The sequence below is a fragment of the Hordeum vulgare genome, chromosome 1H, assembly GCF_904849725.1.
Source record: "Hordeum vulgare subsp. vulgare chromosome 1H, MorexV3_pseudomolecules_assembly, whole genome shotgun sequence".
Classification (NCBI taxonomy): domain Eukaryota; kingdom Viridiplantae; phylum Streptophyta; class Magnoliopsida; order Poales; family Poaceae; genus Hordeum; species Hordeum vulgare.
Window position 1 is genome coordinate 450077103 of NC_058518.1, and position 143424 is coordinate 450220526.

At 46.3% G+C, this 143424-nt stretch overlaps 6 protein-coding genes, 1 non-coding gene and 1 pseudogene across 15 annotated transcripts; 6 read left to right on the forward strand and 2 right to left on the reverse strand.

The window, feature by feature from the left end:
- The first annotated feature begins 22752 nt into the window (after positions 1–22752).
- Positions 22753–36396, forward strand: LOC123444413 (BRCA1-associated RING domain protein 1-like). 5 transcript variants are annotated; one of them, XM_045121140.1, is made up of 14 exons: positions 22756–23175; positions 31242–31330; positions 31591–31842; positions 31944–32044; positions 32151–32337; positions 32416–32510; positions 32582–32716; positions 32787–32921; positions 33459–33554; positions 33624–33765; positions 34044–34209; positions 34457–34614; positions 35542–35603; positions 35702–35883. In XM_045121140.1, exons 1-14 carry the CDS (start codon positions 22989–22991, stop codon positions 35784–35786), a joined length of 1890 nt encoding a protein of 629 aa, XP_044977075.1. In that variant the 5' UTR covers positions 22756–22988; the 3' UTR covers positions 35787–35883. The 5 variants fall into 5 exon arrangements, with proteins under 5 accessions (XP_044977081.1, XP_044977075.1, XP_044977052.1 ...); XM_045121146.1 differs by lacking the exons at positions 35542–35603; positions 35702–35883 and adding an exon at positions 34928–35427 and having other exon boundaries at positions 22753–23175; XM_045121117.1 differs by lacking the exon at positions 35542–35603 and having other exon boundaries at positions 22766–23175; positions 35702–36396.
- A 6336-nt stretch (positions 36397–42732) lies between these two features.
- LOC123413717 (peroxidase 2-like) lies at positions 42733–44053 on the forward strand. The gene has a single exon (XM_045106614.1). The coding sequence runs from the start codon at positions 42822–42824 to the stop codon at positions 43797–43799; it is 978 nt and encodes a 325-aa protein (XP_044962549.1). The 5' UTR covers positions 42733–42821; the 3' UTR covers positions 43800–44053.
- Positions 44054–49393: 5340 nt separating this feature from the next.
- Positions 49394–49928, forward strand: LOC123413733 (vicilin-like seed storage protein At2g18540). Its single transcript, XM_045106615.1, has one exon. The coding sequence runs from the start codon at positions 49394–49396 to the stop codon at positions 49820–49822; it is 429 nt and encodes a 142-aa protein (XP_044962550.1). The 3' UTR covers positions 49823–49928.
- Positions 49929–72541: 22613 nt separating this feature from the next.
- Positions 72542–73442, reverse strand: LOC123444484 (annotated as a pseudogene).
- A 1139-nt stretch (positions 73443–74581) lies between these two features.
- On the reverse strand, positions 74582–82956 carry LOC123444454 (probable NOT transcription complex subunit VIP2). 5 transcript variants are annotated; one of them, XM_045121200.1, is made up of 17 exons: positions 82828–82956; positions 79464–79568; positions 79053–79140; positions 78804–78958; positions 78680–78716; positions 78359–78556; positions 77454–77666; positions 77266–77367; positions 76716–76801; positions 76561–76635; positions 75981–76406; positions 75854–75906; positions 75739–75780; positions 75272–75416; positions 75075–75185; positions 74890–74991; positions 74582–74809 (listed from the first exon to the last, which is right to left on the reverse strand). In XM_045121200.1, exons 2-15 carry the CDS (start codon positions 79479–79481, stop codon positions 75108–75110), a joined length of 1716 nt encoding a protein of 571 aa, XP_044977135.1. In that variant the 5' UTR covers positions 79482–79568; positions 82828–82956; the 3' UTR covers positions 74582–74809; positions 74890–74991; positions 75075–75107. The 5 variants fall into 5 exon arrangements, with proteins under 5 accessions (XP_044977135.1, XP_044977127.1, XP_044977109.1 ...); XM_045121192.1 differs by having other exon boundaries at positions 78359–78716; positions 79089–79140; XM_045121174.1 differs by having other exon boundaries at positions 75107–75185; positions 78359–78716.
- Positions 79053–79130, forward strand: LOC123424024. Its single transcript, XR_006621515.1, has one exon. It is a non-coding gene; the product is annotated as a small nucleolar RNA snoR35 (small nucleolar RNA).
- Positions 82957–83125: 169 nt separating the features above from the next.
- On the forward strand, positions 83126–86009 carry LOC123444491 (protein KRTCAP2 homolog). Its single transcript, XM_045121222.1, has 5 exons — positions 83126–83271; positions 83375–83530; positions 84583–84634; positions 84715–84781; positions 85699–86009. Exons 2-5 carry the CDS (start codon positions 83375–83377, stop codon positions 85787–85789), a joined length of 366 nt encoding a protein of 121 aa, XP_044977157.1. The 5' UTR covers positions 83126–83271; the 3' UTR covers positions 85790–86009.
- A 2748-nt stretch (positions 86010–88757) lies between these two features.
- LOC123444446 (leucine-rich repeat receptor protein kinase HPCA1-like) lies at positions 88758–95211 on the forward strand. The gene is made up of 19 exons (XM_045121157.1): positions 88758–90108; positions 90218–90338; positions 90452–90523; positions 90939–91013; positions 91115–91186; positions 91301–91462; positions 91572–91643; positions 91717–91788; positions 91875–91943; positions 92020–92088; positions 92183–92257; positions 92345–92416; positions 92513–92647; positions 92726–93198; positions 93281–93439; positions 93554–93693; positions 93823–94042; positions 94139–94371; positions 94485–95211. Exons 1-19 carry the CDS (start codon positions 90015–90017, stop codon positions 94989–94991), a joined length of 2892 nt encoding a protein of 963 aa, XP_044977092.1. The 5' UTR covers positions 88758–90014; the 3' UTR covers positions 94992–95211.
- Positions 95212–143424: the final 48213 nt, after the last annotated feature.

The window sequence follows — 143424 nt, forward strand, 5'->3', positions numbered from 1 at the left end:
AATTTGAAGTGAATCATGGATGGTTATTTCCCCTCTACTCGGAAAAAGGAAAACCTGGAGTGTCATATTATTTTCTTCTTTCTTGAGTCCCTAGGGCAGCCACACTGTTAAGACGGGGTGCATCACGAAAATACCTCGAAATCAACTTCACGTACACATATGATCTGGCACAACTAAATTCTCAAACTGGATTGAATCCTATAAACAGTGTGAAGCTTCTGCCCAGGACGGAACTTCCGAGACGGTAGACTTTCGGGGACCAGAAAGTCCGGGACAATTTTGGGACGCTTCCGGGGCACCCAGAACAATTGCACTTTTGTGCCAACTCTTTGTGTATCCCGGAACCTTGGTCAGAACTTCCGTCTCCCGAAACTTTTGGGCTGGCCAGAATTTTCACGCCGCGGAACTTCCGTCCCTAGTTCTAGCAGCTCTCGAGTACCCGGAGAGGATGCAAACTCTGTGTGTAGCTCGGAACATGCCTGAAACTTGGCTGGAACTTTTGAGGTCCAAAACTTCCAGGCGTCTCCGAAACTTTCGGGCTTCGCATGAATCTGGATCCAACGGTTGGATTCTGTCCCCACCTATAAATAGTCTTCTTCCCCACGATGAAGGGGACAACTTTATGTCTCTCTCCACCATTTTTAGACCTCGATTTCCTAGACTTCTCCCTCCTTAGCCAACTAAAGCTCTTGATCTTTTGAGGAGTGAAGGAGGAGTGTGAGGGATTCCGGGACTAAGGGGTCCTTGGACCACTTACCTATTTTTATGGGACAGACTCCTCGGCAGTCCTATTATCATTATTGGATTCCGGATAAACAAAGCGATGTTGTCTTCAAGACGGAATCTACCAAAGACTTGGCGTGCACCCCACGGCCACGTGGTAATCGACATGTTTCCTCCTAAATGTAACCGACGTTGTGTAACCATAGTACCCATGTTATCTATATAAACTGGAGGGCTTTAGTTCATAGGACAAGTTAAGATCAATACTCCTAGGGTTTAGACCACACCATATGATCTCGAGGTAGATCAACTCTGTACCTGCTACTCCATCATCAATATAAACAAGAGCAGGACTTAGGCTTTTACCTCCACCAAGAGGGGCCGAACCTGGGTAAAACATTATCTCCTTTGTCTCATGTTACCCATCGATCAAAGGTTCATAGTTCGGGACCACCTACACGAGATCTGTCGGTTTGACACCAACATTGGTGCATTCATTGAGAGTTCCACCGTGGGATTGCTAGAGGATCAATGGCCCATTTAATCATCAGTGATGGCATCTGTAACGAGGATGTTTTTGTCCCCGAACAGATCTTCATGTTCGGCGGCGTTGTGTTGCATGCTGATCCAACCTGTCGCCTAGACCGGATTGGAACCTTGCCCCCGACCAGGAGATCAGTTTTGGGAACTTAGACTTCATCGTCGACTCCCGGGAGGATCTTATTCTGACGAAGAAGAATGAGAAGAAGAAGGAGAATGAGAAGGAGAAGAAGGAGAAGGAGAAGGAGAAGAAGAAGAAGAAGAAGAAGAAGAAGAAGAAGAAGAAGAAGAAGAAGAAGAAGAAGCAAAAGGAGGAGGAGGAGGAGGAGTGGAGGAGAAGGAGAAGAAGAAGAAGAAGGAGGAGGAGGAGGAGGAGGAGGAGAAAAAGAAGAAGAAGAATAGGGCCGCGCGGGTCACCGTGCTCGGCCGGAACGGGGCAAGCACTGTACGAATTATTTGGGCTACTTCCAATGCATATATGCTAAGATAAGGTGCTAAGCACATTAAGTGACTTAGCAACTAACGACCCCAATGCATAGGTGCTTAACTTGTTGTTGCTAAGCATGCTTCATTTAATGATTTAGTAACTAAAGCTCTTCATGCATTGGTGGGTTTCTGTAGTGCCCCAAGTGAGAAGCTTTCCCTTTTTGTAACCTTCCATGTGGGACCACCTTGACATTGTCATGAGAGCTATCTATGCATGTGTGATTTCATGTGTTACCTTGTGTTCTTCTTTTGCATGCATGCATCCATGCCATACCATCCTTGCCATACCTTATGATTCTATGTCATGTTATGTTTGCATGTGATCTTGCTAGGTGTGATTTAGTGATCTTGTGGTTTCATGTGTTGATGCACATGTGAGGAGGTGGTGTGAAGTGGTGGAGAGTGGTGGTTGACATTATTTTCAAACCCCCTTGTTAGTTTCAAACCTTTTCTCTCTTTATTTCCAATCTCAAAATTTCACTTGCTCTTTACCTGGTTTTAAAATGTCCTCTGTTTGCTGAATATTGTGGGTATATTGTTGTGCAAGATTTGGTGTTTTGTTAGGTGTTCTAAAGGTGCAATAAACCACAAAACAGCTATTATAATTGCTGTTTTGTATTTATTTAATTGCCCCATAAAAATTCCTTTTGCATTTTATTTAAATAGCTCATGCATTTTCAGATCCAGGGGCATTTTTGTTTTGATTTAATAATCAGTAGTTAGTCCTGTGGGCCTTTTCCTTTCTCTGTAATTAATCTAATTAGATAATAACATGTCCAGGGTTGTTTTCTCTAAATTTTTTTTCTCTGGTGGGCTTCCTCCCACTCAGAGAGGCCCAGTGCCTCCTCTCCCCCTCGTGACAGCAGCCCATCCCGCGTCCCTCTTCCTCCTGCGTCTACGTCACTGTGTACGACTCCACCTCCTCCACCGATTCTCCATGGCTTGATCCTGTGGCTCAAGCGCCTCCCCCGAGGTGATATAAGATGGAGGGAACCTTCCTCTTTCCCTAGGGCTCCCTCTCCTTCCTCCAGCGCCGCCGCCACCTCCCTCCTTTTCTCCTCCCTCTCCCTGGTAAGTTCTCTGTAGAGTAGGAGCAGAGAGAGAGAGAGAACCCCTCGCCGCCGTCTACCCCGCCTTCTCCGTCGAGCAGCGCCGGCGGCCATGTCCAGGGGCACGGGGACGGTGCCCGCACCCCATTTTCGTCCTCGGTGAGGTCGAGGGACGTCTACAACGCCGGCCAGGAGCACATCAAAGCGTCTGCTCCGGTGATCTGCTTCGTCTACCTCCGTTCGACATCAACCTGCAGCAGGGCCTTCTCCCGCGCGCCTCCCTCCTCTCCGGCCGGCCTCCTCCACCGAGCGGCTCCTCCTTCTTCCCCACGGTGAGCCGGTCCTCTTCCTCCCTTCTCCCTCGTTGGATCCGGCGAGTAGGCTGCAGGAAGCCCCTGCCCCGAGCGGCAGCAGCAGATGTTGGTGCTGATTTGGAGTTGTTCCTGTCATGTGCAGTAGCAGTAGCTTTGTGTTAGTAGCAGGTAGATGTGGCGTGCAGCAGCAGCAGTAGCAGTAGGGTAGTCCTCCTCCTCGTAGAGCAGCAGTAGCTAGCTCCGGCAGCTCCAGCGAGCGTGTCTGTTGCCGGCATCTCGGTGCAGGCAGGCAGGGCGATATCGATGGTTGTACGGGTTACCTTGTAGTTTTCCCTGTTTTGTTAAGATCCCGAAGTGTAGCGTAGTGGTAGCGAGCGTAGCTGCCTGAGGAGAGGGCGTGGGTTCGAATCCCCCCTCGGTAGTTTATTTTTTCTTTCCTCGTTGTTGTAGGGTAGGAATTATGCAGGGATAGCTCACCTTGTTAGCACACCCTCTGTGGTCGATCCAGTGGCGTAGCAGAGTGGTGAGCACCTGTGTGTTGTTGTGTTGTATCTAACAGGCACAGGGGTTCGATCCCTGGGGTGCCCCTTTTATTTTTCCCTTTACCTCTTGTTTATTTCTTTTGCTGGATATGCCCTTTTGAGCTGTTTGTTGATTTTTGCCTTGAACATAAGATGGCAGAGGGCATAACATTATTTTGTTCCTCTGCTGCTATAGTAGACTAGATACATATGTGTGTGTGTGTGTGTTCTTGTGAGTAGTGATGTGTGTGTGTATGTGATCTTGCTAGTATAAGTTGGTGATGTATTGCAAGTAGGCAATTGTGCATAGGAGTTTGAATGAATATGATGGTGTAGGTATGGAGATATGTGGTAGTGAGTGCACATCACATGTGGTACCTACTAGGAGTGTTTGAGAGGTGATGCTTCCATGTTACTTGCATAGTAGTTTTCCCCCTCATGATGTTCTTGGGTAAGTGCTTGTGATGGGGTTTGTGGTGATGGTATATGTGTGTGAGTGGAACTTCCCACCTTTGCAAACTATGCACCTTCACATGTCCATATGTGAGAGGGCATGGTGTTGTGTGTGTGGGGGTGACTTAGTGAGTGGTATTTGTGTTGTTGATGTGCATGACACAAACATGGGGTTCAAACCCCCATGTCACTTTGTCTTTGTGCACATGAGCTCCACCTTTGTAGTTGTTGTCTTAGTAGGAACTACATGAAATGATGCCCATTCCCTAGGCATGATTTGGAGTAGTTTCCTCTTCCTTAACTTGTGGTCACTTATCCCAAGTAGGTGCCCACATTTTATATGTGATCTTAGGGTAGATACTCCCAAGGGATCCAGTGGTGAAGTTACTTTTGTCATTGGAAACTTTATGGAGTTGACATATTCAGATTTGTTGCAAGTTTGATCTTTGATTCCATGGAATAGGTGGAGCCCAAGGGCATGAGTTTTTGTGTGATAGTAGTAAGGGTTTTACTCTATACCATAGTGGTGTCATTTATCACTTGGTGTAATGTGTGTGCAAACTATGCCTAGACAAAGTGGGCATGTGGCTGAAAAATTCCACATTAGTGAAATCTGAAATTTCACTAAGTCTGGGATTCTGAAAACATTTTCGTCTTTTATAGATGAGGATGTGCTGGCCATTCTGTTGAGAACTAGCCTTAGTTCCGTGCTAGGATTTTGAACCTGGTATGTTTTTGAAGCTTCCTGTCAAATTTCAAATCAATTGGAGTCCAGTAGGTTGTGTTTTGATTGCTGTCAAAAAGCTTCAGAACAAAGACAGAAACTCAGGTGCAGGAATTTTCACTAAGTCCCTGAGATGTGATGGTTTTGGGAAAGTTTGTGGCCTTGTATCTTCTAAAGTTTAATTCCTTTTGCTGTGATTCTTGCTGGTGCTTGTAGTGTTCTTGGTTGGCAACAACCACATATATTATTTGTCATGTTTGGAGACCTGTGGCTATGTTGCATGTAGCTCCCAAAGAGGTAAGATGCAGATTATGGCAAATTATGTAGTTTTGTCATTTTGGTCAATGTGTGTGCTTAGTTGATGTTGTGGTGTTCTTCCTTGCTCCAATCCATTCATGTTGGGTTGTTACAAGTCTTGGCAACCTGGGAATACCAGGTTTGTGCCATTTGAGCGTGTGGTGTTGATTCTTCCACGTAGAGCTTCATATCTTGTTTCGTTGATTCCCGTTGATCCGTAGCTCCGTTTGCAATGTTCTTTATATGGTTTTGCACCGTTTTCACGAGCCGCATATGTTCATGTCATTCTCATGCATGTCAAAATAGCTTAGTGTACAGTTCTGTCCAGAAACTTGCAGTAGTTTATTTTGCTTGTGCTAGTGATAGAAATAGTGGTGCATGCTCAATTTTCATCTCATGCATCATGTGATTGTTGCATCTTGTGGTGCTGCTGTTCATTGGCTGTTATTATCATGTTGGATAGCACCGGGATCGGAGAACGAATACATGGAGTCAGGAGAGTACGTGCAGGACGAACCAGACCTATTCCAAGCTGAGGATATCACAGGCAAGATGATATGACCTTGATTCCACCTCTAGACTTGTTATGTTAGTTTCGTTTCCATGTCATATTGCTCGCCGCCTACCACTGAATTAAATTGCCTCTTGAAATGCCATGAGCCCAAACACCGTTCTCCTTCCTAGCAAAACTTGTATGGCTAAGTAGGCTTGCTCAGCTACTAATGTTAGCATTGCTAGTTGCAGGTGCTTTGCCTCATGTGATAATATGAGCTTGATATCATTATCTTAAATTCTGTTATTTAATTAATGCACCTATATACTTGGTAAATGACGGGAGGCCTAGCCTTTTGCCGGGTGCCTTGTTCCGCTATTGCCGCCTTAGTTACCGGTTACCGGTGTTTGATTCCATAATGATCGCTCTTAACACGTTCGGGGTTGTTATGGGGACCCCCTCGATAAATCGCGTAGTGCTAAGGCTTGTCCTGCAGGACCCAACATTGGTGTTAATTTGCTAACAACTTAATAATAATCTGCATAGGTAGTAGCTACCCCGAGGACTTTAATCAACAACCCGGGCTAGTGCTCCTCATGAGTGTTGGTCCAACCCAGAGCAGCTTATTACGCTCCCCGGGGCAACTCGGTGTTTTGGCGTGGTAACCATCGCTCATCCGGCGTGTCCTGAGACTGAGATACGCGACTCTTATCGGGGTCGTCGACACGTCGGGAGGTCCTGCTAGCCTTGTCTTACCTTAGCGGTATATCTTGCGTATAGGAACCCCAGTGAAGCTTTGGTTTCCCCCAGAGTTGAGGTTTTCCTCTAAGGAATCCGACGAGATCACGAGATTCGTGATAGAGGATGCCTTTGCGGCCTGGGTTCGTTTGTGATGGACTAGTTGGAGCACCCCTGCAGGGTTTAATCTTTCGGAAATCCGTGCCCGCGGTTATGTGGCAACTTGGAATATTTTGTTAACATACGGTATTAGAGAACTTAAACATAAGCTAATAAAAATTGCCAACTGTGTGTGTAACCGTGACTGTCCCTTCGAAGATCTCTCTTCGATCGGGAACACGGTGGGGTTATGAATGCCGTAGGTAGGTGTTCAGGATCACTTAGTGATCAAGTAATCCCGACCGCTAGCGTAGACCACCTTCACTTCTATTTGCGTAAGTTAGCCACTTAATCAAGCATAGGATGTTGCAGCCTGATACACTTCCCCCTTACCCTACCTAGTAACATGACTAGTTCTGGCACCAAGGTCTTAGATTGCTGAGTCCCCGTGGCTCATGGATTCCTCTGAAACTCCCAGCAGGTACAGGTACCCCAGAGACAGATGATCACGACGGCACCCAGTTGGCGTGGTAGTATGACGAGGAGACAGACCGCCTCTACTTGAACTATCCAGAGGACTGAGGCGTGGTCGTGATCGTGGACCTGCAGGCAGGGTAGCATAGCATTTCCATGTTTTGTAGTCTGTAGCGGAACTACCTTGATTCTATCTGTGATGTACTCTGAGTTATTAATAAGAAGACAGTTGAATCCCGAATTGTCTACTTTTATTATTATTTGTGCTATGTTACTTGCTTGCGAAACGCTTAGATGCGCTTCTTTCCTAATCAGGGGGCCTCGACCCCCAGATTGGAAAGGACCGCATATTGGTCGTTACAAGTTGGTATCAGAGCCTTACGACCATAGGAGCCTTTGTGTGATCGTATTTGGCCGAGTCGAGTCTAGAAAATGTTTTGAGTGGTAGTTATATCGGAGAGTAGGATTCTTTTTTCTCCTCTTCTATGCTCTGGTGAGGTTCCCGTCTTAGGATATCTTTAACTCTACTCCTTTTCTCGCTCAAATTTTTTTTAGGATCACGCGGGTATTTGTGAAATCTATATGATTTCGATGTGACGGAATCCTGTCCTGGTGCCTCCTATCTGCTCTAAGTATCAGGGGAGTTGAGCTCCAGGGATTATCGCGCACATCGCCATCATTCAGATTTCTGAGTATCTAAGAACGGAGGGTGTTCGTTATTGCTTCAATACGGGTAGTGGTGAGATAACCCCGATGTCCCCAGTACTGGTGGAGATTGTTCGGGGGTATTACCACACTTTGTATCGTTGTGATCACGAGGATCTGTTGTAGATGAAGGTCCGAAATGCTGGTTGTGTGTTGAAGGATGTGATACAAGTGACGGGTTAGTTCAGGAGTTGTGTGAAACACTCCTTGTATCCGTGTACCTGATTGCATGACCAGTTATTTCGGGAATTCATAGGTTGGATATCTAGTAGTATCTTATAGGACTATCTTCCTACAGACACTTGATTGAGGTTTGGGAAATCTTGGTCATATGTTTGTTCCGAGCAGTTCCAGCTCACACTTGTTTGCAGTGGTCCTTATCGGAATTTTGTCGTCTGTTACTTTGAGGATGCACTCTTGCTATGTTGTTCGAGTGCAATGCTAAATTCTATTCAGATATTCTGTCTTTTGATTCAGCAATATCTTCAATTATTCTGTGGACTAATATGCTGTCCGTCTTCAGGATGGCTCCACCGACTCGTCAGACCCCAGCGCGTGAGGATATGCCGCCTCCACCTCCTCCTCCTCCGCCGCCGCCTCCTCCTGCAGAGGCCTGCCAAAGGATGATGTCAGCTACTAATGCAAACACTCAGATGCTGTTGCAGTTGATCCAGGAGAGAGCCAATCATCAGCAGGGCACTTTTCAGCAGGGTGACAATCACTTCGCCAATCTGAGTCAGTTCCTGTCAAACCATCCTAAGACGTTCACTTCTTGCAACCAGCCGTTTGATGCGGAAGATTGGATCCGTGATATGAACAAGCATTTCGAGTGTAGCAATGTGCGTCCGGAGGACTATGTCAAGTTTGCAACGTTTCAGTTGAAGGGGCAGGCTTCTATTTGGTGGCAGTAGCTTAAGGACTCCAGAGGTGGCAGTTCTGTCAGAAGAGCAAGATCTGTCAGTTCAGGGGTGGCTTAAAGGAGGACTTGCAGTTAGCGCTTGCTTTGCACGATCCTGAGGAGTTTGACAAGTTCTACAACTTAGCTCTCAGAGCAGAGACAGCCTTGCTCAGGGTGGAGAATTCCAAGAAGCGCTTCAGAGATTCCAGCTCTTCCTCGACTCAGGTGGTTCAGAAGCAACAGAGGTTTTGGGTTTCTCCTCCTCCTCCTCGGCACTCGCAGCAGCTGAAGCACTCAGGTGGACGTGGTTATTCCCACCCACCCAACCCTGGCTTCCAGCAGAGATACCAGCATCAGAAGCAAGGGCCTCCTCAGACTCAGTTCCGGCAGCTAGCAGATGTCACTTGTCACAAATGTGGGCAGAAGGGTCACTATGCCAACAAATGTACTTCCCAGCTCCGTCTGCCGCCTCCTCCTCCAGGCAAACCTCCAAGCAACGCTCTTGTCAAATTCAACCCCAGATCAGCTCGAGTCAACATGGTGAATGCAGCTGAAGCAGACAACTCCTCTAATGTGATCATGGGTAACCTCCTCGTCAATGATATTCCTGCTAAAGTGTTATTTGATTCTGGTGCTTTGCATTGCTTCATCTCCAAGCCTTTCTTATCTAAGCATGATATTCCTGCAATTCATTTGGATAGTCCCTTCCGTGTGGTTTCTCCGGGCATGCGCATGAGTTCGTACATGAGGGTTCCGGATGCTTCTGTCAAGATAGGCAGTTATTCTTTTCTGGCGTCTCCTATTGTCTTGGGCAATTCCGACATTGATTCGATCCTTGGTATGGACTGGTTGGCCATGAACAAGGCGTCAATTGATTGTGAAGCTAAAGAAGTCAAGCTTACCCACTCTTCGGAGGATGTGATTATATTCGCGGCGCGCGATGATACAATCCGTTTGTTCTCCTTGAATGAAAAGGGTGAGATCAATCCTATTGAGCAAGTTCCAGTGGTCTATGAATATCAAGATGTGTTTCCTGAAGAGCTGCCAGGCATGCCTCCGCACCGTGAAGTGGAGTTCGTCATTGAGCTTGAGCCAGGCACAGAGCCAGTGTGCAAACGGCCGTACAAGCTGGGTCCAGAAGAGTTGAAGGAACTCAAGAGGCAACTCGATGAGCAGGAGCGTTTGGGTTTGATCAGACCAAGATCGTCTCCGTGGGGATGTGGTGTTCTATTTGTCAAGAAGAAGGATGGTTCGGACCGGCTGTGTGTCAATTACTGCCCATTGAACAAGAAGACAATCAAGAACAAATATCCACTTCCGAACATAAATGAGTTGTTCGAACAGTTGAAAGGTGCTAAAGTATTCTCCAAGCTTGATCTCAGAATGGGCTATCATCAGATTCGCATTCGCGAGGAAGACATTCCGAAGACGACATTCAGGACTAGTTTTGGCTCGTATGAGTATACGGTCATGTCTTTTGGTCTGGCTAATGCTCCTCCGACTTTTTGTCGATTGATGAACTATATTTTCTCACCATACAAGAATGAATTTGTCTTGCTCTATCTCTACGACATTCTGGTCATTTCTGAGAATGAGGAAGAACATGAGAGACATCTCAGGTTGGTGCTTGATAAACTGAGAGAATACAAGCTGTATGCCAAGTTTTCCAAGTGCTAGTTCTGGCTCAAAGAAGTGGTTTATCTTGGGCATATTATCTCTGCCGAGGGCATTAAGGTTGACCCGTCCAAGGTTCAGGCCATTGTTGAATGGGAACCTCCGCAGAATGTGAAGCAGCTTCGAAGCTTTCTCGGTCTTGCCGGATATTGCAGAAGATTCGTTGAGAACTTCTCCAAAATCGCCAAGCCGCTCTCTAGTCTTCTTCAGAAGGGTGTCAAGTATGTTTGGTCTCCAGAGTGTCAACTGTCTTTCGATACACTCAAAGAGAAGCTTATCTCCACTCCGGTATTGGCCCCTCCGGATGATTCTAAGCCGTACCAGGTCTTTTGCGATGCTTCTCTCCAGGGTCTCGGTGCAGTCTTGATGCAAGATAGGAAGGTGGTTGCTTATACCTCTAGGCAGCTGAAGCCTGCGGAGAAGAACTATCCTGTGCACGATCTCGAGCTAGCAGCTGTTGTGCACGCCTTGATGACTTGGAGACATCTCTTGTTGGAACGTAAGGTTGAAGTTTTCACCGATCACAAGAGTCTCAAGTATATCTTCACTCAGCCTAACTTGAATCTTCGGCAAACACGTTGGGTGGAAATGATCCAGGATTTTAATCCGAGTGTTGAGTACACGCCAGGCAAGGCAAATGTTGTGGCACATGCATTGAGCAGGAAGGCATATTGCAACAGTCTGATTCTGCAACCTCTCCAGCCGGGTCTTTTTGAGTCTTTCAGGAAGCTTAATCTCCAGCTAGTTCCTCAGGGTTTTCTTGCGAACCTTCAGATCTCTCCTACCTTGGAAGATCAGGTCAGAGCAGCTCAGCTACTTGACGCTATGGTGAAGAAGGTCAAGATTGGCGTGGGAAAGAGTCTCCCTAAGTATAAGTGTTTCACTGTTGATGCCAGGGACACATTGTTTTTCGAGGATCGCCTTGTCGTCCCGAAAGGTGATCTCAGGAAGGTGATCATGGAAGAAGCTCATAACTCTCTGCTCTCTATTCATCCTGGAAGTCCCAAAATGTACCATGACTTGAAGCAGACTTTCTGGTGGACTCGTATGAAACGTGAAATTGCACAATTCGTAAACGAGTGTGATGTATGTCGAAGGGTGAAAGCAGAACATCAAAGACCAGCGGGCCTCTTGCAGCCTTTGCCGATTCCCGAGTGGAAGTTTGATCACATTGAGATGGACTTCATCACCGGGTTTCCGAAGTCCAAGAAGGGCAATGATGCTATCTTCGTAGTCATCGACAAATTGAGTAAAGTAGCGCATTTCCTTCCAGTCAAGGAGTCCATTTCAGCAGCTCAGCTGGTAGAGTTGTACACCTCCAGGATTGTCTCTTTGCACGGCGTACCTATGATCATCTCGTCAGATCACGGAAGTATCTTCACTTCCAAGTTCTGGGACTCCTTTCAGTCTGCGATGGGCACGAAGATCCGCTTCAGCACAACGTTCCATCCTCAGACTAGTGGTCAAGTGGAGAGAGTGAATCAAGTTCTTGAGGACACGCTGAGAGCCTGTATTACCTCTTTTGGCATGAAGTGGGAAGATTCTCTGCCTTTCGCGGAGTTCTCGTATAACAATAGTTATCAAGCTAGTTCTGGCAAGGCTCCATTTGAAATTCTCTATGGCAGGAAGTGTCGTACTCCGCTCAACTGGTCCCAGACATGAGAGCATCAGATCCTTGGCAATGATATGATAGAAGAAGCTGAGGAGATGTGTCGGATCATTCGCGACAACCTCAGAGCATCTCCGTCCCGTCAGAAGAGCTATTACGATAGCAAGCACCATGACATGTCATATGAGCTTGATGATTTTGTCTATCTCAAGGTGTCGCCTATGAAGGGTATGCAGCGTTTTGCCATCAAAGGCAAGCTTACGCCTCGTTTCGTTGGTCCATTCAGAGTGGTTGGCAAGAGGGGTGACCTTGCGTACCAGCTCGAGCTTCCGTCAACCTTTCCAAATGTCCATGATGTGTTCCATGTTTCTCAACTCCGAAGGTGTTTCAAGACCCCCGAGCGCACTGTGCATCTTCAAGATATCGACCTTCAGCCTGACCTTTCTTATCGTGAGCATCCAGTTGCGGTTCTCGAGGCGACTGAGCGCAAGACCCGTAACAAGACTGTCAAGTTTCTCAAAGTGAAGTGGTCACACCATTCCGATAAAGAGGCTACGTGGGAACGCGAGGATCACCTCCGTTCCGAATTTCCCAATTTCTTTCAGTCTTAGATCTCGAGGGCGAGATCTTCTTTGTAGTGTGGGAGAATTTGTAGTGCCCCAAGTGAGAAGCTTTCCCTTTTTGTAACCTTCCATGTGGGACCACCTTGACATTGGCATGAGAGCTATCTATGCATGTGTGATTTCATGTGTTACCTTGTGTTCTTCTTTTGCATGCATGCATCCATGCCATACCATCCTTGCCATACCTTATGATTCTATGTCATGTTATGTTTGCATGTGATCTTGCTAGGTGTGATTTAGTGATCTTGTGGTTTCATGTGTTGATGCACATGTGAGGAGGTGGTGTGAAGTGGTGGAGAGTGGTGCTTGACATTATTTTCAAACCCCCCTTGTTAGTTTCAAACCTTTTCTCTCTTTATTTCCAAGCTCAAAATTTCACTTGCTCTTTACCTGGTTTTAAAATGTCCTCTGTTTGCTGAATATTGTGGGTATATTGTTGTGCAAGATTTGGTGTTTTGTTAGGTGTTCTAAAGGTGCAATAAACCACAAAACAGCTATTATAATTGATGTTTTGTATTTATTTAATTGCCCCATAAAAATTCCTTTTGCATTTTATTTAAATAGCTCATGCATTTTCAGATCCAGGGGCATTTTTGTTTTGATTTAATAATCAGTAGTTAGTCCTGTGGGCCTTTTCCTTTCTCTGTAATTAATCTAATTAGATAATAACATGTCTAGGGTTGTTTTCTCTATTTTTTTTCTCTGGTGGGCTTCCTCCCACTCAGAGAAGCCCAGCGCCTCCTCTCCCCCTCGCGACAGCAGCCCATCCCGCGTCCCTCTTCCTCCTCCATCTACGTCACTGTGTACGACTCCACCTCCTCCACCGATTCTCCATGGCTTGATCCTGTGGCTCAAGCGCCTCCCCCGAGGTGATATAAGATGGAGGGAACCTTCCTCTTTCCCTAGGGTTCCCTCTCCTTCCTCCAGGGCCGCCGCCACCTCCCTCCTTTTCTCCTCCCTCTCCCTGGTAAGTTCTCTGTAGAGTAGGAGCAGAGAGAGAGAGAGAACCCCTCGCCGCCGTCTACCCCGCCTTCTCCATCGAGCAGAGCCGGCGGCCATGTCCAGGGGCACGGGGACGGTGCCCGCGCCCCATTTTTGTCCTCGGTGAGGTCGAGGGACGTCTACAACACCGGCCAGGAGCACGTCAAAGCGTCTGCTCCGGTGATCTGCTTCGTCTACCTCCGTTCGACATCAACCTGCAGCAGGGCCTTCTCCCGCGCGCCTCCCTCCTCTCCGGCCGGCCTCCTCCACCGAGCGGCTCCTCCTTCTTCCCCACGGTGAGTCGGTCCTCTTCCTCCCTTCTCCCTCGTTGGATCCGGCGAGTAGGCTGCAGGAAGCCCCTGCCCCGAGCGGCAGCAGCAGATGTTGGTGCTGATTTGGAGTTGTTCCTGTCATGTGCAGTAGCAGTAGCTTTGTGTTAGTAGCAGGTAGATGTGGCGTGCAGCAGCAGCAGTAGCAGTAGGGTAGTCCTCCTCCTCGTAGAGCAGCAGTAGCTAGCTCCGGCAGCTCCAGCGAGCGTGTCTGTTGCCGGCATCTCGGTGCAGGCAGGCAGGGCGATATCGATGGTTGTACGGGTTACCTTGTAGTTTTCCCTGTTTTGTTAAGATCCCGAAGTGTAGCGTAGTGGTAGCGAGCGTAGCTGCCTGAGGAGAGGGCGTGGGTTCGAATCCCCCCTCGGTAGTTTATTTTTTCTTTCCTCGTTGTTGTAGGGTAGGAATTATGCAGGGATAGCTCACCTTGTTAGCACACCCTCTGTGGTCGATCCAGTGGCGTAGCAGAGTGGTGAGCACCTGTGTGTTGTTGTGTTGTATCTAACAGGCACAGGGGTTCGATCCCTGGGGTGCCCCTTTTATTTTTCCCTTTACCTCTTGTTTATTTCTTTTGCTGGATATGCCCTTTTGAGCTGTTTGTTGATTTTGGCCTTGAACATAAGATGGCAGAGGGCATAACATTATTTTGTTCCTCTGCTGCTATAGTAGACTAGATACATATGTGTGTGTGTGTGTGTTCTTGTGAGTAGTGATGTGTGTGTGTATGTGATCTTGCTAGTATAAGTTGGTGATGTATTGCAAGTAGGCAATTGTGCATAGGAGTTTGAATGAATATGATGGTGTAGGTATGGAGATATGTGGTAGTGAGTGCACATCACATGTGGTACCTACTAGGAGTGTTTGAGAGGTGATGCTTCCATGTTACTTGCATAGTAGTTTTCCCCCTCATGATGTTCTTGGGTAAGTGCTTGTGATGGGGTTTGTGGTGATGGTATATGTGTGTGAGTGGAACTTCCCACCTTTGCAAACTATGCACCTTCACATGTCCATATGTGAGAGGGCATGGTGTTGTGTGTGTGGGGGTGACTTAGTGAGTGGTATTTGTGTTGTTGATGTGCATGACACAAACATGGGGTTCAAACCCCCATGTCACTTTGTCTTTGTGCACATGAGCTCCACCTTTGTAGTTGTTGTCTTAGTAGGAACTACATGAAATGATGCCCATTCCCTAGGCATGATTTGGAGTAGTTTCCTCTTCCTTAACTTGTGGTCACTTATCCCAAGTAGGTGCCCACATTTTATATGTGATCTTAGGGTAGATACTCCCAAGGGATCCAGTGGTGAAGTTACTTTTGTCATTGGAAACTTTATGGAGTTGACATATTCAGATTTGTTGCAAGTTTGATCTTTGATTCCATGGAATAGGTGGAGCCCAAGGGCATGAGTTTTTGTGTGATAGTAGTAAGGGTTTTACTCTACACCATAGTGGTGTCATTTATCACTTGGTGTAATGTGTGTGCAAACTATGCCTAGACAAAGTGGGCATGTGGCTGAAAAATTCCACATTAGTGAAATCTGAAATTTCACTAAGTCTGGGATTCTGAAAACATTTTCGTCTTTTATAGATGAGGATGTGCTGGCCATTCTGTTGAGAACTAGCCTTAGTTCCGTGCTAGGATTTTGAACCTGGTATGTTTTTGAAGCTTCCTGTCAAATTTCAAATCAATTGGAGTCCAGTAGGTTGTGTTTTGATTGCTGTCAAAAAGCTTCAGAACAAAGACAGAAACTCAGGTGCAGGAATTTTCACTAAGTCCCTGAGATGTGATGGTTTTGGGAAAGTTTGTGGCCTTGTATCTTCTAAAGTTTAATTCCTTTTGCTGTGATTCTTGCTGGTGCTTGTAGTGTTCTTGGTTGGCAACAACCACATATATTATTTGTCATGTTTGGAGACCTGTGGCTATGTTGCATGTAGCTCCCAAAGAGGTAAGATGCAGATTATGGCAAATTATGTAGTTTTGTCATTTTGGTCAATGTGTGTGCTTAGTTGATGTTGTGGTGTTCTTCCTTGCTCCAATCCATTCATGTTGGGTTGTTACAAGTCTTGGCAACCTGGGAATACCAGGTTTGTGCCATTTGAGCGTGTGGTGTTGATTCTTCCACGTAGAGCTTCATATCTTGTTTCGTTGATTCCCGTTGATCCGTAGCTCCGTTTGCAATGTTCTTTATATGGTTTTGCACCGTTTTCACGAGCCGCATATGTTCATGTCATTCTCATGCATGTCAAAATAGCTTAGTGTACAGTTCTGTCCAGAAACTTGCAGTAGTTTATTTTGCTTGTGCTAGTGATAGAAATAGTGGTGCATGCTCAATTTTCATCTCATGCATCATGTGATTGTTGCATCTTGTGGTGCTGCTGTTCATTGGCTGTTATTATCATGTTGGATAGCACCGGGATCGGAGAACGAATACATGGAGTCAGGAGAGTACGTGCAGGACGAACCAGATCTATTCCAAGCTGAGGATATCACAGGCAAGATGATATGACCTTGATTCCACCTCTAGACTTGTTATGTTAGTTTCGTTTCCATGTCATATTGCTCGCCGCCTACCACTGAATTAAATTGCCTCTTGAAATTCCATGAGCCCAAACACCGTTCTCCTTCCTAGCAAAACTTGTATGGCTAAGTAGGCTTGCTCAGCTACTAATGTTAGCATTGCTAGTTGCAGGTGCTTTGCCTCATGTGATAACATGAGCTTGATATCATTATCTTAAATTCTGTTATTTAATTAATGCACCTATATACTTGGTAAATGACGGGAGGCCTAGCCTTTTGCCGGGTGCCTTGTTCCGCTATTGTCGCCTTAGTTACCGGTTACCGGTGTTTGATTCCATAATGATCGCTCTTAACACGTTCGGGGTTGTTATGGGGACCCCCTCGATAAATCGCGTAGTGCTAAGGCTTGTCCTGCAGGACCCAACATTGGTGTTAATTTGCTAACAACTTAATAATAATCTGCATAGGTAGTAGCTACCCCGAGGACTTTAATCAACAACCCGGGCTAGTGCTCCTCATGAGTGTTGGTCCAACCCAGAGCAGCTTATTACGCTCCCCGGGGCAACTCGGTGTTTTGGCGTGGTAACCATCGCTCATCCGGCGTGTCCTGAGACTGAGATACGCGACTCTTATCGGGGTCGTCGACACGTCGGGAGGTCCTGCTAGCCTTGTCTTACCTTAGCGGTATATCTTGCGTATAGGAACCCCAGTGAAGCTTTGGTTTCCCCCAGAGTTGAGGTTTTCCTCTAAGGAATCCGACGAGATCACGAGATTCGTGATAGAGGATGCCTTTGCGGCCTGGGTTCGTTTGTGATGGACTAGTTGGAGCACCCCTGCAGGGTTTAATCTTTCGGAAATCCGTGCCCGCGGTTATGTGGCAACTTGGAATATTTTGTTAACATACGGTATTAGAGAACTTAAACATAAGCTAATAAAAATTGCCAACTGTGTGTGTAACCGTGACTGTCCCTTCGAAGATCTCTCTTCGATCGGGAACACGGTGGGGTTATGAATGCCGTAGGTAGGTGTTCAGGATCACTTAGTGATCAAGTAATCCCGACCGCTAGCGTAGACCACCTTCACTTCTATTTGCGTAAGTTAGCCACTTAATCAAGCATAGGATGTTGCAGCCTGATACACTTCCCCCTTACCCTACCTAGTAACATGACTAGTTCTGGCACCAAGGTCTTAGATTGCTGAGTCCCCGTGGCTCATGGATTCCTCTGAAACTCCCAGCAGGTACAGGTACCCCAGAGACAGATGATCACGACGGCACCCAGTTGGCGTGGTAGTATGACGAGGAGACAGACCGCCTCTACTTGAACTATCCAGAGGACTGAGGCGTGGTCGTGATCGTGGACCTGCAGGCAGGGTAGCATAGCATTTCCATGTTTTGTAGTCTGTAGCGGAACTACCTTGATTCTATCTGTGATGTACTCTGAGTTATTAATAAGAAGACAGTTGAATCCCGAATTGTCTACTTTTATTATTATTTGTGCTACGTTACTTGCTTGCGAAACGCTTAGATGCGCTTCTTTCCTAATCAGGGGGCCTCGACCCCCAGATCGGAAAGGACCGCATCTTGGTCGTTACAATTTCTTTCATTTAAGTGTTTTGCCTAGGTTCACGTGTTTGACATTGTTTCTTAGTGAGGTTACCACACTTACTTCTCTCCTCTTAATTACCTTGTCACATCAGATGTTTTACCTCTATGTCAGTCTTAGCACATGTACAAGGTGGAGCATTGGAAGAGACCTTAGGACAACTCCAATGGGGCGACCCATTTCGTCTGCAGCTCTCCGTTTGGATCCGTGCGGACAAAAGTGATGGCCCAACGCGTGGACCCATTGCCAAAACGCGTCTGCGCCAACCCATTTCCGGGCCAAATTTGGGGCTGAAATGCGTGGGCGCGGACGCACGCACGCGCCTCTCGATGTCCACCCAATTCACATATGTCGGTCGTCCAACTACCTGCTGTCAACTTAGTTATTGATGGGCGCCCTCCACTGGCACACGCGTCAGCGATCGGGGTACGCCTTTTTTAATCTGAGCGTGCGGTGGTGTAACGCTCCAGACACACCCGCCGGCGGTCGTTACTCCTGGCGGTATCTAGACTGGCCCCACATATGAATACTAGTCTTTTCTGCGTACTTTGTCCTCACTCATGCGCACCCAGGACCAACTTCCCGGTCGGTCACACATCCTAGAACTACTCCAAGCCAAGCACGCTTAACTTAGCAGTTCTGTTCGAATGGGCTCCCGGAAAAAAAGGAATTCCTTATTGATATGAGTAGTTTATCATCCCTAATAAGCCAGGCTATCACATACACCACCACTCGGAGGAACCGATGTCCTCGTCGGGCCACATGAGCGTTACCAAGTCAGAGGAACCGACGTCCTCGTCGAGCCACACGAGCGTTCCCTCTTGGTACAAACGTCTGTGCATCCAGTCCAGTACATGTACCATGGCGTGTGCCATGTGTTGGAATTATGCCCTAGAGGCAATAATAAATATAGTTATTATTATAATTCCTGTATCAAGATAATCGTTTATTATCCATGCTATAATTGTATTGAATGAAGACTCATTTACATGTGTGGATACATAGACAAAACACTGTCCCTAGCAAGCCTCTAGTTGGCTAGCCAGTTGATCAAAGATAGTCAGTGTCTTCTGATTATGAACAAGGTGTTGTTGCTTGATAACTGGATCACGTCATTAGGAGAATCACGTGATGGACTAGACCCAAACTAATAGACGTAGCATGTTGATCGTGTCATTTTGTTGCTACTGTTTTCTGCGTGTCAAGTATTTGTTCCTATGACCATGAGATCATATAACTCCCTAACACCGGAGGAATACTTTGTGTGTATCAAACGTCGCAACGTAACTGGGTGACTATAAAGATGCTCTACAGGTATCTCCGAAGGTGTTCGTTGAGTTAGTATGGATCAAGACTGGGATTTGTCACTCCGTGTGACGGAGAGGTATCTCGGGGCCCACTCGGTAATACAACAACACACACAAGCCTTGCAAGCAATGTGACTTAGTGTAAGTTGCGGGATCTTGTATTACGGAACGAGTAAAGAGACTTGCCGGTAAACGAGATTGAAATAGGTATGCGGATATTGACGATCGAATCTCGGGCAAGTAACATACTGAAGGACAAAGGGAATGACATACGGGATTATATGAATCCTTGGCACTAAGGTTCAAACGATAAGATCTTCGTAGAATATGTAGGATCCAATATGGGCATCCAGGTCCCGCTATTGGATATTGACTGAGGAGTCTCTCGGGTCATGTCTACATAGTTCTCGAACCCGCAGGGTCTGCACACTTAAGGTTCGACGTTGTTTTATGCGTATTTGAGTTATATGGTTGGTTACCGAATGTTGTTCGGAGTCCCGGATGAGATCACGGACGTCACGAGGGTTTCCGGAATGGTCCAGAAACGAAGATTGATATATAGGATGACCTCATTTGATTACCGGAAGGTTTTCGGAGTTACCGGGAATGTACCGGGAATGACGAATGGGTTCCGGGAGTTCACCGGGGGGGGGGGGGGCAACCCACCCCGGGGAAGCCCATAGGCCTTGGGGGTGGCACACCAGCCCTTAGTGGGCTGGTGGGACATCCCAAGAAGGCCCTATGTGCCATAGGAAGAAAACCAAAGAGAAAAGAAAAAAAAGGAGGAGGTGGGAAAGGAAAGAAGGACTCCACCCACCAAACCAAGTTGGACTCGGTTTGGGGGGGAGACCTTCCCCCCTTGGCTCGGCCGACCCCCTTGGGGCTCCTTGAGCCCCAAGGCAAGGCCCCCCTCTCCCACCTATATATACGGAGGTTTTAGGGCTGATTTGAGATGACTTTTCCACGGCAACCCGACCACATACCTCCACGGTTTTTCCTCTAGATCGCGTTTCTGCGGAGCTCGGGCGGAGCCCTGCTGAGACAAGATCATCACCAACCTCCGGAGCACCGTCACGCTGCCGGAGAACTCTTCTACCTCTCCGTCTCTCTTGCTGGATCAAGAAGGCCGAGATCATCGTCGAGCTGTACGTGTGCTGAACGCGGAGGTGCCGTCCGTTCGGCACTAGATCGTGGGACTGATCGCGGGACGGTTCGCGGGGCGGATCGAGGGACGTGAGGACGTTCCACTACATCAACCGCGTTCACTAACGCTTCTGTTGTACGGTCTACAAGGGTACGTAGATCACACATCCCCTCTCGTAGATGAACATCTCCATGATAGGTCTTCGTGCGCGTAGGAAATTTTTTGTTTCCCATGCGACGTTCCCCAACACCATGACGGGTCACAAATGTCATGAACAACATGACCGCACACTTGTCCGCAAACATCCTGTAACCGCGAGGGTCGGCTCTAATACCAAACTTGTAACGCCCCAAACACACCCGCCGGCGGTCATTACTCCCGGCGGGATCTAGACTGACCCCACATATCAATACTAGTCTTTTCTGTGCACTTTGTCCTCACTCATGCGCACCCGGGACCAACTTCCCGGTTGGTCACCCATCCTAGAACTACTCCAAGCCAAGCACGCTTAACTTGGCGGTCATTACTCCTGGCGGGATCTAGACTGGCCCCACATATCAATACTAGTCTTTTCAGCGCACTTTGTCCTCACTCATGCGCACCCGGGACCAACTTCCCGGTCGGTCACCCATCCTAGAACTACTCCAAGCCAAGCACACTTAACTTGGCAGTTCTATTCGAATGGGCTCCCGGAAAAGAAGGAATTCCTTATTGATATGAGTAGTCTATCATCCCTAATAAGCCGGGCTATCACAGGTGGGGTTCGGCCTCATCTGCTTCCAGACCCCCGTCCCCATTTTGCCACCTCTTTGCTCCCTTGTCGGCGATCAAACCCTAGCCAACACCCATGGCTGGCCTTCTCCGCCCAAAACAAGAGCAAGTCCCCCGTCGTCCATCCTCGCGCGCTCCCCCTGCCGGTGTCTTCCTGCCGGCCTCGCCAACGGATCAACATCCCGGTGCACCAAGCACAGTCGCACTGGGAGCGCCGCATCCCGTTGTCGTACCCGAACGCGACCCTCCCACACGACTGACATTTGGATCCCGGTGCCGACCATGCCAGGGTCGGCGCGGGCGCACGCGGAGGAGGTGAGTCGTCGGCGGCACCATCTGGCGCCGGAGCAGCGGCTCAACCCTATCTACGCGACCGACTCTCCCGACTAGAAGGTCTGGTTCACGCTCGAGCACAAGGAGCAGCGCTAACACGACATGCGCGACGTCCAGCCAGGCCATCCGCCGCCCCCGCCCATCGTTCGTGACGAGGACCAGGAGGCGGAGGCCGCCTACCACGCGACGTTGGCAACCGCACTCCGCGAGATCAAGGAGGAAGAGCGACGCAAGGCCGAGGAGGAGGACGCACTGTACGAGGCGCAATTGTCGTGCCCCCTCCGCCGAAGACGGAGCCGCAACCGGAGGTCTACCAGTGGACCGGTTGCCTTCGCGAGTGGGTCACCGCGCTGCCTATCTGGTTGGGCGCGACACCGCAACAGGAGGCCGCCTACCTCCAACACTGGAGGGCGCGGAGCCTGGCGAGGAGGGCGTCGATGGCCAGGGGCACATGGAGCTAGAGCATCGACTGGAGCAGGAAGCGGAGGAGGGCACTGACGGCCAGCGACACATGGAGCTGTAGCGTCGGCTGGAGCGGGAAGCGGAGGAGGGCGCTGACGGCCAGCGACACATGGAGCTGTAGCATCGGCTGGAGCGGGAAGCGGAGGAGGGCGCTGACGGCCAACGACACATGGAGCTGTAGCGTCGGCTGGAGCGGGAAGCGGAGGAGGGCGCTGACGGCCAGCGACACATGAAGCTGTAGCGTCGGCTGGAGCGGGAAGTGGAGGAGGAACAATTGAGAGGAGGAGGAGCGCGCCTTTGCTGCGCCGCCGCCGCCACCAGCACAGCCCGCGTCGGCGGGGCAGACGACGGAGGCAGAAGCAGTGGCGGCACATCACGGCCCCGACATCAACGTCGTCTGGAACACGACGTTCCCGTGTGCCGGCCCTGCTCCGACGTTGATTGACCTCACCGACCCCGACGTCAACAACAAGGACGTCTAGGGCAGCGTGATGTCTGGTAGTTAGGTTTTTAATCTTTAATTAATATAATGAAGACGCGTGAACTCTCGCCGACCTTTGTGGTCGGCTTTAATGTTTAATTAATATTTGTTTTTATTTTTGGAAATGTTTGTATTTTTCTTCACGTGTTATTAAAATGGATCGGGTCAGTGTTGGACGCATGCGACGATCCAAATACGAAAGCGGACATTGGTATCCACCGGGGCGATCTAAATAAATAAAAACGGATAAATGGATCCTTCATACGACCCCATTGTAGTTGCTGTTATGCCGGTGCCCTTTTTTCGGCCGGAAAGGCTAGTACGGCTAGGGGGTAGTAGGCCGGGGTGGGGCGCAGTCAGTCAGTCAGGAGCGAGCGAGGAAGACGAGGCGAGAGGCACGCAAAAAATCCTTGTTTGACCTCCTTCATTCAAGTAGTGCGAAGCGAACGCTCGGCAGTGGCCACGCCCCCCTGCCACCCCCATGCCGCGCGCCCTGCTCCTTGTCAAATCGCCGCCTCGCTCCTCCCGCCCACTCCCCAGCGCCGCCCTTCGCCACATTTAAAGATTAAACCGCGACCGCTCCGCCGTCGCCGGGCCACGAGACGAGATCGTCGTCCGAGTAGCCGCCGGGCGTGCCGATATGGTGTCGATGGGGACCAGCACCGGGAGCCGGAGCGGAGCGGTCGTGTGGAGGGAGATAGCGTCGTCACAGCCGCCGGGATTCGGCCGGCCGACGGGGAGCGTGGGCGGAACAGCCTCGCGGAGCGAGAGACCGTCGCCGGCCCAGGGACTCGCCGCCGCGCGTCCGTCCTCGACACATTCCGGAGGTTCGCTCGCCGGCCCCCCTCTTCCGGGTATTCCCTATGTTGAGCCTATTCAGATCAAAGCAAAACTTCTGGATCCACTTTCGCCTATCGGCCGGCTTTAAACAGCCTCTGTCTCTTGCTTCCGTACGGCGAACTTGCTTCCGGCCGGCAAACGACACGGCGCGCGCCGCCGGGCTCGCCTGCCTTACTCCGATCAAACGGGCCTGCGTCAAACCTTTATCGCACGTGTCGCCGCCGCAGCGCCAACGCCGCCAAGTGCGGATTCAGTTTTTGAAGTGGCCTAATCGTGCGGTGTGGCCTACTCTGCCTTTTTTGTTTCGGTTCTTATAATTAGGATGCACATACGCACTTTACATGGCATTAGATGGAAGCTCTTTTCAATCTTTTCGTTTTACATAATATATACTGTTTGTTTTTCGAAATTCACAAAGACTTGTGGCAATTCCAACGCGGCTCACGAAACCAACCACCAATTTCTGGACTGCACGGTCTGGACACTTCTCTATCCAAACATCGGTCCTGAAAATTGTCCGGACGCCAAATCGGCATTGAACTGGAGAAGATTCAAAAATTGTCCGGATGTCCGAAATACCCAAATCAGCACTGGACTGGGGGAGGTTCCGGATGCCCGAAATACCCAAATCGGCACTGAACTGGGGGAGGTTTGCGGGAGTTTCGACATCCGCCATGTAGGGCTCTATCAACCCAACTAAAACCCTCTCCGCATCGGAACCTTCACGCATTCACGCCGACACGACCGGCTGGCCACACGCATTCACGCCGGCTAACCGGTCATCTACCCGACATTCACACTATCGCGGAGCCCCAGAAGCCTACTCCGACCACCCACATTGAACCCACCCTCCGCCTGCCGGGGCTATGTAGAGCCGTCCAACAATGCCCTCAAAACCATACACCTTCGAGCCCCTTCTCCCACCGTTTGAGCCGCCGGCCGGCCACCCCACTGTCGCAATGGACGAGACAGCTCTTGGGTGGTGGAGGCGGCTGTCGCCACAATGCTGTACTGAAATCACAACCGAGGTTCAGCCGGTGGAGGAGTTGCCGGTGTCTGGGGTTCATCCTGCTGCAGGTGGAACAACACTACAACTGAGTGCTTGTGGCCGCGGAGGAGGAGGAGCAGGCGCCAGCCCCGGTGGAGGAGCGGCCGGTGTCCGCATTTGGACTGTTGCAGGAGGAGCAGCGGTACAACCTCTTGCTCCTGGAGGAGTGCGTGGAGAATATCTCTTGGCAGAGTGCGTGTCCAGGATGCCGTTGTGGTCATGGTTGCTCGCTTCCGTGCACAACGCCTGCACCATCCATGCGAGCGTTGGTAGCTCTGTGACAACGACTCCTCTTTGAGGGGCTTGAGGCAGAGGACAATGACGCGCCAGACCAGCATGAGATGATGCCAACTAGGCATCCGTCCCCAGCTCCGCCTTGTTCACGTTGGCCGCAACGATGACGAGGCCGGACCGTCCCGCGCGGGGCTTGTCGACCTCAACTCCGACTAGGAGGAGTAGAGTAGGATTTATACTGTCCTTTTGCTATGAAAAATTATCCTGAATATCAACGAAAATCCGTTGTCCGCTTTTATTTGGTGACTGGTTGGATAGCTGGCTCCCCGCCGGCCCACCCGTTTTCTGCGGACCCTTCCAAACATGTCGACAGACATTTGGTGCCGTTCATTTGGTGATCCACATTGGAGTTGCCCATAGAGCTGCTTCCCTGTGATGATATGGTCGGCAATTCAGCATAATGTGCCGCTGCTGTTATGTGATGCCTCCGCTTATGATCTTGGGGTGGGGTGCGATAGCTGGGATTTTGTAATGTATCTAATATACCTGCCCCTTTTCCTATTGCTCAAGCCATTCCTAGGCAGGGTAATGACTTATTTTTTTTGACGGTGCTACGGCGGGCTTACGCCGGCCTGAACCAAATAATATTGAAAAAAACGGATAGTTACAAAAGAGGGGGTAGAGGGATCGGGGTGGCAAGGAGAATGCCAGGAGGAAGGACAAGCGGAAAGAAAGAAGGAAAGGAAGAAAGAGAAAAAAAGAGAAAAATTACAATCTCTCAGAGAGGTGAAACAACATTGTACACCAATCCCGCAGGAGAAGCGTTGACTGCTCGTTGGAGCATCTGTTCGACCATAGCATTATGTCGTCTACAGCCATTCGGGCAACCAGGTGGATAGGTTGTAGCTACCCCCTGAAAACCATTGTGTTTCTTCTTTTCCAAATATTCCATAGAATCGCAGTGATTATTGTGGAACGAGTCTTGTTAGCAGGTTGAGATCCCCAAAGCTGCGTAAAGTCCGATGGAGGGGAGGCAGAAATAGCAGAGAGCTCCTGCCACAGTGGTCCCAGATGGTTGCAAAGAAGGAATAGGTGTTCTGCAGATTCCGAAGCCGGGCAGAAAGGACAGGAGGAAGAGTCCGTTATCGCCGCCCTTTTGAAGCGTCTTTCGTTGGTGAAGAGTCGATTCTTGCATGAAAGCCATAGGAAAATTCTGCATTTATTGGGTGCATAGTTCCTCCAGATTACTGGCGCGAAGGGGTCCAGAGGTTTGTTGGCCCAAACCGCCTTATATGCAGAGTTGCAAGTTAGAGGCTTGCCGTGGATACGTCCCCGTCGTTTGTCCTGAACCTGCACATTCAAGGAGACAGATGCCAGCAAGGTACGAAGATTATCCAGTTCAATGTCTGCAGCGTTAGATAGTCTCGGAGCCAAGTCAAGTTGCAGTTGGGGTTCACTAAGCACTCGGGCAACGGATGCCGAAGGCCTGAGGGAGTGAGAAAAGATGGCAGGGAAGATAGTTGCAAGATTCTGAGTATTGTTGGGTACCCATAGGTCAAGCTAGAAGGCAGTAGTCAACTCATTTCCGATCTGCGCCATAGTTACGGACCGAAAGAATTCGATCCCCTTGGCAATGTCTCGCCAAACAGAGGATTGAAAAGGGTGAGAAGTGTCCATGTCCCGAGAGACCGACCAACCATATTTTGCCGTCAATGGAGAGGAGTTCGGATTTTGGATGTCGGAGTGTAGTTTATTCAAGTGAGAGGAGTAAGCAAGAGTTTAAGTGATGCAGAGAAGAAAAACCTAGACCCCCTCGCGAGAACGGAGCACATACAAATTCCCAAGCCACTTTACATTGACCACCCGACACTTTTTCCTGTCCTGCCCAGAAAAAAGCCCGGCAACGTTTATCGATTTCCTGAACAATGCCCGCAGGCAGCAAAAGAGCGGTCATGGCATATATAGGAAGGGCTCGCAGAACAGCTCTAACCAGGATTGCGCGACCGGCAATGTTAAGGACACCTCGCCAGCCTGCCAAACGACGGTCAATCTTGTCGATGATGAAGAAAAAGTCTTTGATGTTTAGTTTGTGGGTAGATAAAGGCAGACCTAGGTAGGATTGTGGGAAGGAAGCAATTGTGCACCCTAGAATTGATGCAAGTGCAGATGCGAGGGCCGGTTCGACATGAATAGGAGCGAAGGTGCTCTTGTGGAAGTTGATCACCAAGCCCGTGGCATTTGAGAATTGAAGCAGGATTGATTTAAGCGTATGAAGCTGTTCCAGGTCTGCTTGCAGAATAATTAGGGTGTCGTCGGCGTATTGAAGCACCGGGCATGGAATGGCCGAGTCAATGGGGTGAGACAGTAGGCCGTTGGAGGAAACCTGGTGAATCAAACGCTGGAGAACATCAGCGACAATAATGAATAGGAGGGTGGAGGTTGGGTCTCCCTGCCGTAGGCCCTTTTTGCAAGCAATCCAGGGTCCTGGTTTACCGTTAAGAAGCACGGCCGACTGACTGGTCTGATTTAGATTTTGAATCCAGTCGCACCATTTCGAAGGGAAACCTTTAGCTTTTAAAATAGCCGCCAACGCGTCCCAAGAAACAGAATCAAAGGCTTTGTGAAAATCTAGTTTTAGAACGATCGTTTATTTTTTACGCTTGAAACAAGTTTGAACTATATCAGCAGCGTAAATAAAATTGTCAGCGATACTTCTGCCTTTAATGAAGCCAGATTGGTCATGATGGATGATTAAAGGTATGAAAGGTTGTGCCCGGGATGCCAGACATTTGGAGCTGATCTTAATGAGGCAGTTTTGAAGAGAAACCGGTCTGAAATTATCAGGAGACGAGGCTCCAACTCGTTTAGGGAGTAACACAATGAAAGCTTTATTAATCCTTCGAAGGTCGGCAGAGCCGATGTGAAAATCATTCAGCAGAGCAAGCAAATCGTGCTTGACAAGATCCCAGTTAATCCTGAAAAAGGCAGGGCCGAACCCATCTGGGCCCGGGCTTGCATTCACATTCATGCTAAGAATCGCCATTTTAATCTCTTCGAGGGAGAAGGGTCTAATAAGAGAGCAAGCTTGAGAGCTGCTCAGCTTTGAGTCAATGAATAGTCTGTCAAGATCAAAATTGATGACCGAGTTAGATGTGGTTCCAATGATATTTTTGAAGTAGTCGTGAAGAATGGAAGCCTTGTCGGTGTGGGAGGTGATGGCCGCCCCGTTGACATGCAAGCACGGGATTTGATTTTTGCGAAAGCGGACGGAGGCGCAGATATGCATGTAGCTGGAGTTTTCGTCACCGAGAGTGCATTCTCTTATTTTTGCACGTTGTCTCCAGTATGCGGCCAGAGGCTTGTTATGACGATGTAAAGCCAGTTTAACGGCAATACGAAGTGTAAGCTCTAGTTGAGAGAGGTGGCGGCCTTCCTCGAGCTTGTCAAGCACAGAAATAGTGGTGGAGCAGTTGGAGGCAAGACACCTAGGGGTTTTAGCGTTTACTAGCCATTTTTTGGCCATATTGCGAGTACGTTTGAGCATGAGGCAGATGCGGCCAGCAGAACCGAGATATTGATGGAGTTGGCCAACACTGGCCCAATTTTGGTTGATTTGTTGAATGAAGGCAGGGTTTGATAACAACAGGTTGTTGAGCCGAAAGATGGACGGTTTCGGAATGTCCGTGGAGGCCGATAGGACAATGGGGACGTGGTCGGATGTGGAGCGAGTGAGGGAAGTGAGAGCGGAGTCAGGAAATAGGTTAGTCCAATCGATGTTGACAAAAGCCCTATCCAGGCAAACTAAGGTCGGGTTATCTTGTTGGTTAGACCAGGTATAAAGCCTGTCTAGAAGAGGGATTTCCTGGAGGTGGAGAGAATTTACTGTCGAGGCAAACAGGTTTGCTTTGGTTGAATTAAAAGAAGCCGAAGACTTATTGGAGGGTCTTAGAATTAGATTAAAATCCCCCATAATTATCCAAGGAAGATTAACCGACTTAGAAAAAGACTGAAGAGAGTCAAGGAAAGCAGATTTACTAATGCGGTCACAAGGTTCGTAGACGTTGGTTACGATAAAGGAAGTTCCATTGGCACAGAGAGAAAACCAGCAAGAAATAGCAAAACGGCCAAGGTGAACCTTAGTGCACCGCAGATGGGTGTCATCCCATGCCGTTAGTATTCCGCCAGAGGCCCCATTTGAAGGAAGAAAGTGAAAGGAGCGGAAGCCGGGAGGAAGAAAGGAGCTGGCCTTAAAGACTGAAATTTGTTCATGTTAGAGTACGTGATGGGCCTGGGCCCGTTAGTCTTAGGGTTTGCTTAGGGGTCAAGTAAGCCTTACTTGGGAGTCAAGTAAACCTCTCTATATATGGAGAGGAGATGTATCAATCTAATCAGGCAAGAATTAAGAAGGAAAACCCTTTTCCCTCTTGCCCGGCCGTGGGAAAGGACCCCCACGGCCGGCTCTCTCACGCCCTCGCAACTCTCTCTCCCGCTCAAACCCTAGCAACCATAACATCTGGTATCAGATTGCTCAGGCTCGATCATGTTCACCCTATCGCCGCCGCTTCCTGTCGGCCTCACCCCGGAGGAGATCGCCGGAGCAATCCGCGATCTCACCACCGCCGTCCAAGGGATCTGCCTCTTCCTGGCCGGTCCTTACAGACCGCCGCCGGCCGCGCCATCAGTCGCCGCCTACGGGCCGGCGCGGCTGCCGTGGCAGCCGCCGCGATCGCCGGGCCGCGGCAGCCGACGCTGCTGCTATCGTCGCCGCCACTCGACGTTAGGCTGCTGCAGCCGCCGCTGCCGCTCCCTGTCTCCAGGCCGATCTATATGGCGGCCTGGGCGCCGCCGCGAATCCAGTCGCCACCGGCGCCACCCCAACAGTACGGCGGGCCCTCCCGCTTCGCCGGTCCCGACGGTGCGCCATTCCACGGGGGGTCCTCCATGGTCACAGCACCGGCGCCGACCCCCGCACGGCCGCCGCCGCCGCCCTCGGCTGTGACCACGGCGCCGGTCATCACGTTCCAGCATGGGATGCCCTACGACGGGACTGCGACGACCTCGTTCCCAGCAGCGCCACCGCCGTCCCAGGACAATCCCATCCAACAGATCAAGTTCCAGCCGTCGCCGGCACCGCTTCCGGCTTGGATCACAACCCACCACGTGTCGGCGGCGGTGAGGCTGCAGGCTGCTGCGCGCGGCCTCCTAGCGCGTCGGCATGTGCGGGAGATGCGTGATTTGCAGTTGCAGCTCCTCCAAGTTGCGCTTCGCGGTGCAACACACCTCGATCTCGTCCGCTGCGTGGGGGATCCTGGGCATGCGGTTTCCCCCACGGGCGGCAGGCATGCTATTTTTCCCAAGGGCGACGACCTCCAAGTCTGCGACATCGACAGTCAGCCGGCGGGGAGAACACATGGTGTCACCGACAGGAGCGCACTGCGTAGCACCACTGCATTCCGCCGCCATGGGGCTGCAAACGGACAAGTTCGGCGAGCGGAGGATTCTCGCCTTATCGTTCGGAGTCAAAAATAAAGAGTCGGAGTCTCATTGGGTTAGCTTATTTCAGGTCAATACAATAGGCCGAGATGTAAAAGGCTTGTTTTTTAGGCGTTAGGGTTGTGTGGGGTCGAATCGTTGTTAGGTTGCAGCTCGAGGACGAGCTGCATGTCTAGCTGGGGTGTAGTGTTAGAGTACGTGATGGGCCTGGGCCCGTTAGTCTTAGGGTTTGCTTAGGGGTCAAGTAAGCCTTACTTGGGAGTCAAATAAACCTCTCTATATATGGAGAGGAGATGTATCAATCTAATCAGGCAAGAATTAAGAAGGAAAACCCTTTTCCCTCTTGCCCGGCCGTGGGAAAGGACCCCCACGGCCGGCTCTCTCACGCCCTCGCAGCTCTCTCTCTCTCCCGCTCAAACCCTAGCAACCATAACAGTTCAAGCTTAGTTTCTTGTAGACAGAAGATAGAGGCGGTAGCAGATTGCAGACATCTTTTAACGTCTGTGCATTTGTTTTCTCTCCCGAGTCCCCGAACGTTCCAAGAGGCAATTTTGATTTGTCTATTCATGGGAACTAGAGAGCAACGGTACCGCAGAAGAAAAGAAAAGAGATAAAAGTAGATGATCACTGTTACATTTGAGGGCACATGTATAAAATGTGGAGACAATCCGCGATGGGCAGTTACACAGGCCGTAGCCAAAGGAGCAGCGGCGGGAGAGACTAATACTTGTTGGAATAAAAAAACAATAGGACGAGACAGGGCATGCGGTAGCCGGCAGTTGATGGCGAAGCAATGCAAAAAGAACGAAGCAAGCATAGCAGCCGCCGAAGGCAGAACTGCATGGAGAAGGGCTTCGCCGCCGGCGATGACGCAGAGGGCCGTTACACATCGGCACACTCCGGCGCCACCTTGTTGAGACATCGCAAGCCTCTGCGAACTGCAGCACGTCTCTGCAAGCGAGAGGAGTGCCTGCCGCAGCCAGCTGAAGCAGTTCCTTCGCCGGCAGCAGGCCGGCGGCAGAAGCTGGAGTCTTGCCATCGAGCCTCTGCTTTTTGAGCATGGGTAATGACTTATTGTGAATGGTAAAATATGATTAGCCCTGACCAGTCTCTAAATCGCATTGTGTTGGAGCATGCTGAACTATTGTTTTCAAAAATATTATTATGCCATTATGCAGTTCATCTAGACAGACAGTTGCTTGAAATTATGATAAAACAAGACTTGTTCGGTAGTTGCTTTTAGCTTCACTCTACTCATCACCACTTTGATGCTTGTAGGTACCAAGTCTGCTACTCGTACTGACATGTTGGTCGGCATAGGAATGGAAGCTGACTGTGATAATCTTGAGGTTCCACGACATGTTGGGGTACTTTGTGCATGCCTTTCTTCGTTGAAACAAATATGTTCATTTTTTGATGTAGTTCTTTTCCCCAATCCTGATGGATTCGTGTATTACGTATGCATAGAAGTAGGACACAGTTTCATGCTAACGACTGGTACATTCTTACGCTATAACGCATATAGAAGTGCTGGAATAGCAACCATATAATAGTATCAACTGTTTACTCCTTTATGAATTACATTCATTGTGCATCAACATTCTAACTGGATTACTTTTTGGTACAGAATGAACGTGCATCCCCTGCGAAAGGCCGAAAGAGGAAATTTTTTATTGATACAACGAAAGGTGCATCACCAGGTGTTAATGCAAGTAACACTGGGCAGCACCTGCGTTCCTGCAGAAAAGGCAAGGGCCCAGGGAAACATGCAAAGTTAGAAGACAACAAAGGTGCTACTAGGTTGGGGAGAGATCAGACACCAATCGGTTTATTTGAAGATGAATGCGTTTTTTGCCATTCATTTAGAACCAGTGAGCCGGTAACATGCTGCATATCATTTACGTATATCAAGTAAAAATTGTCTGTTGAAGTCTTCTTATTTGTACTGGCACTAAAAAATGTTCACTTTTCCTATGTCAGTGGCATGGTCCAATGGTAGTCTATCACAATAGAAGGATTGTGCCCAGTGATGAGGGCATCCCTACCAACGCCGTCTATGTCCATGAGAGATGCATGGTTTGGTAAGTTTATTTACACAGCAGGGTTAACTTTTCATATTTAATTTATTTAGAATCATCATATGCAGTGTTCATCCATCCTTTTCATTCTTTACCCATATTTCTGAAGGGCCCCAGAAGTGGAATCCAATGGTGATACTTTTAAGAACGTGGAGAATGAAATCAATCGTGCTAAAAGATTGAGATGCAGCAGATGCAAACTCCGGGGAGCAGCGCTTGGTTGTTATGACAACTCCTGCAGAAAAACATATCATGTCCCATGTGCAATGATGATACTAGAATGCCGCTGGGATGTTGTAAGCTTTTGAGTATACCTTGTCCTTGATCCATTTATAAACACTGATATTCTGACATGTCTAGTTTTGATTTTGAAGGAGAATTTCCGTGTTTGGTGCCCCAAGCATGCAGCACGTGATGAGAAGCGCCCACCAACAATGGAGAGTGACACTCCTTCCCTCGTCCTTCAAAAGTACGCGATCTTTCTTCAACCTTCATGTAACTTGATTAATCCTTCATTTTATAATTCAGTGTTGTATCTAGTCATTCCAGCCAATGTCCAGCTAAAGAAATTTCGGTCGATTGCCAAATGGAAGATGAACACATTAATCCATTACCGGGCGATGAGATGAGCTCACCACTACTTGAAAGTGACACTACTTCCGCTGTCCTTCAGAAGTATGCGATCTTTCTTCAGCCTTCTTGTTACTTGATTAATCCTTCATTTTATAACTCGGTTTGTATCTAGTCATTCCAGCCAATGTCCAACTAAAGAAATTTTGGTCGAATGCCAAGTGGAAGATGAACACATTAATCCATTACCGAGCGGTGAGGTGAGCTCACTGACAATGGAGAGTGACACTCTTTCCCCCGTCCTTCGAAAGTACGTCCTTCATGTTACTTGATTAATCCTGCATTTTGTAATTCTGTATTGTATCTAGTCATTCCAGCCAATGTTCAGCTAAAGAAATTTCTGGCGATTGCCAAATGGAAGATGAACAAATTAATCCACTTGTCACATCAAATTCTTCTTTACCTGGACAAGTGCCTGGGCATGCCATCTTTCTTTGGAGATAGTTCTGTTCGTCTAATTAATCATCTATTGAATTCATGCTCCAGCCAGTTGCTCCAAAAGTCCAAACTGATGGAGGGAGATGGGCAATATATTTCAACATCCCCCCTCACGTCTAGGCTATTTTAATTCTTAGACGTGGGATCAATGTAGGCCGCGCAATCGAATAATTTTAATACCATGTTGGCAGGGTCTTGAACTCAAGACCTCTTGGCTCTGATACCACATTGAATTCATGCTCCAGCCAGTTGCTTCAAAAGTCCGAACTGATGGAGGGAGACGGGCAATATATTTCAACATCATTAATCTTTTATTTTGTAGTTGATTTGTTGTATTTTATTGTTCCAGCCAATATTTAGTTAAAGGTGGAACTTCTGTCCTTCATAGAAGGGAAGATCTGCAAGTAGATCAGCTGAACACCTCGAGTTCTTCCTTGCCTCAGGGGTATGTGTGGCAGAGGTTACTGATCAGATGTTCCATCACTATTCATTAATATTCTTCTATAATTTGCAGTGTATTTCATGGTTACCGCCAATGTTCGGACAAAGAAAGAATTTCTGCCAATTACCGGAGAGAAGAAAAGCTAGTAAACCAGTCTAGCACCCCTGTGGATCAATGGGTTTTGCTCGGTGTATCTTTAAGTGTGTCAGAAAAGGTAGCATAGACTATACTAGTAAACAGTACTCTCCTTATAGAGCATTTGGATATATCTGAACAATACTCTCATTTTAGAGCTTTTGGATGTATCTGAACAGTACTCTCCTTTAAGAGCATTTGGATATATTAGAACAATACTTGCAAACATGTGTATGGACAAGTAATGCAGTGATCCTAATTTATGGTCAAATTTGAATTATATATAGTTTGCTGGTTTTCGAAATAAGTTATGTTCCATACCAAGCTTTGATAAAATTGTTTATGATTGTCATGCAGGATTCCTTGAAGGAATTTGCATCCTTAACCAGTTCAATCTTGGCTGAGGCATGGGACAGAAATGTGACTCATGTTATTGTGGGCAGAAATGCCGGTGACGCATGTGGCAAATCATATGAGGTCCTGATGGCGATACTGTCTGGAAAATGGATTGTCACAGTCAGATGTTAGTATTAATCCACCTTACATCTCCCTTGTTTTGTACTCCCTCTGTCAACTAATATAAGAGCGTTTGGATCACTTAGTGATGATTATTGTACTACTTCCAAACTCATGCTACATACTGCTTTATGTGACAAGCTGCTGGTATTTTGCACTTCCATTTATCCATGGCGATCTAAACTTATCCTAGCTCGGCAGAGAATGTCATTTATCCTTGCACTGAAGCAGTTCACGTCATATTCCTGTCTTAGGGATTATGGATTGCTTGGTGGAACCGATTCCAGATGTAAAAACTTGCTTGGAGAAGCTGGTTCCTGGCCCGGAAATTTCTTACGAGGTGAATTTCTGTGATGGTTCGCGCACATCAGGTTATGGACCGACGAAAGGAAGAGCTAGAGCTGCTGAACGGGTATGTAAACATGTCTGGCAATATTACATTCTCTACAAATTCAATATAGAGAAATGCATATATAGTGAAAACTGATCGCAGTTTGCCTTATGTATCAGTTCAGGGAATTGGTTTACAATTTTTTTGTCATAAGTTCCTACTGCAACTAAGTGTAAAAATGTATTGAAATTCACACAGAGGCAGTTTGATGTCAAAGGCTTAAAATGCATCTTTAGAGAAATTTAGGTGTTCCGTGGTCAGTATATTCCAAGAGCTTTTCTTTTATAAGGTGGGGTGCTAAACAGATTTTCATATGCTCTTTTGAAAAATGCAGCAGCGCTGCTTTCTAGTAGTATTGATTAAGGTAGAAGAAATTGTACATAGAGTACAGTAGGTTCTGTTGATGCTTGGGTCCTTGGAGTATCTGGAAGCGGGGCGGCGGCCCTGGTGGTGGGAGCTGCTGGCTCGTGGGCGGAGCTCGCAGCTTGGGTGCTGACAGGCTCGTTGTCATGGCCGCATGGGCGGCATGGGGGCGGGCCTTCGACGAGCTACGGTGGTGGTGCGGCCGGCGACCTCCTGCCGTGTCGTACCACGGCCGGCGATCTCCTTTGCCGTAAAACCTCGATTCAGTGGATCGGGCGGTGGCGGCTCTCCGGTGTCGTTTCTTTCTTGAAAGCACCGCTTTGGAGTTTCGTGGGTCGTCGAGTTTTGGTGTTGCTGATTGTCAGCCCCTTGTATCTGCCTTGGGTGTGTGTGGTGTCGGGTGGTATGCTTTCTGTATGTGGATCGTTGTTTTATATATAAAGCGGGGCGAAAACCTTTTTCGGTAGTACAGAGGGAGCATTAGAGAAAGCAAGGAAACTGGAAACATGAGGGAATCAACTGAGAAAGATTAGATTTCCATATTTCGATTGCATCCACATCTAACAAAGCAATTCTCTTTTGCAGTGTTGTTTTACAAATTCTCTTTTGAAGTGTCATCTCCCTGACTATGGAATGCATTTCAATAGGCATGGATCTTATGAACGCATCTCAATTATTGTATGTAATAAAAGCAACAATGGGAAGGCCTTTATACAGCCAAATGATGAGAACATGATGTTTGCAGGCACCAAAACTGTTCTCAGGACTGCATTTCTGCCTCAGCGCCTACATGGACCCTGAAGACAGAGAAACCATCCGAAGACTCGTAGCAGCTGGTGGAGGGCAAGTACTGGAGGGAATCAGCCCAGACCGGTTGCATGAGAATCTGAACAGAAATCCCGCGGAGGTGTACTTCATCTACGACAGCAGCCCTCCAAGGAAGATCACTAAGGATTTCGATCTTATCCTTGGCAAGGAGATTCAGGAGAGCATCGAGTATGCGAAATCGGGAGCACATGTGATCAGCCACACGAAGCTGCACGACGCCATCCTGTACTACGATGCGCGGATCCTGGAACGGAGGCTTCACGAAGATATGTGAGTGAAGGACGCGGCTTCAAGCGGTGGCTTTTCGCTCGCGGTACGACAGTTTTTTGGGTTCAGCCCCCCACATGAGCTGCTTGGGGTGCTGTCGAAAGTTGCCAGATCACATACTCTACTCACCCAATAGGCTGTAGGGTGATGTCTGTTGTTGTTTTAGTGCTGGACTGTTCGTTTACCAGATTTTTAGTAACCGCGCCAGACGGTTGTTTCGCGGTGCCTAGGCGCTTGTTGTCTAATGGTTTTTTACCTTTTTGGTGGTGACTGAAGCCTCTGTTGGGCCGACGCATCATATGTTTGGAATTGGATTGTCAACTCTGAAGAAGCCCTCAACTGTTACATCGCCGCGCTGGTTTCTGCGTTTTCTACATCCTTCGTTCCTTGTATCTTTCTTTCGTAGTACTTCCTCCGTTCAAAATTACTTGTCGCAAAATGAATGAAAATGAATGTATCTAGAACTAAAATACATCTAAATACATCTATTCCTCCAACAAGTATTTTCGGACGGAGGGAGTACTTGGTTAGTCAAATTGACAGTTTAGAACTATTGAAGTAGCTTTGCTGTCACACTTCATAGTATTGCTTATATTATACTCCTAGCTAGTCACCAATAGCCCTGCAAGTGAGTTGGCTCTACAAAAGTCAGAGGCCAAGCACAAACAGGTTGTTCAGAAGAGGTTTTACGTTGCATTTCCATTCATCCGGATCACCGATCCATGTGCAGTACTCAAACATACTCCCTTTTGATTAGGTTAGGCAACCACCGGCCGATGCACATACACGCATGTGACCGATCGACATAAGATATCCCATATGCGACGACACATGAACATTCCACGACTTAGCTCGTGGCTCAATCCCAGTGGAGGCTAATAATCCCCAACTGACATGCACATGTAATGCCGACTAGCGAAGTGGCACGCTTTGTTTCTACTGAGAAAGAAAAACCATAAATTTGTAAAGAAGAGAGAACGAAGAGAGGAAATGAACAAACTCGATGATGAAAGAAAACACAGGACGTGGAGGTTTCTACACCTACACCTGGGCACAAAGGCTGCTCGTGTGTACAGTAAAAATAAAATTAAATAGAAAAATATTTCAAAAAATTCTGATTTTTATGGCATACTTTGAGAAATGTTTGTTGCGCATGCAAAATTTCATCATGAAATCACATAGGTGGAAGGCATGGTAAAAACACAAAGTCGATGCTCTGCAAATATTACTTTTTGATGTATTTTGGAGCTCTGACTTTGTATTTTTTGCCATGACTTCCACTAGTATGATTCCGTGATGAAATGCATGCACAACCAATATTTTTTTAAATATGAAAAAAAGATTGGATTTTTTTATTATGCCGTTCACACGAGGAGCATTTGAGCTCAGGTGTCGAAAGATACTTTTGGAAAACATACCCTTATATTGGGGTTGGGGCCGATTATAGTTAAGTTGATTGAAAAAAATATCAGCCTTAGTCAATTGTTTAGCCGTCGGATCTAAATCGGACAGCTGATGTGCCTTCTTCTACCTTTCGAGGTCTTCTTCCTAATATGTCTTCGAGCGCAATGGTCGGCGGCACTCCCACGCACACCACGCCGCTCCACCCTCCCATCGCCGCCACCAACATTACATGAAAACCATAAGCCGAGTACTCACACTACTTGGCAAAGGCCAAATCCACCTCGAGACAAACTATGCCTAGTATCCCCGCAGAAAAAAGACGATGCCTAGTGTGACACTCGGCAAAGCCAACTTGGCTTACCACGGTCAGCTTACACTACTTTTAGCCGAGTGGCCAACAAATTACGCTCGGCTTAGGTCCTGTTTGGAATCACTTAGATTATATAATTCAGATTTTATAATCTATTATGTCTTCAAACAGGACATATTATGATGTAGATTATAAAAACTAGATGAACAGATTATAAAAAACTCACAATCTACTCTACCCCAGCTAAAATCAGATTATGAATTGCTAATGACCCATTATCCTTGTAAAGTTAGAGATAATTACATTCCTGCCACCGCCACCCTCCTTTAAAAAAACAGAGGGTAGGCATGTCATTATGCAATGTAAAACATGGATTACAATTTATATAATTTGACCTCCAAACATGCCCACCTAGATTTTTTATAAACCAGATTATATAATCTATCTTCATAATCCAGATTATCATAATCTATTGTGATTCCAAACAGGGCCTTACAGTGAAACACAAGGCAACAATATGTTCTTCTTATAGCGCAACTGCCGTGATGCCGCTGCCCCCGATCATTTTTCTAAATAACACAACCTCATATTCTTCTTCGACACTGTCAGCCGCATCCCGCACCCGAACGGCCTAGCCTCCGACCATCCTTCACCGACGACGCTGCTATCGCATCGTCCCCGACTCTGGGTCGCTCTAGTCCGAGGCCTCACCGATGCCATGCGCCTGGTTGGGGCTCTTTGGGGCTCTTTGTGGTGCCCCTTTCCATCTCGGGGTCGTACCTCCTCTTCACCCCTAAACCAGGCCTGACTACCCAAGCATGGCCAAGTACCGCACGGTGAACCAAGACGTGGTGACCCCGAACGCTCTTGATACAACCAATATAATACAAGAAAGTCCGTGCGCAATGTTATGTTCACGTCACGGCAAAATAAAGAGGAAGTGCAGGGTTTGATCGATCCATGAATAATCAGGATGTGGCATCTGAACATGTCCACGAACACATATGCAGGAGCTATTCATCAAACCGCATCCTCTAAACGTCAGTTGCCAGGTCCGGCCAATTTTCATTTCAAATGTATAGCAATATAAGAGCAAGTTAAAGTGCAACGTTCACATATCGTCCTATCACAACCAAAAAAGGGATGGATGTTCATAGTTTTTACATGAGCCTAATAATAAAAGTACCGGTCTGTGTAAAAAAAGACATTTTTGTACTGCCAAAGCAGTTATCTGCGCCTCCTCCTCACTACCCACCTTCTTCTCGGACGTCAAGCACTTCCACATCTTGACACGGATGACGTATACGATCATTGTCACATCATCATCCAACTCATCCATCCTCATGTTCAACATCTTGGTATCCTCTTAAACGGTCCCGAGCTCAACCATCCTCTCTTCGATCTTGGTCTCCATCTCTTAGAGGTTGATTTTCTACTCGATCTTCATCATCAAGATGTTAACCCTCTCGACTTCCTTTTACTTCTTTACATCAGAGCGCTTGACACATGCCTCCTTCTTCTTGGCCAATATGTCCTCGGACCTCTCTGTTATATTGGCCGACGCCCCTTTTCGCTTCTTATTGTCCTCCTAGCACTTATTTCCCTGGAACTCCCTTCTAATGTTCTTGGATGGCTCTCTTGTTGGGTCGGTTGGCTCACCCGCTTCTTCCTCGGTGCCAATGCCGACGGTCTTGATGGAGTTCACAATGGATAGTTTTCACTTCGGTGCCCCATTCAACTTCAACCAACAATGCACGAGGACGAAGTTCTTCTCCGCCTTCAAGAACAAGTTGCACGCATGGGAGGGATGAAAAAGAAAAAAAATGTCAACAAGATGCATATCTGTCCAAATGACCAACACATAGAACATATACGGCCAAATGACGAACACATATACCAACTTACTTGCTCGGTGATTAGTTGTTTTAAATAACCTAATACTTTCTCAAACCCTCTTGGATGATGTATCATTGATGGTTGAGCAACTTTGTCCCACGACCGCAGATGTGTGCATTGTAATAGGGCTTGAAATTCTTCTGTTCATGGAACCAATAATGAATATTGGACCAAAATGTTGCGCCCTCTCCGTGCCATGAATCGGATCAAAACTAGTGGCCAAGCACGCATTGCTCAACAACTTGTCGACCCATTCGAGAGGGATTCCACCGTCACTCTCCCATCCCGTTATTTGTTGCTTAAAAATATGCATTCTTCCAAGGTGTCACACCCTCTCAATCGAAAGAGTATGTTTTAATGTTCTTTTGCGGGATTGTTGATTCAATTACAGGATGTGTATGGAAGAATAAATAATTTGTTGGAGATGTGAGTGTGAGAGTAGTTAATTGCTGCCACTTAGGTCCTCGCACTGTGTGTCACCAACCAACCAACGAAGTAATCCAACAGAGTTCTACCCTGCGAATGAGTTTTTTTAGAAGTTTTCTGCATGTTCCTTGAAAACAAACGAGGCTAAACATGGCAAACACACATAAACTACAAGAGAACCCGCGAGAGAACGGGTGTCCCGTCCCAGTACAACTGCAAAAAAGTCCCCACTAAATGGAGAAAATGCAATCACGTCCTTGGGAAACTTCTCCCGACACCCATTGCCAGGCACAACCGCCGTTGAAACAACCACCGGAGGATGAAAGGGGCCTCTACAGTCCTAGAAACTAAGAACACACCATCGCTGCATCCAGTTTTGTGAGTCAATGGTGATCCTCGCCTCGAACGACAAAGCACTAACCATGTGTTGTGGTGTTTAGGTGTTCCCAACCTTAGGGAATTTAATATGGCTTTATTGGCTTCTTGGGGTAAAAGGAACTTCGATCAATTTGATAAAGATTGGAAGAAGAATAGTGATTTCAAGTATAATACCAGCTTACCAAATATTCTCTGGGCTAGAGCTGATGCTGGTTTTCCCTTTTGGGAGGGAGTTACCTGGGCTATGAACGCTTCTAGAACCTTTTACCACTGGAAAATTGGGAATGAGATGAATATCAAATTCTGGCATGATATTTGGGCACGAGAATGTTATCTCGAAACACAATTCTGGTATCTGTTTGATATTTGCAATCAAACAGACTGCTCTGTGGCTTAGGTTTGGGATGGTGAGACTTTGAAACTATCTTTTAGAAGATGTGTGGATTGGTGGTTCCAATTGATTGAAACCATCAAACAGTTCCCCTTATCTGACCTTCCCGATTCCGCAATATTGATGTTGGAGGCTGGGGTTTATTCAGTCAAATTCTTTTATAAAGCGATTAATTTTGGTGATGTGGTTTCTGCCCCAGGTGAGAGTCTTTGGAATGTGATGTGTCCTCGTAATATTCATGTATTTCTCTGGTTGTGTGCTTATAACAAAGTATTGATTAGAGATAATTTAGTTAAACGTAGAACTGTAGATTATCCTACTTGCCTTTTTTGCAATGAGATGGAGTCTACTCAACACCTCTTCTTTGATTGTGTGATTGCGAGGACCGTGTGGAATTTGGTTGGTGAGGGTTTTATAACTAACCAGATTTCTTGCTTCGAGGACGTTTGTGCCTTATGGAATTTTCATAAGAAAAAAATTGTGCTTAATATGGTGACCTCTGCCTGCTTGTGGAGTATTTGGTGACCGAGGAATGAATTTTGTTTTCAGGGTCGAAGTTAGAAAAGCCTGAATTGCATTCTCATGAAATGTGTGGTTTTCTCCTACAATGGGTGGTTCTCTGCAATTATGCACATGCAGGGCTTCTCCGTCAGTTCATCCTTCGGTTGGACCTGCACCGTGGAGAACTGCTCCGCATCGCCTGGAGTGATGCTCCTGATAACTGAAGATTGAGGTCGTTTTCCCTCATAGCTTTGTTCCTAGCTATTGTTGATCCATGTAATAAAATTTAGCAAGACAACTTAGACTTTTTCCGTGGTTTTTTGGTTAGTGGCAGGGTGTTAGATGCTTAAAGCCGATGTTTGTTTGTTGAACCTGTCTATTCATTTCTCCATTAATAAAGTGGAGCAGGGGAAGACCCCTTTCATTTCAAAAAAAAAACTAACTATGTGGTGCGTCGACCAGGGCAAATCCCCGTGCGTCTCAACCCAAACACCGGTTCCTCCATCCAGCGAAGTCGAAGGACAATCACCGGAGCTGATGCCTCGGACCACCAACCATGCACTGGAGAACCAAACCTTCCACCAGCCGCAGAGATCGCCACGAAGACAATCATCGCCGACCACAAAGCTTGTGGACAAAATCCGCCGACCATTGGAGGAGGCCCCGTCGAGCCGATGGAGAAGCTGGTGAAAGAAAAGGAAAAACGAGATCAACGCCACCATCTCGCCAATCTCGCCACCCACACTAAAACCCGTTGCTTCATGAAGACTTTGGAAAGACATGTTCCCCAACTCCATAACATCGCCAGAAGTGCCATCGTCCTTAGACGAACCGGGGTTGAGGAAGATTTATTGGACACTACTCCGCGGCCGTCACCCGGACGAAGCCAAACGAAAACCTAACCCTACGGCCATCTACAAACCGGGAGCTAGGGAGTTGGCTCTACATAAGTCAAAGGCCAAACAGGTTGTCCAAAAGTTTGTTTACAACAGCTCACATTGCATCTCCATCCGAGACTCACTCATCATGTGCTGTACGCAGACGTACTCCACGGGTAAATCAAAGGCAACCAACAGATGACACGACATAAATTTGTAAAGAAGAGAGGAAAAAGAGAGAGATGAATTCACTCGATTATTGAAGAAAACATAGAGTTAAATTAAGCCACTTCCAGCAGTCTCCATGTTCCATAACAGCAATGCATGTGCATGGTCAATTATTACTCCACTTCCATGCATGTCCGTGACACACATACATCTAACATTCCAACCAACAGTGTCAAGTTGCTATCTTATCAAGTGCACCATGGATTGGAACCCTTGCATGCATGTATAAATAGCCCTCCACATACGAACTATACATTCCATCACCTCATTCCATCTGCTCCTAATAGTCCACATCAAATCACACGCTCTCTTGTACACATCGGCTAATCAATTAAGGTCTAGCTTGACAAAAGAGACAATGGCCTTAGCTTCGCATAAGCTTTGTATTGCGCTGACATGCGTACTGCTGCTGTCGTCGTCCGCGTGCCATGGCCTGGAGGTGGGTTTTTACAAGAAGACATGCCCCCGCGTGGAGGCCATCGTGAGGGACGAGGTGAAGAAGTTCGTCTACAAGGACGCCGGCATCGGCGCCGGCCTCATCCGCATGTTCTTCCACGACTGCTTCGTCCAGGGATGCGACGGCTCGGTCCTCCTGGACCCGACGCCGGCCAACCCGCAGCCGGAGAAGCTGAGCCCTCCCAACTTCCCCAGCCTCCGCGGCTTCGAGGTGATCGACGCGGCCAAGGACGCCGTCGAGAAGGAGTGCCCCGACGTGGTCTCGTGCGCCGACATCGTCGCCTTCGCCGGCCGCGACGCAGCCTACTTCCTTAGCAAGATGACGGTCAAGATCAACATGCCGGCGGGCCGCCTCGACGGCCGCATTTCCAATTCCACGGAGGCCCTCGACAACCTGCCGCCACCATTCTTCAACCTCGACCAGCTCGTGGCCAGCTTCGCCGCCAAGGGCCTCAGCGCCGAGGACATGGTCGTGCTCTCCGGCGCCCACACCATCGGGGTCTCCCACTGCTCGTCCTTCGTCTCCGACCGCATCGCCGTCGCCTCCGACATCGACGCTGGCTTCGCCAACTTCCTGAGGAGGAGGTGCCCCGCTAACCCGAGCATGGCCAACGACCCCACGGTGAACCAGGACGTGGTGACCCCCAACGCTCTCGACAACCAGTACTACAAGAACGTCCTCGCGCACAAGGTGCTCTTCACGTCGGACGCCGCCCTTCTTACGGCGCCGGCGACGACGCAGATGGTGCGCGACAGTGCAAACATCCCCGGGCAGTGGGAGGCCAAGTTTAACCAGGCCATGGTCAAGATGGGAGCCATCGATGTGAAGACCGGCAAGCAAGGCGAAATCAGGAGGACGTGCAGGGTCGTCAACCAGTGATCGATCCATGCATGCGTCGTCACGGCGTCGCGTTAAATTCGTTTATGCGCTTTAGTTTTGCATTGTCTGAGGCCACCTACTTGTGATTTTCGTTCAATTTCATGCATGTGAATGGTTGTTAGGCTGTGTTCAAATTCTTTGTTGGCTGCTTATTGATGCTGCAGTTGAGTTCTGCTTGGGTAACAGATTTTGATGCAGATTAAAGGTAAAGATTGCAAGTTACCCCTTCAATCAAAAAGTTTAGATTGTTCTGATCTCTTGTTTGCTCCATTGCGGCAATAGATATTAGAATTAACTATTGGTTTCTGAATACACGTTGCAGTTGACTATGATTGAGTTTTACTTATCTAAATTGGACATCTTAGATTGATTTTTCTCCTTAAATTTCCTTGTTTCGTAATATTAATATTATTTTAGAAAAGAACACAAAACTAGAAAAATATACGAATGTGGGTGCAAAACAAAGTACTACAAAAGTACAGAAATTCTGAAAACTTAAGGGTGTGATTGGTTGCTCGCATAACAACCAGTAGGCTGTGTGAGATCAAATTTGGCTCGTTTGGATACCTTCGCGGTCGGCTGGGTCTGCATAGCATGCTTCTCAAAGTAGCGCAGAGCCTGCTCTGGAGGACATGAATCCACCATTTCCAACGAGTCAGGTCCGAGCGAACGCAAGGAGGGCACACGGATGCACACGTGGGAACGAGCGGAAGACGATCCGGTTTCCCCCGAAGGCGCGCCATAAATCCAGTAATATGCTACACCTATAAAAAAACTTACAAAGGTTACTTAACCTTACAAACTAATTCATTCACTCCCCCCTGATTTTCAGTAGGGGTGGTCCCCCTAATTCCTATATTACCAATCATAATCTTCCATGTCAGTTTGTTTGTAAAATCTATATGTAAACCTTTGTAGATGTAGCATTACTTATCACAGCTCACTCTTCCATATCCCCACTATTACTCTCCCTCTCTCTCTCTCAACGAAAACACAAGCATCATTAGAGGCGGGTGGATTTGGAAGGTGACCACCGGCCACAATCATCGACGAGCACTTCATCACACATTCGTCAGTGGCAGTAAGCCCCACCCTGCCCGATTTGAGTTCGATTGGGATCGAGTTGGGTCTTCACTTGGCTATCGACTTAGGGTTATATTTTGCGAGAAGATCAGTGTGGTTTGAGGGGAGATTAGTTAGATATACGGAAACATCAATCTGATTTGGGCTTAGACCAGTTCAATTCGGGGAAGATCGGTGTGATTTAGGCTTAGGGGTGGTACCGCGTCGAACAATGATCTTCATTGATGTGTAGCCCATGTATTAGAGTGATCGTTGGCAAGAGGGTTGGTTCTGAACATTGTACTTCTAATCCTTGTACCCGCTCTCCCCTTCTACACGACAACATGAAGTCAAGATCATCGCCATTGACATGCATATTGTGATGATCCTAAAGATCACCATTCATGTGGGCACTCTATGATCCTACACAACACAACTCAGGGCACATCACCATTTTCTTGAACATTGATCATATGTTCTTCCTTTAAGTGCTCTGCCAACAAGTTGGCTTTTGGCAATGCTGCTGAGAGCAATTGCTTCAAGGGCAAGGATGTAGCAGTAGTCAGCGCCACTACGAGGCATCAAGGGAGGGCAAAATTGACAAAAATGACCCCTGGGGGGGAAAGAACTCACAGAGTGACCCCTCGGGGAAAATATTTCACCCGTCTGACCATTTTGTGTGGCGCCCGACACCTAGGCGCCACACTACACTGTGTGACGCCTAGCCGTTCGGCGCCACACCCCCCGACCACATGGCAGAGAGGGCCCATCCCCCAGGCCGTGTGACGCCTAAGCCTTAGGCGTCACACATTGTAATGTGTGGCGCCGAACGCTTAGGCGCCACACATTGACTTAAACAGACACCGGCCAGCCCCCCTCCCCACCCCCTCCTCATTCCCCTCCCACAGCCCCCTCTCCCAGCCACGGGCCCCTCTTCCAATCCTTCTCCAAATCACCAAATCTGAAGGTTTGGACCGGGCATTTGTTGTCCAATCACTCCCTAAGGTAATCCCCACCTCTCCCCTCATTCTCATCCAAAGAAAAATCTCTTGTGGTCTTTTTTTTTGTTGCAAATTTGAGGAAACCCTAGTTTTTCATGAAATGTGGGATGTATATGATATTGTTGTATTTGTTTGTATGTTATGATAAGGGGTATGATGGTGTTAGGATTAGGGTTGTTTGGATGTTTGCATTATGATTATTTTAGGGTTAGGCTAGGGTTAGGCTATGGTTAGGCTAGGGTTAGGGATGTTTGGTTGTGTTAGATTTATGATGGGGTTAGGGTTATGGATGTTTGGAAGTTAGTAAGTAGATATTGTAGTTGTATGATTGCTTATAAAAAAAGTTCTATGTTTTGTTGGTTAGGGATGGGAAGAACATGTGTTTATGTTCATCATGTGGACAAGGATGCCTTTTTAAAAGGCAATATTGATCCGTACCCGAATGAGCTTGACATGGTGTTCGATTTGTGTCCTAGCTATGGTGAATTGTTGGAACAAGTCCGAAAGGATTTGAATTGGATGGACCCTAGTGATGTAGTTGAGTTTGATGGTAGGCATAATGTGGGATTCGGAATGCACATTCGTTGGAAGACCATGCGTGTCAACTCCGAGCAACGTTGGCTTGCATACAAGGATACGGCGGCCGAATCACTAGACAAGGCTCTAGAGTTATTTGCCATCAAAACAAATGTTCCTAACTTGTTGGATTTGAACCGGGTTGCCTCTCCGATTGTTGAAGCTATTCCTGCACCCATCAACGAAGAGGCCAACATTGAACCTCTTTCTTGTGTCGATGAGGCCAACGAAGAGGTCAACATTGAACATGAACCATTGCTAGAGGCTAATGATGAGCACGATGATGATGAGAATGATGGTAATGTTCTTCATGACAACAATCTTGGTGATTTGGACAAATATAATTTGCAAGAGACAATGGACCATTCTATTCCGTACTCACGTGGCTATGCATCTGAGTCTGACGATGAGGGTCCCGATGAAGAAGTTGATGAGGAAGGGTTCACGGCAAAGGAGGCTGAAGCTTTCAGGAAGGTATTAAAGCGTGATCACCGGACAACATTGTTTGAGGATCTTAGCCTTGCGGATGAAGCCGTGGTTGATGGAGGCGAAGGCATATTGTTTGGAGTTAGGCCACCTTCTCATCGGGACAGACATGGGAAGAATATTATTTTGCCGGGGCCAAAGTTCGAAACGTTCTTTGAACTGAAGATGTGGTTGGATGAATATTCTGTTACGCATTATAGGCCACACAGAGTTGTTAATTCAAACATGAATCTGTGTTACACGGTTGCGTGTGAGGATAGAGGGTGTCATTGGATTGTCCGTGCAAGACCATGGAAAGGAGGGCCAGGATGGAACATTGTCAGTTGTATGCCTCACATGTGTCGAGGCAAGAGGGTTGATGGTGCCCTTTCGTCGCAAAGCCATAGACAACTCACCTCCGAGTTCATCGCTTATAGGCTTTCCAACTCCATCTCCTCTCTTCCTACAATGAGCATAAAAAGCGTACTAGACCTTGTGAAAGCCCTCTTTCACTACGAGGTGAAATATGGTAAGACATGGAAAGCAAAGCAAGCCGCATTCAAGATGTTGTATGGTGATTGGGAGCAAGCATACAACCGCATACCTAGGTTGTTGGGAGCTATTGCCCACACTAACCCGGGCATGGTTCATGTGGTCGAGCCATATGGGGAGAAAACAAGGATTCTCGATGGAAATAGGGTCCACGTATTTGGCCGTGCATTTTGGGCATTTGAGCAATGTGTGAGGGCTTTTTAGCACTGTCGTCCTGTCATCTCCATCGATGGCACGTTTTTGACCGGAAAATTCAAGGGCACTTTGTTGGTTGCAATAGCAAGTGATGCTAATAACCGGTTGATGCCTTTGGCTTTTGCTTTGGTTGAGGCAGAGAACAATGTTAACTGGGAATGGTTCTTGCATATTTTGAGAACCAAAGTATTACTGTTTGAGAGGGAAATATGTGTCATATCGGATCGCCATCAAGGCATACTTAACGCGGTTGACATTGTCATTCCCGGCCATGCTCCTTTGCATCATCGATGGTGCATGAGGCATTTCTGTGCAAACTTCTACCGGGCATGTGGTAGCAAGGAGTTTGCGGATGATCTTCAAGATTGTTGTCAAGCATTTTCGGACAAACGATTTGCAAGATTGTACAACGCTTTGCTTGTAAACAAAAAACTTGATGCAGGTGGGCTTGAGTTTCTCAACGGGCACATTGAACTTCGGGCCAAGTGGGCACGAGCTTATGACGAAGATGGCCGAAGATATGGTCAAATGACAAGTAACATGGCAGAATGCTTCAACCGGGTGCTGAAGGGTGTCCGTGCGTTGCCGGTGACGGCAATAGTTCAATACACATTCGACAATTTGAGAGCATACTTTCTAAAGTACTCGCAAGAAACATATGATCAGATTGCGGGAGAGAACAAGAAAAAGTACAAGTACCAGTTTCCACCAAAGGTTGACAAATGGATGGTATTTCAATCACGGAAGGCTGACTCCCAAACGGCTACCCTGTACAACAACGAGGATTGGACATACCAAGTGAATGAGCCCGGAGGAACGACAAACGATGACCAGCAACACGGAAACAGGGCGTTCAAGGTATCTTTATCGTTGTGTGATTGCTCTTGTGGGAGGCCAAGGTTGCTTCATCTCGCATGCTCACATTTGTACACGGCAGCTCGCAGTAGGAATGTGTACGTCAACCATCCACTAACCGTGAGGGAGTCCGAGTTCTCGATCATGACCACGAAGCATACATGGGCTCCTAGATTTGAACCATACTTTCACCAATCACAATGGCCGGAGTATCATGGAGTACAACTATGGCCCGACCCAGAGTGGAAGGTTGTGAAACGGGGAAGACGAAAGACAAAGCGTTTTAGAGGAGACATGGATGGATGGGGACATGGTGGTGGCAGAGAAATGGGGAACAACCAATTCCAAGAGCCTACCGAGAGATCACATTGTGGAGAGTGCGGTGTAACATGGCACAACACAAGAAGGTGTACGAAGCCAAAGAAGAAGTCCAAAAACAATGATTCCAGGCCAAGCCAACCAAGTCCTAGCCAACATGGTCATAGCCAACCAAGTTCAAGCCAACAAGGGACGGGTCAAGGAAGCACAAGCCAACAAGGGACGGGTCAAGCAAGCACAACCCAACAAGTTCCTACTCAACATGTTCCTACTCAACATGTTCCTAGCCGACTTGGGCTTACTAGAGGACGTGGTGCTAGAGGCAGGGGTGGTGCTAGAGGTAGGGGTGGGATAGGTCACGGTGGTACTAGAGGCAGGGGCGGGATAGGTGGTGGTGTTGCTAGAGGCGGTGGTGGGATAGGTGGTGGACTTACTAGGATTGGTATGCGTGGATACCTACGAGGACCATTTCCGTATGTCACATATTTGACTTATCTTTATCATGTTGTTTTTCATGCTCCTTTGTATGTTATTTTACTAACTATGAGATTTGATGCCTGTTTTGTAGGTATGGCCGCTTCTCAACCCAACAATGCAAAAGCGGAGTGGGGGGAGGAGAAGGATGCAGCCAGTGAGGAGCAACGGTTGATGGAGAGGGCTGCAAAGAAGTTGAGAGAGGAGGATGCAGCCGAAGCGCAGAAGAAGAAGGATGAGGAGTATAAGGCAAGGATGGATGAGCAGTGGCAAATGGAACTTGAGCGCCGGAGATATGAGGCTAGGATAAAGGAGAATGATAGGAAGACGCTAGAGAAACGTAAAAAAGAATGGGAAGCTAACTTTAAGAAGATGATGGCAGAGGGCGCATCAAAGAGAGAGCGGGAGCATCAACGCTTCACGGAGAGGGTTAAGGAAGAGGCTTCAAAAATGCGCAAAAGGGAAGAGGAAGAGGAAGAAGAGAGGAAGAAGAAGAAGGGAAAGGGGCCTTGCTCGACCCAATAGAGCCGGATGCTTCTATTCTCATGCGCGCTTTCATCTTCGAACCCTATGTGTTGTTGAACCCTATGTGTTGTTGAACCTTGTTCGCTTGCGCGCTTTCTTACTATGAAACTCCACTATGTATTTACTTTTGGACGTATGTTCTTTAAGAACCCTATGTATGTTTGAACTCCACTATGTTTGTGTTGTATATTTTAACTCCAGTATTATTGTGCTGTATGTTTGAACTCCAGTATATTTGTGATGTATATTTGAACTCCTCCACCACTATGTGATGCAGTTTTCAGCATGCCAGAATGTGTGGCGCCTAAGCCTTGGGCGTTGCACATGTGTGGCGCCTGAGTCTTAGGCGCCACACATATGAAACAGGGAGTAACGGTAGTTTGCACTTTCTGTTGCTCTCTGTTTCACATATTTTTCACATGTGTGGCGCATGAGACTCAGGCGCCACACATGTGAAAAAGATGTGAAACAGAGAGCAACAGAAAGTGCACACTTCAGAAGCTAGTAGGTTTCACATGTGTGGCGCCTAAGTCTTAGGTGCCACACATGTGAAACCTACTAGCATCTCTGTTTCACATCTTGCTTGAACAGATAACTTGGCTACTCTTTTTAACAAGGATTATTTGTAAAGTAAAAAAGGTTGGTTATGTATGAGATATGTGTGTTGGTTATGTATGAGAAGGTCTAGGTGCCATGGATATGTATGAGACGCTAGTAAAGAAGGTCTAGGTTGGATAACACAAATAGTAGCAAGAACTTTAGATTACAAACAAAGTAAGATACAACATGCTGATAACACTAGCTGAAATTAAGATACAACATGCTGATACTGTTAAGAATAAGCAACTTGTATTCCCATGAGGCCATAGGCCAGTATATATACACGTTCAGACGATGGACTATATGCAGGAAACCCCTTATATATTGGGATAAATACAAAAGGGTACATGACTTATATTATAACTCTAACACCCCCCCCCCCTCAAACTCATGGTGGATGAACAACACTGAGTTTGGAGAGATAAAAGCCATGTTGTGCTCTAGTCTGGGCCTTCATCAGGAAATCCGCCAACTGTAACTCGGAAGGCACATACTGAAGAGCAACAACCATAAGTAGGCTGAGACGAGGATGACGACACATCCACAGAGGCATCCACAGAACGTGAACGACGAGTGTAACACTGAGGAAAAGATGGAACAATGGAAGGAGGCATCGCCAATGGAGAATCGGGGAGTGGCGACGAAGAAATCACCGGAGATGAAGGTGTAGAATCTGGTGACATGCTAGACGAGGAGACCGTGGAAGATGGTGGTGACAAATCGACTGGAGGTGGAGAAGCAGAGGGAGCGGAACAAATAGGCAAAGGCTCGACGGGTGTGATAGGTGTGTTAGGAAAAGTGAGGAAAGAGATATCCTCCACTGAAAAAGTCGAGGAAGATGGGCGTGGGTAGAAGGGACGAGACTCATCGAAAGTCACATCCCGAGAGATACGCATCCGACGACCGATAGGATCCCAACAACGATAGCCCTTATGCTCATCACTATAGCCTAAGAAGACACAATCAACAGACTGAGCGGTCAGTTTGGTGCGTTCGCGGGGGGCAAGAAGAACATAGCAAACACAACCAAACAAGCGAAGCATCGAATAATCGGGAGAACGATCAAAAAGACGCTCGAAAGGAACACCACCCTGTAGGGCAGCGGAAGGCTGAAAATTGATGAGATAGGTGGAGGTCGAGACGGCCTCAGCCCAAAAATGAGGTGGGAGAGAGGCAGCAATCATCAATGCACGAGCCGTCTCAAGAAGATGACGATGCTTGCGCTCAGCCACGCCATTCTGAGTGTGAGCACCGGGACAAGAGAATTGAGAGAGAGTCCCTTGCTCAGCAAGAACACCACGCAACATCTTAAAGACATACTCGCCAACGGAGTCAGCACGGAACACACGAATGGGAGAAGAGAACTGAGTATGAACCATGGCAGCAAAACGCTTATAAATGGACAACACCTCACTACGAGAAGTCATGAAATAAAGCCATGTGTAACGAGAGAAGTCATCTATGAAAATGATATAGTATTTATGACCCCCTTTCGAAGCGAAGGGAGCCGGACCCCATATATCGGAATGAACTAAATCAAAAGGACGCTTAGACACTGACTCACTATGTGGATATGGTAACTGAATCTGTTTGCCAAGACGACAACCCTGACACTCTAAAGAGGCATCTCCTGAGACAGACCCGAGAAGACCTCGACGAACTAACGACGACAAACGAGAACCACAAAGATGACCAAGTCGATGATGCCACTGCTGGAAGGAACCGGTAGCCGAGGCGATCAAAGCGGAAGAACTGGCGATAAAGCGGGCAGCGGAAGGAACATGAAGCCAGTCCAACTCCCAAAGACCCTCAGAATCACGGCGGCGAGGACCAGCCCCAACCAGAGTGTGCGTGCGACGGTCCTGGACAGAACAAGAGTCAAGGTCAAGGATGACACGACAACCAGAATCAGCAAGTTGACCAGCGGAAAACAGATTCATGGTAAGTCGAGGAACATGAGCAACATCCGGAACAGAATAATAAGGAGTGGTAAGAGTGCCTCTACTAACGACAGGAAGAGGAGTACCATCAGCGGTGAGGACATGAACAGGAGAATCAAGCGATCGAAGGGAGGATAGAGTGGAAGAATTAGAAGTCATATGAAAAGAAGCTCCAGAGTCCAGAACCCATGGGGATGTACCTGACTGTGAAGAAGGTGGTTGCTCAGTGCGGGAAGCCTCAGTCACAGAACCAGCAGTACCCGTCGAGGAAGAACCTGAAGCAGCGAGCAGAAGCTTAAGTCTCAGAATATCCTGCTCAGTCAAAGCGAGGGCTGAAGTTGTCGAGGTAGATGATGAAGTCGCTGTAGATGATGATCGCGCCTTGCACAAGTGTTTCTTCTTTGTGTAGCAGTGGGACTCAATATGACCATCATTGTTGCAGTAGCCACAATGTGGACGGGAGCGACCTGAGCCTCCAGAAGGAGTGGGCAAGAGCGGCGGAGCACTCGAGCGAGAAGGGGTCGATGCAACAGGTGGCAGAGAAAAAGTCCGAGCAGCGAGCACCGAGGGAACCTCCAGCAAACCAGCACCACGTAAGCGAGTCTCCTCAGCACGAATCTCAGAATGCACCTCCATGAGAGAAATACGGCCACGAGCAAACAACTGAGCACGCCGGGGCTCAAACTCCTTACGGAGCCGAGACAGGAACTCGTAGACGCGATGAAACTTCGGCCTGGACAGCCTGGCAACAGGGGCAAGTACGACAACCAACACTGCGGAGAGAATCAAGCTGGCGCCAGATAGCAGAACTATGTGCATAGAAGTCATCAACAGTAGAGTCACCCTGCTGAAGAGCATGCTCCTGACGGACCATAGAGAGGTATAAGGCATCACCAGAGGGCTGATAGCGCTGACGAAGGCGAGTCCACATCTCAAACACAGTAGGAAGACCCAGAAACTCACAGGCAAACTGAGGCAGAACACTGGCAGTGAGAACAGCTACAGCACGGGCATCATCATCAAGCCACTGGGTGTAAACAGACAAAGCACCATGATACACCTGAAGAGCCTCCTCATAAGCCAAAACCTTCTCATCATAAACGTGAATAGCAGCCTCATCAGCAACCTTAGCCTCATCCTTCGCAGCCTGAGAAGCATCCGCGGGAAGAACCGGTGGAGTCGGAGGAGTGGGAGCCACAGGAGGAACCGAACGTGGCGGACAACAGACATCGCCAGAGAGAACTCCCCACAGACGGATGCCACACATGTGAATGCGCATGAAGCCAGTGAACTCGGTGTAGTTAGTACCATCGAAGATCACCGAACAGCGAGGAACAGCAACATAGCCAGATGCAGTAGACATTTTTTTTAGGAAAGGAAAGGAAAGTAGTCAATGGGAAGAGAAACCACATCGACAGCAGAGAGAACAAGCCGATCGTTCTCGAGGGCAGAAAAAAAACACGTCGGTTGGGTGGAAACCATGAGATCCTGGTCCAGGCAGTTGGAGCGATGCGATCCTGTAGGCAGTACCTGGGCCAGGCGGTTGGACAGCTGGATCACGGTGCGCCTGGATTAGGTGGCGGTTGGAGCGACTGGATCAGGAGGCGGTTGGAGCGACTGGATCAGGATCCGGCTGACGCGCGATCTGCTTGGGAAGCCTCGGTCTGGCTCGAGGGAACAGCGGCACGTGGGAACCGCGGCTACTGGAGGGGAACAGCGGCGCCTGGGAAGCCATGAGAACAGCGGCGCCTGGGAAACCTCGATCTGGCTCGAGGGAACAGCGACTCGGTCGATCTGGGGAACCACGGGACGAGAGAGACAACGACACCGAGGGAACAGCGGCGCTGGCACGCCCAGTGGAGGGATCGAGATCGATCTGGTGAGCCACGAGACGAGAGGGACAGCGGCGCCTCGATCTGGACGGGATCCATCGACGAGGAGGAGCGGATCAACAGCACGAGTTGCGGCGTGCGAAAGTTAACCTAGCTCTGATACCATGTTAGGAATAAGCAACTTGTATTCTCATGAGGCCATAGGCCAGTATATATACACGTACAGGCGATGGACTATATGCAGGAAACCCCTTATATATTGGGATAAATACAAAAGGGTACATGACTTATATTATAACTCTAAGAGATACAACTTGCTGAAATTAAGATACAACTTGCTGAAATTAAGATACAACTTGCTCATACAACTTCGTGAAATCTACTGAGTCCAACGTGGATATTTTCCTTTTCCATCACTGGCTTCTTCTGCTGCCTTGGATGCACGAGCCCTTTCTCTCTTTCTCTCCCTCTCAGCTTCACGGGCCTGTTCCCGCTGTTTGTAAACCTCCTCCAGCCGAAGTTTCTCTTCTTGATTTTTCCTTTTCATCTCATCAATAAAAGCCCTCTGCTCCACACAGTACTCTTTCCACTCTTTCTTCTGCGCTGCTTTCTCCTCTGCTTCAGCCTTCTCGCGGCGCTCTTCCAAGTCCCAGCTAGCCCATGCACGGCGACCTCTTTCACGAATCTCGGTCACCGCCCAGTCCGACATTTCCGTGTCAATCCAATGATAGTACATGTAGAGAGGAGGAGGAGACTACCGGATGGATCGGATTCAAGTAAACAATAATATCAAGTAAACAATAATCTGGATGACTTGAGCATACCGGAGGCCTGATGTACACAGAAATAGATTCGGGTGGATCAGATTCATAATTGGTGCACATGAAAATCTTCATGACCAACCAAACTCATGGTGGATGAACAACACTGAGTTTGGAGAGATAAAAGCCATGTTGTGCTCTAGTCTGGGCCTTCGTCAGGAAATCCGCCAACTGTAACTCGGAAGGCACATACTGAAGAGCAACAACCTGATCCTGCACAGCAGCACGCACATAGAAAGCATCAACACCAATATGCTTGGTGAGCTCATGCTTCGCAGGATCGCGCAATGCTAATAGCACCTGTACTGTCAGATAAGAGCAGAGTCGGTGTAGTGACAGAAACACCGAAATCCTGAAGTAACCACCGTAACCAAGTCACCTCTGCCGTCAAAAGAGCCATCGCTCGCAACTCAGCCTCTGCACTCAAACGGGAAACTGCAATCTGTTTCTTCGTCTTCCAGGCAATGAGAGAACCACCAAGAAAAACACAGTAAGCAGAAAGTGAACGGCGATCTGAAGGATCACTAGCCCACGGAGCATCTGAATAGGCCTGAAGCTGTAAAGAACTGGAGCGAGGAAAGAATAGATGGTGAGAGATCGTGCCCCGAAGATATCGAAGAACATGGAGGAGATGACTATAGTGAACCGATGTGGGAGCAGAGACGAACTGACTCAGAATATGTACCGGATAAGAGATATCCGGACGAGTGACAGCTAGATAAACAAGACTGCCAACAAGATGACGGTAACGCGTCGGGTCAGGCAGGGGATCACCATCAGTAGCACAGAGGTGAGCATTGAGCTCCATAGGAGTCTCAACAATGCGCTCATCAGTAAGAGCAGCATGAGCAAGAAGATCATGGATATACTTTTCCTGGGATATAAAGAAGCCATCAGAGGTAGAAGAAACTTCAATCCCAAGAAAGTAGCGAAGAGGTCCAAGATCAGACATAAGGAACTGCTCACTAAGGCGGGCTTTAACAAAAGCAATATACTCGGGGTCATCCCCAGTGATGACCATGTCATCAACATAGAGTAGAAGAAGAGTTCGACCATGAGGAGAAAGGTGAATGAACAATGCTGGATCATGAACACTGGGTGAAAAACCAGCGGCAGTCACCGCAGAGGCAAAACGCTCAAACCAGGCGCGGGGGGCTTGCTTAAGGCCATAGAGAGAGCGACGAAGACGACATACCATGCCATCAGGAACAGAATACCCAGGTGGTGGCTGCATGTACACCTCCTCATGCAGCTCACCATTAAGAAAAGCATTCTTAACATCAAGCTGAGAGATAGACCAGTGGCGTGTAGAGGCCACGGCAACAAGTGTACGAACAATGGTCATATGAGCCACACGAGCAAACGTCTCGTCATAATCACGACCATGCTCCTGCTGAAAACCACGAGCCACAAGACGAGCTTTGTGACGCTCAAGAGAACTATCGGAGCGAGTCTTAACCTTGTAGACCCACTTACAAGTGATGGGACGAACTCCGGGAGGAAGGGAAACAAGATCCCATGTACCAGTGCGTTCAAGAGCAGCAATCTCCTCTGTCATCGCAAACTGCCATTCAGGATGAACAACAACCTGATGATAAGTAGTCGGCTCAAGAACAGCAGCACCAGCGGTGGAAAATCCTAAGCGATCAACAGGCGGACGAGGACGAGAACGCAAGCCATAAGTAGGCTGAGACGAGGATGACGACACATCCACAGAGGCATCCACATAACGTGAACGACGAGTGTAACACTGAGGAAAAGATGGACCAATGGAAGGAGGCATCGCCAATGGAGAATCGGGGAGTGGCGATGAAGAAATCACCGGAGATGAAGGTGTAGAATCTGGTGACATGCTAGACGAGGAGACCGTGGAAGATGGTGGTGACAAATCGACTGGAGGTGGAGAAGCAGAGGGAGCGGAGCAAATAGGCAAAGGCTCGACGGGTGTGATAGGTGTGTCAGGAAAAGTGAGGAAAGAGATATCCTCCACTGAAAAAGTCGAGGAAGATGGGCGTGGGTAGAAGGGACGAGACTCATCGAAAGTCACATCCCGAGAGATACGCATCCGACGACCGATAGGATCCCAACAACGATAGCCCTTATGCTCATCACTATAGCCTAAGAAGACACAATCAACAGACTGAGCGGTCAGTTTGGTGCGTTCGCGGGGGGCAAGAAGAACATAGCAAACACAACCAAACAAGCGAAGCATCGAATAATCGGGAGAACGATCAAAAAGGCGCTCGAAAGGAACACCACCCTGTAGGGCAGCGGAAGGCTGAAAATTGATGAGATAGGTGGAGGTGGAGATAGCCTCAACCCAAAAATGAGGTGGGAGAGAGGCAGAATCATCAATGCACGAGCCGTCTCAAGAAGATGACGATGCTTGCGCTGAGCCACACCATTCTGAGCGTGAGCACCGAGACAAGAGAATTGAGAGAGAGTCCCTTGCTCAGCAAGAACACCACGCAACATCTTAGAGATATACTCGCCAGCGGAGTCAGCACGGAACACACGAATGGGAGAAGAGAACTGAGTATGAACCATGGCAGCAAAACGCTTATAAATGGACAACACCTCACTACGAGAAGTCATGAAATAAAGCCATGTGTAACGAGAGAAGTCATCTATGAAAATAATATAGTATTTATGACCCCCTTTCGAAGCGAAGGGAGCCGGACCCCATACATCGGAATGAACTAAATCAAAAGGACGCTTAGACACTGACTCACTATGTGGATATGGTAACTGAATCTGTTTGCCAAGACGACAACCCTGACACTCTAAAGAGGCATCTCCTGAGACAGACCCCAGAAGACCTCGACGAACTAACGACGACAAACGAGAACCACAAAGATGACCAAGTCGATGATGCCACTGCTGGAAGGAACCGGTAGCCGAGGTGACCAAAGCGGAAGAACTGGCGATAGAGAGGGCAGCGGAAGGAACATGAAGCCAGTCCAACTCCCAAAGACCCTCAGAATCACGGCGGCGAGGACCAGCCCCAACCAGAGTGTGCGTGCGACGGTCCTGGACAGAACAAGAGTCAAGGTCAAGGATGACACGACAACCAGAATCAGCAAGTTGACCAGCGGAAAACAGATTCATGGTAAGTCGAGGAACATGAGAAACATCCGGAACAGAATAAGAAGGAGTGGTAAGTGTGCCTCTACTAACGACAGGAAGAGGAGTACCATCAGCGGTGAGGACATGAACAGGAGAATCAAGCGATCGAAGGGAGGATAGAGTGGAAGAATTAGAAGTCATATGAAAAGAAGCTCCAGAGTCCAGAACCCATGGGGATGTACCTGACTGTGAAGAAGGTGGTTGCTCAGTGCGGGAAGCCTCAGTCACAGAACCAGCAGTACCCGTCGAGGAAGAACCTAAAGCAGCGAGCAGACGCTTAAGTCTCAGAATATCCTGCTCAGTCAAAGCGAGGGCTGAAGCTGTCGAGGTAGATGATGAAGTCGCTGTAGATGATGATCGCGCCTTGCGCAAGTGTTTCTTCTTTGTGTAGCAGTGGGACTCAATATGACCATCATTGTTGCAGTAGCCACAATGTGGACGGGAGCGACCTGAGCCTCCAGAAGGAGTGGGCAAGAGCGGCGGAGCACTCGAGCGAGAAGGGGTCGGTGCAACAGGTGGCGGAGAAAAAGTCCGAGCAGCGAGCACCGAGGGAACCTCCAGCAAACCAGCATCACGTAAGCGAGTCTCCTCAGCACGAATCTCAGAAAGCGCCTCCATTAGAGAAATACGGCCACGAGCAAACAACTGAGCACGCCGGGGCTCAAACTCCTTACGGAGCCGAGACAGGAACTCGTAGACGCGATGAAACTTGGGCCTGGACAGCCTCGCAACAGGGGCAAGTACGACAACCAACACTGCGGAGAGAATCAAGCTGGCGCCAGATAGCAGAACTCTGTGCATAGAAGTCATCACCAGTAGAGTCACCCTGCTGAAGAGCATGCTCCCGACGGACCATAGAGAGGTATAAGGCATCACCAGAGGGCTCATAGCACTGACGAAGGCGATTCCACATCTCAAACAAAGTAGGAAGTCCAAGAAACTCACAGGCAAACTGAGGCAGAACACTGGCAGTGAGAACAGCTGCAGCACGGGCATCATCATCAAGCCACTGGGTGTAAACAGACAAAGCACCATGATACACCTGAAGAGCCTCCTCATAAGCCAAAACCTTCTCATCATAAACGTGAATAGCAGCCTCATCAGCAACCTTAGCCTCATCCTTCGTAGCCTGAGAAGCATCCGCGGGAAGAACCGGTGGAGTCGGAGGAGTGGGAGCCACAGGAGGAACCGAACGTGGCGGACAACAGACATCGCCAGAGAGAACTCCCCACAGACGGATGCCACGCATGTGAATGCGCATGAAGCCAGTGAACTCGGTGTAGTTAGTGTTGGGGAACGTCGCATGGGAAACAAAAAAAATTCCTACGCGCACGAAGACCTATCATGGTGATGTCCATCTACGAGAGGGGATGAGTGATCTACGTACCCTTGTAGATCGTACAGCAGAAGCGTTAGTGAACGCGGTTGATGTAGTGGAATGTCCTCACGTCCCTCGATCCGCCCCGCGAACAATCCCGCGGTCAGTCCCACGATCTAGTACCGAACGGACGGCACCTCCGCGTTCAGCACACGTACAGCTCGACGATGATCTCGGCCTTCTTGATCCAGCAAGAGAGACGGAGAGGTAGAAGAGTTCTCCGGCAGCGTGGCGGCGCTCCGGAGGTTGGTGATGACCTTGTCTCAGCACGGCTCCGCCCGAGCTCCGCGGAAACGCGATCTAGAGGAAAAACCGTGGAGGTATGCTGTCCGGCTGCCGTTGAAAAGTCGTCTCAAATCAGCCCCAAAACCTCCGTATATATTGGTGGGAGGGAGGATACCTTGCCTTGGGGCTCAAGGAGCCCCAAGGGGGTCGGCCGAGTCCAAGGGGGGAGGACTCCCCCCCCCCAAACCGAGTTGGACTTGGTTTGGTGGGAGGGAGTCCCCCTTCCTTCCCACCTCCTCCTTTTTTTTCTCTTGATTTTCTCTTCTTGGCGCATAGAGCCCTTTTGGGCTGTCCCACCAGCCCACTAAGGGCTGGTGTGCCACCCTCAAGGCCTATGGGCTTCCCCGGGGTGGGTTGCCCCCCCGGTGAACTCCCGGAACCCATTCGTCATTCCCGGTACATTCCCGGTAACTCCAAAAACCTTCCGGTAATTAAATGAGGTCATCCTATATATCAATCTTCGTTTCCGGACTATTCCGGAAACCCTCCTGGCGTCCGTGATCTCATCCGGGACTCCGAACAACATTCGGTAACCAACCATATAACTCAAATACGCATAAAACAACGTCGAACTTTAAGTGTGCAGACCCTGCGGGTTCGAGAACTATGTAGACATGACCCGAGAGACTCCTCGGTCAATATCCAATAGCGGGACCTGGATGCCCATATTGGATCCTACATATTCTACGAAGATCTTATCGTTTGAACCTCGGTGCCAAGGATTCATATAATCCCGTATGTCATTCCCTTTGTCATTCGGTATGTTACTTGCCCAAGATTCGATCGTCAGTATCCGTATACCTATTTCAATCTCGTTTACCGGCAAGTCTCTTTACTCGTTCCGTAATACAAGATCCCGTAACTTACACTAAGTTACATTGCTTGCAAGGCTTGTGTGTGATGTTGTATTACCGAGTGGGCCCCGAGATACCTCTCCGTTCACATGGAGTGACAAATCCCAGTCTTGATCCATACTAACTCAACTAACACCTTCGGAGATACCTGTAGAGCATCTTTATAGTCACCCAGTTACGTTGCGACGTTTGATACACACAAAGCATTCCTCTGGTGTCAGTGAGTTATATGATCTCATGGTCATAGGAATAAATACTTGACACGCAGAAAACAGTAGCAACAAAGTGACACGATCAACATGCTACGTCTATTAGTTTGGGTCTAGTCCATCACGTGATTCTCCTAATGACGTGATCCAGTTATCAAGCAACAACACCTTGTTCATAATCAGAAGACACTTACTATCTTTGATCAACTGGCTAGCCAACTAGAGGCTTGCTAGGGACGGTGTTTTGTCTATGTATCCACACATGTAAATGAGTCTTCATTCAATACAATTATAGCATGGATAATAAACGATTATTGATACAGGAATTATAATAATAACTATATTTATTATTGCCTCTAGGGCATAATTCCAATAGTCTCCCACTTGCAGTAGAGTCAATAATCTAGCCCTCACATCACCATGTGAATTATATTGTAATAAATCTAACACCCATACAGTTCTGGTGTTGATCATGTTTTGGCCGTGGAAGAGGTTTAGTCAGCGGGTCTGCTACATTCAGATCCGTGTGCACTTTGCATATATTCACGTCCTCTCCCTCGACGTAGTCGCGGATGAGGTTGAAGCGTCGTTTGATGTGTCTGGTCTTCTTGTGAAACTGCGGTTCCTTTGCTAAGGCAATGGCACCAGTGTTGTCACAGAACAAGGTTATTGGATTCAGTGCGCTTGGCACCACTCCAAGATCCGTCATGAACTGCTTCATCCAGACACCCTCCTTAGCCGCCTCCGAGGCAGCCATGTACTCCGCTTCACATGTAGAATCTGCTACGACGCTTTGCTTGGAACTGCACCCCCATTAAGAATAAATACGTATCCGGTTTGCGACTTAGAGTCGTCCGGATCTGTGTCAAAGCTTGCATCGACGTAACCTTTTACGGCGAGCTCTTCGTCACCTCCATACACGAGAAACATCTCCTTAGTCCTTTTCAGGTACTTCAGGATATTCTTGACCGCTGTCCGGTGATCCACTCCTGGATTACTCTCGAACCTACCTGCCATACTTATGGCCAGGCTAACATCCGGTCTAGTGCACAGCATCGCATACATGATACAACCTATGGCTGAAGCATAGGGGACGGAGCGCATATGCTGTCTATCTTCATCAGTTGCTGGGCACTGAGTCTTACTCAATCTCGTACCTTGTAGAACTGGCAAGAACCCTTTCTTGGACTGTTCCATTTTGAACCTCTTCAAAACTTTATCAAGGTATGTGCTTTGTGAAAGTCCTATCAGGCGTTTTGATCTATCCCTATAGATCTTAATGCCTAGAATGTAAGCAGCTTCTCCTAGGTCCTTCATAGAGAAACTTTTATTCAAGTAATCCTTTATGCTCTCTAAAAACTCTACGTTGTTTCCAATCAGTAATATGTCATCCACATATAATATTAGAAACGCCACAGAGCTCCCACTCACTTTCTTGTAAATACAAGATTCTCCAACCACTTGTATAAACCCAAATGCTTTGATCACCTCATCAAAGCGTTTGTTCCAACTCCGAGATGCTTGCACCAGTCCATAAATGGATCGCTGGAGCTTGCACACCTTGTTAGCATTCTTAGGATCGACAAAACCTTCGGGTTGTATCATATACAATTCTTCCTTAAGGAAACCGTTAAGGAACGCCGTTTTGACATCCATCTGCCAGATTTCATAATCAAAAAATGCAGCTATTGCTAACATGATTCTGACGGACTTAAGCATCGCTACGGGTGAGAAAGTATCATCGTAGTCAACTCCTTGAACTTGTGAAAAACCCTTTGCCACAAGTCGAGCTTTATAAACGATCACATTACCGTCAGCGTCCGTCTTCCTCTTAAAGATCCATTTGTTCTGAATGGCCTTGCGGCCCTCAGGCAGTACCTCCAAAGTCCACACTTTGTTCTCATACATGGATCCTATCTCGGACTTCATGGCTTCCAGCCATTTGTTGGAATCTGGGCCCACCATTGCTTCTTCATAATTCGCAGGTTCATTGTTGTCTAACAACATGATTGATAAGACGGGATTACCGTACCACTCTGGAGCAGCACGTGGTCTCGTCGACCTGCGTGGTTCGACAGAAACTTGAACTGGAGTTTCATGATCATCATCATTAACTTCCTCCTCAACCGGCGTCGCAATGACAGAGGTTTCCCCTTGCCCTGCGCCACCATCCAAAGGGATGAGAGGTTCGACAACCTCGTCAAGTTCTATCTTCCTCCCACTCAATTCTCTCGAGAGAAAATCCTTCTCGAGAAAAGCTCCGTTTTTAGCAACAAACACTTTGCCCTCGGATTTGAGATAGAAGGTGTACCCAACTGTCTCTTTTGGGTAACCTATGAAGACACACTTTTCCGCTTTGGGTTCCAGCTTTTCAGGCTGAAGCTTTTTGACATAAGCATCACATCCCCAAACTTTAAGAAACGACAACTTTGGCCTTTTGCCATACCACAGTTCGTATGGTGTTGTCTCAACGGATTTTGATGGTGCCCTATTTAAAGTGAATGCAGCTGTTTCTAATGCATAGCCCCAAAATGATAACGGCAAATCAGTAAGAGACATCATAGATCGCACCATCTCTAATAGAGTACGATTACGACGTTCGGACACACCATTACGCTGTGGTGTTCCAGGCGGTGTTAACTGTGAAACAATTCCACATTGTCTTAAGTGAGCACCAAACTCGAAACTCAGATATTCACCCCCACGATCAGACCGTAGGAACTTGATCTTCTTGTTACGATGATTTTCCACTTCACTCTGAAATTGCTTGAACTTTTCAAATGTTTCAGACTTGTGCTTCATCAAGTAGACATAACCATATCTACTTAAATCGTCAGTGAAGGTGAGAAAATAACGATATCCGCCGCGTGCCTCCACGCTCATCGGACCACACACATCGGTATGTATGATTTCCAACAAGTCACTTGCACGCTCCATTGTTCCTGAGAACGGAGTCTTAGTCATCTTGCCCATGAGGCATGGTTCGCACGTGTCAAGTGAATCAAAGTCAAGTGACTCCAAAAGTCCATCAGCATGGAGTTTCTTCATGCGCTTTACACCAATATGACCTAAACGGCAGTGCCACAAAAATATGGCGCTATCATTGTTAACTCTAACTCTTTTGGTCTCAATGTTATGTATATGCGTATCGCTATCAAGATTCAATATGAACAATCCTCTCACATTCGGTGCATGACCATAAAAGATGTTACTCATAGAAATAGAACAACCATTATTCTCTGACTTAAAAGAGTAACCGTCTCGCAATAAAAAAGATCCAGATATAATGTTCATGCTCAACGCAGGCACTAAATGACAATGATTTAAGTTCATCACTAATCCTGACGGTAACTGAAGTGACACTATGCCGACGGCGATTGCATCAACCTTGGAACCATTTCCTACGCGCATCGTCACTTCATCTTTCGCCAGCCTTCGTCTATTCCGCAGTTCCTGTTTCGAGTTGCAAATATGAGCAACAGAACCGGTATCGAATACCCAGGCACTACTACGGGAGCCGGTTAAGTACACATCAATAACATGTATATCAAATATACGTGATTTTTCTTTGGCTGCCTTCTTATCTGCCAGATACTTGGGGCAATTGCGCTTCCAGTGACCCATACCCTTGCAATAGTGACACTCCGTTTCAGGCTTAGGTCCAGCTTTGGGTTTCTTCGTCGGATTGGCAACAGGCTTGCCGCTCTTCTTTAAATTACCCTTCTTGCCTTTGCCGTTTCTCTTGAAACTAGTGGTCTTATTCACCATCAACACTTGATGCTCTTTACGGAGTTCAGACTTTGCGACTTTCAGCATCGCAAACAACTCGCCGGGAGACTTGTTCATCCCTTGCATGTTGTAGTTCAACACAAAGCCTTTATAGCTTGGCGGCAGTGAATGAAGGACTCTGTCAGTGATAGCCTCTTGCGGGAGTTCAATCCCCAGCTCAGCTAGACGGTTTGAGTACCCAGACATTTTGAGCACATGTTCACTGACAGACGAGTTCTCCTCCATCTTGCAAGCATATAATTTATTGGAGGTCTCATACCTCCCGATCCGGGCGTTCTTCTGAAAGATAAACTTCAACTCCTGGAACATCTCAAATGCTCCATGACGCTCAAAGCGACGTTGAAGTCTCGGTTCTAAGCCATACAAGACTGCACATTGAACTATTGAGTAGTCCTCCTTACGTGCTAACCAAGCGTTCTTAACATCCTGATCAGCCGTAGCGGGTGGTTCATCTCCTAACGCAGCATTAAGGACATAATCCTTCTTCCCAGCTTGTAAGATTAGCTTAAGATTACGAGCCCAGTCTACAAAGTTGCTTCCATCATCTTTCAACTTAGCTTTCTCTAGGAACGTATTAAAATTCAGGATGACTGTCGCGTGAGCCATGATCTACAACACAAATATATATTCAAAGTGGACTAAGACTATGTTCAAGATAATTAGAGTTTAACTGAATCAAATTATTCGCTAAACTCCCACTCAAAAAGTACATCTCTCTAGTCATTTGAGTGGTTCATGATCCACTTACACTAGCTCAAGTCCGATCATCACGTGAGTTGAGTATAGTTTCAGTGGTAAGCATCCCTATGCTAATCATATCATCTATATGATTCATGATCGACCTTTCGGTCTCATGTGTTCTGAGGCCATGTCTGCACATGCTAGGCTCGTCAAGCTTAACCCGAGTGTTCCGCGTGCGCAACTGTTTTGAACCCGTTGTATGTGAAAGTTGAGTCTATCACACCCGATCATCACGTGGTGTCTCGAAACGACGAACTGTAGCAACGGTGCACAGTCGGGGAGAACACAATTTCGTCTTGAATTTTTTTTGTGAGAGATCACCTCATAATGCTACCGTCGTTCTAAGCAAAATAAGGTGCATACAGGATTAACATCACATGCAATTCATAAGTGACATGATATGGCCATCATCACGTGCTTCTTGATCTCCATCACCAAAGCACCGGCACGATCTTCTTGTCACCGGCGCCACACCATGATCTCCATCAACGTGTTGCCATCGGGGTTGTCGTGCTACTCATGCTATTACTACTAAAGCTACATCCTAGCAAAATAGTAAACGCATCTGCAAGCACACACGTTAGTATAAAGACAACCCTATGGCTCCTGCCGGTTGCCGTACCATCGACGTGCAAGTCGATATTTCTATTACAACATGATCATCTCATACATCCAATATATCACATCACATCATTGGCCATATCACATCACAAGCATACCCTGCAAAAACAAGTTAGACGTCCTTTAATTTTGTTGTTGCATGTTTTACGTGGTGACCATGGGTATCTAGTAGGATCGCATCTTACTTACGCAAACACCACAACGGAGATATATGAGTTGCTATTTAACCTCATCCAAGGACCTCCTCGGTCAAATCCGATTCAACTAAAGTTGGAGAAACCGACACTTGCCAGTCATCTTTGAGCAACGGAGTTACTCGTAACGATGAAACCAGTCTCTCGTAAGCGTACGAGTAATGTCGGTCCAAGCCGCTTCAATCCAACAATACTGCGGAATCAAGAAAAGACTAAGGAGGGCAGCAAAACGCACATCACCGCCCACAAAAACTTTTGTGTTCTACTCGAGAAGACATCTACACATGAACCTAGCTCTGATACCACTGTTGAGTAACGTTGCATGGGAAACAAAAAAATTCCTACGCGCACGAAGACCTATCATGGTGATGTCCATCTACGAGAGGGGATGAGTGATCTACGTACCCTTGTAGATCGTACAGCAGAAGCGTTAGTGAACGCGGTTGATGTAGTGGAACGTCCTCACGTCCCTCGATCCGCCCCGCGAACAATCCCGCGATCAGTCCCACGATCTAGTGCGGAACGGACGACACCTCCGCGTTCAGCACACGTACAACTCGACGATGATCTCGGCCTTCTTGATCCAGCAAGAGAGACGGAGAGGTAGAAGAGTTCTCCGGCAGCGTGACGGCGCTCCGGAGGTTGGTGATGACCTTGTCTCAGCAGGGCTCCGCCCGAGCTCCGCAGAAACGCGATCTAGAGGAAAAACCGTGGAGGTATGTGGTCGGGCTGCCGTGGAAAAGTCGTCTCAAATCAGCCCCAAAACCTCCGTATATATAGGTGGGAGGGAGGAGACCTTGCCTTGGGGCTCAAGGAGCCCCAAGGGGGTCGGCCGAGTCCAAGGGGGGAGGACTCCCCCCCCCCCAAACCGAGTTGGACTTGGTTTGGTGGGAGGGAGTCCCCCTTCCTTCCCACCTCCTCCTTTTTTTTCTTTTCTCTTGATTTTCTCTTCTTGGCGCATAGAGCCCTTTTGGGCTGTCCCACCAGCCCACTAAGGGCTGGTGTGCCACCCTCAAGGCCTATGGGCTTCCCCAGGGTGGGTTGCCCCCCCCCCTGGTGAACTCCCGGAACCCATTCGTCATTCCCGGTACATTCCCGGTAACTCCGAAAACCTTCCGGTAATCAAATGAGGTCATCCTATATATCAATCTTCGTTTCCGGACTACTTCGGAAACCCTCGTGACGTCCGTGATCTCATCTGGGACTCCGAACAACATTCGGTTACCAACCATATAACTCAAATACACATAAAACAACATCGAATCTTAAGTGTGCAGACCCTGCGGGTTCGAGAACTATGTAGACATGACCCGAGAGACTCCTCGGTCAATATCCAATAGCGGGACCTGGATGCCCATATTGGATCCTACATATTCTACGAAGATCTTATCGTTTGAACCTCGGTGCCAAGGATTCATATAATCCCGTATGTCATTCCCTTTGTCCTTCGGTATGTTACTTTCCCGAGATTCGATCGTCAGTATACGTATACCTATTTCAATCTCGTTTACCGGCAAGTCTCTTTACTCGTTCTATAATACAAGATCCCACAACTTACACTAAGTTACATTGCTTGCAAGGCTTGTGTGTGATGTTGTATTACCGAGTGGGCCCCGACATACCTCTCCGTTCACACGGAGTGACAAATCCCAGTCTTGATCCATACTAACTCAACTAACACCTTCGGAGATACCTGTAGAGCATCTTTATAGTCACCCAGTTACGTTGCGACGTTTGATACACACAAAGCATTCCTCTGGTGTCAGTGAGTTATATGATCTCATGGTCATAGGAATAAATACTTGACACGCAGAAAACAGTAGCAACAAAATGACACGATCAACATGCTACGTCTATTAGTTTGGGTCTAGTCCATCACGTGATTCTCCTAATGACGTGATCCAGTTATCAAGCAACAACACCTTGTTCATAATCAGAAGACACTGACTATCTTTGATCAACTGGCTAGCCAACTAGAGGCTTGCTAGGGACGGTGTTTTGTCTATGTATCCACACATGTAAATGAGTCTTCATTCAATACAATTATAGCATGGATAATAAACGATTATCTTGATACAGGAATTATAATAATAACTATATTTATTATTGCCTCTAGGGCATAATTCCAACAGTTAGTACCATCGAAGATCACTGAACAGCGAGGGACAGCAACATAGCCAGATGCAGTAGACATTTTTTTTAGGAAAGGAAAGGAAAGTAGTCAACGGGATGAGAAACCACATCGACAACAGAGAGAACAAGCCGATCGTTCTCGAGGGCAGAAAAAAAACACGTCGGCTGGGTGAAACCACATCGACAACAGAGAGAACAAGCCGATCATTCTCGAGGGTAGAAAAAAAACACGTCGGCTGGGTGGAAACCGCGAGATCCTGGTCCAAGCGGTTGGAGCGATGCGATCCTGTAGGCAGTACCTGGTCCTGGCGGTTGGACAGCTGGATCACGGTACGCCTGGATCAGGAGGCGGTTGGAGCGACTCGATCAGGAGGCGGTTGGAGCGACTGGATCAGGAGGCGGTTGGAGCGACTGGATCAGGATCCGGCTGACGCGCGATCTGCGTGGGAAGCCTCGGTCTGGCTCGAGGGAACAACGGCACCTGGGAACCGCGGCTACTGGAGGGGAACATCGGCGCCTGGGAAGCCACGAGAACAGCGGTGCGTGGGAAACCTCGATCTGGCTCGAGGGAACAACGACTCGGTCGATCTGGGGAACCACGGGACGAGAGAGACAACGGCACCGAGGAAACAGCGGCGCTGGCACGCCCAGTGGAGGGATCGAGATCGATCTGGTGAGCCACGAGGCGAGAGGGACAGCGGCGCCTCGATCTGGACGGGATCCAGTGACGAGGAGGAGCGGATCAACAGCACGAGTTGCGGCGTGCGAAAGTTAACCTAGCTCTGATACCATGTTAGGAATAAGCAACTTGTATTCCCATGAGGCCATAGGCCAGTATATATACACGTACAGGCGATGGACTATATGCAGGAAACCCCTTATATATTGGGATAAATACAAAAGGGTACATGACTTATATTATAACTCTAAGAGATACAACTTGCTGAAATTAAGATACAACTTGCTGAAATTAAGATACAACTTGCTCATACAACTTCGTGAAATCTACTAAGTCCAACGTGGATATTTTCCTTTTCCATCACTGGCTTCTTCTGCTGCCTTGGATGCACGAGCCCTTTCTCTCTTTCTCTCCCTCTCAGCTTCACGGGCCTGTTCCCGCTGTCTGTAAACCTCCTCCAGCCGAAGTTTCTCTTCTTGATTTTTCCTTTTCATCTCATCAAGAAAAGCCCTCTGCTCTACACAGTACTCTTCCCACTCTTTCTTCTGCGCTGCTTTCTCCTCTGCTTCAGCCTTCTCGCGGCGCTCTTCCAAGTCCCAGCTAGCCCATGCATGGCGACCTCTTTCACGAATCTCGGTCACCGCCCAGTCCGACATTTTCGTGTCAATCCAATGATAGTACATGTAGAGAGGAGGAGGAGACTACCGGATGGATCGGATTCAAGTAAACAATAATATCAAGTAAACAATAATCTGGATGACTTGAGCATACCGGAGGCCTGATGTACACAGATATAGATTCGGGTGGATCGGATTCATAATTGGTGCACATGAAAAACTTCATGCCCAACCAATCTGAAAAATCCGTCACCTCCTTCACCTTGCAGAGATCACCGCACCAACGTCGAACTGCTTCCACCCCCCGAGGCAAACTCGCACTCTTCATTTTCTTAGGCCTGATGCTTTGATTCGAGCAAGGCAAACTCATATTGACTAAAGCGGTGGTAGTGTTCTCAAGTGAGGCTGGATGACGGAGGAAGGCAGTCCAATGCCTCCTTTTATAGACTCAGATGACCAGGAAGATGGCGGGAAATGTTGGCGGGAAAATTCTGGCCGGAAAGGAGACGTTGAAAATTTGGCGGGAACGGAGGAGGGAAAGGTGGCGGGAAAGAAGACGTGGAAATATTGGCGGGAACGGAGGAGGGAAAGGTGGCGGGAAAGAAGACATGGAAATATTGGCGGGAATGGAGGAGGGAAAGGTGGCGGGAAAGAAGACATGGAAATATTGGCGGGAACGGAGGAGGGAAAGGTGGCGGGAAAGGGTGTGCTCAAAATTTGGCGGGAACGGAGGAGGGAAAGGTGGCGGGAAAGGGTGTGCTCAAAGGGCTGTGTTGAGGGAAAGGTTCCAGCAGGTTTTCAGATGTGTGGCGCCTAAGCCTTGGGCGTTGCACATGTGTGGCGCCTAAGCCTTGGGCGTTGCACATGTGTGGCACCTAAGCCACATGTGAAAAACTGTTGGAAGCTGAATTTTGACAGCAACACAACATTTTGACAGCATATATTTTGACAACGTATATTTTGACAGAAATTGAAAACATATATTTTGACAGCATCGTCATCATCGTAAGCAAATGGTTCACAACACGAGTAAATGGTTCACAACTCCTAATGGTTCACAACACAAGTGCAACACCAAGTAAATGGTTCACAACTCCAAATGGTTCACAACACAAGTGCAACACCAACAAGTGCAAATGCTTCACAACTCCAAATGGCTCCGGTTCACATCTTGGCGCCTCGTCCCCTCTTAGAAACTAGCTTCTTTCTTCTCGAAACTACAAATTGCTCCGGGTCATCCGACTCATCGTCATCGTCATCGTCATCCTCATCGTCCATGCTTCTCGTCCTTGACAAACGAGAGCCCCCGGCGACCGGGTTCTTTCCTTTCGCATAATCATCCGGTGAGTACCGCCTAAATTCCTTCCTAGGCTTCAACATGTAAGCAGAGCGTTGGAAAGCCTTCAACGTCATCCCGTCCGCAACCTAAAACGATATCGTCATACATATGAAGGTTGAAAGTGCACAATGTTTTATGGCTATGTCATACCTCTGGAGTGTCAACATCATCCTCTATAGTATTTCTTTGGGTAATAGCTGTCGAGGTAATGTCACCATCGTCCATACGAGCGCCCGAAGAAGCTGAATCGTCTAGAGTATTTCTTTGGGATGAACCGGATCTCGAAGGTGAAACATATTCAGGGTCACGGCAACCTAAAATGTTGGATAGGCGCCGCAACTTCTTGCCCTGTTCCTGTTAGATTCAAATATAAATGACATATATAAGGTACCGTATGTTGCATTCGTGGGCAAAATAATAATAATGACACAACACCTTTATGAAAAGACGAAGTGCAGATTCTCCCTTTTTTCCTCCAGGTGTCTTCTCTAGAATATCTTCGGACTCATCAGCTTGTTTCTTGACCTCTTTGCGCTATGATCACAAGACAATGACATGCAAGTGAATAGGTGTACTAGCATTCATACTTAACATAGGTGAGCACACTTACCACAAAGTTCAGGATAGGGGCGAAGGAAGTTTGGTACCCTTCGCGAATTAACTTGTTGTAATCGCCATGGGCAAGTGCATCGTACTAAGTGGGTTCTTCCAATATGTCCTCCTCGTAAGCCGGTGGACAAATCTCGACACGAGTACTCTCCTGAAACCATCTTAGGTAGTTGTTGAACGCAAGCGGACAATGCTGGCGGTGCTGGGTTCGTTGTGCACTCGAAGTTGCCTGCACACTTTGCTCGAACATAATGACATAGTTCTTATGATGCTTATGCCAATCCTTGATCTTTCGCTGCCTCCTCCTATCCAACCTGCTTTTAACAAAACCCATCAGTAGCTCGCTCAACACTAAAAACAAAACTCATGAGTACTTCTTTATTGTGCATGATTTTGTTACCTGTGAAGCTGTGTGTCGGTGTCCACCCACTCCGGCGGGTGTGGCTGAAACAACCCAAATTGATGCATCACACGATGCGGGGGATGAAACTCAACCGCCCAATTGCATATAAGGGGACAATGCATTAGCCAAATATGTTTTTCCTGCAGGCATAGTGGATTGAGCTCGAACGTGTGTGCATCACCAAAGTTTGGCCCGGCACCATATGGCTGCCATTCCACCTACAACACAACATAAAAGGCACAATTCATTTTACTCACAACATAAAAGCTGGAAGTCAACTCTGAAACCATCTTACCTGCTCGGGGGTAAGCGAATCCATCTCGTTGGTGTATTGCTTGTACAATAGGTTCACTTCGCTTGCCACCTCCGATACCAAGTCCCACTTGTAAGCCCATGTAGGAAGCCGTACAGGGTTGCCGTGGTCATCCCAGGTATTCCACTTTGAGATTTTAGGGCGTCCAACAGGAAGGCGTTCCCAACTCCATACTGAAAGTAGGAGCATACAACCACCAACTCCACCGTTCTTTTGTGGACCTGCGACAAGCATCGTCCAACTACAAGTAACAACAAACATGCATCAATTTAGCAGAAAAGGATAACAGAGAGTACTTACTATTAACAATTTATTACCTGCCGATACAAGTAAGCCAGTGCGGCCGAGCCCTAACTGAACTTGTTGTCGAAAACAGTCAACGCCTTCAGCCACATCCATGGAGCATTCTTGCCAGTGCCGTCAGCGAAGATAGTCCTAGAGATGACGTACCACATGTACACGAGAGCATACCTCTCGATCACCTCGTCATCTGCGTCCTCAGGACAATGAGCAAAGTTCGCGGCAATCCAAGTGAAAGGAGCGCCGGCCGAGACTCTATCTTTCTTCCCTCCATCTTCTACCTCCGGCTCATGAGGCTACATACCAATAAGGGCCTCCATTTGTTGTCGCCATCCCTCGGAATCAGTGCTCATACAAAGAGGCTTCCCCTCGATCGGAAGTGGGTGATCATGAAAACATCTTGAAGAGTAACTATCATCTCTCCGGTCCGGAGGTGAAAAATATGTGTCTCCGGCCTCCACCGATCAATAAGTGCAGTGACTGCCGCAGCGTTCAGATTGGGCGTTGACCGACTCACAAGCTGAATGAATGGAAGGAGTCCTGTCATCTCGATGTATGGTGTGTACCGCTCATCATACTGCATTACAGACGATGCCCCGTGAGACCGGATCTTCAAGGGCATAAGCTCCTGCAAACAGATAGGAGTAAGTGATATCATTACATTTTCATCTTATTAAATACATGATTTTTTATCATATGATCTACTTACCATTTTCTTCTCCGACATCAAATAGGCCCGGTGTTCAACGTCATAAACATCGTTCAAAAGCCACACCATCCTACAAATCACAAAAAGTACTCATATTCAAAAAAATACTCATCTACTAATCCACTCATCTACATATTACTCATATCCTAACTACTCATATGAATCTACTCATATCCTAACTACTAATATCCTAACTACTCATATGAATCTACTCATATCCTAACTACTCAAATCCTAAGAACTCATATGAATCTACTCATATCCTAACTACTCAAATCCTAAGAACTCATATCCTAACTAGTCATATGAATCTACTCATATCCTAACTACTAATACTAACTACCCATATCCTAACTACTCATATCAATCTACTCATATCAATCTAATCATATCAATCTACTCATCTACTCAAACAAAAACCTATTTCATTTGGATACAAGGATGGGAAACGGAAGAGATTACCTAGTAGCCAACCTTGGTGGATCAATCCAAGAAAGAAATCACCAGATCTGAAGGGGATAGGGGAGGGGATTCGGGCTTGGATGAGAGCAAGCCGCCGCCGGTTTGAATGAGGGAGGGGAATGGGGAGCGGGGCTGGCCCGTGCCTGTTTAAGTCAATGTGGGACGCATAAGCGTTCGGCGCCACACATTACAATGTGTGACGCCTGAGGCTTAGGCGTCACACGGCCTCGGAGATGGGCCCTCTCTGCCAGGTGGTCGGGGGTGTGTGGCGCCGAACGGCTAGGCGTCACACAGTGTAGTGTGGCGCCTAGGTGTCGGGCGCCACACAAAATGGTCAGACGGGTGAAATATTTTCTCCAAAGGGTCACTCTGTGAGTTCTTTCCCAGGGATCATTTTTGTTAATTTTGCCTCAAGGGAGGCGCCCATGAGGAGGTAGGTCCAACCTTCTGCAAGGTACTCTGGGCACCTGTTGGATTTACTTCTCATCCTGACACCTTAAGGAGTACTTGGGCACCATCCCAAGGGATCTTGGATGGTGAATGTTTTCTTCCATTAGAATTGGACGCACAAAAAGAAAACACAGAAGTGGCATATGTTCTCTTTGCTCGTCTGAATCCGGGGTAGGAGAGCGACCGGTAGATCTCCACACTAAACTGTATGCAGGAATGATTTGTCAGGTGCACTACGTGAACCTTCACACATTTCAGCAGATGGGTGAGTTCACATGTAGTAGTACCGTCAGTCACCGGTCACAACGAAATCACGACCATCATTCCCAGAATATAGAAAACGAGGGGCACACTCTAAACCCAAAATACCGATAATTAAACTCATAGTTAAAGAGTACATGTCTGAATTTTACGAAAGCTAAGAAACTCAAGTCAATTACAGCCAATGATACCAAATTGACGCTAAAGGTTTACAGCCAACGAATTACGAGGCGTGTTTTCCTCGGCTACATGTCTAAAGCTACTACCATCAGGTCTGCCAGCCAACACAGAGAAGCTCCTTCTTCGGAACAGCACACAAGTCCTGCCCAGACGAAATGAAATTCAGCGCCACCAAGTAAATCAATCTCAACAAAGAAGTAAAGAGTATTAAGATGCACTTACAGAATCATTTTGCACAAATGTACGCCACCTATATCCTATGATAATAACAGGTACTGATCCGGATGAAGAAAATCGACATTCTCTAATACAGAAGTACAACAGCTGCAAGCACAAATCAGTAGCACGTCAGAAAAGCCAGGCCTACTACGTACATGGAACTATGAAACTGTGGCATAGGGACATACATGAATGGGAGGCGGGGAATCCAACTGCTGACCTTATAATCTAACATTTTGGCTGGCGGAAGGGAGGACAGGTCTCTTCTCTACAGATTCATATTGGAGAACAAAGTTGTCCTGCAATCAACAAAAAGAAAGCTCAGATTACTTTCCCTGCTGTGAGATCAGGCTATAAAGGCTATCAGTTCTTGTTAGGATAAAACCTTCTGAATTGTATCCCACAGGTTGGGATCAAAGCAAATGTAGGATCCTCGTTCATACAGTGGAGTTTTCACAAGAGGTGCCACATTTGAAGCTCGTGTGAGCCAAACACGATACTCTCTGTGGTAAAACCACCCTTTGTTATACCTGGAAAATAGGCGGAATCAGAAATTAGAGTAATTTGACAAGCCAGGCCTTCTTAGCTGTAATTCCGTCAATAGCTGGCTACCCTATAAACTTGTTATTGTAAATGTTCAACTTGTTTTCCATAAATTTGGTCAAACTTTATAAAGTGTGACTTCAGTCAAAGCTAATATGCGGAGTAAATAAAAATGGAGCGAGTACTACAAAAGAGCAAATACATGAAAACAGTTTACAAATGTATAGGGCGTGTGAACAACAGGCAAATGAAGGTCCACTAAAATAGTATCCTGCTGAGATACCAACAACAGTGCAGGTTTGTGCTTACAGTTCATTCGCGGCATATAACTGAGCAACATCCTTGGGCATACTGCACAAAGAGCAAAGTCAAATAATGCATAGGCTAGTAAAACCAGACACACAGTTCATTCTATTCAATATACCTGTAGAAGATGTAGAATAGTGTCAAGGGGTGAAACTTTGGAAAATTGAATGGCTGCAGATGGAGAAAAAATAAATGAAATGTCAGGGTTCAAGAGGCTATTGTAAACCAAATGGGAAGCAGCTTACCTGCAGTGGTGGAGGTTGCTCAGCAGAGTAACAAGCAGGGATCTGATAATCAGGTTCTCCTTTAGCTGGCTCATTTGACCATGGGGAGCCAAACGTCTTCCAAAGACAATCTGGAGAGTTCAAATTCAACCCTAGTGTAGTTAAATCAAGCCCTAAAGCAAGAGCTGTTGGTCCAGGCTCTTTTGATTTTATTAAATTCAACAATCCAAGTAAACTGTATGGGTCTGGCACAGTTTCTTTTCCCTGAGCAGACTTTTGACTCTGATCCTTATATGACTGTTGGCCCGAAGATGCCTGCGACCTAAGCGAATTCTGAGTCTGAGGTTGATGGTATTGCTGGATGAGTTGCTCATAAGACCCCGAATTAGAAGACGGACTTGGAGAATTTATCGGCCTTAGCCCGATATTATCAAGACCATTTTGGACCTAATGAAGACAATCAGAGTAGTTAACAGTCCACAGTCAAAAGGTTTAGCAGGCACATGAAAAAGGCTAAAATGTGTGTATCCTAACTTATAAGAGTGGTGTGTTCAACCCCAAATATGTGCTGGCTACGCAAAAAAAATGCTAGTATGCTTACCGAAGTAGTGCTCTGCTGCTGTTGTTGGCGGGGTGGATAGCTACCTCCCAAATTAAAGCCAGATGATCTACCCATCTGCAGAATCATATGTGAGAATTCAAGAATAAGAAGGTATAGCTGACCTGAGCTGAAATGATAAAACAACATGAACTCACGGGAAAATGTTGTGCCTGCATAATATTTGCATTTTCATGAAGGTGGTCCTTGTGATGCAAATCCATACCATAATCTGACGAATTGCCTTATATTTCAAAGAAATGTACAATAAGGTAATATCCAGAGAATAAAAGCAGGGTTTGCCCAGAAATAATCAGCAGAAACGAACATGATAGGAATAACTGCCATGATATGAACTTAGCCGAACAACTTCAATAGAACACATTGCAATACATATAACTTGATTAAAAATCTCTGATGAAAGTTAACTAACCCAGCTTGCGAGAGAAGGATAAACTTATGCCAGATGAAGAATTGAGAAGAAGATTGAACCATGATATATGGTTAATAGAGAAGAAAATAGTGAAGGAATTGACAAGACATGAAACATTATCTTTTCCAGAAAACAGTACCAACAAAATAAAATAAAAACCACTCCCTCCGATCCATATTAATTGATGCTGGTTTAGTAAGGCTAAAAACTAACAAGAAACCGATAGTTAATCTCATCAAGATTTATAGAGTTGTCCACCAATGGAGGAGACATACCTTTATATCCTGGTAAAGCTGGAAAATCTTCATTCTGAATGCTGAACTCCTGATTTTGTTGCACAATGGCATTTACACTTACTCCTTGCTTTCGTAGTGACCCTTGAAATTACAAAGTAAGAAAAGTTAGTTACCTGACATTATCAAAGCACTAAAGATTGCAGATTTTGTTAGTGTTGTAGCATTACCATATTGCCCTTGACCACCTCCAGCAGAATTAGGACGTCCAGTTAATTGGGGAAAATCATTTATGTCAAACGGAGAATTGTCACCAGAGTTTCCGTCATGTAGCATTCCTGAAGAACTAAAAGAATTGTTTCCTGCCTGAACTTGGTTCTGAGATAGCGTTCCTCCTTGTGCTGGATAAGAACTCCCTAGAATGTTCATGAACTGTGGCGACGCTGGAGAAAAATAAATAAACAGACTCACTTTTTTTTTACAAAAATAAATAAATCCATTAGGTCAGTTTGCCCCACACCCCTTACACCAAGAGAGAAGAAATTCCAAGCTCTTAATAAACCCAGTAGTTGTATATACAGTTTAGTTGCTTCCACTGGTATACATATAATCTAGTGTGGGCAACCAAGGCAGACAACCTCAAGGTGGTGGCACTGCTTTATGAATGCAATAGGTGAAAATTCAATTCCCCGTGTCAATTTCCAATCACATTGAGCCACATTGAAGTTCAATCCATAACACTTCAGAAAGTTACGCTGTCATATGACTGAAATGTACCTTACAACCACTTCCCTATACTTTTTCAAAAAATGCAAAGCTTGCAGCTCAACGCATTGATAGAAAGAAAATAATTACAAGGCTAAGACAAGACTGAAACAACTGACAACTCAAGACAGGACAACAAAGAATGCAAGACAGACATCGCAACCGACACAACTAAATAACCCCAGCCTTGAAGCCATCCACACAAGCGCAGGGAGCAACGAATCTACTGAAACCTCAGCCACAGCAAGAGAGAAACACACACGATTTCACTATTCAGCCAGCAAGCAAGAAAGAAAATGACAATAGATGTTCACTAAAGAAGAACGAAAAGTTCGAAAGAACAAATAAAGATTAACAATTAACCATGTACCTTGATGCATACTACTCAGACGATTGGATGGGATATTAAGAGCCCCACTTCCAGAGTTGCCACTCGAATTGATACGGGATGAAATACCAGGCATGGACATTCCTGCTGAGCTTATGCTTCTGCCAATACTGCTGCCACCCACTATATTGCCCGCAGAATTTGTTATACGTGGGCCTAAGTTCCCCAAAACTGAAGAAGCTGTCAACCCAGGAGCAGAATTTCGGTTACCAACATTAGCCATGCTTGAGGATAAACCTTGTGCTGAACCACCAATAGCATTCATGCTACTACTAAATACAGGATTCCCCCCAACATTCATACCTCCTCGGTTGCTGATCCCAGAATGACCATGAGAAATCTACAGAAGGGGCAAGAAAATTAGTCAAGTGATAGAACACTCAGCATGATATTAACATTTTGTGGACTTCAAAAGAGGAGAACAAACCTGAGACATGGACACTGGAAGGTTATTTGAGGGAAACCGGCTACCAGAAATATTGCCCCCAGGTTGTTGAACACCTGGGGATGGAATACCTGACAATGAAGCATTCCTTGGCGATAGTGATGCAAGATTGAGATTTCCGTGGATATTATGCAGGCCTTCCAGGAAGTTCAAATGAGTTAGCTTTATGAGAAAAATAGTACTTTGAAACATGATTATTGAATTACACACATACGTAAGATTTATACTAACCAGAGTGATGGAAATTAGGAAATGATCCAGACTGACCAGAAAAGGTTGATGTGAATGGCCTTCCTGTTGAATCCCCACCAATATTTGACTGCAAAAGGTAATGACAATAAACCAAAGGCCTTTTGAAAAATGTAGCTAGCCATTGTCATCACTACACAGAAGTGGACAATGAACCATGACCACGATTAAAAACTATCCTGTCCACTTTTTGAGGCAGAGGAACTAGGCAGCGAGTAATAAATAACATAAAAACAATATCATGTCTAAAAACGGACAGATTAAATGAGTCAACATATTAGCTCAAGCAATATATGGAAGTGGAACCCAAAATGAGGTGGAGTTTGGTAATTTACTGAATAGAAAAGGGATAAAATGAATAACCATATTAAGTAAGGAAGGACGAAAGCATACATTCAGTGATCCTGACATTGTGATGATGCCCAAAGAACGATCAAGGCAACAGGAAGTCAAAATATTATCCCGTTATTCCCCCAACTGAGTGATAATTGATCCAATCTGGAGTCCAGGAAGAGATAATATATGTAAGCAATTAATATCCGGGGTCCTTCCAGAGGTGCAGGATGCTTATAATAAAGCAGAATGAAATAATTACATAGCTAAACGCAACACATGATCTAAAGTTGAATTTCAAGATCAAAACACTAACTAGTGAGAAGATATTAGAGCTCTATATATGCTACTCCCTCTGTAAACTAATATAAGATCTTTTAGATCACTCAAGTAGTAGTGGTCTAAAAAATGGCAGTCATGCAGGACAAACTATCACTGCGCAATTTTAGAAAATACTGTTACAAGATGACACAATAAGGAGGGTAGAAAAAACATGAGAACCAATCTAGAAAACAAATGAGGCCATGTGCAATTTCCAGAACCTGATTGGTATTTAGAACATTGTGAATAGCACTCTGATTCTTTCCAAAATGGACAAGCACAAAAGAAGGAAGATTGATACAAAGGATAAAGCATAATTATTTCCAAGTTTACACCTACAAGCAAGCCGCTAGCTAACATCTAAAAGGAAACATAAAGTTCTATGAAATTACAAAAAATATTAGACAAAGAAAGTACTGAATGGAAGAAACAAAATATTAATACTGGCCATGAATAAAACTTGCAACACACCAAAGCCCAGGACTAACACTCCAGAAGAGCACAAACTTATAGCATCATAATGTTCCACTGCCTCAGATGGCCCTCGTATTTATGGGCCCCTAACAAATCTAGACATGGAAACACCGGTGTGGTATTAAATCAATACAAGGTTTTGAGTCGCCAACTAATCACCGATGAGATGCAGGCTAATCGCCTTGCCGGATCAGTGATGAAGTCTTGCTACGGTGACTCAACTAGCAGAGCAAGTCGTGCAACTCACCCCCCAGTAGACGCTTGTGTGCTCGTTTGGGCAGCCAGCGAGGTATTCGGCGAGAAATCAATCTCCTTGATGCCGTCGGCAACTGATCTACCCCGCCGCCGGCTACCGATCTACCCTGCCGCTGGTGTTGTAACTTGTAAGAGGGAAGAAGGTATGGGAAGAAAGAAGGAATCTGTACCGGCGGCGGCTATGTATAGTCTCACGCACTGCTGGGCAGTTACCATTCTTCTATTCTTGATGGATGGCACAGATGGCTTGGATAAGTATGGACGGTCTAGATACATCAAGAAAACTAGGGTTTTCAAATGGGCCTTCATGGGCCAAATATGCTCCTACCCCTATCAACTTGGAGCCATCTTCCTCCTACACTGGAGCAATTCGGCTCCTCCGTGGCCCAGCCAAGACCTTGCCTAGGAGCTTCATGCCACCTTGACCTCACAATCAAGCTCCTGCGCAACTGCAACTTTGCCGTCAACATCGTCTCATCCTCTATGTAAACTCCCCTGACTAGTTGCGGCGACTTGGGGCGATTAGCCATAACAAGTCGCCGAATAATCCGGGTTAGGGAGACAAAACCCAACTCCACGACCCAAAAACTTCGAATCAATATCATCTTTTGGTTTAGCATGAGATGCAGGCTTGCAGTTTGTGGCTTACTTCCTATAATAGTTTTCTGGGAACAAAACAAGGAAAATTCTCCAGGGAAATTCAACAGGCCAGAATGCAGGCCACTTCAATCAAGGGTCTGGTTCTTGTATTTGACCAGGTTTGATAAGGAACTGAGGTGTGATTGGAGGACTCATATTAATCATGGAGGTGGTAAATTTCACGGTATTAAACGAGAAAAACAAAAAAGAGCTAAAAAATTCCGCATTGATCGGAAATTTCCAATGATGGAGGCCTGCATGTACAATCACAACATGCCATGTTGCAACACTCATCTTCCTTCCATCTGATTGTCATTACACACATTAACCAAATTATGACTGTTATTAAGTGACCAAAGCAATGTCAACTTTCTATCGGATCACACATTTGTACCCAGCCATAGGCAATCTCAAAACAACATGGTTATCCTATCTTTGAACCGATTGAGCTGTGTAAATAAAAGTGAGGAAAATGTTTTCTACATTGATTAGTTCAATGCCAGTTGTTCCATCTTCCACAAGCACCGATTTTGATTAGGTCAACAGAAAAAGTATGGCAATCCTTAGTACTCCCTCCGCCCAAAATTCTTGTCTTAGATTTTTCTAGATATGAATGTATCTAGTCAGGTTTTAGTATTTAGATACATTCATTTTTAGACAAACCTAAGACAAGAATTTTGGGACGGAGGGAGTATAAGGCTAGTTGTAGTTTGAATCTTAGGTTCTTACCTATATGGTTACAAATGCATGTTTCCATTAGTGTACAACATGGTAAATTAAATCTATATGCCAACTGGAATAGAAAACATTGTGTGTAGGCTTCATGCTTGGTTTGTCTAGTTGTGGCATATTTCTACGATGAGATATAATAATGCAACATTTGAAATTAAAAAAGGGAAGAAAATCCAAGTGAAAATAGGCTCATCACATGATTTGGCTAGTTTGTTGTCAATCTTATCTCCATGCACAAGCTATTAATATTTCTGCACAGCTATCCGAAATCTAAAGCTACCCCTATTTTGCATCATGCGCTAAACTTTGAACCTGACTCTGCTAGGTTCATGGTTGCAGCAATACCAAAACACGCGACAAAATGCTGGCCAACAGTTGGATTGTACATTGAGGGCAGAAACATTGTTCCAGTTACTTCGGGGGGAAGAGTTAACACTGTGGGTATGATGCTCCGACCGGCAAAAGGTTCAGTCTAGAAGAATTTACGGCCACGATAACAAGGCAATGCATACCCAGCTTGCCCAAGCTAACGTGTGACATGCGGGCGAGCTTGAATCAAGCTCACAAGCTCCCAATCACAGCTGCAGCACAAAAACAGCTAAGAAAACCTACTTACCGAGAACCAAAGCAATCCACAAGCATGGCCTAGCACCCGTACTGTCCAACAGCCTGCTGAAAAAAAAAATCGAGCTACGCAGACAAGCACAGAAGCAATCGGCAGCTCAGATTCCCCAGGCCCCAATCCAGGTTGGTCCCAACATCCGACCAGCGGCACGAAAAGCACCACCGCCAAAATCGAATCTACTGGAATTCCAAAGCCGCTGCACCCGACAGCGAACCAACAGCCGACCGCGAGGCCGAATGGCAGGGATCCAGAAGCAAGCCAGCCAGCCCCGCCCAGCCCGCGCGCGCACGGCGGCGGCCGCTCGCTGTCCTGCCCGCGAGAAGGGGAGATAGGAGAGGGTTCTGGCAGAAGGTTCTAGAGAGGCAGAGGGGAAGCGACCTGGCGAAGTGACGGCGGCCAGGCCCCGCGCGCGGATCTCCCCGCGTCGAGGCGTCGCGGCGGAGGAGAAGGACGGCGACGATGCGGGGAGCAGCAGGGCAGCACAAGTGCGACCGGGGCAAGGGGAAAGGATGGGGAACGGAGCGGCGGTGCGCGTCCGCTTTCATCAGGCCCCAACCAACGGCCCATATGCGGCCTGGTAAACATATTCCCGAAATGGGGGTCCATCGGCCTATGGGTTGTCGGCCCAACACGGCCCGCACCGTCGTCTCTCTAGTCTCTCCACCATCCATCTGGCGACGATGACTCGGCGGCGTCGTAGATCTCACCACACCACTCACCTCGCGAGACCGGAGACGGACCGGGGGAAGAAGCAGCGGCAGCGCCAAAACCCTACTGCCCCCGCGCGCTGCCGCATCAGATCTCCGATCGTAGCCGGTCCAGGTGAGGGCTTCCGTTCCCCTGCGGCGCTAGGATGGTTTCCGTGATCGGGTGCGAGGTTGTTTGATTTCGTTGTCCGTTGGCTGACGGAGATCTGGTGCCGCAGATGGCGAGCACGGGGCGGTCCATGCTGCTGTCGCTGCTGCTGTTCGCGGTGACGCTGTCGCTGCTGGAGATGTACCGGGGCTGGTTCGCCGCGTCCGAGCTCAAGACCATCGCCGGCGGATTCGTCAGCTCCCTCCTCTTCCTCCTCCTCCTCACCGTGCGTCACCCCTCTCTTCTTCTTTCTACTTCTTGCTCCTGGCGGTGGATAAAGCCCTCTCACCTGATTGGTAGGCATTCGTAGGTTGTGATTTTTCTATAAAAAAATGTTTACGGTGTAGCACTGGGAGCGAATGGGCATGTGATTTGCAATGATTCTTGTATCCAGTGTAGCAACATTTAGAGGTGGAAGATCGAAATCTCGCTCATGTAAGTCTAATAGCTAGTTTCTGAAGGTTGCATGTGTTCTTCAGCTTCAATTTTCCGGACCTAGTGTAGCTTCTCAAATAGAAAATACCCTATCGAAATCTCTCTCATGTAACGTCTGATAGCTAGTTTCTGAAGGTTACATGTGTTCTTCAGCTTCAATTTTCCGGACCTAGTGCAGCTTCTCAAATAGAAAATGCCCTATCACATTGCTCTTCTAAGATATATATATATATATATATATATATATAGCAATCATAAGTGGCGGCTAAGGTCATATTTGTCTAGTACTCATCTCCAGCTGGAGCCATGAAGAGTTGACGTCTCAAATCCAACAATCTTGGAGACATAAGCTTGTTTGTTCTAATATATTAACCTCCTGCAGTATAATTGACTTAGCGATAAAATATTTACATATATACTACAAAAAAGTTATGATCGATGACAAGCCTTAATTGTGGTAGTTTTGTGGGTTCATGTCGCTTTAAATCTGCAGAAGACACCAAAGGTGACCTTGTTTTTGTATTGGAATCCACTCTGGCTTCAACATGTTCTAGCAGTTCCTAAACCCCCAAACCTCCATAGATGGCTATAGATAAGTTATCTTTTGTCAGTTTTGTTTTCTATAACGAGAAACTAGTGCAAGCAGACCCTTAGAAAGGGGGAAAATGTAGCAACTAGGAAGCATATATGCTGTATACGTTTGACTGATACCCTTGTATGGTTTTGTGTTGTAACTTATAAGATCGATGATTTCTGGAGTCATCATTTCCTCTATGAGCAAACAACAAGTATTACTTTGATGCATAGATTTTTGTAATGTGCTAACTAGAGCAAGTTTTGCAGTTTATCGGTAATTACCAAGAAGCTAGTGGTGTTAGAACTGGGTGGGGTGCAGGTATATAATACTTCATTCCCGTGTCTTCTTTCATTTTTTAACTTAAACCATCTGTCATCATTTATGTTCTTTTCATGCAGTTGTTGTAGCAGAACTTGTTGCTCTTATTGTAGCTGGTACTGTTCACCGCGTTTGCATCACAACATGGTATGATTCCTTGACGATTCCTTCACTAATTCTTTGTTCCAAGTTGTTAATACTTGTATGGTCCCATCATAGAATTGATAGACCTTGACGATTCCTGTTCAGAAATGTTAACCTTAGATGTGTTAATGGATTAGAATTAGATAATTCTATCTGTATAACAGCATTGCCAACTGTACGTTACATACTGTTTGATGTTGACAGAAGTTATAGGATGCATGATTAACAGCTGAGCAAAATCCATCTAAATTAGATCCTTCTATAGCCTTTCAGATTTAGAACGAGTTATTGTCGCATATACTTGTATGCAACAAAAGTTCCTCAGCTAGTCGGAAAAATTCTGTCACTAAATCATGATGAGCTAGGAGAGGAACTAAAGTTTATCTGAAATTATTAAAATAATCACATTTTTTTGGTTATGTGAGATGAAATTATTTGCTACATCCACCATGGTGTTGTGTTGACATTGTGGTGCTCACATGCTCTGATAGAGCTTATATTATTGTGGTGCATTGTTGAGATCTTTTTGGTTATGTGAGCTGAAATGGTGCTGTGAAGCTTATGTTACTCTGGTACATGATAAAGAAGCTTCACAGCCTTAGCTCATGTTACTCTGGTACATGATAAAGAAGCTTCACAGCCCTCATGTTACTCTGGTCACATGACGAGGTAGCATTTTCCACATAACAAAGCTACCAGCAAAAGAAGCCTCGTTCAGCACCAACACAATGATAGCTAGTGATGATTCCCCTTGCAGGATCTAGCAAGGGATGGGCACCATTTTACAATTTTATTATTATCAAGAGCTCTGCCATTTAAATGACATATCTATGTGTTTTCCGCATTTTGCTGTTCTTACCTTTACCCGATGGTTACCGGTGCCGCAGTCCCTTACGAGCTGTGTGATGTTTTGGCCGCAGCTTCCTGTTCTCTGCCGGAATCCTTTACGAGGTCGACAAGCTCTCCGGGATGATGCTCGCAAGGAGCGAGTCCAAGGCGAGGCGGTACTGAGGGACGCACATTATATTTTATGTAAGGTTGACCTGTTTTGTAGATGGAATCAGAAACTAATATCCACACCCTCCGTCAGACTTTCTCAACCCAATCACCTTTTTTTTTTTCTCTTTCTCGTGAGGCGTATGTAGAAGTGGAACTCTGGGTGCTCGCCGTGTCTGCCGAGACGTCACATTTTGGTTTTTAGTCTGAAATCACAGCCTTGTTGACCAGGTAATTTCTCTCAATTCGCTGCTGCGGTTAGGTTCGCCGAGCCTCGTTGCTTGCTTGCTTGGTTGGGATTCTGTTTTATTCGTGGAGCATGTTGTTTAGAGGGTTTATTATTATCAAGTAGTCCACCACGTGGTATTGGCATGGAGCACGATGCAAAGTGTAAAACCGTGCATGAAACTGTCAAAGAGTAAACCATCGGGGATCAGTTCTCCGCGGCCTGTGCGTGCCTATGGACGTCTGCGGATCCGAAACGTCTGCGGTGACGCTGGCCGAGGTGTGCCCGTGCCATGCGTGGTACGCCGTGCACCGCCGGACCGGTTCACCGGCCGCCATTTCTGCTCTAGCGTCCGTGATGTTGCCGCTGCCACAGAGGTGAAAGGCACCCCCGTTGCTGGAGCCGCGAAAAGTGGATGAAGACATGAAGTACACTCAGGTTGCCGGCGACCGGCACCGAATTCATCTCACGCCGAGCGTACGTCGACCCAAGGAACGCCACTAGGAGAAGGAGGCATCAAGATGGGGACACCGGATTTGGAGGGGATAGAGTCATAGAGCGCGCGTGCGGGCTTGGCTGGCTGCTCTTTTCTGACTGGGAGAAGGTCACTGACCGGGGCTCACGTCCACTCTCCGCTGCAACTTGCAGGCCGTACACGCATTCCGGACGATGGCTACACCTCTCAGTCTCTTCCTCTGCGATGATTAGAGCAACTCCAACGGATTGACCCAAACGGATAGCGATTTCGTCCGTTTTTTGTTCGTTCGGATCGGCCGCCCGTCCGGGTCCGTCCTGTTTTAGATATAGGTCGGCTGCGCGCCTAACGCATCGACCCATATGTATCGGATGGCCGTCCTATTTTGCATGATATTCATAGTTTGAATCAAATAACATAATCTAAACCGAAAATAGCATAGTTATTACAAACCGAATAAAAATAAAAATGTTTCACATAGTTCTCACATAGTTTTGCAAATGAATAAAAGAAGATAAATTTATTGGTTGCCAACATGAGCCCACATATGCTCAACCAAATCATTTTTGCAGTTGCACGTGAGTTTCCCAATCACGCATGTCTTAATGAAATTGGATGAACTGTTCAAATGTTGCCGCTCCTCCATGCTCAGGCACAACTTTCTCACCCTGAGACTGAAACCCTTGATCGTACAGACGTTCCGGACGCTCGTCTTTTATGATCATATTATGCATGATCACACAAGCAGCCATCACCCCTCCCCCCTCCTCAGTTTCTGCGTGCTCTAGGTATTAGCAGGATACCGAACGATGCCCCATCGAAATTGCAAAACAGCAAAGGCATGCTCGACATCCTTCCTAGCACCCTCTTGCTCTTGGGCAAATCTTTTCGTCTTCTCTCCGACGGGGTTGGGTATTGTCTTGACGATAGTGGTCCACTGAGGATAGATACCGTCACCCATATAGTATCCTTTGTCGTGTTTGTGACCGTTGACAGTAAAATTCACCGGTTGGATGTTGCCTTCGGCAAGCCTAGCAAACACCGGCGAGCATGCCAGATCCAGAGATCTTCAGACGCAACGGCCTCTAGTATGACAGTGCAAGCCTTGACATGGCCCTTTATACTGCCCTTGCCAAGCAGAAGGGCAGTTCTTCCACTCCCAGTGCATGCAGTCTATGCTATCAAGCATCCCTTGGAAGCCCCTGCTGGCATTCATCGCCAACAAACGGGTTGTATCTTCAGCAGTCAGCTCTCTCAAGTACTCAGGGCCAAACACAGCAATAACAGCCTTGCAGAACTCATACAGGGACTCTAGGCAAGTAGACTCGCTCATACGGACGTGCTCGTCAGTAAGATCACCGGGCACTCCATATGCAAGCATTCGGATGGCGGCAGTGCATTTTCTGATAAGAGGAAAAACCAGCTTGCCAACGACGTCCTCTTTGCACTCGAAATAGTCAACATAGCTAACCACCCCCTCTCTAATACGGTTGAAAAGATGCCTACTCATACGGAAAACGGCGACGGGATTTTTGATGCTTGAACAATGGATTTGTTGTATCAAAGTAGTCCTTCCAAAGAAGGAAATGTCCGCTCTCTCGGTTACGATTCAACGCCGGAAGGTGGCCCGAAATGGAGCCATGAAACAACGGCCGCTGGCTGTTGAGCTGGTGATGGACCAACACGACAGCCAATACCTCCTCCTCGTCATCGGACGACGAATCGCCGGAGTCGCAAAGGAAATTGTGAAAAAGAACTGGTCGGCAGAGTCCATTTTATACCTTGGCAAACTGTCGAACAGCTTGTGGGCGTCGATGAAGAAGACGGCCGACGAAGGGAGTCGCGCCGCACACGGACCAACTAGTTGTCCTGTCGGTGTCCGACGAGCGTGCCGGTGAGGATCTGACCGGGCAACGAGGCGGCTCCCCGACGGGCTGTGTGGTGGGGGCGCGGGAGTGGGAAGCAGTTGATCCCCGACAACAAGGCAGCGGCGGCGACGGGCGATGTGGGAGTGGGCGGCGTTGTTGGGCGGATGTGGAGGCGTCAACAGCTGGCAGAGTCGCTGGAAAAATCGGCGGCGGCGTCGACGATGAAGGAGGCGGGCGAGGGTTGGATGTGGGAGGCCAATGTGCCTCCGACCAGCGGGTCCGGAGGAAGAGAAGGCGAGTGTGTGCGCGTCCGTCACGTGTCTGCGCCGTAAATCCGGCTCAAAAATGGGCCGGGAATGGGTCGCCCACGGACGAAAACCGGACGCGCGTTCGTTTGGGTCAATGCGTTGGACCGCTTTTTGTGTCTGCGTCGACCCAAACAGACGACGGCGAACGAAATGGGTCGTCCGGTTGTCTTATAGCTTCTTCTTCTTCTCTATACATACGTGATACGTACATGCATACGTAGAGGATGCACATTCGATCCAGTTGTTGCATTGCCCGGCATCAATTGTTCTGTTCCAATCAATCAGTAAAGGAGACCGAGGCTGGGATAGAGAAAGTCGCCGTCGCCGTCGCCATCAGCCACTACCCCGCTACGCGAGAGCACTAAAAATCGCCAACCCACGAGCTAAACAACAAGGTAAACACCGTACCCCGGCCGGAGGACGGACGGACGGACGATGGATATATCCATCCCGATTGGCCCTCATCCCAGTTGCAGCAGATGCATGTCCCTTGCTCCGCCGTTTAGATGCCCTTTTAATTGTCAACTGCCCCTCGGGATGATGGATGTTTTCCTCATCATCACATAAACTAATCCCCACGAAACGAACAAGACGCAATCAAACGCTGGTCGCTGGATTAAGCAAATGGGCCGGGCGAGCACCGATGCCACTAGCTAGCTAGCTACGGATAATAAAACAGTTAAACAACCCCTTAAAAATCAAACGAGCTACGGATAAATAAATAAAACAGGTTAATTAGACGATGGCAACGCGCAAATCATTCATTCAACCGTCGCGGAGCTGGAACTGGGTGTCCGGCGGCGATGGCTACAGGCCACCAGCAAAGCCGTCCGACGGGGATTTTTTTTCTTCTTCTCCTCCTCTTTCTTCTTCCGAGAAAACCTCTGATGGGGATCTCAAAATGAAAGCCTTATATTTAGGAACGGAGGGAGTAGAAATGAAAGAGATTGTCAAGATGCATGCAGCAGTCGGCTCCCTCTCTCTTTCCTCCGCTTAGTTTGACCAACGTGGGCGCAGTGTCTTGTCTGAACGCGCGCGTCGCTGCGCTCACCCCGCCTTTGGGCTTTGCCTTGCCCCGGGTTGACCTCTTCCCTGCGCTGCGTCGGGGAAGAAGCAAAGCAAGCAAGCTGTTGGTGTTGGTGTTGGCGTTGGGTTGGTAGGATTTATACACCCAGCCGTGCCCGCCTGCTTCCCGTCCTCGACTTTTGCCCCCCACACACACAGACGACGAGAGCTTCCGGCCGACGACCAGAGGAGCCAGCCAGGTCGACAGACAACACACAAGGCGCAAGAAGCGCGGCGGTGCTCTCCTTCCGGGGCAAGGCTCCGACCAGCGACTCAGGCGGCCTGGCCCGCGGATAGGATGGAGGCGGCGACGCGGCGGGCGCTGCTGCTCCTGCTGCTGCTGGTGGCGGTCACCGCGCCGGCGGGGCTCTGCCAGACAAACCCCGACGATGGTCAGTCACCCAAGAAGCTCCGTTTCGTTTCGATTGGCCTCTCTTTCTCTCCACCCAGCTGAGCTGAGCTGACCCCGTGTTGTTGCGCATGGGCTTTTTGTCGGGGCAGCCGCGGCGCTCCGGTCGCTCATGGGCAAGTGGACCAACTACCCGCCGAGCTGGAACTCCGGCGACCCCTGCGGCGCCCCCTGGGACGGGATCATGTGCACCAACGGCAGGGTCACGTCGTTGTGAGTATTACACCTCCTCAATACAATTGCGCCCCCCCGCAGCTCTCCTTCGACCACCGAGTATGTGCCTCATCTCATCACACCGATTTCCTCTGGCTTGTTTGTTCTTGCAGGAGGCTGTCCAGCGTCAACATGCAGGGCACGCTCAGCGACAGCGTCGGGCAGCTCGGCGAGCTCGTGTTCCTGTAAGTTGTCGCCACGCCACGCCTCGCCCGCCATGAAATTGCTGCCTAGAAGCTGCCGTTGTTCAAGCTATTGAACCAGTCCCCACAGTTTTGCTTCTAGTTTATCAACTCTGCTTTCTCAAGACAAGAAGTCTGACCAAGTCCTGAAAAGAAAAGAGCTGAGCTCAGCTGACCAATTCAAGTTTACCATGTCTAAGTTTTGGTGGTAGTTAGCTTTTTTTAAAGTAGTTTGGCAATGAAACATGGATTGGGTAACATGTTTTAAATTTTGTCCAGATTACTGAAAATGAAGGAAATAAAGTAGAAATGCTTCGGTTTAATATTGCTGGGAACAAAATCTGAAAGAGATTGTACGTAGAAGTTCTCAAGTCCTGCTGCTGATCTGTGAACGCTAACACAAGCATTTGCATTGCAGGGACCTTTCGTTCAACAGTGGTCTCAGTGGTACGATCCCCGCTTCGATTGGGAACCTTGCGCAGCTTACGACACTGTAAGCGACGAATTGCTCATTGCTCTACACCCTCTACCGCTCCTGACACAGTAACAATTTACCAAACAGGCTTACTGAATCGCTTTCGATGTACTTGTCAGAATCTTGGCTGGTTGCAGCTTCAGCGGAGACATACCTAAAGAACTAGGCAACCTCCTGCAGATGACATTCCTGTAAGTTTCTGGCTTGATTCTAGTGAAACTTCTCGCATTCCCAAACTCCTCGTCTTATTTCTTTTGATTGGACAGAAAAACTAACTGGTTCTGTGCAACGTTATCGATATATAGGGCACTGAATTCGAACAAGTTGACGGGCACAATACCTCCTCAGCTTGGCCTACTCTCAAAACTCTTCTGGCTAGATCTGGCAGATAATGCCATCACAGGAACTGTCCCTATCTCAACAGGAACGACACCGGGCCTTGACCTTCTTATCAACACGAAGCACTTGTAAGTTTCATACTACTCTTTTTTGTCTTGATCTATCAAGGAAGATCATAGGTTTGCAAGCACATCTCTTCTGCTTGTTTCATCTTTCTAAACTTTGGTTGGTGGACAGCCATTTCAACAAGAACCAGCTATCTGGAACGCTTACAGGCCTCTTCAACTCTAAAATGACTCTCATACACATGTAAGGGATTGCCTAAGTTTCCAATTTATGTTATATGGATAAATATATCCTGCTAATTCTTCCTTTTGTATAGATTGTTTGATAGCAATCAGTTCTCAGGCCCGATTCCGCGTGAGCTTGGAGGTATTCGCCCGCTCCAAGTACTGTAAGTATCTTCAGACCAATGAAACACAAATTTTCTTCAAGTGTTATTTTTATCACAATCTTTGACACAATTTTCGTCTTCTACAGCCGTCTGGATAGGAACCAATTTGCAGGAGCAATTCCTAACATCAGCAACTTGGTCAGCCTAAATGAGCTGTAAGTGTCTTACAAAACTAGTCAAGATAAGATTTTTTAGACTTGAGATACCTATTATTGAAAATGCTTTCTGCAGGAACTTGGCAAGCAACAAGCTAACTGGATCACTGCCAGATCTCAGCCAGATGAATGTGTTAAATGTTGTGTAAGAACCTAACTATAATGCTTCCATGCTGCATTACCCAAGGATATAAACTATATCTCAGAAAATACTGACTAGTTGATGCTTGAATAACCAGGGATTTAAGCAACAACACATTTAGCGCGTCAGAAATCCCAGTCTGGTTCGCAAATCTAACAAATATTTCTTCCATGTGAGTTATCTTAAACGGTTGACTCTCTAAAGCAACGACTTGTTTCGATAATGTCATACTTATCATGATATTCTTGTTATCACTCAGATCGATGTCATCTGCGAAACTCACTGGCGTGGTCCCCCAGGAACTCTTCAATTTGCCCCAGCTGCATGAAGTGTAATTTTCTAGCAAAATATACTCAGAGTAAAGTCAATAAGAAAACAATAATAAGTAAATTCTCATGTTCACCTGTTTTTATTCATGATGGTACAGTGTATTGAGCAAAAACCAGCTGAGTGGAACACTTAGGATGGCGGGCAGCATCAGCACACAACTGCAAACTGTTGATCTCGAACAAAACAGCATAGTCGATGTGTCTGTCACTTCAAACTACAAAAAGACACTGCTGTAAGATCCTAGAATGCTGGCCATGACTTGTTTTCTCCATGCATTCACTAACATCGCCTTTCTCTTTTCTGCATACAGGCTTGCCCGGAATCCAGTGTGCGCCGATACATCTATACAGTTCTGCACCGCCCAACGACAGAACGTGGTACCATACAGCACTAGCATGACCAAATGTAACTTGGCAAGTGGGTGCCAAAGTGATCAGGGCCAGAACCCTGCAAACTGCGGCTGCTCCTATTCGTACAATGGCAAGATGGTCTTCAGAGCGCCGTCCTTCAAGAATGTGGCGGACACCGCTAAGTTTCAGGAACTTGAGCAGACCCTCTCGAGGAATTTGAGTCTGCGTGAAGGTGCAGTTCAGCTGAGCGGTATCCAATTCAACGGCGACAACTACCTCCAAGTTCAAGTGAAGCTGTTCCCGTCAACAGGGACGCTCTTCAATGTGTCCGAAGTGAGCCGTATTGGGTCTCTTCTCAGCAACCAGATCTACAAGCCACCACCAATATTCGGGCCTTACTTCTTCATTGCAGATCCATATGTCCCCTTCATAGGTACTTGAGTTTCCCCCATTTGCATTGAAGATTTGAAACAGCATGGCAGTGTGAAACTAACTATTTTAACATTCTGTGTCAGTTGCTGGTGGCCAAAAATCAAAGTTCGGTACAGGTGCCATAGCTGGGATCGCAGCAGGTGGCGGGGTTCTTGTGATTGCCCTCATTTTCGTGGGACTATTCGCTTTGCGACAGAAGAGAAGGAACAAGGAACTAAAAGAACGAAGCACCGACCCTTTTGGTAAGGATAAATAAAATATAGAAACTGGTCTTGCAGTTTCTGTTATACCAGTAGCAACCATGACATGAGAATGGAAAGCTGGAAACTGATGTGATCATTTCATCAAAATTCCAGCTTCATGGGGCGCGACACAGAAAGACAGCGGAGGAGCTCCGCAGCTGAAAGGAGCGAGGTTCTTCTCCTTCGAGGAGCTGAAAAGCTGCACTGATAATTTCGCAGATAGCCATGAGATTGGCGCAGGAGGCTATGGAAAGGTAACAACTGAAAACCGCATCAGCTCGTTTATCCATCTTATTATTCCTGAAATATGGCCTGTACTGCACAGACAGTTGAAACACAATTTAGCCAACCACACTGGCTTACTCACTGCCATGTGTCAACAGGTGTACAAGGGGACACTGGTGGACGGAATACGGGTGGCGATAAAGCGGGCGCAGTCCGGGTCGATGCAGGGCGCGCCGGAGTTCAAGAACGAGATCGAGCTGCTGTCCCGGGTTCACCACCGGAACCTGGTGAGCCTGATCGGCTTCTGCTTCCAGCAAGGGGAGCAGATGCTGGTTTACGAGTTCGTCGCCGGTGGGACTCTGAGGGAGAACCTTGCTGGTAAGAAACAGTCTCAAGGGCTGATATCTCTATTAGTAGTTGTTTACCATTTCGTTTCGCTTGTGCTCAGAATTGATGGAGCTGTGCGCTTTGCAGTTAGAGGGACGTACCTTGGCTGGAAGAAGAGGCTGAGGATCGCACTGGGGTCGGCGAGGGGGCTGGCGTACCTTCACGAGCTCGCCGACCCGCCGATCATCCACCGCGACATCAAGTCCACCAACATCCTCCTCGACGAGAACCTCAAGGCCAAGGTCGCTGACTTCGGGCTCTCCAAGCTCGTCGCCGACACCGAGAAGGGCCACGTCTCCACCCAAGTCAAAGGAACACTGGTAACCGTCATGCTCCATTTTCACCTTGATATTGTTCCTGCTGATATCCCATGACAAACAAAGCTAGCTAGTATATATTTGTGTTGCTGAAATAAATCATATGCATTTGGTAGGGCTACTTGGACCCGGAGTACTATATGACGCAGCAGCTGTCGGAGAAGAGCGATGTGTACAGCTTCGGGGTGGTGATGCTGGAGCTGGTGAGCGGGAGGCAGCCGATCGAGAAGGGCAAGTACGTGGTGCGGGAGGTGAGGCAGGCCATCGACCCGGCCGACCGCGACTACTACGGCCTGCGCGCCATCCTCGACCCGGCCATCCGGGACGCCGCGCGGACGCCCGGGTTCCGGCGGTTCGTGCAGCTGGCGATGCAGTGCGTGGACGAGTCCGCGGCGGCGCGGCCGACCATGGGCACCGTCGTCAAGGAGGTGGAGGCCATGCTGCTCAACGAGCCCGACGGGGAGGGGCTCAACTCGGCCGGCTCGTCGGCCACCGAGTTCGACGGCGCCGGTAGGGGCGCGCCCTCGCACCCGTACAGCGACGTCGAGATCACCCGGTCGTCCTACGGCGGCGCCGGCGACGCGTCCGATTACATGCCCTACTTCGAGGTCAAGCCCAAATAGGCACCGCACGTTGTACATTGGTTTTGGCGCGTATAGAAAATGTACATGTTGTCCATGTTTTTGTTTCTCCTCCGGTGTCAGCTTGAGACGATGAATTGTACATCGTTTTTTTTTTTTTTTTTTTTTTTGTACGTGTTGTATAGTAGATTCTTTGTTCATTGTATGCAAGTTTTGTTTTTCTCTTGACATTTTTTATGAGGTAAAAGAGAGTTTTATTCCACAACTGGAGGGTTACAAGATCGTGAGAGAAAGGAGGCCTCGTTGGAACCAACCAACAAACGATGATGTGCGAGCCATGCGATCATAATTAGCCGGACAATGTGATACCCTATTATGAGATCTGGAAATGTTTGATGTAACAAGCTCCCACGCAGTCACGAGCCTCTTAATTTCAGTGACCATGTGACTAATTAGCCAGACAACGTGATAACCTATAGTGTAGATTTAAAAAAAACCGGAGGCAACTCATCGATTAATTAAGAAGAAGAGAGTTGTCTGGTTAATTAACGGAAAAACCGGACAAAACCAACACAAATAAGACCCTCACATGTGGACTACTCCCAAACAATGAAGCCACGGGACGGCAGGGACTAACCAACCGACACACCTAAGACAATATTTCTACAACCACCAAACAATTTGGTCTCAACATCAGAGATGAAACTCCAACGGCCTGCTCTAACATGAAAAGAACACCTCGAAGAAGACCACCAACACAACCAAGCCCCAATTTGCATCTCAAAGGAGTGCACCATGGAACCACCCGCGCCACTCCTTTGTCGCCACACTTCTTGATTTTGCACTTGTTTGATTTCTCCCTTCGAGGGGGAGCCTTTCCCCTTAAGAGACGTCCGACCGCCTTGCTCATGCTAGGATCCAAGTTTGTGAGAAAATCATTAAGCTTGATGGCAAATATGTCACCTAGGTCTGGAACCGACGCTCTGGCCACAACAACATCGTCGCCTACAGGAACCACCTGGCTAGGCTCCAAGGGTGTTGAAGTGAGCGTCAATGCCACTATCGAATCCACAAGAGAACCCAACTTCATATGCATTCCTGACAGCGGCGAAATCAGTTCTCCACTCAACTTATGAAGTTCAGGCACGATCTGTAACACTAGCGTTGGATTCATGACAAAGACCTCATCCATAATGGGGAAAGTAGGCAACATTGACGAAGCGATCGTAGCACGAGGGGAGAAGTAGCTGTAGAGTTCTGCATCTCCGTCGTCCACTAAGTCAACATCAAGCTCTGGCCGGGGGCAACGTAGGAGGCGGCTTCTCCAAAGTAGGCACAACCAAGAGCCTACTCAGAGCAGCGTGTGCACGCTCAAGAAGGTTCTCAGCCTATGCACGCTCAAGAAGGTTCCCAACATGTAGCAGCCAACCATGCAAAGAATCAACCACGTCACGCAAAGGTTGAACCGCCTCCAGCATCTGAGAGGAATCCAAGCCTTGCAACTCATTTATTGCGGAGAAGATAGACTGGGGCACCGCCTTGGCCAAGCCTGTACAACCAGCAGAAGCAGAAACAACAAACGCCCAAGACTCACGACGGCTCCCCTTAAAGGGAAGTGTGGCTTCAGCCTGAGCCTCATAAGGAGCTGGATCAAGACGATGGTCGGAGTCGAGGCGGAACAATGGCGACATGACAAGGTTTGCAAGCGAGCTGAGTGGACACGAGGCGTTGCGACACTCACGAGCCATGTGGCCATTCTCCAAGCAACGGGAACATCTAAAGGAATTCATGCACCCTGATGCACGGTGTCTAGTGATAAGACATCTGCAGCATCTACCATGAAGCCAAGCAGGGATGGACCGAGGAGCCAAAATAGAGGTTGGCTTTGTCGAGTAGTAAGGGCCTCGCCTTAACCGCACCTCCTGCCAACCCTCACGCGCCTCTGCCTCACGCCCCAAGGTCACCTTGCTGGAGCATTTGGCAGCCAACAACGTCTGCGATGCAAGCTCATCATCGTCATTGTTGTCATTGTCGTTCTCGGATAAGGAGGCCCATGGCACATGCCGCACTGGTGCCAAATCCGAAGGATGGGGCCTGTCGGAGTCCATCCTCCTCGAGCCAGCCAGTGGTTGCTGCAGGTCTTGTCTCTTTAAGATGGTGGCAAGGACCTCTCCGGAGCTTCGACTCCCGTCGTGCCGGAGCAGCCGTCGTTGGAGGAGGTTCCACAGCAAGCGCCAGCACCTCCAACAGCCCGTGGGGAGACGCTCGCCCCTCCTCCATCGCAACTGACGACACGGGGTGGTGGCTTGTCAGTGACAGCTGCGAGGAGGTGAGTTCCAGCTCCGCTGGAGCTGGGAGACGAGTCGAAGCAGGGCCCAGCGCAGAGTAAGATACTGGAGGTGACAGCAGCAAGCTTGGAACGACAATGCTATTCAAAGATGGGGATACAAGCGTGGTAGGCGGAGCGATCGGCTTGAGCGGGCGTGAGCACGAGGATAGCAGGCCCACACCCTCCTTCTGAAACCTCCAAGCAGGAGGATGCTGGAGCGCGGCCGAGCCGGCGGGTGCTGGACCGATGCCATGAATAGGCGGACAGCCAACCGCCACCTCCGTCGTCGCGAGGTTGGGCTGGGAGGGAGCTCGAGGAGCCATGGTGCATGGCGCCCTGCTCGGAGAAGGGTGAGGATATGACGGGAGACCCGAATCTGGTCATGACATATGCAGGGAAGGCCGGAGGAGATGGATCGAGGCCCCGCCGCCGCGGGCACTCAGCCGCTGTGGGCACGAGACCCTTCGCTCGTTCCCATCGGGTTTCCCCCCTTGTGTTATAGTGTAGATAATGCTCCCATGGAGTCTGACTGCACAATAACTCATGAGTGGAAGTTCCATCTCTCCCAATACATTTCTACTTTGAGGGCATCATTGCAATAAAACAAGCAACAATCGACAAGAGGCAAATATGACTTCAGATGCATTGTTCCTGAGAAGCATACCACCGACTGCTAATTCGTCACCCGAGGAGAATGAACCATCAATAGTCAGTGCCGACCACTCCACCGGTGGCGGCGCCAATGGCAGGTGTGGGGGTCGCTCGGCAAGTCAACTCTATACCAGGCCCGACAAAGGCTGTTTGGATTGTTGTTGATACGTGCATAGCCATTTTTTGGCGTTGACACAGTGCATCGCAGCTGCTTGGAAAGCAGCCAATTATTTGGCACGCTCGAGGTAGACCAACCCTTCTAGTTTAATTGACGTGTAATTTTCCGTCAACGATTGGCGAGACATTGGCACGCAAAGGCCTCACCATTTTTTGGCACGACCCTTCTATTCAAGCTTGATATCAAGAAGGCGTTTAATTCTGTGTGCTGGAACTTTCTCATGGATCTTCTTCAAGATCTTCGCTTCCTGATCATATTTCGAGATTGGGTTGCGGCTCTACTGTACACCGCCACCTTGAGAGTGTTGATCAATGGGGTGTTGGGAGACCCATTAAAGCATGGTTGTGGCCTTCGACAGGGCGACCCGATGTCCCCATTTCTTTTCGTCCTTGCCATTCATCCACTCCACCATCTCCTCGGCAAGGTCACTGCCCAAGGGCACCTCCATCCTCTGTGTGGTATAGCTCCAACTGTTAGAGCTTCTCTCTACATCGACAATGCTATCATCTATGTCAAACCAATTAAGGAGGATGTATAATTCTTGGCCGCCACCCTGGCTTCATTTGGAGAAGTGACTTGTCTTGTCAACAACTGTGCCAAAAGTCTTGTTGCCCCTATTCATTGTGATGGTATCAATATGGACAATGTTCTTCATGCTTTTTCGGTGGCCCGTTCATCCTTTTCGATGCGTTATCTCAGCCTTCCTCTTTCTGTTAAGCGTCTCAAGAGAATCCATTTCCAACATCTTGAAGATAAGATCGCGTGCAAGCTCCCACCTTGGCAAGGAAGACATCTAGTTGTTGCAGGTCGTACGGTTCTTGTCAAGGCTTCCCTAAGGGCCATTGCAATATATCATCTCACTCCTCTGGACATCTCGGTCAAGGTCCTTCAGAAAATTGATAGCATCCGTTGAGCATATCTTTGGGTGGGCACGTACAAGATTTATGGAGGGAAAGGCAAGGTAAACTGGGACCTCGTTTGCAAACCAAAGAACAAGGGCGTCTTGGATGTGCTTAATATGTACAAATTTGCTAAGGCCCTGAGATTTAGCTGGTTATGGTATGAGTGGAAAGATAAGAGCAAGCCATGGATTGGCATGGAAGTGTCATGCACGGAAGATGACCGCCGTTTCTTTGCGGCAACCACTACGGTCACAGTGGGAAATGGAAGGACAGCGAGATTCAGGAATTCATCTTGACTGCAAGGATTGCACCCTCACGACATTCCTCCCGATCACTATGAGCTCTCTCGCAAGAAAAACTCCTCATTTCAACAAGTTATGACCAACAACCAGTGGATTGCGAATATTGACAGCTCAAATGGCCTCTTCCTTGAACACATCCAATAGTTCGCTAACCTTTGGGACAAATTAACAACTATGGCCCTTGATGACGACGTTAAAGACTCAATCCTATGGAAGTTCATCAAAGATGGGATATACCCTGCATCCTCAGCTTACAAGGCACAATTTGAAGGCCTCACCACCTCAGATCTTGTTCATTCAGTGTAGACGGTGTGGGCGTCCCCTCGGTGCAAGTTTTTTGCTTGGCTTATTCTTCAAGTTAGGATTTGGACTTCAGATCACTTGAGTCGTTGTGGATGGCCTAATTGCGGTCTATGCCCTCTTTGCAAGAAAACCCAAGAAACCACGGCTCATCTGCTCTTCTAGTGCCGCTACACCATGCGCATTTGGAATTACATTCTCCCATGGCTCGGCATGCATCACATCACCACGTCTGCTTGGGTGACGAGGGATTCAGTAAGAGAATGATGGAATGATAACCTTCAGATCCGACTCGGCTCACCCAAGGCGCTTGCCTCCCTCATGATGCTCATCTCTTGGGAGGTTTAGTCGGAACACAATTCTAGAGTCTTCCGCAACTCGACAGCCCCTTTCATGGTCATCATCAACAAAATCAAATAGGAGGCGTCACTTTTGGCTTTGGCTGGCATGAAACATTTAAGTGTTGTAATGCTGCGAGAGTAGTCCTTTTATTTGCCGCCTTGCGGCTTATGTCTAAAACCTTCTCCCTTAACCAATGAAATGCCAAGTCTTTTGCGTTGTTTAAATTAAAAAGAGCCTTACCTTTGATTATCTGCTCAACCGATAGTTCCTTCGAATTGCAGAAAGATCTTAGGTAGTTGCACATAATATTCTTCAAAGCTTATGTCGAAGGGATCATGTTCCTATGAAACACGCCATTTCTTAGATCCTGAATCCTCCATATGAGCATGGTGGTCATATCTCACACTTCATTAGATTGTGGAGAGAGGAGATGCATCAACTGTTGGAATTATGCCCTAGAGGCAATAATAAATGTAGTTATTGTTATAATTCCTGTATCAAGATAATAGTTTATTATCCATGCTATAATTGTATTGAATGAAGACTCATTTACATGTGTGGATACATAGACAAAACACCGTCCCTAGCATGCCTCTAGTTGGCTAGCCAGTTGATCAATGATAGTCAGTGTCTTCTGATTATGAACAAAGTGTTGTTGCTTGATAACTGGATCACGTCATTGGGACAATCACGTGATGGACTAGACCCAAACTAATAGACATAGCATGTTGATCGTGTCATTTTGTTGCTACTGTTTTCTGCGTGTCAAGTATTTATTCCTATGACCATGAGATCATATAACTCACTGACACCGGAGGAATGCTTTGTGTGTATCAAACGTCGCAACGTAACTGGGTGACTATAAAGATGCTATACAGGTATCTCCGAAGGTGTTAGTTGAGTTAGTATGGATCAAGACTGGGATTTGTCACTCCGTGTGACGGAGAGGTATCTCGGGGCCCACTCGGTAATACAACATCACACACAAGCCTTGAAAGCAATGTAACTTAGTGTAAGTTGCGGGATCTTGTATTACGGAACGAGTAAAGAGACTTGCCGGTAAACGAGATTGAAATATGTATGCGGATACTGACGATCGAATCTCGGGCAAGTAACATACCGAAGGACAAAGGGAATGACATACGGGATTATACGAATCCTTGGCACTGAGGTTCAAACGATAAGATCTTCGTAGAATATGTAGGATCCAATATGGGCATCCAGGTCCCGCTATTGGATATTGACCGAGGTGTCTCTCGGGTCATGTCTACATAGTTCTCGAACCCGCAGGGTCTGCACACTTAAGGTTCGACGTTGTTTTATGCGTATTTGAGTTATATGGTTGGTTACCGAATGTTGTTCGGAGTCCCGGATGAGATCACAGACGTCACGAGGGTTTCCGGAATGGTCCGGAAACGAAGATTGATATATAGGATGACCTCATTTGACTATCGGAAGGTTTTCGGAGTTACCGGGAATGTACCGGGAATGATGAATGGGTTCCGGGAGTTCACCGGGGGGGGGGGGGGAACCCACCCCGGGGAAGCCCATAGGCCTTGGGGGAGACACACCAGCCCTTAGTGGGCTGGTGGGACAGCCCACAAGTGGCCTATGTGCCAAGGAGAAGAAAATCAAGAGAGAAAGAAAAAAAAGGAGGAGGTGGGAAGGAAGGGGGACTCCCTCCCACCAAACCTAGTCCAACTCGGTTTGGGGGGGGGAGAGTCCTCCCCCTTGGCTCGGCCGACCCCCTTGAGGGTCCTTGGACCCCAAGGCAAGGCCCCCTCCCTCCCACCTATATATACGGAGGTTTTAGGGCTGATTTGAGATGACTTTTCCACGGCAGCCCGACCACATACCTCCACGGTTTTTCCTCTAGATCGCGTTTCTGCGGAGCTCGGGCGGAGCCCTGCTGAGACAAGGTCATCACCAACCTCCGGAGCGCCGTCACGCTGCCGGAGAACTCTTCTACCTCTCCGTCTCTCTTGCTGGATCAAGAAGGCCGAGATCATCGTCAAGCTGTACGTGTGCTGAACGCGGAGGTGCCGTCCGTTCGGTACTAGATCGTGGGACTGATCGCGGGATTGTTCGCGGGGTGGATCGAGGGACGTGAGGACGTTCCACTACATCAACCGCATTCTCTAACGCTTCTGCTGTACGGTCTACAAGGGTACGTAGATCACTCATCCCCTCTCATAGATGGACATCACCATGATAGGTCTTCGTGCGCGTAGGAAAATTTTTGTTTCCCATGCGACGTTCCCCAACAGTGGCATCATGAGCTAGGTTCATGCATAGATGTCTTCTCGAGTAGAACACAAAAGTTTTTGTGGGCGGTGATGTGCGTTTTGCTGCCCTCCTTAGTCTTTTCTTGATTCCGCGGTATTGTTGGATTGAAGCGGCTTGGACCGACATTACTCGTACGCTTACGAGAGACTGGTTTCATCGTTACGAGTAACCCCCTTTGCTCAAAGATGACTGGCAAGTGTCGGTTTCTCCAACTTTAGTTGAATCGGATTTGACCGAGGAGGTCCTTGGATGAGGTTAAATAGCAACTCATATATCTCCGTTGTGGTGTTTGCGTAAGTAAGATGCGATCCTACTAGATACCCTTGGTCACCACGTAAAACATGCAACAACAAAATTAGAGGACGTCTAACTTGTTTTTGCAGGGTATGATTGTGATGTGATATGGCCAACGATGTGATGTGATATATTGGATGTATGAGATGATCATGTTGTAATAGAAATATCGACTTGCACGTCGATGGTACGGCAACCGGCAGGAGCCATAGGGTTGTCTTTATACTAACGTTTGTGCTTGCAGATGCGTTTACTATTTTGCTAGGATGTAGCTTTAGTAGTAATAGAATAAGTAGCACGACAACCCCGATGGCAACACGTTAATGGATGATCATGGTGTGGTGCCGGTGCTTTGGTGATGGAGATCAAGAAGCACGTGATGATGGCCATATCATGTCACTTATGAATTGCATGTGATGTTAATCCTTTTATGCACCTTATTTTGCTTAGAACGACGGTAGCATTATGAGGTGATCTCTCACTAAAATTTCAAGACGAAATTGTGTTCTCCCCGACTGTGCACCGTTGCTACAGTTCGTCGTTTCGAGACACCGCGTGATGATCGGGTGTGATAGACTCAACGTTCACATACAACGGGTGCAAAACAGTTGCGCACGCGGAACACTCGGGTTAAGCTTGACGAGCCTAGTATGTGCAGACATGGCCTCGGAACACATGAGACCGAAAGGTCGATCATGAATCATATAGTTGATATGATTAGCATAGGGATGCTTACCACTGAAACTATACTCAACTCACGTGATGATCGGACTTGGGATAGTGTAAGTGGATCATGAACCACTCAAATGACTAGAGAGATGTACTTTTTGAGTGGGAGTTTAGCATATAATTTGATTAAGTTGAACTCTAATTACCTTGAACATAGTCTAAGTCCACTTTGAATATATTTGTGTTGTAGATCATGGCTCACGCGACAGTCATCCTGAATTTTAATACGTTCCTAGAGAAAGCTAAGTTGAAAGATGTTGGAAGCAACTTTGTAGACTGGGCTCATAATCTTAAGCTAATCTTACAAGCTGGGAAGAAGGATTATGTCCTTAATGCTGTGCTAGGAGATGAACCACCCTCTACGGCTGATCAGGATGTTAAGAACGCTTGGTTAGCACGTAAGGAGGACTACTCAATAGTTCAATGTGCAGTCTTGTATGGCTTAGAACCGGGACTTCAACGTCGCTTTGAGCGTCATGGAGCATTTGAGATGTTCCAGGAGTTGGAGTTTATCTTTCAGAAGAACGCCCGGATCGAGAGGTATGAGACCTCCGATAAATTCTATGCTTGCAAGATGGAGGAAAACTCGTCTGTCAGTGAACATGTGCTCAAAATGTCTGGGTACTCAAACCGTCTAGCTGAACTGGGGATTGAACTCCTGCAAGAAGCTATCACAGACAGAATCCTTCAATCACTGCTGCCAAGCTACAAAGGCTTTGTGTTGAACTACAACATGCAAGGGATGAACAAGTCTCCCGGCGAGTTGTTTGCGATGTTGAAAGTCGCAGAGTCTGAACTCCGTAAAGAGCATCAAGTGTTGATGGTGAATAAGACCACTAGTTTCAAGAGAAACGGCAAAGGCAAGAAGGGCAATTCGAAGAAGAGCGGCAAGCCTGTTGCCAATCCGCCGAAGAAACCCAAAGCTGGACCTAAGCCTGAAACGGAGTGTTTCTATTGCAAGGGTATGGGTCACTGGAAGCGCAATTGCCCCAAGTATCTGGCAGATAAGAAGGCGGGCAAAGAAAAATCAGGTATATTTGATATACATGTTATTGATGTGTACTTAACCGGCTCTCGTAGTAGTGCCTGGGTATTCGATACCGGTTCTGTTGCTCACATTTGCAACTCGAAGCAGGAACTGCGGAATAGACGAAGGCTGGCGAAAGACGAAGTGACGATGCGCGTAGGAAATGGTTCCAAGGTTGATGCAATCGCCGTCGGTACAGTGTCACTTCATCTACCATCGGGATTAGTGATGAACTTAAATCATTGTTATTTAGTGCCTGCGTTGAGCATGAACATTATATCTGGATCTTGTTTATTGCGAGACGGTTACTCTTTTAAGTGTGAGAATAATGGTTGTTCTATTTCTATGAGTAACATCTTTTATGGTCATGCACCGAATGTGAGAGGATTGTTCATATTGAATCTTGATAGCGATACGCATATACATAACATTGAGACCAAAAGAGTTAGAGTAAACAATGATAGCGCCATATTTTTGTGGCACTGCCGCTTGGGTCATATTGGTGTAAAGCGCATGAAGAAACTCCATGCTGATGGACTTTTGGAGTCACTTGACTTTGATTCACTTGACACGTGTGAACCATGCCTCATGGGCAAGATGACTAAGACTCCGTTCTCCGGAACAATGGAGCGTGCAAGTGACTTGTTGGAAATCATACATACCGATGTGTGTGGTCCAATGAGCGTAGAGGCACGCGGCGGATATCGTTATTTTCTCACCTTCACTGACGATTTAAGTAGATATGGTTATGTCTACTTGATGAAGCACAAGTCTGAAACATTTGAAAAGTTCAAGCAATTTCAGAGTGAAGTGGAAAATCATCGTAACAAGAAGATCAAGTTCCTACGGTCTGATCGTGGGGGTGAATATCTGAGTTTCGAGTTTGGTGCTCACTTAAGACAATGTGGAATTGTTTCGCAGTTAACACCGCCTGGAACACCACAGCGTAATGGTGTGTCCGAACGTCGTAATCGTACTTTGTTAGAGATGGTGCGATCTATGATGTCTCTTACTGATTTGCCGTTATCTTTTTGGGGTTATGCATTAGAAACAGCTGCATTCACTTTAAATAAGGCACCATCAAAATCCGTTGAGACGACACCATACGAACTGTGGTATGGCAAAAGGCCAAAGTTGTCATTTCTTAAAGTTTGGGGATGTGATGCTTATGTCAAAAAGCTTCAGCCTGAAAAGCTGGAACCCAAAGCGGAAAAGTGCGTCTTCATAGGTTACCCAAAAGAGACAGTTGGGTACACCTTCTATCTCAAATCCGAGGGCAAAGTGTTTGTTGCTAAAAACGGAGCTTTTCTCGAGAAGGAGTTTCTCTCGAGAGAATTGAGTGGGAGGAAGATAGAACTTGACGAGGTTGTCTAACCTCTCATCCCTCTGGATGGTGGCGCAGGGCAAGGGGAAACCTCTGTCGTTGCGACGCCGGTTGAGGAGGAAGTTAATGATGATGATCATGAAACTCCAGTTCAAGTTTCTGTTGAACCACGCAGGTCGACGAGATCATGCGCTGCTCCAGAGTGGTACGGTAATCCCGTCTTATCAATCATGTTGTTAGACAACAATGAACCTACAAATTATGAAGAAGCAATGGTGGGCCCAGATTCCAATAAATGGCTAGAAGCCATGAAATCCGAGATAGGATCCATGTATGAGAACAAAGTGTGGACTTTGGAGATGCTACCTGAGGGCCGCAAGGCTATTCAGAACAAATGGATCTTTAAGAAGAAGACGGACGCTGACGGTAATGTGACCGTTTATAAAGCTCGACTTGTGGCAAAGGGTTTTTCACAAGTTCCAGGAGTTGACTACGATGAGACTTTCTCATCCGTAGCGATGCTTAAGTCCATCAGAATCATGTTAGCAATAGCTGCATTTTTCGATTATGAAATCTGGCAGATGGATGTCAAAACGGCGTTCCTTAACGGTTTCCTTAAGGAAGAGTTGTATATGATGCAACCCGAAGGTTTTGTCGATCCTGAATATGCTGACAAGGTGTGCAAGCTCCAGCGATCCATTTATGGACTGGTGCAAGCATCTCGGAGTTGGAACAAACGCTTTGATGAGGTGATCAAAGCATTTGGGTTTATACAAGTGGTTGGAGAATCTTGTATTTACAAGAAAGTGAGTGGGAGCTCTGTGGCGTTTCTAATATTATATGTGGATGACATATTACTGATTGGAAACAACGTAGAGCTTTTGGAGAGCATAAAAGGTTACTTGAATAAAAGTTTCTCTATGAAGGACCTAGGAGAAGCTGCTTACATTCTAGGCATTAAGATCTATAGGGATAGATCAAAACGCCTGATAGGACTTTCACAAAGCACATACCTTGATAAAGTTTTGAAGAGGTTCAAAATGGAACAGTCCAAGAAAGGGTTCTTGCCAGTTTTACAAGGTACGAGATTGAGTAAGACTCAGTGCCTAGCAACTGATGAAGATAGAGAGCATATGCGCTCCGTCCCCTATGCTTCAGCCATAGGTTCTATCATGTATGCAATGCTGTGCACTAGACCGGATGTTAGCCTGGCCATAAGTATGGCAGGTAGGTTCCAGAGTAATCCAGGAGTGGATCACTGGACAGCGGTCAAGAATATCCCGAAGTACCTGAAAAGGACTAAGGAGATGTTTCTCGTATATGGAGGTGACGAAGAGCTCGCCGTAAAAGGTTACGTCGATGCAAGCTTTGACACAGATCCGGACGACTCTAAGTCGCAAACTGGATACGTATTTATTCTTAATGGGGGTGCAGTAAGCTGGTGCAGTTCCAAGCAAAGCGTCGTAGCAAATTCTACATGTGAAGCGGAGTACATGGCTGCCTCGGAGGCGGCTAAGGAGGGTGTCTGGATGAAGCAGTTCATGACGGATCTTGGAGTGGTGCCAAGTGCACTGGATCCAATAACCTTGTTCTGTGACAACACGGGTGCCATTGCCTTAGCAAAGGAACCACGTTTTCACAAGAAGACCACACACATCAAACGACGCTTCAACCTCATCCGCGACTACGTCGAGGAAGAGGACGTAAATATATGCAAAGTGCACACGGATCTGAACTAGCATACCCGCTGACTAAACCTCTTCCACGCCCAAAACATGATCGACACCAGAACTGTATGGGTGTTAGATTTATTACAATGTAATTCACATGGTGATGTGAGGGCTAGATTATTGACTCTAGTGCAAGTGGGAGACTGTTGGAATTATGCCCTAGAGGCAATAATAAATGTAGTTATTATTATAATTCCTGTATCAAGATAATAGTTTATTATCCATGCTATAATTGTATTGAATGAAGACTCATTTACATGTGTGGATACATAGACAAAACACCGTCCCTAGCATGCCTCTAGTTGGCTAGCCAGTTGATCAATGATAGTCAGTGTCTTCTGATTATGAACAAGGTGTTGTTGCTTGATAACTGGATCACGTCATTGGGATAATCACGTGATGGACTGGACCCAAACTAATAGACGTAGCATGTTGATCGTGTCATTTTGTTGCTACTGTTTTCTGCGTGTCAAGTATTTATTCCTATGACCATGAGATCATATAACTCACTGACACCGGAGGAATGCTTTGTGTGTATCAAACGTCGCAACGTAACTGGGTGACTATAAAGATGCTATACAGGTATCTCCGAAGGTGTTAGTTGAGTTAGTATGGATCAAGACTGGGATTTGTCACTCCGTGTGACGGAGAGGTATCTCGGGGCCCACTCGGTAATACAACATCACACACAAGCCTTGCAAGCAATGTAACTTAGTGTAAGTTGCGGGATCTTGTATTACGGAACGAGTAAAGAGACTTGCCGGTAAACGAGATTGAAATAGGTATGCGGATACTGACGATCGAATCTCGGGCAAGTAACATACCGAAGGACAAAGGGAATGACATACGGGATTATACGAATCCTTGGCACTGAGGTTCAAACGATAAGATCTTCGTAGAATATGTAGGATCCAATATGGGCATCCAGGTCCCGCTATTGGATATTGACCGAGGTGTCTCTCGGGTCATGTCTACATAGTTCTCGAACCCGCAGGGTCTGCACACTTAAGGTTCGACGTTGTTTTATGCGTATTTGAGTTATATGGTTGGTTACCGAATGTTGTTCGGAGTCCCGGATGAGATCACGGACGTCACGAGGGTTTCCGGAATGGTCCGGAAACGAAGATTGATATATAGGATGACCTCATTTGACTACCGGAAGGTTTTCGGAGTTACCGGGAATGTACCGGGAATGATGAATGGGTTCCGGGAGTTCACCGGGGGGGGGGGGGGAACCCACCCCGGGGAAGCCCATAGGCCTTGGGGGAGACACACCAGCCCTTAGTGGGCTGGTGGGACAGCCCACAAGTGCCCTATGCGCCAAGGAGAAGAAAATCAAGAGAGAAAGAAAAAAAAGGAGGAGGTGGGAAGGAAGGGGGACTCCCTCCCACCAAACCTAGTCCAACTCGGTTTGGGGGGGAGAGTCCTCCCCCTTGGCTCGGCCGACCCCCTTGAGGGTCCTTGGACTCCAAGGCAAGGCCCCCTCCCTCCCACCTATATATACGGAGGTTTTAGGGCTGATTTGAGACGACTTTTCCACGGCAGCCCGACCACATACCTCCACGGTTTTTCCTCTAGATCGCGTTTCTGCGGAGCTCGGGCGGAGCCCTGCTGAGACAAGGTCATCACCAACCTCCGGAGCACCGTCACGCTGCCGGAGAACTCTTCTACCTCTCCGTCTCTCTTGCTGGATCAAGAAGGCCGAGATCATCGTCGAGCTGTACGTGTGCTGAACGCGGAGGTGCCGTCCGTCCGGTACTAGATCGTGGGACTGATCGCGGGATTGTTCGCGGGGCGGATCGAGGGACGTGAGGACGTTCCACTACATCAACCGCGTTCTCTAACGCTTCTGCTGTACGGTCTACAAGGGTACGTAGATCACTCATCCCCTCTCGTAGATGGACATCACCATGATAGGTCTTCGTGCGCGTAGGAAAATTTTTGTTTCCCATGCGACGTTCCCCAACATCAACCACTCACTACATGTGTGTAAAAACTTTGCTGCACCGGAGGGATATGCCATACCTCCATCATCACATTCCACAAGGTGCGGGCATTAGAACATTTAGAGTCGCAACTTGCAAATTTGCCATTCAAACACCCGCGTACACACATGGGTGTGTTCGTGGACACTGAGAGGTCATGTCTTAAATAATGCATTCTACACGGACACCTCATGTCGATCTGATCGTCGGCGAGGTAGAATAGGACAAGGGAAACTAGCCGGCTCACGGGAGTCGGTCTTCCGCCATATCCCATGCCCTACTCATCCTCGTCGGAGCCCACGACCCGGATGGTGCCGGTGGACGTCAGGTCGATGATGGATCCTTCCTTGGAGGAGACGGTGTCGACCACGACGGTGGTTGATGCCCCGCACCCTAATATGTCTCCAGCGTATCTACTTTTCCAAATTCTTTTGCCCTTGTTTTGGACTATAATTTGTATGATTTGAATGGAACTAACCCGGACTGATGCTGTTTTCAGAAGAATTGCCTTGGTGTTATTTTTGTGCAGAAAAAAATAATCTTGGATTGACCTGAAAATTCTTGGCGGGCCCTTGTCTCGTGGGGCCCCTGTGGCTCCTCCGACCTCGTTTCCGCTTCTATATATTCTTATTCGGGAAGGAAAAAATTAAGGAGGAGAGTTCATCGCGTTTTACGATACGGAGCCGCCGCCACCTCCTGTTCTTCCTCGGGAGGGCAGATCTGGAGTCTGATTTGGCCTCCGGAGAGGGGAAATCGACACCTTCGTCATCACCAACCATCCTTCATCACCAATTTCATGATGCTCTCCGCCGTTCATGAGTAATTCCATCGTAGGCTTGCTGGACGGTGATGAGTTGGATGAGATTTACCATGTAATCAAGTTAGCTTTGTTAGGGTTTGATCCCTAGTATCCACGATGTTCTGAGATTGATGTTGCTATGACTTTGCTATGCTTAATGCTTGTCACTAGGGACCGAGTGCCATGATTTCAGATCTGAACCTATTATGTTTTCATGAATATATATGTGTTCTTGATCCTATCTTGCAAGTTGTAGACACCAATTACGAGTTATGATCTGCATCCCCCAGGGTGACAATAATTGGGATTCTTTCCGGTGATTACCGTAGTTTGAGGTGTTCCTGTATTCACTAAGTGCTAATGCTTTGGTCCCGTTCTCTATTAAAAGTAGGCCTTAATATCCCTTAGTTTCCATTGGGACCCCGCTGCACAGGGAGGGTAGGACAAAAGATGTCATGCAAGTTCTTTTCCATAAACATGTATGCCTATATATGGAATACATGTCTACATTATATTGATGAATTGGAGCTAGTTCAGTATCACGCTATGTTATAACTATTGCATGATGAATGTCATCCGATATAAATCCATCATTGATCCATTGTCTATGAGCTTTCCACATATTGATCTTTGCTAAGTTACTTTTCCATTGCTATTGTTACAATCACTACAAAACTGCTACTGTCACGTTTGTCACCGTGACCGTTACTTCCATACTACTTTGCTACTAAATACTTTGCCACAGATATTAAGTCTTTGAGGTGTGGTTGAATTGACAGCTCAGCTGCTAATACTCGAGAATATTCTTTGGCTCCCCTTGAGTCGAATCAATAAATTTGGGTTGAATACTCTACCCTCGAAAACTGTTGCGATCCCCATACTTGTGGGTTATCAAGACCTTTTTCTGGCGCCGTTGCCGGGGAGCATAGCTCTATTCTCTGAGTCATTTGGAATTTATATCTGTTGATCACTATGAAGAATCTGAACGATGCTAAAACCAAGATCTACCCCTCAACTACGAGGACATGTAAGGAACTGCCATCCAGCTCTGCACTTGATTCACCTGCTGTTATGAGTAAATTTGCGACACCACCACCTGATACTTAATCTAATATGTCGCAAGTAATTGATGATACTTTTGTTTTGCATGATGCTTATGATGATACTTTGCTTGATAATATTGTGCCACTTGGTGAATTTCTTGATGAACAAATTGCTAGAGTGAATGTTGAAACTGATGATATTTCTGAATCTGGTGAAATTATTGAAACTGAACACTATGATGCACCTGCTAGACCTAGCTCTACTAGATACGAATTGCCTAATATACCTAACGGTTATGTTATGGAAGGAGAAGTATCTAGGGACTTTCTTGGTTGTAAGGATAAATATGATCTTAAGAAATTACTATGCGAGTGGAAGGAAAAACCTTTGAATGCTAGAATAAAATATGCTCCCAAGTTTGGTACTTCACCTATCTTTGTTACTGATAAGGGTTATGCATTCTCTGTCAATCATGAGTTAATTACTTTGGTAGAATCTTGTATTTCCATGGTTATGAATATGAAACTGTTGTGGCACGCCTTATTAAATTGAATGATATAGCCACCCTATTTACTCATGAGGAAAAAATTAGTTATTGCTATATTCTTAAGTTGTTTCCTTTCTCATTAAAGCGTGATGCTAAGATATGGTTTAATTCTCTTGCTCCTCGTTGTGTGTGTAGTCCCCAAGATATGATATTTTACTTCTCTGAAAAATATTTTCCTGCCCATAAGAAACAAGCTGCCTTGCAGAAAATATTTAACTTTGTGTAGATTGAACGAGAGAGTCTCCCACAAGCTTGGGGAGGCTTCTCCAGTTACTTAATGCTTTGCCTGATCACCCTCTCAAGAAAAATGAAATACTTGGTATCTTTTATAATGGACTAACCGATGCTTCTAGGGACCACCTAGATAGTTGTGCTGGTTGTGTTTTTAGGAACAAACTGTTGAACAAGCTGAACTATTATTGAATAATATATTGAGCAATGATAATGATTGGACCATTCCCGAACCACCTCCAAAACCAACTCTGAAGAAAAGAAGTATTCCATTCCTCAGTCGTGAAGATATGCAAGAGCAAAGAAATCTATGAAAGAAAAAGGTATTAAAGATGAAGATGTTAAGAATCTACCACCTATTGAAGAAATACATGGTCTTGATAACCCGACATAGGTATTGAGGTAAATTCTCTTCGTAGACTTGATGTAGGTGATATTCCTTATAATAAGTCTGCTAGCCAATGCTTGGATGAATTCGGTAACTTTGGTGTTAAACAAGAAAATTTCAATGCTTATGTTAGTTGACAATTGAAACATAATGCTTACATGCTTGATTGCTTGGGAGATTATATGAGTAGAACTATTAACGACCTTAGGCTTATTAGTAAACATGTTGCCATGGTAACTACGCAAGTAGAACAAGTACTTAAGGCACAAAAAGATTTGCCCTATGAGATGATTAGTAAGAGCATTGATCATTCTGTTAGAGTTGTGACTAGAGGTGGTAGTATGACTCGGGAACCTTTGTATCCTAAGGGCCATCCTAAGAGAATTGAGCAAGATTCTCAGAGAGTTAATATTGATGCACCTGGTCCTTCTAATAAAAGGAAAAAGAATGACGATAGGACTTTGCATGCTGCTAGTGAACCTGTTGTAGAGTCACATGAAAACCCAAAAGATATATCTATTTTTGATGCTGAGACACAATTTGGTAATGAACATGGACCTAGTGATAATATTAATGATGATGTTCATGTCGATGCTCAACCTAGTAATGCCAATGATGTGGAGATTGAACCTGTTGTTGATCTTGATAACCCACAACCTAGGAATAAGAGATATGATAAAAGAGATTCTATTGCTAGGAAGAATGGTAGAGAAAGAGAACCATGGGTTCAGAAACCCATGCCCTTTCCTCCTAAATCATCCAAGAAGAAGGATGATGAGGATTTTGAGCGCTTTGTTGAAATGTTGAGACCTGTCTTTTTACGTATGCGCTTAACTGATATTCTGAAAATGTCTCCTTATGCTAAGTATATGAAATATATTGTTACAAGTAAGATAAAGATACCGGAAGCTGAGATTTCCACCATGCTTGCTAAATATACTTTTAAGGGTGGAATACCAAAGAAACTAGCAGATCCCGGAGTACCTATTATACCATGCTCTATTAAAGGAAATTATGTTAAAACTGCTTTATGTGACCTCGGAGCTGGTGTGAGTGTTATGTTGTTCTCTTTATATCGTAGACTTGATTTGAATAAGTTGACACCTAGTGAAATCTCTTTGTAAATGGCTGATAAATCAACTGCTTTACCAATCAGTATTTGTGAGGATGTGCCTATTGTGGTTGCAAATGTTACTATCCTAACGGACTTTGTTATTCTTGATATTCCCGAGTTAGACAGTTTGTCGATCATTCTTGGTAGACCCTTTCTGAATACTGCAGGGGCTGTTATTGACTGCAACAAAGGCAATTCCATTTTTCATATTAATGGTAATGAGCATACTGTACAAACAACCTCAAGTTCATAGTATCAACTCAATTGAAAAAATTCCAAAGTTTACTATTGGAGACTTTGAATTCCCTCTCCCTACTGTCAAAAACAAATCTCATATACTTATTGTTGGGGACATGCATATCCCGAGTGAGGTAACCTAGTGTTATTCGAAAGTTCTCTGGTTCCATGTCATTCGAAAAAAGTTTGTCAATAAGACTTGATCAACCTTATTGATGGATTCTTTTTGACGGGCATGAGATGGACGAATTTAGAAAGCCCAACCTTTGTACCCAACTTTTATTTTTGTTCCTTAGTTTCAATTTAGTAATAATGCTGATATTTCTCTATTTTCCGTTTATCCGTGCAATAGAAAAATGACCTTTAAATAAATGTTCTTAGAACGCCCTGAAAATTTAGTATGATTTTTTCTGGATTCTTTTTTGAATTTTTGCCACTAAGAATATATGAGGGGACTGCACCAGTGGGCCACAAGCCTGCACGGCATGGCCACCCCCTTGGGCGCCCCTGGCTTGTGGGTCCCACGTGGGGCCCCTTCACTTATTCCAGTATCCATCCACTTAGTCTTCCTTCAGAAAAAAAAATCCCACCATTAATCAAACGTGTGTTTTATCTCATCTTGCTGACATTTTCAATCTCCTTGCTCAAAGCTCCATTTGCAAAACTATTTCGGGATTGTTCATCGGTATGTAACTCCTCCAATGGTCCAATTAGTTTTTGTTCTAGTGCTTTATACGTTGCAAATTTTTGATCTGAGGTGACCTTGTTCTTGAGCTTGCACGTCAAACTTGTAGGGTCCCAAGTAGTTTTTGATGCATGATATTTCTTCTAGGCACTTGTGGGAGTAGTTGCTATAAGTTCTGATTGAGTTTTGTTCACTAAAAATTTCAGAAATTTTTCAGAGAAAGAAAAATGTTAAGGAGAATATACCAAGGTGGTTCCTCGAGCAAGAAGACCCCCAGACTCGCGATACGCGAGCCCAACTTTGAACCACCAAGGGAAGCTCAAGTGCAGCCTTTCATGGTCCATGCCGGATTCAAGGAAGAATTTTATGCGTACATACGAAATGCTCGCCTTGAAGATTTTATTTCAGACCAATGCAAGCAATATTATCAACTCACTGATTCCTTTGTGCGGAGGTTTGAATTTTCATCCAGGCGTAATACACATTCCGTTCTATTTAATCTTTATGATGAATCTTATACTATGGATCTAGAGCATTTTAACCATGCATGCAAAATTACACAATGGGGTAGCCATAGTGATCCTCACAAAACCGAATATAATGATTTTCTTGCTAGAATCACTGTGGGAGAAACTAGAAATATTACACAGGCTACCTTGGGGAGCATTCACTTCCCTGCCATACATTATGTTGCTCTCTTCATAGGTAGATGTATTAACGGTAAACATGAGCATAGCCACCTTTGCGTACCGACCTTAGTATTCTTAAGAGTGCGGTCATGGGTGATAGACGATATAACTTGGGAGGTATTATTGCTAGGAGGCTACATAAAAATGCTAAGGATGGAGATTTCTTTGGTGGAATTTATGCCACTCGTGTAGCTAATTATCGTGGGATATCTATAGGGGAGAATGATATTGGGTTACCACTTCCTTTCCTTGATTATGAGGCTATGGTGCGCTACCAGTTTCTTAAGAGAAATGAACAACCCTATTGGAAATATGCCCTAGAGGCAATAATAAAATAGTTATTATTATATTTCCTGTTTCAAGATAATCGTTTATTATCCATGCTATAACGGTATTGAATGGAAACATAAATGCATGTGTGGATATATAGAAAAAGCTATGCCCCTAGTGAGTCTCTAGTTGACTAGCCTATTGATCAAGGATGGTTAAGGTTTCCTAGCCATAGACAAGTATTGTCACTTGATGACGGGATCACATCATTTGGAGAATGATGTTATGGCCAAGACCCAAACTATAAATGTAGCATATGATCATGTCATTTTGTTGCTATTATTTTCTGCATGTCAAGTATTCATTCCTATGACCATGAGATCATGTAACTCACTGACACAGGAGGAATGCCTTGTGTGTATCAAACGTCACAACATTACTGGGAGACTATAAAGGTACTCTACAGGCATTTCCGAAGGTGTCCGTAGAGTTAGCATGGATCAAGACTCGGATTTGTCACTCCGTGTGGTGGAGAGGTATCTCGGGGCCCACTCGGTAATACAACATCACATACAAGCCTTGCAAGCAATGTGACTAAATAGTTAGTCACGAGATCTTGTATTACGGAACGAGTAAAGAGACTTGCCGGTAACGAGATTGAAATAGGTATGGAGATACCGACGATCGAATCTCACGCAAGTAACATACCGAAGGACAAAGTGAATGGTATACAGGATTATATGAATCCTTGACATAGAGGTTCAACCGATAAGATCTTCGTAGAATATGTAGGGTCCAATATGGACATCCAGGTCCTGCTACTGGATATTGACCGGAGAATGTCTCAGTTCATGTCTACATAGTTCTCGAACCCGCAGGGTCTGCACACTTAAGGTTCGGTGACGTTTCGGTATAGTTGAGTTGTAGGTGCTGGTGACCGAAGTTTTGTTCGGAGTCCTGGATGAGATCCTGGACGTCACGAGGAGTTCCGGAATGGTCCAGAAATGAAGATTGACATATAGGAAGTTGGTATTTGGATTCTAGAAGGATTTCGGGCATTACTGGAAGTGTACCGGGAGTGACGAATGGGTACCGGGGGTCCACTAGATGCCCACCACTCCCCAAGGGGCCACATGGACTTGATGGTGGCGCAACAGCCCTTGATGGGCTGACAAGTCAACCAAATAAAGCCCATGAGATAAAAAGTGGAAAAAGCAAAAGAGGTGGACAACTTGGGGGAGGAGTCCCAATCCAAGTAGGATTGGAGGAGGACTCCTCCTCTCCTAGTTCGGCCGAGCCCAAGGGAGGATCCCTTGGTGCGCAAGCCTAGCCCCTCCTTCCTCCTATATATACTAGAGGTTTGAGGGTTTTTTGAGACACAATTTCAGCCACGTGCTACCCTCTTCTCTAGTTTGTAGTTCTTCCTCTAGATCGGATTTCTGCGGTGCTTAGGCGAAGCCGTGCGGGAATAGATCACCACCATCTCCGGCGCGCTGTCACGCTGCCGGATAACTCATCTACTTCCCCGTCTCTCTTGCTGGATCAAGAAGGCAGGGATCTTCATCGAGCTATACGTGTGCTGAACGCGGAGGCGTCGTCCGTTCGGTTATAGATCGGGAGGGATCGTGGGACGGCGGCGATTTGGATCGCAAAGACGTTCCACTACATCAACTGCGTTCCTTAACGCTTCCCGCTTAGCGATCTTCAAGAGTATGTAGATCTGATCTTCCTCTCGTAGATGATCATCACCATGATAGGTCTTCATGTGCGTAGGAAATTTTTTGTTTCCCATGCAACGTTCCCCAACAGTGGCATCTTATGTGATGTTAATCCCCAACGTTCCCCAACGTTCCCCATGATCATCAACAAGTGATGTTAATCCTTTCACGCACCTTATTTTGCTTAGAACGACGGTAGCCTTATAAGGTGATCTCTCACTAAAATTTCAAGATAAAATTGTGTTCTCCTCGACTGTGCACCGTTGCGACAGTTCGTCGTTTCGATACACCACGTGATGATCGGGTGTGATAGACTCAACTTCACATACAACGGGTGCAAAACAGTTGCACACTCGAAACACTCGGCTTAAACTTGACGAGCTTAGCATGTACAAACATGGCCTCGGAACACAAGAGACCGAAAGGTCGACCATGAATCATATAGTAGATATGATCAACATGGAGATGTTCACCACTGAAACTATACTCAACTCACGTGATGATCGTACTTGAGTTAGTGAATTTGGATCATGCAACACTTGAATGACTAGAGGGATGTCTTTTTGAGTGGGAGTTTATTAATTATGTGATTAGCTAAACTCAATTGTCTTGAACATAGCCTAAGTAATCTTTGAATTTTTTTATGTTCTAGATCAATGGCTCGAGCAGTAGCAACCCAGAATTTCAATACGTTCCTAGAGAGAGCTAAGCTGAAAGATGATGGTAGCAAGTTTGTAGACTGGGCTCGAAATCTGAGGCTTATCCTCCAAGCTGGGCAAAATAATTATGTCCTTGATGCAGCTCTAGGAGATGAACCAACCGCTACGGCTGAGCAAGATGTTTTAAACGCTTGGCAAGCTCGTAATGATGACTACTCACTAGTTCAATGTGCAGTTTTGTATGGCTTAGAACCGGGACTTCAAAGATGTTTTGAACGTCATGGAGCATATGAGATGTTCTAGGAGTTGAAGTTTATCTTTGAGAAGAATACCCGGATCGAGAGGTATGAGACCTCCGATAAATTTTATGCTTGCAAAATGGAGGAGAATTCGTATGTCAGTGAACATGTACTCAAAATGTCTGGGTACTCAAACCGTCTAGCTGAGCTGGCGATCGCTCTCCAGCAAGAAGCTATCAGTGATAGAATTCTTCAATCACTGTCACCTAGCTACAAGAGCTTCGTGTTGAACTATAACATGCAAGGGATGAATAAGTCACCCGGCGAGTTATTTGCGATGCTGAAAGTCGCTGAGTCAGAAATCCAGAAAGAACATCAAGTGTTGATGGTCAATAAGACCACTAGTTTCAAGAAGAACGGCAAAGGCAAGAAGGTAACTCCAAGAAGAATGGCAAAGTTGTTGCCCCTCCGACAAAGAAACCCAAGGCTGGGCCTAAGCCGGAAACTGAGTGCTATTATTGCAAGGGGACTCGTCACTGGAAGCGCAACTGCCCCAAGTATCTGGCCGATAAGAAGGCAGCCGACGCCAAATAAGGTATATATGATATACATGTTATTGATGTGTACCTCACCAACTCTCATAGTAGTGCCTGGGTATTTGATATCGATTCTGTTGCTCACATTTGCAACTCGAAACACGAACTGCGGAATAAACAAAGGTTGGCGAAGGATGAAGTGACGATGCGCGTGGGAAATGGTTCCAAGGTTGATGCGATCGCCGTCGGCACAGTCTCACTTCAGTTACCATCGAGATTAGTTATGAACTTAAATAATTGTTATTTAGTGCCTGCATTGAGCATGAACATTATATCTGGATCTTGTTTATTGCGAGACGGTTACTCATTTAAGTCTAAGAATAATGGTTGTTCTATTTATATGAGTAATATCTTTTTTGGTCATGCACCCAATGTGAGGGGTTTGTTCATATTGAATCTTGATTGTGATGACACTCATATCCATAACATTAATACCAAAAGATGTAGAGTTAACAATGATAACGCCACTTTCTTGTGGCACTGCCGCTTAGGTCATATTGGTGTTAAGCGCATGAAGAAACTCCATGCTGATGGACTTTTGGAGTCACTTGATTTTGAATCACTTGACACATGCGAACCATGCCTCATGGGCAAGATGACTAAGACTCCGTTCTCTGGAACAATGGAGCATGGAAGTGACTTATTGGAGATCATACATACTGATGTGTGCGGACCAATGAGCAGATAGGCGCGCAGCAGATATCGTTATTTTCTCACCTTCACTGACGATTTGAGTAGGTATGGCTATATCTACTTGACGAAGCACAAGTCTGAAACGTTTGAAAAGTTTAAACAATTTCAGAGTGAAGTTGAAAATCGTCGTAGCAAGAAGATCAAATTCCTATGATCTGATCGAGGAGGAGAATATGTGAGTTACGAGTTTGGTGCTCATTTAAGACAATGTGGAATTGTTTCAGAGTTGACACCGCCTGGAACACCACAGCGTAATGGTGTGTCCGAACGTCGTAATCGTACTTTATTAGATATGGTGCGATCTATGATGTCTCTTACCGATTTGCCACTATCGTTTTGGGGCTATGCATTAGATACATCTGCATTCACTTTAAATAGGGCACCATCAAAATCCATTGAGACGACACCATATGAGCTATGGTATGGCAAGAAGCCAAAGTTGTCGTTTCTTAAAGTTTGGGGATGTGATGCTTATGTCAAAAAGCTTCAGCTTGAAGAGCTGGAACCCAAAGCAAAAAAGTGCATCTTCATAGGTTACCCAAAAGAGACACTTGGGTATACCTTCTATCTTAGATCCGAGGGCAAAGTGTTTGTCGCTAAGAACGGAGCTTTTCTTGATAAAGAGTTTCTCTCGAAATAATTGAGTGGGAGGAAGATAGAACTTGATGAGGTTACATAACCTCTGCTTCAACAAGATGGTGGCACAGGGCATAAAGAAATTTTTGTTGAGGCAACACCAGTTGAAGAGGAAGCTAATGATGATGATCATGAAGCTTCAGATCAAGTTACTGTCGGACCTCGTAGGTCGACAAGAGCACGTACTACTCCCGAGTGGTACGGGAATCCTGTCTTGTCTATCATGTTGTTAGACAACAATGAGCCTGCGAATTATGGAGAAGCAATGGTGGGCCTAGATTCCAACAGATGGTTAGAAGCCATGAAATCCAAGATAGGATCTATGTATGAAAACAAAGTGTGGACTTTGGAAGTATTACTTGAAGGTCACAAGGCTATTCAGAATAGATGCATCTATAAGAAGAAGACAATCGCAGATGGTAATGTGACCGTTTATAAAGCCCGACTTGTGGCAAAGAGTTTTCCACAAGTTCAAGGAGTTGACTACGATGAGACATTCTCACCCGTAGCGATGCTTAAGTCCGTCCGAATCATGTTAGCAATAGCTGCATTTTTCGATTATGAAATCTGGCAGATGGATGTCAAAACGGCGTTCCTTAACGGGTTTCTTAAGGAAGAGTTGTATATGATACAACCTGAAGGTTTTGTCAATCCAGAGAATGCTTACAAGGTGTGCAAGGTCCATCGATCCATTTATGGACTGGTGCAAGCATCTCCGAGTTGGAATCAGTGCTTTGATGAGGTGATCAAGGCGTTTGAGTTTATACAAGTTTTTGGAGAAGCTTGTATTTACAAGAAATTGAGTGGGAGCTCTATAGCGTTTCTAATATTATATGTGGATGACATATTGTTGATTGGAAACAATGTGGATTTTTTGGAAAGCGTAAAAGATTACTTGAATAAAAGTTTTTCAATGAAAGACCTAGGAGAAGCTGCTTACATATTGGGCATAAAGATCTATAGAGATAGGTCGAGGCGCCTAATAGATCTTTCACAAAGCACATACCTTGATAAAGTTTTGAAGAAGTTCAAAATGGAACAATCCAAGAAATGTCCAGTAAATGCATGTGTTACAAGGTATAAAGTTGAGTAAGACTCAATGCCCAGTAAATGAAGAAGATAGAGAAAAGATGAGTGTCGTCCCCTATGCTTAAGTCATATGGTCTATCATGTATGCAATGTTGTGCACAAGACCGGATGTCAGCCTGGCCATAAGTATGGCAGGCAGGTTTCAAAGTGATCCAGGAGTGGAACACTGGGCGGCGGTCAAGAATATTCTGAAGTACGTGAAAAGGACTAAGGAAATGTTTCTCGTTTATGGGCGTGGCGAAGAGCTAGTCGTAAAGGGTTACGCCGATGCAAGCTTTGACACTGATTCGGATGACTCTAAGTCGTAAACTGGATACGTATTTTTTCTTAACGGAGGTGCGGTAAGCTGGCGCAGTTCCAAGCAAAGTGTAGTAGCTGATTCTACATGCAAAGTGGAGTACATAGCTTCCTGAGAGGCAGCCAAGGAGGGTGTGTGGATGAAGCAGTTCATGTCAGATCTTGGAGTAGTGCCAAGTGCACTGGATCCAATCAATTTGTTCTGTGATAACACTAGTGCCATTTCTCTAGCCAAGGAACCAAGTTTCACAAGAGGACCAAACACATAAAGCAACACTTCAACGCCATCCGCGATTACATCAAGGAGGAAGACATAAATATTTGCAAAGTGCACACGGATCTGAATGTTGCAAATCCGCGGGCTAAACATCTTCCATGAGCAAAGCATGAACAACACCAGAACTGTATGGGTGTTAGATTCATTACATTGTAAATCACATGAAGATGTGAGGCTAGATTATTGACTCTAGTGCAAGTGGGAGACTGTTGGAAATACGCCCTAGAGGCAATAATAAAATAGTTATTATTATATTTCCTATTTCCAGATAATCGTTTATTATCCATGCTATAACTGTATTGAGTGGAAACATAAATGCATGTGTGGATATATAGACAAAACTATGTCCCTAGTGAGTCTCTAGTTGACTAGCCTGTTGATCAAGGATGGTTAAGGTTTCCTAGCCATAGTCAAGTGTTGTCACTTGATGACGGGATCACATCATTAGGAGAATGATGTGATGGACAAGACCTAAATTATAAATGTAGCATATGATCATGTCATTTTGTTGCTATTGTTTCCTACATGTCAAGTATTCATTCCTATGACCATGAGATCAAGTAACTCACTGACACCAGAGGAATGCCTTGTGTGTATCAAACGTCGCAATGTTACTGTGTGACTATAAATGTACTCTACAGGCATCTCCGAAGGTGTCCGTTGAGTTATCATGGATCAAGACTGGGATTTGTCACTCCGTGTGGCGGAGAGATATCTCGGGGCCCACTCGGTAATACAACATCACATACAAGCCTCGCAAGCAATGTGACTAAAGAGTTAGTCACGGGATCTTGTATTACGGAATGAGTAAAGAGACTTGCTGGTAACGAGATTGAAATAGGTATGGAGATACCGACGATCGAATCTCGGGCAAGTAACATACCGAAGGACAAAGGGAATGGTATACGGGATTATATGAATCCTTGACATAGAGGTTCAACCGATAAGATCTTTGTAGAATATGTAGGATCCAATATGGACATACAGGTCCCGCTATTGGATATTGACCGGAGAATGTCTCAGTTCATGTCTACATAGTTCTCGAACCCGCAGGGTCTGCACACTTAAGGTTCAGTGACGTTTCGGTATAGTTGAGTTGTAGGTGCTCGTGACCGAAGTTTTGTTTGGAGTCCCGGATGAGATCCTAGACGTCACGAGGAGTTCCAAAATTGTCCGGAAACGAAGATTGATATATAGGAGGTTGTTATTTAGATTCCGGAAGGATTTCGGGCATTACGGGCAGTGTACTGCGAGTGACGAATGGGTAGCGGGGGTCCACTAGGTGGGCCCACCACTCCCCAAGGGACCACGTGGACTTGATGGTGGCGCAACAGCCCTTGATGGGCTGAAAAGTCAACCAAAGAAAGCCCATGAGGTAAAAAGTGGAAAAACCAAAAGAGGTGGACAACTTGGGGAGGAGTCCTAATCCAAGTAGGATTGGAGGAGGATTCCTCCTCTCCTAGTTCGGCCGAGCCCAAGGGAGGCTCCCTTGGTGCGCAAGCCTAGCCCCTCCTTCCTCCTATATATACTAGAGGTTTGAGGGTTTTTTGAGACACAATTTCAGCCACGTGCTACCCTCTCCTCTAGTTTGTAGTTCTTCCTCTAGATCGGATTTATGCGGTGCTTAGGCGAAGCCCTACAGGAATAGATCACCACCATCACTGGCGGGCCCCACGCTGCCGGAGAACTCATCTACTTCCCCGTCTCTCTTGCTGGATCAGTAAGGAGGAGATCGTCATCGAGCTGTACATGTGCTGAACGAGGAGGTGTCGTCCGTTCGGTGCTAGATCGGGACGAATCGTGGAACGACGACGATTTGGATTGCGAAGACGTTCCACTACATCAACCGCGTTTCTTAACGCTTCCCGCCTAGCGATCTACAAGGGTTTGTTGATCCGATCTCTCTCTCATAGATGATCATCACCATGATAGGCCTTCGTGTGCGTAGGAAATGTTTTCTTTCCCATGCAACGTTCCCCAACAAACCCCTCCTGTACCGACTAATTTTTGGTGGACAACATGCTGTCCATATTACCGTTCCTGCTCCTGCCTTCTTTAACTTTCAGGAAAAATGAAGATACTTTATAACCAGAGAGGAAGCAAACGAGTACGAGAGAGAGGCAAAAGCCGCTCGCCTCAGTGCTGAAGTCATTCACGTGGCAGCCGCCGCAGCCCAGTACAACACCAACTATGACTTTGGATATTATCCGAGCCAGCCATGGCCCTAAACCAACTTATGACAATAGCCTAAGCTTGGGGGAGTACTTATTTCTCAGTGACATTACATTCATGTTCACACACTCATTCGAGTTGTCGGTGTTCATACGTTTTCATTGTACCATCTATGGTAGCTTATTTCTTCTTTTTTGTTTTCTTCTTGTGTGTTTCATTAACCTTAAGAAAGTCAAAAAAAAAAGTTCTAGCTTTACCTTCTAGTTTGTTTAGTTGTAGCATCAAAACAAAACTCAAAAAGATTTTTTGTTCTTCTTTTGCTTGTTGGGTGCTTTCCCGTGTAAATAGTTTTTCTTTCTTCTTTGGGTCGTAAGGAGAAAACCACGATGACATGCTGAGTGGCTCTCATATGCATTATCGTTTATCTATCAAAGAGCCCAAATTACCTTGTCTTATCCTTTGAGTTATTGCTTACAGATTCAGCTTAGTCCAATGCACGTGCACTCTTATTATTATTATTCACACCATTCGGTCGTGCAAGTGAAAGGCAATAATGACGATATATGATGAAGTGACGGAGATGGAGAAAAGCTGGTATGAACTCGACCTATTTTGTTTTTTGTAAATATGATTAGCTCATCCTTCTAGATTCAGCTCGTTATGGATTGGACATGTTTGCAATGACAATTAGAGATTATAGTTACTTATGCCATGCTTAATTAGCTAGGAGTGAATAATTGTTTGTCTTGAGTGCCAACATGCATATTAAAATGGTTGTGATGTAGTATGATAGAATGGTATCCTCCTCTGAATGATTCGAGTGGCTTGACTTGGCACATGTTCATGCATGTAGTTGAAACAAAACTAACATAGCCTCCATGATGTTTATGTTCATGGTGATTTATATCCTACTAATGCTTGCATTCAATGTTGGTTAATCTCAAAGCATGTTTATGACTGTTGTCGCTCTCTAGTTGGTCGCTTTCCAGTCTCTTGCTAGCTTCCACTTGTACTAAGCAGGAATACTGCTTGTGCATCCATTTTCATAAACCCAAAGTAGTTTCAAATGAGTCCACCATACCTACCTATACGCGGTATTTACCTGTCGTCCCAGGTAAATTTGCATGTGCCATACTCTAAACCTTCAAATAAATATTCTGTTTTCTATGCTCGAATCACTCATGTAGTGAGTAGGGGATGTCAGTATCTTCCATGCTAGGTGGGTTATTCTCACGATATCTGTTGATTCACTATCATTCACGAGAAAGTGGCATGTATTCAGGGTGCCCAGTTCCATGCTCAAAAGTCAAATCAAAGTATAATAAAAAAACTCCTCCAGGATTGTTGTTTGTATGGACGGTACCCGTGGATTCGGTGTGCCATGGAGTGTGATGTTTGGTGGAGGGGGAGTAAAAAATTTACTATTCTATTTGGGAACCGCCTATAATGTATCTAGCATGGAAGATATTGAGATCTCTTAGTTGTTATGTTGACAATGAAAGTATATTGCCCGAAATATTGATTCATCCCTGTTTTAAAAGCTCGAGCTCTCGCACCTCTGTAAATCAATGCTTCCCTCTGCGAAAGGCCTATCTATTTTACTTTACTGTTGAATCATCCTCTTCTTATAAAAAGGCATGAGTTAGAGAGCAACTCCATCATTTGTATGCTTTGTTATCAATTGATATTGAGAATGAGTATGACTGGATCTCTTTTACCATGAATTACAATGTCTAGTCAGTCCTTGTTCTTCATAGGTGCTCTGCATTTATGTTTTGCGGTCTCAGAAAGGGCTAGCGAGATACGAGTATATCATATTGTATTATGATTGTTTTCATAAAATTGTTGTCATCTGAGGCTTATTATTATCGCTCGCTAGTTGATTATGCCATGGATATAAGTAAATATGAGACCTAAATATTATTGCGAATGTGGTCAGTCTATAATCTTTGATGAAAATGTGAACATCAGTTAGACATATTTACAACAACAAGATCAAACAGAGTTTGTAAAAGTTTTTATTTATCACTTTCAGTTTATCAACTGAATTGCTTGAGGACAAGAAAAGGTTTAAGCTTGGGGAGTTGATACATCTCCAACGTATCTACTTTTCCAAACTCTTTTGCCCTTGTTTTGGACTATAATTTGCATGATTTGAATGGAACTAACCCGGGCTGACACTGTTTTCAGCAGAATTGCCTTGGTTTTATTTTTGTGCAGAAATAAAAGTTCTTGGATTGACCTGAAAATTTACGGAGAATATTTTTGGAATTAATAAAAAATATTGACGAAAGAATCAACTGGAGAGGGGCCACCACCTGGCCACAAGCCTGCAGGGCGCGCCCCATGTCTTGTGGGGACCTTGTGGCTCCTCCGACCTTGCTTCCACTTCTATAAATTCCTATTCAGGGAGGAAAAAAATCAAGGAGGAGATTTCCTCGTGTTTTATGATAAGGAGCCGCCGCCACCTCCTGTTCTTCCTTGGGAGGGCAGTTCCGGAGTCTGATTTGGGCTCCGAAGAGGGGAAATTGACGTCATCGTCATTACCAACCATCCTTCATTACCAATTTCATGATGCTCTCTGCCGTTTGTGAGTAACTCCATCGTAGGCTTGCTGGACGGTGCTGGGTTGGATGAGATTTACCATGTAATCGAGTTAGTTTGGCTAGGGTTTGATCCCTAGTATCCACTATGTTCTGAGGTTGATGTTGCTACGACTTTGCTATGCTTAATGCTTGTCACTAGGGCCCGAGTGCCATGATTTCAGATCTGAACCTATTATGTTTTCATGAATACATACGTGTTCTTGATCCTATCTTGCAAGTTATAGACACCTATTACGAGTTATGATCCGCATCCTCAAGGGTGACAATAGCTGGAATTCTTCCCGGTGATTACCGTAGTTTGAGGAGTTCATGTATTCACTAAGTGCTAATGCTTTGGTCCAGTTCTCTATTAAAAGGAGGCCTTAATATCCCTTAGTTTCCATTAGGACCCCGCTGCCACGGGAGGGTAGGACAAAATATGTCATGCAAGTTCTTTTCCATAAGCACGTATGACTATATATGGAATACATGCCTACATTACATCGATGAATTTGAGCTAGTTCAGTATCACCCTATGTTATAACTATTGCATGATGAATGCCATCCGACATAATTAGACATCACTGATCCATTGCCTACGAGCTTTCCACATATTGATCTTTGCTAAGTTACTTTTTTGTTGCTATTGTTACAATCACTACAAAACTGCTACTGTCACGTTTGCCACCATTACCGTTACTTCCATACTACTTTGCTACTAAATACTTTGCTGCAGATATTAAGTTTTTCAGGTGTGGTTGAATTGACAACTCAGCTGCTCATACTCGAGAATATTCTTTGGCTCCCGTTGAGTCGAATCAATAAATTTGGGTTGAATACTCTACCCTCGAAAACTGTTGCGATCCCCTATACTTGTGGATCATCACACTCGTGCATTATACAGGGTGTCGAAGAGTGTGACTCGGCCTCTCCAACGTTCATCGCCGCTAGGGACTATGGTGCTTCCCGCGCCCACTACCTCACACGGCGGGCACGTTGCGCCATGTTTGTGTCTGAGGATGCCAAGGTGCATCCCCGACGCGCCAACGGAGGGGTTGCGCATCTGCCACGACATTCAGACGCCAGGCGGACCGCATGTCCTCCGGTGAGGAAGCGATGCGGATCCCGACACCGGTTGAGCCGATGCAATGGAGTCCCAACGGTGCGAGTCCCCGCGCTGCTGAAGGGAGGTCGCCTCCCAGGAGCGGCGGAGCGCAAGACAGACAACCATCTCCTCCTCGGGACCGCGTGAGATGAGCTCATGGTCGATGGATCCAGAGGTGAAGGACTCGGATCCGCGGCCCGCCATGCCGGAGAAGGCCGGACATCGATGGAGGTGAGCTTGGGTGGCGTATGAGAGTGGAGGAGAGTGGATTTAAGTGGCTAGGGTTTGGTCTGATGACCCACAAGTATAGGGGATCTATCGTAGTCCTTTCAATAAGTAAGAGTGTCGAACCCAACGAGGAGCAGAAGGATCTGACAAGTGGTTTTCAGCAAGGTAATCTCTGCAAGCACTGAAATTATCGGTAACAAGTAGTTGTGTGACAAGATGATTCGCAGCAAGTTACAAGTAACAAAAGTAAAAACGGTGCAACAAAGTGGCCCAATCCCTTTTTTAGCAAGGGACAAGCCTAGACAAAGTCTTATAGGAGGTAAAGCGCTCCCGAGGACACATGGGAATTTCTGTCAAGCTAGTTTTCATCATGTTCATATGATTCGCGTTCGCTACTCTGATAGTTTGATATGTGGGTGGACCGGCGCTTGGGTACTGCCCTTACTTGGACAAGCATCCCACTTATGATTAACCCCTCTCTCAAGCATCCACAACTACGAAAGAAGAATTAAGACAAAGTCTAACCATGTCATTAAACTAGTGGATCCAAATCAGCCCCTTACGAAGCAACGCATAAACTAGGGTTTAAGCTTCTGTCACTCTAGCGACCCATCATCTACTTACTACTTCCCAATGCCTTCCACTAGGCCCAAATAATGGTGAAGTGTTATGTAGTCCACGTTCACATAACACCACTAGAGGAGAGACAACATACAACACATCAAATTATCGAACGAATACCAAATTCACATGACTACTTATAGCATGACTTATCCCATGTCCTCAGGAACAAAAGTAACTACTCACAAAGCATAATTATGTTCATGACCAGAGAGGTATTGAATAGCATCAAGGATCTGAACATATAATCTTCCACCGAGTAATCCAACTAGCATCAACTACAAAGAGTAATTAACACTACTAGCAACCTTACAAGTACCAATCGGAGTCGCGAGATGGAGGTTGGTTACAAGAGATGAACTAGGGTTTGGAGATGAGATGGTGCTGATGAAGATGTTGATGGTGATGAGTCCCCTCCGAGGAGAGGAGTGTTGGTGATGACGATGGCGACGATTTCCCCCTCCGCGAGGGAAGTTTCCCCAGTAGGATGACCCTGCCAGAGCTCTAGATTGGTTCTGCTCAAGTTCCGCCTCGTGGCGGCGGCGATTCCTCCCAAAAGGCGGAAGAGGGGGGGCAGAGGGCCAGCTGGGAGCCCACAAGCCCCCCTAGGCGCGGCCAGGGGGGAGGCCGCGCCTAGCAGGCTTGTGGCCTCCTGCTGGCTCCCCTCTGATACTTCTTCGGCCCAGTATTTTTATAAAATCCAAAATAAATCCTCGTTGATTTTTACGGCTTTTGGAGTTGCGCAGAATAGGTATCTCAAACTTGCTCCTTTTTCATGCCAGAATTCCAGCTGCCGGCATTCTGCCTCTTCATGTAAACCTTGCAAAATAAGAGAGAAAAGACATAAGTATTGTACCGTGAAGCGTAATAACAGCCCATAAAGCGATAAATATCAACATGAAAGCATGATGCAAAATGGACGTATCATGGTCCAACGAGCAGATAGGGATGCATATATGTTGAGTCGATGCAGACCAGCACAGGCCAGTGCGGGGCCAGGTGGGCATGCGTGGGCGCGCCCGGGCTCTCCATATTCGCCCCATATTTGGGATGAATATGAGGACACTGGTCAGCGCGGGCATTTGAGATCGGTTAAGAGGTCCGACTAGGTCGATTGTTTGTGCTCGATTAGTGGTCGGACGGCCTGTCCGGACGTTTGAGATGGGTTTGAGAGGTTTGACTGTAGATGCTCTTTATCACATCTAACAAGGATATGTAATGTGTCTTCAACGGTCTCGTACAATGGGCACGTCGCTAGGAACCAAATATGGTACTTATGCTTACACTTTGAAGTTGACAATGCACCTGAAGCCACTTTCCATGCGTCTACACACATCAACATCGGTTTGCTAAATTAAATTTCATAGTTTCCTTTTGGGTGTGCCTATATCACATCTAGATGTAAGAGAATATCTCACATCCAAGTCGTGACATCAGCATAAGTCAACACTCATCCAACCCAACAAGTCATTCTCTTATTTGTTGGTTTTTTTCTTTAGGCTGACCGATTAGCCTCTTCTCTTGTTTGTTGGTTTTATTCTTTACATCGGCACACTAGAGCGGCAAAAGAAAATCAGTAACGAACTTAAGTTCATACAATTCAAACTTTGGACCACAAACAGGGCAACACCAGCACCTACCACTCTAGCAGATGGTCATTGTTGTTTATTCTGAAGCGGGAAAGCTTAAATACATAGTACATCGTCGAGATTAGATGACATTTGCTAAAAAAATTGAAACATTTTTTTTGCAAATTGTAAACAACCATTTCCCTTCACCGAAGAGGGAAACACATACCTATTGTGCTGTCACAGCTTATGTCAGGATCTACATGCACATGATTCTTTCACTTTCAACCGATGAATATTTTTTTAAACCAAGCAATTTTAAATTTAAAAATATTTTCCAAATGTGAATGACATCTATAATTTTGTCTTTTTGAAAAATAAGAACAAAACTTGGTATTCCAAACAATTTCTTCATGAACAAAATTTGAAAATGTGAAAGATTTTTTAAAATTCCCAACTAATTTTTAAAGTGTGGCATATTTGAAAGTTCTAAACTTTTTTTTGAAAAACAAAAATCATTTAGTTTACTTTTTTACTATAAATGTTCTAAAACAAAATGCACCATTTATAAAATGTTGACACTTGGAAAATGTTCATGCATTTCAAAAGAATGTTTATGATCTTGAAATGGTGTGTTATAAAGTTTTGTACTACTCAAAGAAATGTTTGTGACAAGTTTCTAAAAGAAACTTCACACACTTAAAAAACTCACGACATTTTATAGAAAACATTATGCAATAAAAAAAAATGTTCGCATATCTTTTTTTTGGAAAGTTTCATACCATTTAGATAAATAAACAACAGGAAATTGAAATATTTTTACCATGTATTCTAAAAAATGATCGGGCAAGTATTTGAAAATAATAATATTCATCATGTATTTTAAAAAATGTTCAACGTGTGTTAAAAAAATGCTCCCCGTGTATACCAAAAAATATACATTGTGTATTACAAAAGTTCACATGTATTCGCAAAAAATACTACTAAATACGGGCATTAGGTTGGGAAACGAGTTGTGTTCCAAGAGTGAACAAGCAACTGTGTCGGGCATGAGTTATATGTTTGGGTTGAACATGTAACTAGGCCTGGTTAGTTTGCGTGTTGGGATTGGACATGGAACTAGATAGGGGTCGGGGCAAGTTGCGTGTTGGTGTTAGGCATCCAATTGTATATTGCGAGTTGCAAGTTAGGGGTGAACATGCAACCAAATAGGAGCCCAAGGCAACTTGGTGTGTCGAGGATGGACATGCAACTAGGTCAACGAGGTCCGTGTTCGGTTTGGACTTGCAGCTAGTATAAAAAATGGGTTGGACCCCAGTTATGTCCGATGGTGCACTTGCATCCGAGACAAGGAATAAAGTTTCCCGACCCCCAATTACAAGTTGGGGTAAAATTGCAACTCGGAAAAATGTTTGGCCCATTAGTTGCGAGTCAAGGGCGGACTTTCACGTGGGTTGAAACAATCTATGGGCCATCCTGCATTTCAATGTGCGGATCTGAAATTGAAGCAACTACACAAAACTATAATACCATTTCTAAGTCGATGGTGGAGTTGTAACTGGGACAACAATAAACTACAAGCTGAGCTACGAATCGAGGATGGACTTGCAACTCAGATGAAGAACAAAACACAAGCCAGTTGCGAGTAGAGGGTGGACATGCAACTTGAAAAAGAACAAACTACAGGCTTAGTTGCGAGTCGAGGGCAGACTTGCAACCGGGACAAAAAAAGGCCGTCCCCACTTGCGAGTCGAGAATGGACTTGGAACTGGGACAAAAAAAGTGATGGCCCCAGTTGTGAGCGAAGGGTGAGATCCCAACTCGGAAAAAAAGTCAGGCCCGAGTTGCAAGTCGAGGACGGACTTGCAATTGCAAGAAAGAAAGGCCACACCCCATTTGTGATTCGAGTGTGGACTTGATAATTGGGAAAAAGTGTTCGGGCCCCAGTCGCAAGTCACACTTGGACTTGCAACTAGGACAAAAAAGGTGAGACCCTAATTGCAAGTTGAGAGTGAACTTATAACTCGGACAAATAAAAGGTCAGACCCCAATTGCGGGTCGAGGGTGGAATTGCAACTAGGACAAAAAAGGTTGGTCCCTAGTTCCGTGTCAAGGGTGGAGTTGCATCTGGGACAAAAAAAGGTTGGGCCCAGTTGTGAGTGGAGGTTGGGTTATCAATTCGGACAAAAAAGTCAGACCCCCTGTTGCGAGTGGGTGGTGTACTTGCAACCGGGACAAAAAAGGCCGTGCCCTAATTTCGAGTAGAGGGTAGACTTGCAATTAGGACTAAAAAAGATCATGCCAGAGTTGTTGGTCGAGGGTGGACTTGCAACTGAGATAAAAAATATTGGCCCTAGTTAAGAGTCGAGGGTGGACATACAATTGGGACAAAAAAGATCGGGCCCCTATTTGCAAGGCGAGGGTGGACTTGCAACCAGGATAACAAAAATGTCTCGTACTAGTTGCAATTCTAGGGTGGGATCACAACTCGGACAAAAAGGGTCGATCTCGAGTTGCGAGTCAAGGGTGGACTTGCAACTAGGACAAAAATAGGTCGGGCCCTAGTTACGAGTTGAGGATGGACAAACAATTGGGAAAAAGGATCATCCCCACTTGCTTGCCGAGGATGGACTTTTGCAACTAGAACAAAAAAGGTGCACCCTCGATTGCATGTTGGAGGCGGAGTTGCAACTCGAACGATAAATGGGTGGCATCCGCGTAATGTGTCGATGGTGGACATTGTTAGGGCATTTCCTGCCTTAGTGTTTTGATGATGATGACAACTCACTTTATGGTCTAATCGTGTGACAAGTTCTTTAGGTACATTTTGTTTGGTACAAGATAATAAGGCATTCCCTCCGGACGGAAAAGATCGAAGACAGTGTTCTCTACGTGTTAATTTCTTTCATCATATGAAACTCGTACTATTAAGAGGGAATCTTCATAAGAAGGTATTGGGTGAATCAATGCATGTACACATGTATTTTCACCCATCACATTACCTTCCTCTCTCTGAGAGAGAGAGAGAGGTCCTTATACTCTCTGTGTTTTAGTGTTTTTTACTCCCAAGCGGTTGTACCGCTGGTCCGAGCAGTTGTACCGCTAGGCCGGTATGTCCGGTGCAACTACCGCCCCAGGGACGGTACCGTGGGGTTGCTGCTCCCAGTTTGTCTCCAGTGGTTGTACCACTACCTTCGGGCGGTTGTACCGCTCGGTATCTGGCCAATCCTTGTGAGTATCTTAAGGTGGTTGTACCGGCCCAATACGACTCTACACCGGACTAGGTTCTGTTGTGGAGCGGTACTTGGGCAGTTGTGGGACAGTTGTTCCCATCAGCTTGTTTTGACTGGTACCACCGGTATCTAGATGAGTTGTACCGCTCAGTACTTAGCCACCCCCCCCCCCCCCCGTGCTCAGGTCCTAGCGATTGCACCGGAGCAATCACCGCCTCAACCATTGCTCGAGGGTGACTCCTCTCTGTTACAAACCAGTTGTTGAGCAGTGGTGGAGCGGTTGTTCTGGCTCTTAGTTGCAACTGGACCTACCGCCCACCCAACCGGTTGTACTGCTCGCTAGGCTTTTGTGCAGGATACCCGTGTGTACCGGTTGTACCAGTGCATATAGAGGTTGTACCGCTATAGAGTAAAAACAGTTGTAACGGTTGGACTTGGGGGCACTATAAATGGGGGTGGTTCTTCCACCTACCATTTTACCTCTTGCCTCTATCTTGCCACCATTAATGCCCTTCAAGCTTTCTTGTCTAATATTTCTTCGTAGCCACTCAAACTTGTTGATTTTCTAGGGACTGAAGGATGAGATCTAGATCTACGCTTCCACCAAAGGAAACTTGATTCCCCCATACTTTATTGTGTGGATTTTGTTACTCTTGGGTGTTTGAGCACCGTAGACGGAAGAGGTCACCTCAAAGCCACAATCCATTGTATTGAAGCTTCGTGGTGGTGTTGGGAGCGTCTAATTAAGTTGTGGAGATTGCACCAACCTTGTTTGTAAAGGTTCGGTTACTGCCTCCAAGGGAACCACTAGTGGAATCACGACATCTTGCATTGCGTGAGGGCGTGAGGAGAATACGGTGGTCCTAGTGGCTTCTTAGGGAGCATTTTGCCTCCACGCCGCTCCAATGGAGACGTTCTTCCCTTGAAAGGGAAGCAACTTCGGTAATACATCCTCGTCTCCATCAGGTCCACTTGTGGTTATTTCTTACCTCTACTTTGTCCTAGCTTAACTTGTGTTGTATCCTTTGCTTGCTTGTATTGTTGTTGTTGCTAGCATGATATAGGTTGTTCACCTAGTTGCATATCTAGACAACCTATTTGTTGCTAAACCTAATTTCTTAAGAAAAGTTAAAAATTGGTAGTTGCCTATTCAACCCCCTCTAGTCAATCATATCGATCCTTTCAATTGGTATCAGAGCTACGTATATTTTAAAGTCTTCACCGCTCAAGGAGTATGGTTGACATAGTACGTGACAAAGGGGAGAACTCCACGATCGCGTCCGAGACCGTGGTCACCCACGATGACTTGAATGAGGCCATAGCTTCTCTCAAATCATCCATGGTGAACATTGTCAAGTGCACGCTAAATAAATTCCTTGAGAATCTTAAAATCTCCACCGATCCCAAGGATTTGGTTAATCCAATCCATGTGGAGGCAAATGCCAATTCCATCAAGGAAACGAGTAGTACCGAGCTACCCAAATCCTCTAATAGCGTTAATGGATTGGGCACCAATGCCACAGTTGCCCTCCCCAATCCTATGGTGGACCGGTTCCCTCACCTCATATTGACCCTAATGCCCCCACCCAAGCTTGACTTAACTAACTTTCCTAATTGGATTTTTGTATCAAGTCTCATTTGAATCACAACTCTAGTCAACTATGGAGGGTGATCGAGCAAGGCTTTCATCCTCATGACCGCAAAAACATGGAAGCAAGAGAAGAAGGAGAGAACTAACTAAATGCTTCCGCTTTGTTCACTCTTCAATCCACCATTCCACCTGAAGAGCTTTCCCACTTGCGTCCATTCCCCATTGACAAAGATGCATGGGTGCACATAAACTAATTTTACAAAGGGATCTCAAGAATTCAACAATGCAACTTTGAGGTGGTTCTTGATGAAGCTGGTGAATTTGTGATGAATGAACATGAAGACCCAAGGGATCTCTACGCCTAGGAAGCATATTTTAGTGTCATTTCAATATGACAATCCAATGTACGATCGAGCCCGTGCGAACCTATCCACAAAAATATCGGACGGAATCTGTGTCATGAATTTGTTCTTGTTTCTTTCGTAAGCCTCATCCTTTGTTTTGTTGGTGTATGGTAATTCGAGTTGCTTCGATGTCAAGTGGTGAATTCATATATTTCCAAGAGGTGATCTCATATTCTTATGGTAATTCTAATTCTTTTACTCAATCAAGTTGTCTTATCAATTCTTTTCAACCGGAGTAGTCATGTCAAATTCTTTCAAACGGTGTGCTTCTTTTCAAGTAATTCAATCCTTTCCAATATTGCAAGATCAATCTCTCATTTTTTATGGAGTTCGTCTCATCTGTCCCAAGTTATCTTTGTTTTCCCCCACCCTCCCGCCCTTTTCTTCAGTGATTCAATTATCATCCGAGTGTCTTGTTTTTAGTGTTGCTTCCACTATCTTCTCTTTTGTCTCGTATCCGGTGATTCTTTGTGAAGATTCTCAGGAGTTTCGAGTTCATCATGCTTCATTCTTGTCTTTTCTTCTCTGGTGGATTCAATTCAACCTTTCGGTGTTCATCACATTCTTTTCGTCCTTTCAATGATTCCTGTGTTGGAGATTCTTATCAAGTCTTTCTTGTTTTCATATCTCTCTTCCTAAGCAATTGTTTCACCGCTGGTTTCTTTTGAGTGGGCCCATAATCCACAGGGTTCTCCCAGGATCTTATCTGGCTCTTCTAATCTTTTCCTCGAGATCTCGAATTCTTTTAATTATGACGTAAGTATGAATCCCATCAGTCATATTCAAATTTATTTCTCATCATTGGCTCAACTTTTCCTTGTTCATTTCTTCCGAAGTGTCTCACTAACTTTGGTGGTGTCCGTTCTCATCATGCTCAGCTTGAAGACCGAAGGAGTATTTCTTTCAAATCTTTGTCCATTCTTTTGAAGATTGTCATCTTAGCTTCGTGTTATATTCTCAATTGTTTCCACTCATGAGTAATTCATTCCATATCTATCCAGTGCACTTTAGGATTGTTTTGTTTTCTTGATCCTTCGAAGGCCATCATTTCAGAAGATTTCTTCATTCTCAGCTTTCACCTTTCAATCTGAAATTCTCTCAATTGTTGTCTCTTCGTTCGTCTCTCAATTATTTCGGTTCTTGATCAAGTTTTCTCTCAGGTGGATCACGATCTCTTCGCTCTCTTGTCTGTGAATTCATTCATGGTATTCCCAATCATTTGTAATTCTTATCGGTGCCTTGTTCAAGCATTCTCTAATCGAATCATGCTCTCTTTGTCCTCATGTAGCCCAGTTCATTTGTATTATCCTCTTTCATTCCATATTCTTACCGGTGTTTCTTTCAATAATTTTTCAAGTGGTGCCTTATCTATCTCTCTCTTCAATATTTTTTTTCAAGAAGAATAAGTGATATGCTAAATTCGTTGCTTGTCATCAATTTAACTTGGTGAAGGATAGGCATAACATAATTCTTATTCTTATTTCATCAAGGTGATATCAATTCTTCTTCCGGAATGGCTCATGATATCAATTCTAGATTCTAATTTGTTCATCTTCTCTTTTTCCAGAGTTGCAAGTTTTCTCAAGTATCTCTTCATGAAGCTTCGTCTAAATCTTTACAAGGCATAATCTTATTCTTTCATCCTTCAGTTCTTTTCATCATCCTTTTGTTCCGAAGGTTCTTCATGGTGGTTTGTTTAGGATGTAATTCATTCGCAAGCTATTCTTCAAGATTCTTGTTGGAGAACCTCAAGTGTTCTTTCTATTGCATTTCAAAGTGCAATTCTTCCTCCTTTTTTTCCTTTTGAGGTGGTATTATAGCATTCTTATTACTGGGTGAGTCTCAAAGAGAAGTTGTTTCAAGAATGAAATATTTAAGCCCACCAATTCTTTGATCATGAGATATTTTCAACCCATGGCTTCTCATTGAGTTATCATGGATTAGATTTCACCTTAAGCTTTTCTAAGGATTGTGACAAGTATGGTGATTATCATTGATCAAAGTTCTTAATGTATCCTCTTGGTGTAAGAAGTTGTGCATATCTTGTTGCTCCCAATCAATCCTTGTTTCTGTTAGTGGCTGATTGTCACCTTATTATTTTGGTAAGTCCACTACATGCTTGTTCATTTCGTTGTTAGTTTTCCAACAAGTCCATTCAATTCTTCTTGCAAGGATGCTTGCCAAATTCAATCGTGGTAGAAGTTTTCATTTTCTTCTTCATTCTTTCATCCCAATGATCTAGTTTCTATTCTCTTGTTCCGGAGTTGTTGTGATGTTGCTCTCTTTTATCCATTATCTAGTTTTGTCAAGATCGTGTTTTTCCCTTTCTTATTCATTTAACCGGAGTGTTGTGTCTTATTTCATGTTCTTTCCGTGCTAATAAATTAAGTTCGATTGTTGTAAATCTTTTCAATTTCATTCTATCATATCAAATTTTGCATCAATTTTCTACCAAAGTGCTGCCGAAATTTTGTTTGAATTGTTGCTTGTTCCTCATGCCATTCTTCATCTCTTTGCAACCTCTAAGTTTCATTGGTTTCACTCGTTTGTCAAGAAAGCAACTAAGTTTTACCTCTTCCTTTCCTCTTCCTATTCCCATTTTCATTCTTAGATCCTGGGGTGAGATCTGTTGTTAGTGTGGGAGAGTTGTAACAGCCCGAGACCAACGCTCCAGAAGATTCCCCTTTTACTCCGTTGCCGTCATGTGATTAGATTGTTTGTCGCATTCATCATCATATCATTCACATCATCCGCATTGCATCGGCAGTCTGCTGCCGTCAGTTTTCAAAAATTGCATCGTTATTAGTTGCCGGTTCTCTCCGTTTTTGTTGTTGACCGTTTTGACAGCAACCACACATGCACGCGCCCGTGACATCATTATAATATTGTTTTAACAGGTGTGTATAAAACTTCCTAGGTCTGGGTTGAAACTTGGCATGCGGTCTTATTGTAGTGTAGGTAGGCCGCGTGCAAAATTTCATCACAATCGGAGTTCATTTGGAACCCGAACCGTTGAACCTATAGCGGACTATAGCCGGTCAAACGTGAGATGTTTCCGTATTTTAAACTTTGTCGCTGGGTTGCCCATTTTCCCTCTCTTCTATGCCTAGCCCCTCTACACAGTGCACTAGTCCGCGCACAACCTAGCCCGAAAAAGCTCCCGGAGCCCGAACCAGGTAGTCGTGATCGTTGGATCCGGATCAACCCCGTTATACCGCAAAACATCTTCGTTCTTTCTTTGGTCTACCCTAGCCTATATTTTTCTCGACCGTCAGATGATGATCGGATACCCCAAATAACCCCTAGCCAAATTCACCTGATATTTATATACAAAACTAGTCCAGATCACCCTAACCCTAGCTAACCAATTCTCCCTCCTGACAGCGCCACCGCCCACCTCGTTTTCCCCATCAGGCCAACCCGCAGCGCCTCCTCCTTCCACACGCCGCCGCCCCACCTCGTTTTCCCCATCAGGCCAACCCGCAGCGCCTCCTCCTTCCACATGCCGCAGCCAGCCGAAGCTCTAGCGCGTGCCCGAGCTCGTCTGCCCCGCCAGAGATGCCCAGCGCCGCCCCTGGCCAAACCCCGAGCGCCCCTTCCTCCTCAGCCTCTTCCCCAACACCCGCGCCCTGCCGGACCCCGTCAACCTCGCCGTCACGCGTAGCTCGTCCCTGAGCTTATGCCACATCTGTCGCTCCTTCTCTCTGCGCTCCACCGCCTCTGCCGTCCCGCGCTGCCGCTCGCCCACACGAAGCCCTTCACCCCCATGCAAACCTCCTCGCCCCGTTGACTGAGCTCCCCGCTTGCCTTCCGCATCCGCCCGCCGGCCCCTCAGCTTCCGGCGTTGGGAACGGGTCCCTCTGCCTGGATCCGTCAAACCCCACCGCCTCCTGATGTTTTCCTTCATGGCCAGAGCTTCCACAAGTTGTCGTTGCCTCTACCTCACCGACGAAGCACCCCGAGGTCCTCTGCTTCGTGGCCGCGTTGGCCATGCCATGCATCCCCATATCACCGAGCGCTCGAGTGCATCCTCACCCTTCTGGTTCGCAGCATCGAGCCTCGCCTCCATCCGTTCCATCGTAGAGCTGAGGCCGGACCTCATTTGCTCGCACCTACTGCATCAGCTCGACCCCGCATGGTCGCGTTCTGTAAAGCCCTCGCCAGCGTCGAGCCGCCTCCTTGCCATCGCGAAGACCCCCTCCTGTGAACCCAACAATGCCCGTCCTCTGCTCCATGACCACTTCCCTAGCCAACACTCAAGCCTCCATGTTGCGTATGCCGCTGCGTGCTATGGCTGTTGCTGCCTTGTCCACCACCTACACAATCTCCGCAGCCGTTGACCAACCAGGCTGCTGAGGTGTTTCAAATGGCTGCCCACGAAGTGTCTCGTTGCCCTGCCTTGCTGCCTTTTTTACGTTGCTAAGACCACCAGTACTTTGGTTCATCAAGACCAACAAGTCCGGCCTGGAACGATCGACTCAAGGACTGCCTCGACCATGTACCACTACCGCAAGTGTACATCTGCTCTCGTTGAGGATCCGACAAGACCGTTGTCATGTACGACTAGGTCGCTAATCCCACGACGTCCACGAAGACACGTGTACGACTACTTCCCTTGACGAACCTCGGTCCACCCCCAGCGCACACTTCAAAGGTAACCACCGAGAGGATCACCCGTGGACCGAATGCATTGTTGTATGAGATGTGAATTGTTCATTTTGTAGATGCCATGTTAGTTGCACGTACCCCGTATTCATGCCTTCGACACATGGGAACCCAGTAACCGGGATCACCCCATCATTCTTTGGCATGACACGCTCACAATTTGTTGGCATCGGTATCTTGTGGAGTTATCGGAACCAGAACGTTATTGTGGCTGTCAATTGCATGCATGTTGCATTCATGACATAAAATTTTGTGTTGCTCGTATCTTTTAACCGTAACTCCGTTCGAGATGAGCTATATATGTAAACCGACTAGAATGACGTGTAGTTTCACATGAACCACTTTATTTGCCGCTTAAGAAATATAAAACGTGTTTAGGAAAGATCTGGACAGATTTCGAATTTAACACATGGGGTCTATTCAGAGGTGCTATATGATGCTTCCGGCCTCATTTAAAATGCCTAGATAGGTAGTTTTGTTCCACCTTTGCCGCCTTAGTTTCGGCTACCGATGTTATATTCCATAATTGAGCGCTCCTAACATGATAATTTTGCCGTCTTAGTTGCGAGGCCCAACTTTGGTACTATTTGCCTAATAACTAATAAACTGCATCGGGAGTAATTAACCCGAGAATACTTAATCAACCCCCGGGCTAGTGCTCCTCATGAGTGTTGGTACAAAAATAGAGCATCGTGGGGGGCCAACCCACAGCAACTTGGGTAATTTTTCTCAGGCCACCGTACGCGTTGCTTATCCATTGTGTCCTCAGAACGAGATACGCGGCTCCTATCGGATTCGTCGACACATTGGGTGGCCTTGCTGAACTTGTTTTACCTTTGACGAAATATCTTGTGCATAGGGATTCCGGTGATGCTTTGGGCTATCTCAGAGTTGAGGTTTTCCACTAAGGAATCCGAGATGATCACGACTTTCGTGATCGAGGCTTTCTATGCGGCTTGTGGTAATTTGTGATGACCTAGTTGGAGCACCCCTGCAGGGTTAAATCTTTCGGAAAGCCGTGCCCGCCGTTATGTGTCAAACTTGGAAACTTTGTTTAACATCGGGTTCTAGATAACTTGAAGTAAACTTAACTAAAACTTGCCAAGTGAGTGCATAACGGTGACTGTCTCTTTCGTGAGCTCCTTCTTCGATCGAGGACATCGTGGGGTTATGTCTGACGTAAGTAGGTGTTCGGGATCATCATTCGATCATCAGTTGTTCACGTCCGTTATGCGTATATCATCCCCCTTTTATTCTTGTACTCGTAATTTAGCCACCTCAAATAAATGCTTAGTCGCTTGCTGCAGCCTCACCACTTAGCCATACCTCACCCATTAAGCTTTGCTAGTCTTGATACATTTGGAAATGAGATTGCTGAGTTCATGTGGCTCATAGATTATTACAACAACAGTTGCAGGTACAAGTAAAGCGATACTTTGACGTGAGCGCGATGATTGTTCTATTTGGAGTTTCTTCTTCTTCTTTTTCATCGACCTAGGATGGGTTCCAGGCCGGCAGCCTGAGATAGCAAGGATGGGCGTCGTTCTTTTATCGTTTGTTTTCGTCCGTAGTCAGACCCTGTTCTTCTACATGGTGATTGAATATGTTGTTGTATTGATGTGACTTTGTTATAGCTTTTGGCGAGTGTAAGCCAATTCCATATACTCACCTCTTTCGTACATGTACTTGTAACGATATCCATTCTTGCGAAACGACGAGATGCGCTTCTATCCCTCTCGAGGCCCTTGCGTCAAAATAAGGATAGGATCGCATCTTGGGCATCACACGGTGTGAGGGATCCGAGCTCGCGATTATGCTATATTAGAGCAAGGTAGCTAGCCACTGCTCTTGCTCCGTGATCGTCATGAAATGGCAACGTGAATTGTTAGAACTAGCCACAACGGCAGATGAGATTATTTTTCCTTCTTTTAATCATTTTTTGAAACAATTGCCTTAAATTTGGATTTGTAACAAAATTTCAAAATGGGAAGAATGTATTAAATTCGTGAAGAAATTTTAGAAAACACGAACATCTTTCAATTTCAATTTCTTTTCACAAACACGAACAAGTTTTGGAAAAACGTATGTGACCAATAGTTGCAAACAACTTTAAGATCTAGATTTATTCTGAATTTCTCAACAAAATTTATAAACTGTTTTTAAAACAAAATCAAACATTTTTTGCATTTGTGGAAAATATGAAACTATGAAGAAAATATGGAAAAAACGAACATTATTTAAAATTTATGAAAAAGTTTTAATTTGTGAACTAAATTTGAAAGGAAGAACATTTTTTTGAACTTTGGTATATTTATTGAAAAGGAGAACATTTTCTCAAATATGTGAACAAAATTTGAACAAGATTGTTTTAAAAATATGATCCTGTTTTGAAAGGCAAACATTTTTAAATATCTTTAACATCTTTTAATTTTGACCAATTTTTTTTAAAAAGGAACATTTCTTTATATTCCGACCATTTTTTGTAATTTCTAACAATTTTTGAAATTCTGAAAACAAAAAGATACAAAAAACAAGAAGAAAAAGGAATTAAAATATAAAGGAAAAAAGAATCAAATAACTAAAAAAGGAAAAAGAAAAAAAGATATTTTTTGTAATTTCGTATACTTTTGGAATTTATGAACAAAATTTGACAAAGATAATATTTGTTGTAATTGTGAACAATATTCTGTATCATAAAACATTTTTTGAAATTCTTGAACAATTTTTGTAACAAAGATTTTTTTTTGAATAATGAACAAATTTTGAAAATAAGGAAAAAATTAAATTTCAAACAATATTTGATTTTTTCAAACAAATTTGAAATTGAAAATAAACTTGATATTTAAAAGGGTAAAAGGAGAAAACAAAAAGGAAACACGAAAAACCAAAAAAGAAAAAGAAACGAAAGAAAGATAATAGAGAAAAAATGAAGAAAATTATACAGGAAAAAAAGGGTTCACTGAACGTTCTAGAAAGTTCCCAAAAGAGAAAAACCGGACGTGAACATGCTATAAGGTTCCCAAAACCGAACTAAACAGATCACGTAATTGGGCCGGTCCACTGCGGTCGATCCCACTCGATCCTATGTGTTTTCTCAACATTGTGACGCAATGGGCGTTTAATAGGAATTTACCTGCACCATGACCAACTTATAGGCGCTCATAACGTTGAAACATCCCTTCGTGTCAGGCTGCCATACAAGAATATCTTGTTGCTGGTGCGACGACTTATGGATCTTTCGAATGACCTCGAAGACTGCTCGCTCCAAGTGTTGTTTCATAGATTATAATTTAATGCCCCGTTGGTATTATTATATTAAAAAATGAAACCTTGCTCAAACGGCATTGATGTCTTGGAGTAATTGGGCGATGCGACGAAATACTTGCAATCCATTGGTCGCACCAAGTTCGGATAGAGTTTTCGTTGCCGACATGCCAAATGATGCCTTAATCTGAGTCCATGTTCCATTCCAGCCAAATCACAGAGGCATTGCGTGTAAAAATAGTGTCCATTAGGTTGCCATTAGCAAAGTATGTTTGCTCTCAGCAGCCGGGCACAAAGACTATCAGGATGGTTTAACAATCTTCATGCCTACTTCGCCAATTGTGCTTGATTGAAAGCAAGCATATCTCTAAAACCAATACAACCTTTCAATTTTGGTAGAATCAATCTATTCCGAGCTACCCAAGGCATCTTTCTTCTATCCCTTCTCCACC

What these genes read in the sequence shown, in the direction of transcription:
- LOC123444413 (XM_045121117.1), top strand. Translation starts at nt 22,989, where the DNA reads ATGGTGTCGATGGGGACCAGCACCGGGAGCCGGAGCGGAGCGGTCGTG. An exon ending in CATGAGAGATGCATGGTTTG is followed by an intron (nt 32,045 to 32,150) that starts GTAAGTTTATTT and finishes ATATTTCTGAAG; the next exon opens with GGCCCCAGAAGTGGAATCCA. An exon ending in TAGAATGCCGCTGGGATGTT is followed by an intron (nt 32,338 to 32,415) that starts GTAAGCTTTTGA and finishes TTGATTTTGAAG; the next exon opens with GAGAATTTCCGTGTTTGGTG.
- LOC123413717 (XM_045106614.1), top strand. Translation starts at nt 42,822, where the DNA reads ATGGCCTTAGCTTCGCATAAGCTTTGTATTGCGCTGACATGCGTACTG.
- LOC123413733 (XM_045106615.1), top strand. Translation starts at nt 49,394, where the DNA reads ATGGCCGCTTCTCAACCCAACAATGCAAAAGCGGAGTGGGGGGAGGAG.
- LOC123444454 (XM_045121174.1), bottom strand. An exon ending in AGGTGGTCAAGGGCAATATG is followed by an intron (nt 77,368 to 77,453) that starts GTAATGCTACAA and finishes TGTAATTTCAAG; the next exon opens with GGTCACTACGAAAGCAAGGA. An exon ending in AGCAACCTCCACCACTGCAG is followed by an intron (nt 75,907 to 75,980) that starts GTAAGCTGCTTC and finishes CTCCATCTGCAG; the next exon opens with CCATTCAATTTTCCAAAGTT.
- LOC123444491 (XM_045121222.1), top strand. Translation starts at nt 83,375, where the DNA reads ATGGCGAGCACGGGGCGGTCCATGCTGCTGTCGCTGCTGCTGTTCGCG. An exon ending in TCTTCCTCCTCCTCCTCACC is followed by an intron (nt 83,531 to 84,582) that starts GTGCGTCACCCC and finishes CAAGTTTTGCAG; the next exon opens with TTTATCGGTAATTACCAAGA. An exon ending in CGCGTTTGCATCACAACATG is followed by an intron (nt 84,782 to 85,698) that starts GTATGATTCCTT and finishes TTTTGGCCGCAG; the next exon opens with CTTCCTGTTCTCTGCCGGAA.
- LOC123444446 (XM_045121157.1), top strand. Translation starts at nt 90,015, where the DNA reads ATGGAGGCGGCGACGCGGCGGGCGCTGCTGCTCCTGCTGCTGCTGGTG. An exon ending in CTTATCAACACGAAGCACTT is followed by an intron (nt 91,463 to 91,571) that starts GTAAGTTTCATA and finishes GTTGGTGGACAG; the next exon opens with CCATTTCAACAAGAACCAGC. An exon ending in CCCAAGTCAAAGGAACACTG is followed by an intron (nt 94,372 to 94,484) that starts GTAACCGTCATG and finishes TGCATTTGGTAG; the next exon opens with GGCTACTTGGACCCGGAGTA.